The sequence below is a fragment of the Sapajus apella genome, unplaced genomic scaffold, assembly GCF_009761245.1.
Source record: "Sapajus apella isolate SASKATOON/1434 unplaced genomic scaffold, GSC_monkey_1.0 scaffold37, whole genome shotgun sequence".
In the NCBI taxonomy this organism is placed as follows: Eukaryota; Metazoa; Chordata; class Mammalia; order Primates; family Cebidae; genus Sapajus; species Sapajus apella.
The window spans coordinates 16,383,546-16,527,724 of NW_022436977.1; the positions used below are offsets into that span (position 1 = coordinate 16,383,546).

The following is a 144,179-nucleotide window of genomic DNA, read 5'->3' on the forward strand; positions in this document are numbered from 1 at the left end:
CATAAAAGGAAACACTAGGCTGGGCACGGTGGCTCACGCCTGTAATCCCAGCACTTTGGGAGGCCGAGGCAGGTGGATCACGAGGTCAGGAGATCGAGACCATCCTGACCAATATAGTGAAATCCTGTCTCTAGTAAAAACACAAAAAATTAGCTGGGTGTAGTGGCATGCCCCAGCTACTTGGGAGGCTGAGGCAGGAGAATCACTTGAACCCAGGAGGTGGAGATTGCAGGGGGCAGAAATCGTGCCACTGCACTCCAACCTGGGCAACACAGCAAGACTGCGTCTCAAAAAAAGGAAACACTGGTACAGTGGTGGACTTCACCAAAATTACAGATTTTTGGCCAGGCACAGTGGTTCACACCTGTAATCCTAGCAATTTGGGAGGCCGAGGTGGGCAGATTGCCTGAGCTCAGGAGTTGGAAACCAGCCTGGGCAACATGGCGAAACCCCATCTCTGCTAAAAGTACAAAACGTTAGCCAGGCCTGGTAGTGTACGCCTGTAGTCCTAACTACTTGGGAGGCTGAGGGAGGAGAATTGCTTGAACCTGGGAGGTGGAAGTTGCAGTGAGCCAAGATCGTACCACCGCGCTCCAGCCTGGGCAACAGAGCAAGACTCTGTCTCAAAAAATAATAATAATAATTACAGATTTTTGCTCTGTGTAAAACTGTGTTAAGAGGATGAAGGATAAACCATAGACTGAGAGAAAATATTTGCAAACCACATATCTGACAAAGGACAAGTATCTAGAATGTAGTTTAAAACTCTCAAAACTCAACAGTTAGAAAAAATACAGTAGAGGCTGGGCACGGTGGTTCAGCCTGTAATCCCAGCACTTTGGGAGGCCAAGGCAGGCAGATCATTTGAGGTCAGGAGTTCGAGACCAGTCTGGCCAACATGGTGAAACTCCATCTCTATTAAAAATACAAAAAGTTAGCCAGGGATAGTGGTGCATGCCTGTAATCCCAGCTACTCTGGAGGCTGAGGCAGCAGAATCACTTGAACCCAGAAGGCAGAGGTTGCAGTGTGCCAAGGTCACACCACTGCACTCCATCCTGGGCAACAGAGTGAGACTGTCAGAAAGAAAGAGAGCGGGAGCGAGAGCAAGAGAGAGAGAGAGATAGGAGGAGGGGAAGAAAAAAGAAAGAAAAAAATACAATAGAAAACAGGCAAAAGACATGAACATAGATTTCACTGAAGAAGGTATACAGATGGCAAATAAGCACATAAAAATATGTTCAATATCATTTGCCAGTAAGAAAATTAAAACCGTCATAAGATATAAGATATCATCTTACACCTATCAGAATGGGTAAAATGAAAAATACCAACACCACCAAATGCTAGTCAGGAGAAGAGAAAGTGGATTACACTTACATTCCTGGTAGGGACATGAAACAGTACAGCCACTCGAGAAAAGTTTGGCTGTTTATTTAAAAACTGCACATGCAACTAACATTCAACCCAGCAGTAGCACTGTTATGTACAGGAATGTTCATAACAGCTTTGTTCACAATAACCAAAAACTGGAGACAATCCAGATTTTTCCATGGGTGAATGATTAAACCAATTGTGGTATATCCATACCATGGAACTCTATTCAACAGTAAAAAGGAAGAAGCATTCAGAGACCCAACAACTCGGATGCATCTCCAGAGAATCAGGAAGAGAGAAAAATGCCAGCCCCAAAAGGTTCTATGCTATATGTATACACGTATAAACATTTTTGAAATAATAAAATTATAGAAATGAAGAACAGATTAGGGATTGCTATGGTCCGAATGTTTGTGTCCCCCTAACATTCATATGCTGAAACCTAATCATCAGTGTAATCACACTAGAAGGCGGGGCCTTTGAAAAGTAATTAGATGAATGTCCCTATAAAAGAGGCCTCAGAGAGCTCTCTTAGCATTGCTGTCATGTGAGGACGCAGTAAGAAGGTGCCTTCTGTGAGCCAAGAAGTGGGCCCCCATCAGACACAAAATCTGCTGTGCCTTGATCTGGAACTTCCTGCTCTCCAGAAGTAGAATTTAAAAAATTCTGTTGTTTATAAGCCACCCACTTTATGGTACTTTGTTGTAGCAATGCCAGCAGATTAAGACAGGGATTGAGGAGGAAGGTGGGAGGTGGGAGGGAAGTGGGTACAATTATAAGAGGAGAACAGGAGGGATCCTTTTGGTGGCAGAATTGTTTTGTATCTTGACTGTATTCATGTGGCTTTCCTGGTTATGATATTGTAGCATAGTTTTATAAGATATTATTGGTGGAAACTGGGTAAAGCTTCCAGGAGATCTCATTTCTTGCATGTGAGTTTTTAATTTTCCCATAATAAAAAGTTTAATAAAGTTTAGAGGTAAAACCTGGATACATCAAGAAATTTTAGGCAAATTTCTACTCTAACACTTCGCAGTTCCACTGAACACAGTATATCCATAGAACATGGTGTTAAGATCATCTTGGTAGTCCTGGGTCCCATCATGCTAGGACTAGGAGGGTCAATTGGAGGAGCTGCATGAGGTTACACTGTTGAAGGGCCTCAAGTGTAAATGTCTGATATCATTTCTGGAGATAAGCTGATAAGATCAAAGGATGGCAAACAAGGGTGATGTAGGTGATACAGTCAGTGCTTTGGCCAGACACCCTGGAATCCCTCAAGCCAGTTCTGTCTGCCCCTCCTCTGGCTTCTGTGTGTTTTGCTTCTGACAGCCTGGACTGTCGCTGTTCATTCTGAGAATAGATGCAGGCTAGTGAAGCTTCTTTGGGTCACCAAGAACCAGAGGGGCCTGTGAGTTTACTTCTCGCACACTCACTCGAATAAGAATGTGAAAGCTCAGTTCCTTTGCATCTGTTACACTCCAGAGTTCAGGATCATGGTAGGGCTGGCACTTCTGAAAATCATACTCTTATGTGGCTCTTCTCCTAGCTTTACCCCTTTCTTTACCTCCTTACTGGTTTCTTCTGGAAGCCCTTAGAATATCATCTGTATATGACTTTTCATCTGGGAATCCAAACCTAGATCAAAAACTTTCAACATGTATCCCATTACTGGACTATTCTAAGTATTCAAATGCATTAAAATTTTTGATAAATATGAATTTGTAAAAATTTATAAATGTTAATTATACATTTTCTTATGAATGACATTATATAATGCTATATTTTGTCAATATGCATTGAACACACTATGTAAGCATTTCAAATATGTACCAATTTTATAATCTTGTTTTGGTACTTCTTTCTTTTTAATCTACTGAATGTTTCAAGAAACAAAAATGGAATGGTCTGAGCATCTTTTGCCATTTGGATGGGTCTTCATTCAATGTTCAAATATAATTATCGCAGCTTTGGATCTTTAAAAATGGTCAATATCACTTCTGACAGCTTTTATTGGTTTCTGATTAAAAGCCTGTGTTTAAAAACCCTAAACATTAAATCCAAGCCATTGGTGCTTACATTCTTTTGATCAAAGAAGCAAAAGCCCTAAGCCCTAACTTTCATCCAGCCCATCTCTTTCTTTGGCAGGGAAAAAAGAACTTGGTGACAACAGAGAACAGGAGAGGAAAAATAGAATTATTTACCTACTTTTAAGAGAAGAGTATGATCTCATTCATATAATTGTATATTCCTAAACACTGCCCTATTTTTTAAAAAAAGCAATTTTCACACTTGCCTTGATAAGTATGCTATTTAAGCAAAAAAAAGCCAGCATATTCCATAAAGTATAAGCAAATTTCAGAGGAATTACAAGTTGATTGCTTTAGTAATAAGAACTCAAACCTCTAAATGTGTATTATATTATATTATATTGTATTGATTATATTATATTATTTATTACCGACTCTTGCTGTCTCCCAGGCTGGAGTGCAGTGGCGTAATCTTAGCTCACTGCAACTTCCACCTCCCAGGTTCAAACAATTTTCCTGCCTCGGTCTCCCGAGTAGCTGCAACTATGGGCATGCGCCACCACGCCTGGCTAGTTTTTATATTTTTGGTAGAGACAGCATTTTGCCGTGTTTGCCAGGCTGGTCTCAAACTCCTGGCCTCAGGTGATCCACAGGCCTCAGCCTCCCAAAGTGCTGAGATTACAGACGTGAGCCACCATGCCCTGCCCAAATATATATTATTTTAAAGTTGCTCTAGAAAAAGTGAAAATATTTAAAGTAGTTAACACTATACAGAGTTGGTTTAACCGTACAACTCACAATAAACTTACTTGATATTGATGAAGCCAAACAAACATACTTAATGAGTAAGTAGGAATAACAGCTCTTAAAGTCCATGATTTCCTGCGGGAATGGTGCTATTAACAGCCCCCTTCCAAAACTGAGAATTCCAATTACCTTCTACTGCACATAAGCAGGAACTGTGTCATACTGCAGGTCCAAATGATGAGTGATCCTTCTTGATAAACCCAAATAATACGTTCGTTTTAATTCACAAATTCTCAACATTAGTAGCTTCCTATATCTTACTTGGTGGATTTCTAGTTGTGTATAAAAATAAAAACCTATATATTTGCAAACTATTTGCCTATGAAAATTGAATAAATGGCTTGGGCATTTGCATAATTTAATACCCCATCAGAAAGACTCTTGAGGTACACCAGTGTGCCATGGCCCTATTTGGAGAATCACTGGTCTAGACTTTTCAACTATAATCACTAGAAATGTATCTCAGTCGTGAATGTTTGGTTGCCAAAAATGTAGGCCTACCTTTATTACCTTTCTAGGGCTACTGTAACTAGTACAACAAGCAGCAGAAGTTGATTCTCTCACAGTTCCAGAAGCTAGAAGTCTGAAACCAAGATGTTGGCAGGGCCATGCTCTCTCCAAAGGCTCTCAGGAAAAATTCTTTCTTGTCTCTTCCAGCATCTGGTGGCCCCAGGTGTTCCTTGGCTTATGGTAATCTAACCCCAATCACCACCTTTACCTTAACATGGCTGTCTTCTCCCTGTGTGTCTCTTTGTGTCCTCTCTTTTTATAAAGACACCAGTCATTAGATGTAGGGCTGATAGCACTTCCGTGATGGCATTGCTTTAACCTGATAGCTTTGACACCAAAACAGAGGAAAAAGGAGAAATGATGGTTTAGCATTCTGGATTAAACCAGAATGAGCTCATATCAAACAATTGTATCAGCAAAAACTATATTTCCAAATAAAGTCATATTCTGAAGTTTCAGGTGGACGTGAAATTTTAGGGGACAGGATTCAACCTCTACAATGATGTCATAAAAGTCTGCTTCTCCTCTGTATGGCCACCACCTTGTTCAATTTTGTGGAATCTTAGTTATCTGGGAAAGGAGTAAGATTGGCCCAGCTTGGGTCTAGTATACCTGCCCTGATTCAGTCAAGTCCAGCCAGGACTGTGGGTGTTGGGATGGTGGTGGTGAGGTCACAAAGCCCGTGAGCAGGAGCAGATTCTGTGAGAAGGGGCTTGAGCAGAGCAGGCATTTTGACCCACATGTCAATATTAAATGATCCCAGCACAGTGCTTGGCACAATGTAGGTGTTCCCAAAATACTGTTGGATTAATTATAAACAATGGTCTGATCTTCATTGGTTCTTTCCAAGTACTCCCGTTCCAACTCTAGCACTTCCTTTTTTTGTCCTGTTCTCATGAAGCCATATCCCTGTGTAGACCCCTTGTTTGTCCTATTCCATAAGCTCCTGTTGCCCTTGGCACACACTCACCCTTGTCCTTCTCTGCCATCCACTCCCAGAACACCTTCCTAGTTTTTCCTTGCTACCTCGGACCCCCATGTGTACTCTAGTCCAATAAGCTGTAGTACATAGAAAATAATGTGTTTTCATACAATCTCATCTCATTTTTTTTTTCCGCCTGCAATCCTGAGAAGTAGGTATTATCATCCCTATTTTCAGATAAGGACTTTGAGGCTTTTGAGGGTTAAATTGTTATGGACAATGCTAGTATGCAGGAGAGCTGGGACTTGAACTCAGATCTTCTTACTCTAAGTTCTGTGTTCTTTTGAGGAAGGTCCTCCTTGATGATAGCACTTTGGATAGCACACCTGTGGTGGCATTGCTTTGACCTGATAGCTTTGACACCAAAAAGCAGGAAACAGGAGAAATGATGGTTTAGCTTTACCTTTAGAAAAGCTTGTTAGTGGGAGGGACCCCATCTGATCAACAATGTGACGTTTTCCCTTGAAATGTCTCACCCCGTTCATAGGCGTGCCCGTTTAAAACAGGCAAAGCAAACATTGAGCCAACGTTTCACGAGTAATCTTTTGTCCAGCATTTGAGATCCTTGGCAGTTCTTCTTTCTTCCTCCACGCTTGCCTTTGTTACCCCAGAATGCCTCTGTCTGCTTGTGTTTCTTTGGACATTAGATTCATTCCTTGTGCATACTATTACCTGACCTCTGTAGAACGCCTTTCCTATTCTCCCAGGCTTCAAGCTCTTCTATGGACTACCTCTTTCCTGCCTACTTTTCCAGACTTACCTCTCAATGTAAGATTTTTGCACTTTTGCTGGTCTGGCCTTCAAATTGCATTCATGCCAGTCAGCTGGCCTGTTGAGCTGTCTCCTCCTCTTCTTCCTCAAACCTGCCTTGATAGATTCATCCTTAGGTGTTCACTTTCCCTAGAATTATTGCCTATTCTACTCTGATTACATTCAGTAAATATTATCTTTCTATGTAAGCGTCTTGTAACTCAGAGTGTTGGTACCTTGAGTGTAGGGGTCCTGCCCTGCACCTAGGTCAGGACTTAAACAGGATAGGTGATCAAAGAAAATTTAGTTTAATATATCCGTATCTCCACCATAAACCATTTTTAGAGGCATGGCAGGATGGGAGGTTGATTGATTATTTTCCCTCTTTGTCCCATATATGCTAGTCTCACTAACATTTTGTATGTAGTGATAAGTACTGGGTTTGGAGATAAAGGACCCGGTTTCAAATTCTGTCTGCCTTGTATAAGCTGTGTAGCCTTGGACAAGTCACTTAATTTATTTTTACGTAAGTTTCTTCAACTGGAAAATGGGGTACGAATACCTGTCCTAGCCACCCGCCTTCCACAGTGTCGTAGTGAGACCCAAATGAAATAATGCTTGTGAAATAATTTACCCATCTGTAAAGCACTGTGTGAGAGATTATAAACATTCCCTCCTCGTGTGCCTCCCACACACACACCTTTTATGCTTTCATCCTTCTAAGAAGCAGTTGTTTGTGCATAGGGATCACCTGGCATTCTTGCTGTAGCACTCCAACACAACCCGCACAGGATGCAATATACAGCTTACGGATCGACTTCAGTGGGATGTGAAAGTGGAAAGTGCATCTAGTTCTCACTAAGATGCCTTGGCTCAGATTCAACAAATGCCATTTAATTGAATGCTTTTTATTTGCTTTTTCTGCTCCCCCGACGCCAAAATCTTTATCTATTTGTCCATTTACTCATTTAACACCATTGTTTTGAGTGCCTACCAGGGTCATGAAACATGTTAAGATTCCCAAGATAGTCACATTGTCCTGAGTGTAACAGACACACAAAAACTACTTGTAGATATAAGAACTATAATAGGATATATAGGATACACTGTATACAGAGGTAGGAAAGATCATTTCTGCGAAGTGAGGGAGTATGTGTCATGAAAGGCTTCAGTGGAGGTGCTAGTCTATCTTGAAAACTGAGTCGGTGAAGAAGTAAGGTAGAGACAATGCCGGTGAAAGAAACAGCTTAAGAAAAAAAATCGCCCTGGGAACCATTGTTAACTCAGCTTGTAAGATTAAATTACGTGTTGTTTGGCAAACCCTATACCAGTTTATGGGGTTACAGGGGTCAGTGTAGGCATCATGGGGGGTGGATGGTGAAGTAGCAAAGGAAAACTAGCCACATTATGAAGAGCCTTTAACAGCCATTTTACTCGACGCCAGTACATATGGAAAAGGGTTGAAAGGATATGTGAAGCTGCCGCCACCAATGCCTTGATTATTCACTGGAACCCTTTCAACCAGAGAAGGTAGATACAGTACTGGCCTTTACTGAGGACTGGGTGGCGCTGTCTGTAGGGGCAGGTTAATAATATACACCTAAGTGACAAGAACACTCACGCCCGAGGACATTAGACTAGTGAATAGACACGTGTAAAAATGTGTCATCAGTAATTATAAAGAAGCAAAAATGTAAACAAAGCGGCACCTAGTAAGGTAGAAGACAAAGGAAAACATCTACGGTTGTTAGGTAATGGGGAGGCAGGCGCCTTAGAAAACAGGAAGGGCAGGCCGGGCGCGGTGGCTCAAGCCTGTAATCCCAGCAGTTTGGGAGGCCGAGGCGGGTGGATCACGAGGTCAAGAGATCGAGACCATCCTGGTCAACATGGTGAAACCCCGTCTCTACTGAAACTACAAAAAATTAGCTGGGCATGGTGGCGCGTGCCTGTAATCCCAGCTACTCAGGAGGCTGAGGCAGGAGAACTGCCTGAACCCAGGAGGCAGAGGTTGCGGTGAGCCGAGATCGCGCCATTGCACTCCAGCCTGGGTAACAAGAGCGAAACTCCGTCTCAAAAAAAAAAAAAGAAAGAAAGAAAGAAAGAAAGAAAGAAAGAAAACAGGAAGGGCAAATGCAAAAACCTCTAAGGCAAGAGTTTGGTGGGGAGTCTATGGGATTCTTTGTGCTGAAGCGCAAGAGGCACGAGTCACCGCTGCGGTCTCCGGTACCAAAGGGGCGAGGGGTCCCCGTAAGGCCGGAGTGTCCTGGTCGAAGGTAGCCGGAGAGGTGCTCCGGCATCTCTAGGCAACCGATCAGCCCGCCCACTCTAGAGTCACCCCCTCGTAATTGGCTCACGAATTCACCAATGGGCGCAAAGGGGCAGCTTCCCGCCATCTCTGGCGCCCGCTTTCAAACAGCCGTACTTTGCAACTGCAGGCGGACTTCTCAACCAAGCTTGAAGAAGGCGGAGACTTCTGCCTCCTCGCCCTGCCCCGAGCAGACACGGCTCCGCCCACTTGGCGAGCTTCTAGTCGGCGATTGAAGGACGCGACTGTTCCTTAAGGGCTTCCGCTCCATGGGTTCGGTTGTGACTAGGAAGGAACTAGTGGACTAGAGCCAGGGTAAGGGGTTTTGCTAGAAGCTGGTCTTCCGCTAGGTCTAGAGTTTCCTCGCGGTAACAGCCTCCGTGGCCTCCGGTGAGTTCTGATTCACGAGTGGGCTTGGAGCTGGGGTTAGAGGAGTTGCGGGGTCCTCGGGATCCTAGGTGAGGCTTCCCGGGGGGCTGACCTGCCCCCTCCCCAAATCGCGCTTTGGTGGACTGCCCGCAGGCTGCGGGCTCAGCTTTTGCCTTTAACGCGTCATTTAGACCTCTTCATTCCTCCAAGATCCTACTTAGAAGTGACATACAGAAAGCCCGCCTCGTCTCTTCTCCAGGCTGCTGGGGTCGCCCTGAGACCCTACCCTGCGGACCCTGTCTTTGTCAACCTGGCGTCACGCCTGGCTTACAGTGGGTGCTCTGTGCACCTGTGTTGACCTAGTGCAATTTGACGCTGGCACTTAAAGCCAGCAGCCCCGGGTATCCTGGGCCCCGTGCAGATTTGGTCATGTTTGTAGTGCCGTGGCTGAAGCCAAACAGTTCCTTAAGCTCATTCGGTCAGCCTGTGGTTGGTGCCTATTGTCTATTAGCATTACTCGCTCTGCTCTCTGGGCAACTTGAATCAATTTGTCCAAAGTGCTGTCATTAGCACTGATCACAAGATGTGTGATTATTTGTTTATATGTCTATTTTATTTCCCTCCATCATGTCCTATTAAACTTTGTCATCTTGAACAGCGCTTGGTAAATTGTCGAATGAATCAATAGGCCGCCTCCACCAGGTGTTGCAAGTCTACGGGCTACGTGCTCTGGCTGTTTCCATTTTAGAAGGGGAATTATGTCAGCAAGTAAGGAGAATTTCCCAACTAGTGCAATTCTTAGAAACCCCTTTTGTGGGGGGTTTACAATGCTTTCCATATCGTAGTCATGTACTCGAGTCTATTTAAGCCTAGTATCACCATATACCTTCATAAAGTGCGACAATCTATATGCACTCCCTAGACAGGTGAATGCACTTAACTAAAGAGACGCTGAAGTTGAAGCCGTAAGAAAAGCATAAGAAATCCAGTCTGAAAGTGCAAAAAAGTGGCTAATTCTATGGGGGAACATGCTTGGGGAGGGCATCTTGAAGGAGGGTGACACTTTTGTTCCATGGAGGGTTGCATTATTTGAAGTGACATTTCTCATAGGTTGCACATTCACCTTTTCTCAGATATGCGGAATCCTCTTGATTCCCTTAACCTCTTCTGTAGCTAGCAGACTCCTATTCATCAGTAATAATGTTACGATAGTAATAAAACTAGAATGTATTGATTGGTACATAGTGCTAATTACTTGTATTATCTTTTGACTCCTCAGAACCAATCTTTGATGTGGATACTGTTTTTACCCCCCATTTCATTAACGTAGAAGCAGAAACAGCTTGCCCAAGATTGCGCAGCTGATAAATAGAAGAGCCAGAACTGAGCCCAGGTTGTCTGAATGAGTGCCCTCGTTCTTACAGCCATATTTTGTCCTTTAAGATTTATTTCTAATCCAAAATCTGTTTTTTTCTGTAAAACTTCTCTAAGCTATCCTTTCTTCTTAGGAAAAGTTAATTTGTGCTTTGTACTTTGATCATCTGCAGAATTCATTACAATATGTTATTGTAACTGTTAGTTTATCTCAGTGGCTGTCCCAGAGAGGATGAGCAGAGACAGCTTCTCATGGCCAGTACCATGTCTTAGATGCATCTAGGATATGATCTGATACACAGTAGGTATTCAATAAAATTTTATTGAAATAATGAATGTATATAGATAACATTCCTATATCATATTCAGTCAACAGATATTTGTTGTGTGCCTACCATGTGCCAGGTGGCAGACACATTTTAATTCGGCCTTCAGGATGCTTATAGTTTATTAGATGAGGCAAAAACAGTGCTACTTCTGCTTTGTAATCTTTTGTCCAACTAAACACCCATTGGTTTTGTTGCAAGGAGGGCAGAGAAAAAAACCGGGACGACAAAAGGAGTGCTGGGTCAGGACATCCATATGAGTGTAACAACAGGACATCCTTTTTATAGCCTTGTTAAGGGTTCAGAAAAAGTTATCTAGGAAGAACGTCTACCAGACTGCTATTGAAAAGGAAAACCAAAACATACTGTACACTTATTCTGCATCTTGATTTCTTAAGTGGTCAGCCTTGAGTCAATAGATACAGAAATATTTCATTATTTTTACTGTATTGTATTGACAGATTCATAGTATTAACAAATTAATTCAAAAATAATTTTCCTAGTGCAAATGTTCATTTTTTTTACTAGTGCAAATTAATTCATAGTATTGACAAATTCAAAAATAATTTTACTAGTGCAAATGTTCATTTTCAACGTATTGATATTGATAGTTTTCAAGATGGTTTAGCAGTTTATATTTTCACCAGCAACTCATGAGTTACAAAATAGTCACTACTGGATGATAAATTTTTTTGTTCAATCTAGTGGTTGAAAATGGCATATTTTTGTTTAAATGACGCTTCTTTGAGACATTATAAGCATCTTTTCAAGCTTATTGATTTATACTTTTTAAAATAAAATGTCAGTCTCCCAGTTTTACATTGGATTTTCTCATTTCTTTGTAAGAATTCTATATTGGGACTTTGTCATGTGCTTTGGAAATATTTTTCTCATTCTTATTTTTCTGACATTGTTAGTCATGTATTTTTTCATACATAATAATTGACTTGTTAATGATTGTCTTTTGCCTTATACAAAATTTTATTTTTTTTGTGGTTAGATTTCCATCACATTTTTCTTTATGGCTTTTGGGTTTACTATCTTACTTTTTTTTTTTTAAGGCAGTCTCTTCTGTTGTTCTAAATATTGCAGTAAAGTCTGTGCAATTCTCCTGCCTCAGCCTCCTGAGTAGCTGGGATTACAGGCATGCAACACCATGCCTGAGCTAATTTTGTATTTTTAGTAGAGATGGGATTTCTCCATGTTGGTCAGTGATAATGAGTGGTGATTAATAAATTAAAGTGTTAGCTTTTAAGTCTCGTTTTAAGTATTACCTTTTTAGTGTATATATATTTAACCACAGTAAGTTGATCAGATTTCGCTTTATATCTGAAATCATTTCTTAAAGTCCCTTAAAGTTTATTCTTCTCAAAAGGAAAACTTGCTTATACCTTTTCTTCAGTGGGGGAGATTTTGGTCTTTTTAGGTATTTTTAGATGTCTTCTTTAATGACATGGTTTGGATTTAAAATAACATTAAAGATAAATACTTTGATCTTTTACATTTTATTTATTTTTGAGACAGAGTTTCGCCCTTGTTGCCCAGACTGGAGTGCAATGGTGTGATCTCTGCTCACTGCAACCTCTGCCTCCTGGGTTCAAGTGATTCTCCTTCCTCAGCCTCCTGAGTAGCTGGGATTACAGGCATGCAGTACCATGCCCAGCTAATTTTGTATTTTTAGTAGAGATGGAGTTTCTCCTTGTTGGTCAGGCTGGTCTGGAACTCCCAACCTCAGGTGATCCGCCTGCCTTGGCCTCCCAAAGCACTGTAATTACAGGCGTGAGCCAACACACCAGGCCTTCTCTGTACTTTGAAAATTAAAAACACCTTGTAGAATTATTCTCTATCTGAGGAAAAGTAGCTCTCTATTTAAAATATTAATAGCTACATTTTTAGCAATAGGCTCTTACAAATCTTAATGTTCTTTTTCAATAATCAACATCAATTGATGGCAGGCTAATAAAGGATTGGAACAAACCTCTTTTCTTTAACTTAATGAAGGAGAAATTAACTCCAATTCCATATTTTGTCTTGTATTTATAGTTAAATGCAAGAGAGGTAAAAGACACAGAATTCAGAAGCAGAAAGGATTATTTCTGCCTGGAGGATTCAGGAATGTATTTAAGGTCCAGCTTAATCTCTTTTAAGGAGGTGTGATTTAGTTGGGCTCGTTTTTCATTATCTATACGTAGTGTTCTGTAGACAAGTCCACTTGCAGTAGTGGAAAAAATGTAGAAACATGAGATTGTATGTTTTCCCCTCACCATTTCTCCTATGTTATAGGCTCTTTACCATACTTACGTCTTTGTGTTATGTTGGTACACAAAATGATAGTTACAGATAGATTTATTTTCCTCGATATGCATGTCTCTTCCCCCTTGATCCCTGGCACAAGTGTAGAAAGGAGTACGTGTGGTCTGAGAAGCAGAGGCTAGAGGGTTTTAAGTTGATGTGAAGAGACTGAGTTGATATAAGTTGAAGTGTAGGGACCAGAGAGAAAGGGATTAGAAGGTAGCCTGTAAATTAGAGGATGGCTAAGGAACATAACTCAGTCTTTGAAATACAAAAACTTGGGCCGGGCGCAGTGGCTCAAGCCTGTAATCCCAGCAGTTTGGGAGGCCGACGCAGGTGGATCACGAGGTCAAGAGATCGAGACCATCCCGGTCAACATGGTGAAACCCCGTCTCTATTAAAAATACAAAAAATTAGCTGGGCATGGTGGTGCGTGCCTGTAATCCCAGCTACTCAGGAGGCTGAGGCAGGAGAATTGCCTGAACCCAGGAGGCGGAGGTTGCGGTGAGCCCAGATTGCGCCATTGCACTCCAGCCTGGGCAACATGAGTGAAACTCCGTCTCAAAAAAAAAAAAAAAAAAAAAACGAAATACAAAAACTTGACGTAGGGGGATTTTCACCACTGAAGTTCATATGTGTGTTAATCTTTTAATACCATATTTATGTATTCTAGCTTGCACATTTTCTTTTCACATTTTAATATCTACAACATAGACGGTGTCCTAAAATTAGTGTTATGTCATAATTTTAGTGGCTGCATCTTGTTCCTACTGCTACAAATAGAACTGTGTCATAGAATCAAAGATATCTTAGATCTGATGAAACGGGATGTCGTCTGCTCTAGAGCTATTGGCTTCCATAAAAGTTTGTGATATAGTTCTTAACTGTTAAGACGAGGGCACTAAATTCTTTATGGTAAAATGCATTTGGATTACTGGGTCTCTGTGCTTCTGATTTGACTTCCAGCTGAATGATATTTTAGAGCTTGAAAGGTGTAGAGAATGAGTTGTGGCTCAGGCCCACATCCAAGTGCGTTTCATTGGCAAGAACAACAGTGGACTGAATAGAGGGCAGTGTGAGGCCAGGTAATTGATGACACCTGCCTAGTTTTTTTGTTGGGATTGTTTGGAGCTTTGAAGTTCTGAGGAGTTTATGTGTAGTGTCAGGATCCTTAAGTATAATTTAAATCAGCAGCGGCTTTTTTGACCGTAAGTAGTTGAAAACCCATTTCCTGCTGCTGCTTCTGCCACAGCAGTGACTGCTCCCCAGGGAACTCTTGCTGTTGCTTTTGGAATTGGAAGTCCACAGTGGTGTAGCTTCACAGCCCTCTCTTCTGTTTTTCCTGAGTATATTGCCAGAGCCTGGTTTTATCAAGCTTAAGAGGAGGACATTTAAGACTTAATTTTGTTGTGTGCTCTGTGGAATTTACTGGATTGTAAATGGTTTCTGGGTAGCAGTCATTCACTCATGATTTAGGGGCCCTTTTTTTGTGAAGCATGATATTTGGATTTCTGGTATTAAAAAAAAACAGCCATTAGGATACTACCTGTGCCGTGTTTAATATAGCACATCTGAAATTTTGTTTGAGCTTAAGATTTTTACATTTGGCAAATTTCTAGTTTATTATTATTGTCATCTTATTTTTCATATGGGCAAAAATCTTACTGTTTTAACTTACACTTTCAGACCGCTAGAAAGTTCTGTTCATAGTGTTATTACCTATTTGCATCTTTTCTTTTCCATGAGTTGCTGTCATACAGCTATTTTCTATGAATCACAATTATTTGTATTAGTCATAAATGAGTTACACATATTTTCTCCAAGTCTGTTTCTGTCTTTTGACTTTGTGTATGTATGGCCTCTCTTATGTAGTTTGTTCTGGGGAGATTTTATGGGATCTTCAGAAACCAAACATCTTTCTCTTCCCACAGGAGGACCATGTCATTAGACTTTGGCAGTGTGGCGCTACCGGCACAAAATGAAGATGAGGAATATGACAAAGAGGACTATGAAAGAGAAAAGGAGGTAAGTTGTTAAAAACTGACCCTAAACCCAATCTTTAACAAGTTTTATTTCCTGATCAAAATCGTACCATCTTGTGTCATTTTGAAGGGATTTGAAAGTTTTTTTAAAACAAAACAACCCTAAAATCTGCTTGTTATTTAGACTAAAAAAGTGGATAAGTGGAATGCTTCTATTTTCGAGACAAGAATAAAACACAACCGTGAATGATGCCATCAGATAAATGGTTAAAATTTTCTTTTCGTTTCGGAGGTAATGGTTGCCGTTGGAAGTGGAAGGTTAGTTCCTAGGTGCTTGTAACATTGCCATGAACAAGTCTGACAAGGGTCTTTGCTTTGGGTAGTTTACATCCTGGTGGAGGCAGACAATAAACAAGTGAGGAAAGTGATTTAAGTGAGTGATAATTTATCATTGATAAATGACAGAGAAACACACTGGAGTGTTATGAAAGCAATTGGTAGGGGATTGCTGTAGATGGGGTGGTGAGAGAAGGTCTGTAAGAGGAGGCAATATTTGAGCTGAGACTTGACTCATGAGAAGGAACCAGCTGTGCGGAAGCCTGAGGAAGATCTTTGTAGGCCAAAACACCGAGGAGTGTAAGCTGGGGAGTTGGGAAGAGACCCCGTGTTATCTGTGGAGCAGCCAGAAGGCCATGGTATTGGTTATATATGAGCCAGTGTCAGGTGGTGGATGTCAGGTGGAGATGTGGGTGTCGGATCATGGAAAGCCATGGTAAGGTGTTTGTATTTTATTCAAAGAGCAATGGGAAGGCAGTGGAGGTTTTTAAGCAAGGAAAAGTGATATCATATTTTTGAAGATCTTTCAGAAGTCTGTATGGTCAATAGATTATAAAAGGAAATGAATAAAAGGGAGAGATCATATTATTTATATATAAAGTGTTTAGCAGCATTCTTGGCACATAGTAAGTGTTCAGTAAATGGTGGCAATAGTAATAGTAGCGGTAGTAGTGTTATTGGTGGAAGTCAGTTTACTTATTTCGGTTGTTTTTAGTTTAAGTCAAATTTCTTAATCGCCTATGATAAAAGGCTTCTTTTGTTCTGACACTGTTTTTTATATGACCCATTTTCTAATATGTAAAGAAATCTTTTTAAATCATTATTGGAGACCATTAGTATTAACAGGAAGCAAAGAATAGGGTCAGTTGACTGATGCTCATGTAGCTGGCAGCAGCATTATGGTAGTGATAGAAAACTGGCAACTTGCTGGATTTGGTTCATAGGCAGGTATTGTTTGGTTGCAGAGTGCTTTTAAAAAAAATCGAATCCATATTTGAAGATTGGAAAATTTTATGTGGCACTGCAGAGTCTCTGGCTTATCTAAAAACATCCAAAGCCCTGGCCACACCTGGCCTCTATTTGCACAGGGCAGCAGGCAGGCTGGAGCTGAGCAGTGGCTCTCCTTCCCCAGCTGGCCACGGTCCCCACTTCTCACACAGACATGGGCTTATGCACTCAGACCTGCCTGCTTCACTCTGGTAAATTCTCTGCCAGGTCCCTGAGGGTATTTGAGTTTATGACCCCGGTGAGAGTTGGTGAGAGTTTCTGGATTTCGGCAGGGCCCCTCACAACAATTGTTGTGGCAAGGATGGGAATGAGGATTTTCTGTTACTTGGAACCTGCCGCATGAGGTTTTCTTGACTGCAGTGGCTTGGATAGTTGCCTGGGGTTTAGCCACTGGGATTCTTGATAGGGTCAGTTTAAGAAATCATTACTGTAAAGAAGAAAAAAATATTTTGACAGGTGATTTTTCATTGGGAAAGATATTAGGGAGATAGGTAGGGTATTAGGGAGAGCATACTGCCAGTGTATTGTGTGGTTAAAATTTTAAAAGAGATATTAGCTAAGGAGGTGATTAATTCTAGATACTATAGACAATAGCTATTTGGGATCCCCTCTTTGACAGATTGTATGCTGAGATAGAGAATTTCAGGGGAAAAGTTGTTTTTAAAAGATCAAGTATCTAAGAATGAGTATTTCTAGCAGAGTGGAAGGATGTATAGCTAAATTGACTCTAATATCATGATTATGGTCAAATTTGTAAGAAACTTCATGTGAATAAAAATATTTTTATTTAAAAAAAATTGCTGCAATGGAAAGAGTGAGATTAGAGGCCTGAGAGGTTCAGATTTCAGTAACAAACTTCAGAACGTCACAAATCTTCAGCTGTATGTATGTATTGTCACTGCAAGTTAAAGTAATAAATTGGGTGGTGAAACCCAAGCTTGCATGCATATGCAGAAACCTTTATAACCATCTCAGTCTTCCTGACCCTGCAATAGCTGGGCGGCTCACAGCCTTAAGAAATTAAAGAAAAAAAGCTCTTTTTTTTCTGTCTACCTTGTTGGTATCTTTGGGACTGTGGCTTTGGGATTACGGCTAGGTTATAACTGTTAGCAGTGGGCTAATGCATATTGCTTTCTCTACTTAGTGAATCACTTTGTGTTCAATTTGCTGACATAGGAGGAATGCCTTTATCCCTGATGATGTGCTATAAGGCTTACCAGGCATACCGCATCTGACTCATAGTCTGCCCTGCTAAGGGTTTGTGAGAGTCTCTCTTGGTACATGGTTGGATAGTCCTGATTTTCACTGTCTGGGATGAAAGGCCAGTTGCTAATACAGCATGTTTTTCCAAGCTGTGTTTAATTTTGTTGTTTTGGTGCCAGTTGGGATTTTGTCCACATATGCCCATATCCCAGTGAATACACCATTCCAACCTTTATGCCATCGTTATAAGCAGATTTACAATTATAATTTTGCCTTTTCCATTTCTATTCTCGCCATTGTTTGCATTGAAGATGAAATGGAGAAAGTGCCTTTAACATTCGGAAAAAGGAAAGCATTTAGTAAATAGTTGCTTCAATATTTAGAGGATATTTAGACCAGTGGAATCTTAAGCCACAGATCATCACTAATAGATCATCACCATATTTTGCAAAACAAACAAAAAAAAAAACAAGAATTTTGTAGAAAAGTCCTATAATCTATTTCTAAAGTGCTGCAACTCTTAATGGTACATGAGTAAAAGTTGGCCCACTGGGGATCTAGGCATAAAGGCAAAGCAGAGAGGTACATAAGCCACAGCTTCTCACAGTGTTTCAGCTGTATCTCCATCTCTGAAAAATAGTCAGCAGAGCAGATAAGGGTGCAGATCAGTGAGGTTGATGACATCATAGAGATATGTATCTTGTCAGTTAATATCAATTAATTGTCACACATTTCTTCTGTTTCTCCTAACTTCCTGGAGCACATTACTTTTTTGTACTGTTTGAGAGCTGCTGATGGTAGTTGTCCTTCTTGTTAAGAAGGAGATCTGATCCAAAGCAGAGTTTTCCTTATAAAGCTGTCCCAGAAAAGAATTCAGAAGCTCTTGTATTAACTCATTTATAATGTAACAATGTGACTTTGCAAAAATACTTTTCAGCTTAAGTCACTATACCTTTTGATTTCACAGTTGGATATTACAGAGATAGAGGTTTTTTTTTTTTTTTTTTTTTTTTTTTTAAGACCGAGTCTCGCTCTGTTGCCCATTCTGGAATGCAATCACGTAATCTTGGCTCACTCTTCCTCCTGGATTCAAGCAGTTCTCCTGCCTCAGCCTCCTGAGTATCTGGGATTAGAGGCGTGTGCCACCATGCCTGGCTAATTTTTTTTTTTTTTTTTTTTTTTGTATTTTTAGTAGAGATGGGGTTTCACTACCTTGGCCAGGCTAGCCTTGAACTCCTGACCTCAGATGGTCCACCTGCCTTGGCCTCCCAAAGTCCTGGGATTATAGGCATGAGCCACCGTGCCCAGCCCCAGATAAAGTTCTTTTTGTAATAGGAATGCTTGTTATAAGCCTTTTAGTTGTCAGGAAAGTCACAGCTTAAGGAAGATTGTTATTTTGGACTCTCACAGTCATCTGGAATAGACATGTACTTTCTGCAATGTCACCAGAAGTAGCTCTGTGATCGTTGTTGGTTCTAGATAGTAAAATTCTCCATTTATGTATGTATGTATACTGGAGGTGGTGATTTGGGGCATAAATACTTGGTAATCTATGATATCAAGATAATATTTGCTGATGGTGGGTCATTTAGTGATGATGGGCCATTTAGTGATGACATATTTGAAAATGATCTTGAGTAGAAAGGTGAATGGTTTAAGTAGCAGGTGGCAGATAGAAACTTCACCTGGCAATACTGACTTGGTTTATATATTGGTAGCTCTTTAATAGAATAATAAATCTTCATTTAGCTTGGCATCATGTATTTTAGAGGCAAGGTTTCCATTGCATTTCTTCTTCCACTTTGTAACTGCCTTGTTTGATGTAATTACAGAGCATTTTGATATTTTGTTTCCACTAGAGGGAGTTGTAAAGCTAGTATTTGTTTATATTTAGCGTGTGTACATGGAAGCCTTATTTAATAATTCATATTTTAAAATATCAGAATCTTTTTAGAAGTGCACTTATGAGGTCACCTGTTCAAAGGGAATATGACCATTAGATATTCCATTTGCTACCCTTTCTCTTGGGAGCAGATTATTGTATGGTTTGTAATTTGAGGCCTCTTGCCTTCATGAATGTTGGGGATTACAGGCCCTGTAGATAATCTGTTTAGTTAATTTAAGCTGAAAATCCTAAGGAAAGGTTTACATGTTCTTTGTTTCACATTTACCCTTCAGAGTAGGCTTTTGTATGTTCTACATGGGTTATTGCCAAGTGTTTTGTTAACAAAGTTCTTTGAGTCAAATGCTCTCTTCTTTTTTCTTTTTAAGAAAGAAATGTGAAGTAGAAAGGGAGAGGAGTTTATAGAATGATTCTGAATTTATTTCAATTGAAGCCTTAAGAGTGGCAAATTATCTTTTTTCCAGGGAATTTATCTGTTAAATTTTTAAACTTGGTTAATACACAATAATATCCTATTGAGATTGCTGCTTGCAGCCAAAAATTCAATCTGATGAATTTTAAATTAATGATTGGGATTAAATATTGTCATGTATAAGGATTGTTATTTCTGTTCTTGAATCTGTATTTGGAAGTTTGATAGATCTTTAATGAGGAAAATTTACATTTTCTAAAAATCTCTATTTGGTAACATGCATAGCTAGATATGGCAATTTTGTGTTTTATTGCATAGAGTTCAGTGACCAAAATGCAATTTGACAGTGTATATGAGGAGGGTACACTTTGATCCTGGGAAATGGAAACATTGGAGGTGGGATTTTGTTTCTGAACGGCCTTATTTAGGAGGATTTCACTTCATTAAGCTTTCCTCTGCCCTGAACTTAAAGAAGCCAGGGAATATGACCCAGCTATGCCAAAGAACTTGATGGATAAATTTTTTTAAGATGAATTTTATAATGGCATCTGTAGATGCCAATTTTGTGGTATCACAAAGAAAACTACAGTAACTGCTGAATTACTATGTAGTTTTTTGTTTTTGTGCGGGGAAAAAATGTACTCTTCAGATGTCCCTGTCAAGGGGCCCCCGAATTATAAAGTTATGAACTTGAACCTCATTGAAGGTTTAGAAGAAAATATTCCTTCTGTTCAGGAGTCTTTACTTGATGTAAGTATAAAAGATTTGCTTTATTTTTCCTGGTGTAACATGTAGGGGTAGTCTTTTTCCTTAAAGCAGTGATGCATAATTATAGACAACAGGTGGTACTACTTTTAAATAACCTCATAGATACTATTTTTTCCTTTAGTGCATTTGCTTCTTTATAGAATTGCTTTGCGATCTTTCATTTGAGGCATGTAGTATACAAATATGTTGATGTAGTATCAAACAAATATGTTGATGTGTTCTGTTTTGTTTTTTATGTTGTATCTTTTGTATTTCTTGTTTTTTATAACCCTCAGTCAACTCTGATGTGGCTAATTCTCAAAATGATTTTTCAAGTACCTTGCATGTGCAGGTGAGCAATGAATGAGGGTCTTGTGTGTGAATGTTAGCATTAAACAGATTTAAAGATTATGGTAACTTTTCAGTGGAGAAAATATCTTTCTCTTGTTAAATCTTTAGAAAACAAATGGATTGAGAAAACCTTAAAAAAAAAATCCATCCAGTGAATATCAGAAATATGGAGTGAGGAAGTATTCCCACCCGCCCCCCCCAACATATTCTATTTCCATTTACAAATTTTATTTCACTAAAGCTCAGTTAAGAATTTGGGGCAACTTTGGGAGGCTGAGGCGGGTGGATCACAAGGTCAAGAGATCGAGACCATCCTGGCCAAGATGGTGAAACCCCGTCTCTACTAAAAATACAAAAAAATTAGCCAGGTGTGGTGGCACACATCTGTGGTCCCAGCTACTCGGGAGGCTGAGGTGGAAGAATCGCTTGAACCCAGGAGGCGGAGGTTGCAGTGAGCGGAGATTGCACCACTGCACTTCAACCTGGCGACCGAGCAAGACTCCGTCTAAAAAAAAAGAAAAAGAATTTGGGGCATTCCTTTCAGACCTTCCTTGAAATATATTTGTTTAACTTTTACTATACGTATTTTGTTTAAGAAATTTTTTTTTTTTTGGTAATTCTTAACATAATACTCAGATGTGTTTTATGGTCACGTTCCATTTCTTTTGTATTAATGACAGGTAAAGTAGAAAAAAAAATAACCTGCTAGAGACCAGGGAGCATCTCATTTTTTTTTTTTTCCCTGAAAGGTTTTACAGAGTATTTAGGGTCTTTAAAATCCACTTGCATAATGTTATGGGTTTGATTTATGTACTTTGGAGGGAGGTAGTCAAGTTGTTAATTAAACTGGTGCTTAGTTTCTTAAAGAGAAGTAATTAGAAACAGTTTCTCTAAAAAGTGTTTAGTAACATAATATCTGATATTCTAATTGTTACATAATTTAAGACATATATTGGGATTTTAGGGTAATATAAGTTATTATATTGGGTTTTGAAGAAAAACAATTGCAGATAGTTATTGAAATTCAACAGACTAGTGGATTTATACATCTTTTTATCACATTTGAAATTTGAGTGAATGAATTTTGTCCATCTAGTTTATATAATAAGAAATCAAATATTTAATGTCAGATTTAGTGTTAGGCTTTTGTGTGTGCTATCTATAGAAAACAATCTTCCAACTCTTCTTTTACTCGGATGTTGTATAAGAGCAGAGTATTGTGTATCTTTTCATCTTTGGAATTAGACGGCTTTCTACTAATTAGTGACTCCCCATCAGGTTTCTACATTATCAGAGCATTTAAGGGCTTCTAGGCCACCTGCTACTCCTGCTGTTCTCATCACCTGGCCCAAGTACATCTGGCTACTCATATTCCCTGCGGGATATCTAATTGTCAATTTCCCAAGCTATGATTACTGGTAAAACAGGATTCTGAGACTTAGTCTTCCCTGTGATAACATAATACATTGATTGTACCATTATTGTGACATGCTGTGTTTCCATCAAAAAAGTTTTAAATTCTGCTCTATGTGTATTTAAATCTGAGACCTTTGTTTAAAAAAAAAAAAAGAAAAAGGCCTTCTGATGTAAATCCTAAAATTATGCATTCTCCTTTCCCCAAGTGAAATGATGAATATAATTTGTGTGGAACTTAAGAAATTAGTAAAAGAGGGGAATTACGAACTTCTTTGACTTCTACAGTCAAAAACCACTCGTTCCAAGGCAGCTTTGGTTTGGTGACTTGTGTTTCAGTTGATATGATATTGATGCAGACCTTCTGACTCAGTTGCAGCAGTTACTCACAGATCTTCCCCATGACATGCTGGATGACGATCTCTCCTCTCCTGAGCTCCGTTATTCGGACTGCAGTGAGGATGGCACAGACAGAGAGTAAGCACCTGAAGTCACTTTCACTTAAATATTACAATTCTATAAGTCTTTTTCTTTTGATGTAGTTTAATATTGTACATGATTATAAAATTATAAATAGATTCTTAAAATTCGGGGTGAGGATTGGCAGGAAAGACATTAAAATCTTGGGGTTCTTTGTGTTATCGATGTACAAATAAATGATACACTTTAAATTGAAAGTATTCCTTTTTCTCAAGACCTCATCATCCTGAGCAATTAGAGATGAACTGGAATGTGCAAGTGCTGCCCAAATCTCAAGGTATAAATGTAAGTATCTGGTGTGATGATGACACAGATGAGGGTGGGAGTGGATCTTCGTGCTTTTGTTTTACTCTCGTTATCTAATAGGACTATAATGAAATTCAGAATTTATATGCTGGAGAAAAATGTGGGAATGTCTGGGAAGAAAACAGAAGTAAAACTGAAGACCGACACCCTGTGTACCACCCTGAAGAAGGTGGAGATGAAGGCGGAAGTGGTTGTAGTCCTCCAAGTAAATGTGAACAGACTGATTTATATCACCTCCCTGAAAACTTTAGGCCATATACCAATGGTCAGAAACAGGAATTTAATAACCAACCAACCAATATAATTAAACTTTCAGATCCTCAGTGGAACCATTTTCAGGTATTGTAATAACTTGTGATATTTGTGTGTGTTTAGGAAATGTATGTAAGTGCAGTGGTAAGATGATTTAACCACACGAAGTTTTGAGGGGACACATATTCAGGTTCATGGTGAATTAGTCATGGTATTTTCTGCTTACAATCTAATACAGTCGTGATCTTAAGTCAAAAGTTTAAAATGGAAGCTCTTTGGACACAGTTGTATAAACATTAAAAGTTAAGTCTGCCAAAGAATAACCGTCCTCATTTACTACTGCTTATACCACTGCCCTGTGCTTCGGTGAGAAGCTATGTTCAGGTCTCTTTGTAGTTTTTAAAGCAGTAATTCTATGGAGGTGACATTTAATTTTCTCGATTTTCCTGCTCACCACTCATAACAAATTTTAAGTTAAACACGTCAAAGCTGATATCTGTTTTGTTTGGTGATACAACAGTAGACAGAATGAATGTTAAGGAAAAAAACAGAAAACCTTGTTTTTCCTGTGGGAGGGTTTAATGAAGTAAGACGTCAGGATATAGTTAGTTGCTTCTTAGAATTTCTCAGTGACAGCAAATAGCTCAACAGCTAGTCTGTGTCATTCATTGACAGGATGGATTTCTGGGTGCTGTTAAGTGGTTATTTTCTCTTAATTCTCTCTCTGTGGAATGTTATTCAGCCCATAAAAGTTATCAAATATTTATTAGATATGAGGCCCTGTATTCCATGTTCATGTATTGAATACGTGCATTTTTATGTTCCCAAGATGTTGGCGTAATCTAAATCAGTTGTATTAAAGTATTTGTATATAGTCTTATTGGAATTCTTGAGTTTTATTTATAAAATTGGCTTCATTGTGTACTCAAAAGTAGAATTTAGGTGTCTATATGTATTGCAGACTTTCAATTAATAGTGTTAAATAACAATAAGTGCTACTTTTGAGCAGATATGTTTATATATGTGTGTGTGTGTGTGTGTGTGTGTGTGTGTGTATACATATATACATATAAAACTTTGTAACTAACAAAAGTAAGTTCTGTAACATAAAATTTCGGTGTCTAATTCAGATGATTTTGGAAGAAAAGTCCAAATCTTAATTGTCAGTTTCTTCTGTCATCTATAATAGCAATTTGGTTCATCACAGGTTCCCAGTTGTCAAGGTTTAGAACCATATAATAAAGTGATATATAAGCCGTATCAGTCTTCTGTCCCGAACAATGGCTCACCAGCCCCAGAGATAACAGGAAGTGACACATTTGAAGGCCTGCAACAACAATTTTTAGGAGCTAATGAGAGTAGGTATCAAGTTTATATTTATTTTTTAATACCACATAATTGGGGAAATTTGAACAGTGAATATTTGAGCACATTCAAGCATTATTATATCTTGAGTATGACAATAGAATTGTGCTTGATATTTCAAAGAGCCTTATTTTTAGAGATATATACTAAGAGTATTTATGCAAAAACTGACATGAAGTCTAGGAGCTACTTTAAAATAATATATTGTTGATGGGTAATGTTAGGTGGGAATACAGATGCGGCCGAACTGGCCATGAATTCATAATTGCTGAATCTGGGAAATGGGTTTGTGGAGATTCATTGTACTACTCTCTTTACTTTCTTGTATATTTGAAGTTTTCCGGAATGAAAAGTTAAAAGACATTTTCCCAACTGTGTATTTCAGCCATTCTAGTTTGTTTTTTCTCCTCATTTGGATAGTGGTTAGTATCCTCACCTATCATATGGGAGACAAGCTCATCTGAAATTTAAGAAAATTAAAAAAGACTTTTTGTGAACTTCATATATTTTTTTGACTGAAGCCTAATTTGGAAAATGAAAGTTTTCACTCTCAGATTTCTTACTATATGGAAGCGTAATTTAATATATCAGCGCTATCATCAACTTTTTTCTTTTGATTTTGCAGTTTTTAGTGCAGTAGTCTACTCTGATGTAAATTACTTTATATTCAGAATTACTTAGATATCAGGTTCAGTCATGGGACATTTGCCACATTTTTTTGTACAGTATGTATATAAATATGAGAATGAAAAAGTGCTATAGCTACTGGAGAATTTTGATATGAAGTGCTGGTATCAAAAAACAAAAATTCCAAAATATAAACCTGTATTGTGACTTTACTGAATTACTCTTGTCATACTCTCTGGCTTACTAAATAGCTTCTAATTATTGTGCGTATTGAAGAGCCAGTGTAATTCTAGAGCGTGGCAACAAGTTTTTTTGTTTTATTTTTTGTTTCCCTTTAATTAGTAGGGAAATACTTGGGCTTACCTGGGCTATATCAAAGAGAAAACTGGACTTTTGGGTTGTGACTCCATGGTGTTGTTCCATCGTACACTGGGATGGCAGGGTACTTACGGGGGAGGCCCAGAACTCATTTTCCCCTGAAGGAATCAACAGCAAATATGAGGGTGGCTTCTCTTTGTTTTTAAGTTTTTTTGTGAAATGAGGAAGTGGACAGTGTATATAACTGGTTTTAGGTCACAGCAGTGGCGTGACAGCTCCTTAGTATTTACTCTTTCACTTCCCTTGAAAAGTTATATTTATGTCTCCTGGTCTTTCTGCATACAGAAACCTTTCCTCACCTTTCTAAACAATCTGCACTTCTTCAAGTTGAGTTCCGTATACATTTGTCTAAATTTGACATTTGAAAGTTAAATAACTTAATGGTAATGCCAATTTAGTGATAATAGTTTCTTAGCAACAGTAGTTTAAAAAAAGAAGTTTGAAGACAGGTAGGGCTTAGAGACTGTTTATCTCTGGGCTAGCTCTACTGTAAGACCTGTGAGGAGTTTGACTTGTATAAACTTTTCAGTCTTTAATTTTCTTTATTTAACCAGATCTCTGTTTTAAAAGAGGACTGAATTATTTAGTTAGCAAGTGGTTAAAACTTAGTAAATGCATTTATTTCTGATTGTAAGCTTACAGAAACATTGTTCTTGTAGGAAGTGAAGAGTATTTATCATTATGTAGTTGAAGCATTATCCTCCTACTCCTACCAATTGTTTCATCATTTTTGTCTCTGACTCTTTTTAAAGTGGTCCTCAATGACTGATTGTTTATTGTTTTTGAAAGAAGACTTCAAAATTCTTTTTTTTTTTTGAGATGAAGTCTCGCACTGTCGTCCAGGCTGGAGTGCAATGTATGATCTTGGCTCACTGCAACCTCTGCCTCCTGGGTTCAAACAATTCTCCTGCCTCAGCCTCCCAAGTAGCTAGGATTATAGGCACCTGCCACCACGCCCAGCTAATTTTTATATTTTTAGTAGAGGCAGGGTTTCACCATTTTGGCCAGGCTGGTCTTGAACTCCTGACCTTGTGATCTGCCCACCTTGGCCTCCCAAATTGCTGGGATTACAGGCCTGAGCCACCATGCCCGGCCCTTTTTTTAAAAAATTCTGGATTCGAGGAGTACATTTGCAGGTTTGTTACATGGGTATATTAAATAATGCTGGGGTTTGGCTTCTGGTGAACCCATCACCCAAATAGTGAACATAGTGCCCAAAGGATAGTTTTTCAATCCTTCCACTCCCTCCCTTTCTCCCCAAAATTCTTGATTAATCTATTCACCTGCTAATTAATTCAGCAGTTATGTGCTAGCATAAATATAAATATAATATTTTCTCCAATCCTGCCTAAAATAAAATATTTTGAGGCTGTCTAGAAATTTTCTGTAAAAATCATTTTATAGAAGCTGATGTACTTGTTCTGTTTTAAATTTTCTGAGAGAATATACTTTATTTCATTGCAGTTGTTATATATTAATTTTTAATTGGCTAAAATGGTAGTTAGTGATTCAGGGTTATAACCTAAACCAATGACTTTCAAACTTTTTTGGCAGTGTCCCACTGCCAGAAACTATATTTTTTACATTGTGATGTGGTCTACAACATAAATCTCTATGAACAAGTATATATAAATGAAACAAAAGTTTCACAAAATAAGACTGATTCTTACTATATGATACGCTCTGATATAGTCTCTCTTTTTTAATCCTAGTCACAATTCACTGAATTGATTTCATGATGCTCTAAAATGTTGTAGCCATAGTTTGAAAAACACTGCTTTAAATGACTATAAATTTATATTTTGGTATGTTTTTAGCTAATAAATTGCCTTTAATTCCCAGAATCTGCAGAAAATATGCAGATTATTCAACTTCAGGTTCTTAACAAAGCAAAAGAGAGACAACTGGGGAACTTAGTTGAAAAGTTAGATGAAAGTGAACGTCAAATTCGATATCTGAATCACCAGCTTCTGATAATACAAGGTAAGATGCTGGATGTTGTCATTTATGATGTACACTGGAGCTAGATATCTTATTTCCAATAACCTCATATTAAATACAAAGCTTGGAGAGTTAAAGCACTTGGTCAGAGGGTTCATAGCGAGTGACACATAGCAAAACAAAACCTAGGATTTCTGAGTGTTTGCCTTGGATTACTTCTCTTTAAAATACTCTGTTTTGGATACCAGGTGTGGTGGCTCACGCCTGTAATCCTAGCACTTTGGGAGGCCAAGCGGGGCAGATCGCTTGAGGTCAGGAGTTTGAGACCAGCCTGGCCAACGTGGTGAAACGCTGTCTCTACTAAAAATATAAAAATTAGCCGGGCATGCTGGCAGGAGCCTGTAATCCCAGCTACTCAGGAGGCTGGGGCAGGAGAAGGAGCATTACCTGAACCAGGGAGGTGGAGGTTGCAGTGAGCTGAGAAAGCACCACTGCACTCCAGCCTGGGTGAAGAGCGAGACTCTTGTCTCAAAACAACAACAACAAAAACCACAAGGCACGTGTGTACCTATGTAATAAATCTGCACATAATGCCAATGTACCTCAGAACTTATAATTATTTTTTTAAAAAAAGGACACATTATTTTGGAGTCCTCATTTTTTCCTGTTTCTCTCTTAGGTTCTCGCTTAGGTTTTTAGAAACGTTGAACATTATTATTATTTTGGGGATGGAGTCTCTCTCTGTCACCCAGGCTGGAGTGCAATGTCACGACCTCAGCTCACTGCAGCCTCTGCCTTCTGGGTTCAAGTGATTCCCCTGCCTTGGCCTCCTGAGTAGCTGGGATTACAAGCGCCCGCCACCGTACCGGCTAATTTTTGTATTTTTAGTAGGGACTGGGGATTTCGCCATGTTGGCCAGGCTGGTCTTGAATTCTTGACCTCAGATGATCCACCTGCCTTGAACTCCCAAAATGCTGTGAGTCCAGGTGTGAGCCACTGCACCTATTTATACTGATGGCATTCTGTCTTAAAAAAAGTTGTTGATTCTTTATGTCATTTCTCTAGATGAAGTATTCCAACTTTCAGAGTGATTTGTACTTAGTTTTCACTGTAACGTTTTCTGGGGCTACAAATTACCATAAATGTTTTAATCCAAATAAGAGTTAGTGATTGTGAAGTGCCATATCTGGAATAAACATATAGAGTAAATACAGATTCCAATTATAATTGCTTACTCCTGTGCTTTCTGTAGTTGTGGTCCACATTGAACTTTCATTTGCAGAATAATTTTGTAACTGAACTCTAGCTCATTTCAAATGTAATTGATGGTGAAAATGTCTCTTTCTGCAATGCTCGTAAAATTTATTTTCAGAGAAGAACTTGTGAGCTGTTATAGCAAAGTATGTGGGAAGAATTTAAGATTAGGTGAGTTTAACAGTTTAGTGCAAGTATGTGTAGGATAATTGGTCCTCAGATAACTTCTCTAATTAGCAGGAGTTTAAAAAGGATGCAATAATTTTTTTTTGTTTTTGTTGCCCATGCTGGAGTGCAATGGTGTGATCTTGGCACACTGCAACCTCTACCTCCTGGGTTCAAGCGATTCTCCTGCCTCAGTCTCCAGAGTGGCTGGGACTACAAGCGTGTGCTACCACACCCAGTTGATTTTTGTATTTTTAGTAGAGATGGGGTTTCGTCTTGATTGCCAGGATGGTCTTAATCTCATGACCTCATGATCCGCCTGTCTTGGCCTCCCAAAGTGCTGGGATTACAGGTGTGAGCCATGGCCCCAAGCCTAATAATATTTTTAAAGGAAGTTTCTCTAAAAAAAATTTTTTTGGTGTCATTTAGTTTTTTTTTTTTTTTTTTTTTTTTTTTTTTCATTTTTAATTTAAATTATTTATTTATTTGGGGCTGGGCAAGGTCGCCTTTAATCCCAGGACTTTGGGAGGCCAAGGTGGGTGGATCACTTGAGGTCAGGAGTTCGAGATCAGCCTGGCCAACATAGTGAAACCCCATCTTTACTAAAAATATGAAAATTATCTGGGAGTGGTGGTAGGTGCCTGTAATTCCAGCTACTTGGGAGACTGAGGTTGTAGTGAACCTAGATTGTGCCACTGCACTCCAGCCTGGGTGACAGAGCGAGACCCTCTCTCTAAATAAATAAATAAATAAATAATTCTTTATTTGGTTTTCTCTAAATCAACTAAAGTTAATTTTTCTGAATTAAATTTAATTCAACATTAATATATGATACAGATGTGATATCTGATAGCGATCGTGACATTGGGGTCCCTCTACAGTAACATTTATATAAATATTTTTAATACCATAGATGAAAAGGATGGTTTGACTCTCAGCCTTCGAGAATCACAGAAACTCTTTCAGGATGGAAAAGAAAGAGAGATACAGCTTGAAGCTCAAATCAAAGCAATGGAGACTCAAATACAAGCATTAAAAGTCAATGAAGAACAGGTACCTATTTTAACTTATGTATGGTAAAAAAGTTAAAAAGTTTAGTTATTTAACAAAACTTTTTATAGGGCAGGACTAAATTTAGAAGAACTTTGAAGTTATTGACAAAGCATTAGAACTTAAATTTCCTGAGTGAAATAGTTTCCTTCAGAATTGGTATCCTGAGAAGCTTTTTTTTTTTTTTTTTTTTCCCCTGCTTCTTAACCATTTGGAGAACTGTTCTTTAGACTTGAGTTTAAAATGGTGACACATTCACATTCTTTGATTAATGAGATAGCCATTTGATTTTTGGAAATAGTCACAAGTCATTGGTAGCTAAGCCTGGTGGTGGTTGATTGATTTTTTTCCAGGGGGCATGATTAAAACTGAAAGCGACTATGAAATAATGAGCTTGGTTTTGGGTGAGACTTGTAGCTAAGTCTGAGGATGGTTTAATGAAAGAGTTTAAACAGTGTTGTCTTACATCTGGCTCCTCTTCATCATTCAGGTCATAGCTAAAAATAGTCACCTTTTCAGAGGACTTTCCATTCACTTTATGTGTGAGGTAGCCCGTAGCTCCGTCCTCCAACTCATCTTCATCTTGCCATGTTCTGTTACTCTATTCTCTAACTATCTGAAATGATCTCATTTGTTTACTTGTTATTTATGGTCTCTTCCCACTAGAAAGTAGTAAAAGCTTAGACTTATTCTATGTGTGGTCATTATATCCTTAGTGTTTAGAACCCTGCCTGGCTCAAATTATCCATGTTGTTTAATGGATGGCTCTCTTAGTAATGAAAGCAATATTGGAATAAATGGGCAGTGTCTGGGATAGGATGAAGAATATTTCCCTTTTGAAATTTTCATTATTGTATGTTATGTAGATTATTTTTAACTTTTTGAAAACCGTTATTAGATTAAAAAGTTAAATTGCTTTTATGTAGTTAAAACTTATAACTTTGTCGACTTTTTATGTTAGCAATTACTTTATAAAATAATAGTGTAGCATAAAAAAAGCAGCAGAATCATCAAGTGTATTAGTTTCCTATTGCTGCTGTAACAAATGACCACAAATTTAGTGGTTTAAAACAACACAAATTTATTTCACAGTTCTGGAGGTCAGAAGTCTGACATGGGTCTCAGTAGGCTAAAATCAGGGTGTCAGCAAGGCTATGTAGCTTTCTGGAAGCTTTAGGGGAGAATTCATTTTCTCACTCTTTCCAACTTCTAGAGGCTGCCTGTGTTCCTTGGTTTGTGGCCCATTCTGTCTTCAAAGCCAGCAATGCCTGGTTGAGTCTCTCTTGTTCTGACTTTTCTGCCTTAGTTTTCCTCATTTATGGACCCTGTGGTTACATTGGGCCCACCTGGATCATCTAGGATATTCACCTTATTTTAAGGCAATCTAATTAGCAATATTAATTCCATGTACAATCTTAATATTCCCTTCCCATGTAATATAACTTATTCACAGGTTTTGGGGATTAGGACATAGGCATTTCAGGGGGCTATGATCTTGCCTACAATACCAGCCGGGCAGTTACAGTTTTGAAAACTTTGTTTTTAGTAAGTGACCATTGGCAGTTTTCATCAGTCTTTGAAGCAGCAGTTGTCATTTTTCTATGACCTAACAATTTGGGTTACCCCACACTTTGGTCATAGAGCAATGCAAACAGCACTGAGGTCATCACAGCAGCAGCAGATTCCTTGCCTTAAAGTCACATCCATCATGCTGCGCAAAATCCTCTTTCACTCCCCGCAGGTAACTACCAAATGAATTTTTCTCAGAGAACACTGTTTCCAACAACTATGGGCCTGGAGGGTCCCAACTAGGGACATTTTAAGGAGCTTGAGCCATGATGAGTGGAGACCACTTCTTCTTTACTCTCATTAAAACATGCTTGAGTTTTAGTCTATAGTAAAAGAAGTTTATAGACAGCACAGAGTTAAAATACTCTGCAGATATTTTAAACTTGGATATCCTGTGTGTATTTACTAGATGATCAAGAAGTCCAGAACAACTGAAATGGCTCTGGAAAGCTTGAAGCAGCAGCTGGTGGACCTGCATCATTCTGAATCACTTCAGCGAGCTAGAGAACAGCATGAGAGCATTGTCCTGGGCCTCACAAAGAAGTACGAAGAGCAAGTATTGTCCTTACAAAAGAATTTGGATGCCACAGTTGCCACACTTAAAGAGCAGGTTGGAATGATTTCAAATGAGCAACTGTTATCAACAAGTAAAGCTGGTTATGTTTTGTAACTGATATTTTATGGTTCATCACATAGAATTCGTGGATGTGTGTAGTAAATGTTAGATTGTGTGTGACGTGAGTGAAACTTAAAAGCCAGTGAAATTTTAATCTGAGAATACATCCTAAAGGTATACTTTTGGAGACTCTACTTCTTATATGATTATTAGTACTTTCTCAGTTTTCACATTACTTGTTTTTTATTTGTAGAGTTATTTGTGCATATTGTTTATATGGTCCTAGATTAAATCCAGATCAAAACAAATGAGTGTGCCAGAGGCTGGCTGGAACCTGAGAGGTTTTCTTGGGAGCTTAACCACTAGAAAGCCTTACTTGGGTCTCCCAGCAGTTGGTAATTCACCTATTGATACAATCTGTTGAGAAATGATACTTGGGAGAAGAGTTAATTTTGAGGACAGTATAATTTATAAAATAAAGAAGACAGTCTGATCTAGACTTAATGAGATTTGAAGCATGAGCATATTGCACAGTGAATTTTTATTATTTTTGCTCAAGGGGGAATAAAATATTGTTAGCTAAATGTGAGTCAGGGGGTAAGTTTGCTTGTGCTCCATAACTCTAAGTAATGACTTAAGTGAATAAAATTTCAGAAAGCATTTTTCTTAACATAATTTCAAAATTGATTTAACCTAACGGAAGAGGAGAAGAAAAATCAGGGGTATGGAAAATTTCACCACACTTAAAATTCATGCTGATTTGGGTTATTTCTGACACATATAGTTGCCTCTAAATTTTTCCATGCTTTTAGGTAGAAATATTAAGATTGAATTACTGGCAATAATTATTTGCATATCATTTTATATTTTACATGTATTTATATGTGTTTTTATTAGATCTGTTTCACTATGTACTTTATATAGAAAAAACATTGTAAATTTGATCAATATGGAGGATATATAGGAGTAGGAAAAGATGAAGGCCAGGTACAGTGGCTCATGCCTGTAATCCCGGCTCTTTTGGAGACTGAGGCAGGTGGATCACTTGAGCCCAGGAATTTGAGACTATCCTGGGAAAAATAGTGAAACCTTGTCTCTACAAAAAAATTAAAGATTATCTAGGTGTGTTAGCATGCACCTCTAGTCCCAGCTACTTGGGAGGCTGAAGTGGGAGGATTGCTTGAGCCTAGGAGGTCGGGGCTGCAGTGAGCCATGATTACATCACTGCAGCCTTGGTAATGCAGTGAGACTCTGTTTAAAAAAATAAAAAAACAAGGAAGTTGAAGTCTATATCAAATTATTGAAAAGTCTACTTTATAGAATTTTAAACAAATAGAATTTTAGATAAGTTTCATAAGTTTTTATTTCATTTTTAAGTTAATTTTGGTCAAACATAGGCTAGCATGAATGTTAGTTGGATGTGGACAGTAGCCCTTCTTGGATGACTAGAGAAGAGTGGATCCTGGGGGCTTTTCCATACTGGGTTGGAGGTCTCCATTCTCTGTTGACTTAAACACAGTTTCATTAGGGATGGGTTGGAAGGAAGTTGTAGTGTGTTCTATCCGTGTGCCCACTGCATTCTCTGTTGTCCACTCCCCCAGCCCCTTCAATAGTAGACCTCTAAGACTAAAGTCAGAACAAATTCTTGATTCTGTGCTGGGTGGGCTTCAGACTCCTGAACTCATAAATTGAAGGTGCTAAGATCTTTTCCCACTGTTGCATTCTTTGCTTATTTTTATTTTGTTTCATTATTATTAAACAGAGCATGGCTGATGTTAGGCTCAGCATATAATTGCATAGCTGCTTTGCAAAGTGGTGATTCCAAAGTGCCTAATAGAAGCCCAGACCTCAGCATTATGCCACATATCCATGTTACACACCTGCACACATATCCTCTGAATCTAAAATTAAAAACAAAATCTATTTTGTTTTTAAACTAGTATATTTTGAGAAATATACTAGTATATTTTGAGATTAAACCTAGTATATTTTGAGAAATATATGGATTGTAAAATTATTAGTGTTTTTCTTAAGATACCAGCTTTTCTGAGTAGAAAAGATTATATGCATTCACCACATATTATAACAGTTTTATTTTATGGGGCTGATTTTCCCTTGAGTTTTTTTAGTGAGATAGAAAAGATGAAAGAAATGGGCTTCTTGGAGCTCACAGTGTTCCTGCAATGTCATAATTTTTTCTTAGTAAACTGTCTCCTGGACTCTCTCCAGCAAAGTGACTTTTACCTCTTCCCAGTCATAGAAGTATCATGTTAAGATCTCTGATTATCTTGTTGCTGGTATATTACTTTTCTTCATTCTGTCTCCTTGAAATCTTTAGCTTTTGGTGAAGTCCCAGACTTTGTTTTCTATGTCATCACCTTCTACCTTTTCTTTAATGTTCTATTTAAAGGCTGTACTTGGAACACTTTCTGTTGGCTTAGAGACTCCCACAGACTTCTCTGTGTGTGGTCTAGTCCTCATTTTCCTGTGCATTAGAACCTTGTTCAGTTCTTTTTCCTCCCACAGATTCAGCTGTCATCTCTATCATCTCCCTCCCTCCCTCTCTCTCTCTCTCTCTCTCTTTTTTTTTTTTTTTTTTTTTGAGACGTAGCCTCACTCTGTTGCCTAGGCTGCAGTTCAGATGTCATATCTTTATCATTACACTTGTCTCAGTCTTGAAAAATGTCTGCCCGTGTCAGTCTTGAACTACTCAAGCTAATCATGGCAAAGATTGAGCGACTCATCTTGTTTTGATTTTTGGTATTAAAACTTTATAGGTTTATGAGTATAATCTGTTTTCCTGAACTTGTCAACAGGATACACCGTGGTTTAATTGATTGTTACATATAATCAAATTATTGGCAGAGTCTGCCTTTTCTTTACAATTTTTTGTTTAGACCGGGTCTCACTGTGCTGCCCAGGCTGGAGTGCAGTGGCCCAATCTCAGCTTGCTGCAACCTCCGCCTCCCAGGTTCAAGCAATTCTCCTGCCTCAGCCTCCTGAGTAGCTGGGATTACAGGCGCATGCCACCATGCCCTGCTAATTTTTGTACTTTTAGTAGAGACGGGGTTTTACCATGTTGACCAGGCTGCTCTCAAACTCTTGCCCTCAGGTGATCCTCCCGCCTCAGCCTCCCAAAGTGCCGGGATTACAGGCATGAGCCACCATGCCCGGCCTACAATTTTTTAAAATATATGTCCACCTTTTCTTTAACTTTGTTTGCTAGTTCCCAGTCCCTTGTAAACACAATTGTGACCTTTCCAGGATAAAATATTAGCTGTCTCTCCACCCCTTCTTGCTGTGATTACTGACATGCTGTCATTAATATGAGCTCATTCATTGTGTTTGCCACGTTACTTTGGCAGTTTAGAACCAGGTTTCTCAAGTTGGCCTGGAATTAGCAGCAGTGTGCCAGGAGGTTTGCAGTGCTGAATAAACATGGACCAGTTTCCAGAAGCTTCATTTTGCTCGAAAATTTAGTAGAAAAAATTTAAAGCAAACACAGCTTCATTATAAAATAGAATACAAAATTCATATGAATTTTTAAGTTAAAATAGGACACTTCAGAGTCTCTTTGCTTCAAGGAACTTCTGTGTTAGTGCTTTTATGGGATGTACCTTGTGTTTATATCCTGAAGGTATTATTGGGCTTTAGGTTATACTACAGATCAGGCAGCAGAAGTCTAAGGGCTTTTCTCTACTTCAAAGCCCTTTCTCAGTATTCTTATTTCTTATTTTCTTTAGGTTTTCTTGTGTAATTTTAATTATTTAACCTAATACACTCCCCTGCCTCTCCCATGCTCTGCCATCTGCCTGGAATTCAGCCTGTGTAGCCTTTTTTGAAAGAGAGGTGATGATTTCGACAGTGTATTTGTTCTACCTGGACTCGGGACTCCCATGGTTCCATTATACCCAAACACATTTTCTTTTGTTAGAAACTTGAGTATATTGCATATACACTCTATATTTTGTGTAATCATATATAGTTATGCATATGCACATACACATTTACCCTATCTTTGTCATTTGTTTTTCAAGTGTTTATTGTAGCACTTGAGGTGTCTAAGGCACTGCAGAAGCACCTTCAAGGGGGCTATTAAGAGAAATAAGACATGTAAAAGGTAGAGAAAGACAAGAGAGAAACAGATGAAGTTTAAAAGAAGTTCAGAAGAGGGAAAGATTATTTTTGGCTACTCTTAATGGAATGAACTTTTGGCTGCTTAGAATACAGTGAGTTTTCATGTGGTTATCTATATCCTTAATGTTTTGCGATACAAATTGCATGATTCAAAGCAGTCTAGCTACATATATATATATATGTATGTGTATACATATAAATACACATACACACACACACACACACACAGACTTATACTGACAGTATAAAATACATATAGGAAAGTAATACATTTTCTTTGGCTTGAATAAAATCTAATTTCTGAATAACATTGTCTTGTGAATATAGAGTTGAAGGAGACTTTAGAAAGCATTTAATTCAACCATTAGTAGCATAATTACAAAAGAAGAAACAAACTGGAGAGTTGAAGCCTGACCCATGCTCTCGATTCCGAGTTCTGTGCACTTAACTTTGTAGCAGAGGTGATGCTGCCATGTGATGCTCTTGTATTTGACATAAAATCCAATTAGGTATCATAATTTTTAGTTTAATCTTTATTAAAATCCTTCATGAAAATGACTTGCTGAACTTTTTTTTTCAATTTAGGAAGACATTTGCTCTCATTTGAAAGATCATGTGAAACAACTGGAAAGGAATCAAGAAGCAATCAAGTTAGAAAAGACTGAGATCATTAATAGGTTGACAAGAAGTCTAGAGGAGAGTCAACAGCAGTGTGCCCATTTGTTGCAGTCCGGTAGGTGTCTGGCAGGGCCACTATCTCCCCACAGAAAGAATATAGTAGGATCCATGAATTGTAAAAATCCAGAAGGGACAGAAAACACAATTAGTGATACGTTTCTTAAAATATATATATAAAGGTTTAGTTTGTTTTTGTTTTTCTTTCTTTTTTTTTGAGACAGAGTCTTGCTCTCTCTTGCAGTGGCGCAATCCCGGCTCACTAAAACCTCTGCCTCCTGGGTTCAAGCCATTCTCCTGCCTCAGCTTCCCGATTAGCTGGGATTACAGGCATGCATCATCGCGCCCAGCTAATTTTTGTAATTTTAGTAGATACGGGGTTTCACCATGTTGGCCAGGATGGTCTCGATCTCTTGACCTTGTTATCCACCTGCCTCGGCCTCCCAAAGTGCTGGGATTATAGTCGTGAGCCACTGCACCTGGCCAGTTTGTTTTTATTAAATAATTTGGAAGCGGGAGACCAGTATAAAGTACCAAATAAAAATAACCGTAATTCTACTGAGATAATTATTGTTAGTGTTTGAATGTATTTCCTTCAAATGATATGTACACACATAGACAATGTCCTGCTTCTTTGTGTAATGCATTTCTGAAAACATACTAAAGCTGAACATGCAAAAATTGAACAATAAAATATGTTGTAAGGTAATTTCTATCCCCCAAAACTAGAAATGACTGTAAAATCCCATTATATTTTGCTTTTTAAGGCCCAATATTTGATCATATAGCTCTATCCTTTGTATAACTTCTTTCACATTGTTTCCCTCATGATGGAATAGTGACTTACCTAGTCAGTTGAGGCCAGAGAGTTACATTTTTGTCACATTTAAGATTTCTAATATGGTCTCCGTGGTACTAAGTTTGAGACATATGCTTCCTATCATTTTAGTTTTAGCAGTTGTTTTATTTCTTATTAATTTTTATAAAATAATATTAGAGCAAAGAGCAATAAAATGATCATGTTTGTACAAACACTGCTAAATAGACAAAACTTCCCTGTTTACTGGTGAGTAGCTCACATCGTGAAAATAGGTCAACAGTTATTCGTTAACTGGTATATGAAAGTCACACTTTGGGATATGAAAGGTAATTTAGACTGGTGGTACAATATGTGAAAGGGTGGGTTATTCAAAAATTTGAAGTACTAAAGTCAAAGACTGCCTAAATATATGTGTATATACCTCTTGGTGGGGAGCAAAATTTGGATTATGCTTTATTAAGGGCCCTTCCCTGTTTAGTTTTGTAGCCTTTGTTTTCACTTGGCATTCCTTGGTGAGCCTTTTTCCTGGCCATTAAGTGCTTTGAAAGTATTATTTTCTTTATGCTATCATTGCTTCATTTAATCATTTCCCAGATGGTCACTTTGAAACTTAATAATGTCCCTTTTAAAACGGGAACAGTGCCCCCACCACCTTGCCCAGTATATTTAAAATACTAAAGTTTCTAAAGTTTCAGAATTATAACCTAAGGTACTTCATTTACACGTGGAGGTGGAGATGCTGGATAGAAAAGCATTTAGAAAGAAGTTAAAGGCAGCACGGTGTAGTTTTCTTATTGCAGGGTAGAAATGGGTTCCAAAGAATTTTTTTCTTTGGCTTTCCATGAGTTGGAGTGTTATACTCCTCTTAAAGGACTTCTGGAATGTTAAGGTCTGTAGATGTGGCTGATTTGATTCATAAAAAGGTCAAGGTAGCCCATGCCTTGAACTGCCCAAGGTCTTATGGGATGTCATAGTAAATCTTGGAAATGTCTGGCTCAGACATATGCCTTCTGGGTCCCACGGGTTCTGTGTGTGCTTCTAAAGAGACAGTGGTAATGAAGCAGAGCCTTAGTGGATTCAAGTCTTCTGTAGATCTTAAGTACTCTGTCCCCTTACAGTTTTTCAGTGTATCCTATGGTTCTTTCCTCTACAGGGTCAGTACAAGAGGCGGCTCAGCTACAATTCCAGCTGCAGCAAGCACAGAAGGCACATGCTATGACTGAAAACATGAACAAGGCTTTACAAGTGAGTGTTGCCACTTGGAAGAGATTCTATGGGTATCTGAGTTAGGCAATAGTTACATCACCTTTTGAATCCTGAGTTTCTCTGTATAATAGAGGTAGTTGGACCACTTTCAAACCAGCCAGTGGGAGTTGTTCACCATCTCCTTCATGCAGCTGGCAAGTCAAGCCCAGGTCTAATTGCAGAACCGAGGCCATGCCCTTCCTGCCAGTCTGCCTGCCACCTCCTTCAAGTGGCATGTCTTTTCATCTTTGGGTGTATCCCAGAGATCAGTTCATTTATGGGAGTGAGGAAAGTTGAATTTGCTGCAGTTCTTTCATATCCTCCTTGAGTACTCTTACATTTTCCACTGGAGGGGGAGGAAAATATTGGAGAAGAGTTCCATTATTACCTCCACCAAAAGAGGTATTTTGCCTTTTCACCACTGGCAGGCTAAACTACAACACATTCTTGGCAAACCAGCATACTTTGTCCTGCACTCTAGTAAGCCAGAAAGTGCCGCCATCAGCACTTCAGCCCAAGAAAATACCACTTTCCTTGGAGGACAAAATCTAAGAGACAGAGGTGTGTGAGAAAATGCTTATGTTTGTTTTTTCTTTCATTTATTCATTCAGGTTTTACTTGAAAACCTGATATGTGCTGGCCTTTATAAAGTATAATGTACACTACTAATATATTTGAAGAAGTTTTTTTTTTTTGCCTTCTATGGATCATTAAAACAAATTTTGAAGTATAGATAGAATGGCTGATTTTTTCATATAGGAAAATAATGAAAATTACTTATAATAATTTTGTATTGTAGGAAGAATTAACGGAACTAAAAGATGAAATTTCTCTCTATGAGTCTGCTGCAAAACTAGGAATACATCCAAGTGACTCAGAAGGAGAATTAAATATAGAACTCACTGAATCATATGTGAATTTGGGTATTAAAAAGGTCAACTGGAAAAAATCCAAAGTTAACAGGTATGGAAAAAATATTTTAATTTACTATGAAAGAACCAACATTAATAATACTGATGATGCATGGTATCTGTTTTAAGGTGAGGGCATATTATTTTTATATGTTAATACCGTATATTGAATGCAGATACCTTGCATTTATCAATGGTATATGAAAAATAAACATTAATGTGTCCTAAGACCCTATGACCTTACTTTTAAAGTAGAGATTCTGTTTTTTAGACTAATGCTTAATATAGATATTTTAGCAATCTCATAGAAGGAAGTGTTTTATCACTTCTGCCAGGGTCTGACTGGGGAGGGAGTAGTAGTGGTGGTAGAAGGAGAATTAAACACCGAAAGAACTTTAGAAGCACTTGCTAAGTGGAAGTGCTATCTAAGGCTCAGGGAGTAGAGTACAAAAGATGAGATAGGAACTGTCCTTCCCACAGGGAGCTTACATGTTTTCTGGTCAGGGAGAAGGAAATATTCTTGGAAATAACTAAGTGCTATGCAATCAATGTTATGTTTGTTGTATAGAAGTGGGATTTATATATTTCCTTTACTGGTTTTGGTTAGGGAAGAGACATACGGTGTTTGGAAGACATTGTATTTAGGCTAAGGAAAGATTTTCGGATGCGTTTGGCCTTTACCACCACAATTTTGTTTATAGTTTAAGACTGAGTTTGCCATCATTATTGAATTATAGTTTCCTGAAGTGTTTAATACATGTTTTATTTCAGGTTTTACACAACTAACTACAAATATATAAATGTCCTGAAAAGTTTGCTTTACAGTAAGTTTTAGAAGTTATGTATTTTGAGACTGTGATCCCATTTTAAGGAGGATTCAGTAAATTGAAATATAAAGTGATCAGGTGATACTGTGAAAGAAGATATTATTTTAGTTTACTAAGGCTCCATTTATCTGGAGGTCTGTCTTCAGGGACTCACCCTGCAAATCACAGCTCTACTATCTAGAGGGAAGCAAAGAAGAAAATATCAGAACTAGATTATATGATGTATTTAGTAGGGGCCACCTTCATGTTCTTATCCCAGGACCATATTGACTAGATTTATTTGTACCCCATGAATTGTCTGATTTTCTAATTGACCGCAGAGGGCTAGGGCAAGGGTTTGGAAAGACACCATCCGTGCTTCAGCAAGGCAGCTCATCTTTAGCAAGGAGAGAACTATGGAAACCTACCAGGCTGGAGTTGCTGAGCATCACAGCAAATAGCTTTACACATTTCCATATGTTTGAGCCGCATTAGAATGTCCACAGTTATGATCCCAAGTTGTCAAACAAAGGCTTCCAATATGGTTAGTAAATTAAAGCAAAAAAGGAAGTGCATTATATCTTTTTCAGACATATTTGTATAAAATGTTAAAGTTAATATAGTCATCTAGAAAATTCACTGCTGTGAATGCCTCATTCCCTGCTAATGCCAGATTAATGATAAGGGGTTAGTGGAAAGAGCATGGGCTTTAGATCCAAACTGTTTTGAATAATTTGCCATTTTATTACTAGCTTTATAAGCTTAGACAAATTTCTTAGCTTTTCTGAGCCTCTTTTCTTATCAGATTTAGTATCCCTTGGTGGTTAAACTGAGGATTAAAATAATGAATATAAAGCGCCTCATGTAACATGTTCTAACATATATTAGGTAGTTGAAAAATGATAGCTGTTACTATTATTATTCAGTAGATGGTTGATTAATATATATCATTGATCAGATTTTATAAGTCACGTGAATTTTACATTAATTCCACACATACTTTGTAAAATGTTCTTGATCCTCAACCTTGTCAAAAACATCAAATCCAATATTATCATGTGAGAGGTGGAAAAACCAGAGTGAACTCCTTTGCTCATTAAGGCAGACAATTAGTAGCAGAAGCAGTATTTGAGCCCAAGTACTATACTCCTGAGAAAGGCTCAGTTGTCTGTTCATATTTACATGTCAGTCAAACCTTTTTGCCTTAAACTTCATTCTTCATGTCTTTTATTTTTGAGGATTAAAGATGTAGTTCATGCCAAAAAATATTTTTCTCTAATTTGTTACTAGTTTTATTTTGTGCTATAATTGATCTGAGAATTGGATAAGTAATACATTATGTATATTTATCTTTTCAAATAGTTACTTCTTCACGATGTATATTAAAATATATTCTGCTACATTTGCACTTTGTATTAGTGCTCATAGCCAAAATCCTGTACTCATCTTAAAGCACATTCCTATAGATAATAAACCTGAGACAACACGTCATTATTATAGTAAAAGGAATGATGGACACATTCAGTGGGAAAGTGAAGAATAAAGCGTAGTGTGATTAGTCTTTGCACTCAGGAAAAAGACATCCAATGAAGCACAAGATAAGCAAAGAAAAATTTTGCTTGTGGTCATCCCACCCACCAGCAGTTTAATAGATGATAGTTTGCTTTCGTGGAAAACTAAAAGCAGTTATACTCAGATCAAATTTACAGGAGATAAAGGAGAGATGAGATTTCCTCTGGTCTACTGTGTTTCCTAGAATAAAAGGAAGCAATCATTTTCCTGTGTTGGGAATTTTAGTTCTTTGTTGACTTGAGCTGCTTTCAAATCACTGACCCAAATATTGGTGGCTACAAGCTTTTATTACCAACTACCTCCTCCCTCAAGCTACTGCCTAGTAAATTTTAAGGCCTTAGCCTCAATGTTCTATTTTACATTCATGGAATTTGAGTAGCTAAATCTGCATGCAGCTTACAGACAGCTTCCTCTCTCCCTTATTGTAGTTGGCTGCTAAGCTTAAATAATAAACATTTAACAAGTGGAATGCCTTTTCCCTTTGGTCTTCTCAGCAGGCTTCATAAGGGACTACAGTTTATTTGGATTTAGGAGAACTGACTTCCATAGGGCTCAGTAGTGAGCCTTTTTCAGGATTGGTCACCACCACTGATTATTTTCCTCTGTGAGGAAAGAAGAGAAAATTATTTTAGCAAGCACTTTCTCCCTCTGTCTGACTTGGCTCCCTTTAGGAGTACAGGATGTGCTATTTCAGTGGTCAGCATTCAGTAAGAAAAGAAATTGGGGATGCATAATTTGTTAACTGAGCAAAATAATCATTCTGCTTAAGGTTAGTTCACCATGTCTTATAGCACAGGAAGTTCTGTTGTAAAATATTTTGTATTTCTTATATAATTATATTTCTATTTCTTATTTATATTTTCTACTTAATGGAAATAGCAGTGGTTTAAATGATATATATACAGACAGACTGCACAATATATATTAGATATACAAAAGTTGCATAATGTATTGCAAAAAGCTCCTTTTATAACATAGGAGTTTATATAATAGTTTATTCATTTTCTCTCTACACACACGCACACACACACACACACACATTTCTAAGATTTTATTTTTAATGATTCAAAACTGAAGAACAGTAAACATTTTAACTCGTGCTATTATTTTTGTTTCTAATAAAGTATTTTTAAAAAATATTTTTAGAAGTTTTAATTTACAGAAAAATGTTTATTATAGAGTTTGTATATATGATATACTGCACCCATTTTCCACTACTAATATCTTACATTAGTATAGTTTATTTGTTACAATCAATGAGCCAATATTATTATTATTCATTAACATCCAGGGTTTATTTACATGTCTTTAGTTTTTATTTAACATACTTTTTCTGTTCTGGGATCCTATCCAGGCTACCACGTTACATTTAGGAGTCATGCTTCCTTAAATTTCTCTTAACTTTGTTTTGATGACCTTGACAGTTGTAAGGAATATTGGTTAAGTATTTTGTAGGAAGACTCTCTGTTGGAATACGATGTTTTTCTCATGGGTTTTGTGGTGGAAGACCCACAGAGACCTTCATCACATCATCTTGAGGGTAGATGCTGTCAACTGTTTATTTCTTTTCAAAAGTAACCTCATCCTCCATTTATGAAAAAATTAGAAAATACAGACTAAAAAAGAAGAAAATAGAAATCACCAATCTCACCTTACATGCCATGAAGAAAACCACTATAATATTTCAGTATAAAACTTCCACATCATCTATTTTGTATGTTTCTAAAAAATAAAATAATATTGATAATACTTCTTTATGATGTCATTTTACTAGTATAGTCTGAAATCTTTGAATATCAATGAATATTTTTCTACATAAATTTTAATGAATATATAGATGAACCAGTTTAGTTACTAAAACACTTAAAAATTTTTATTATAAATAATGCAGTATCATTGTTTTAATATCCTTGTAGTCAAGTCTTTATTCACATCTTCGATTATTTCCTAAAGATGTAGAATAATTTTCTTGCTAAAGGTTGTGTACTTATTTAGGATTTTGATGCATACTACTAAAGAGCCCTGAAGTTTACGTTATTACCCATGTTCTGAGCCCATCCCTATGTCGCTATAACCTAGCCAGTATTGACAGTTATCACTTTTCCTGTTTATAATTTTTGTATAGTTAGATCTGTCACCGTTTTCCTTTACGGTTTCTTGATATTTAAAAAATAAGGTATTTCTCTAGTGCTTTCTGTAGTTTTATTTTGCTTTTAAAATCTTTCAAATTGTGAAATATACCATATAAAGAAGAGTGCATGAACATAAGTATACAGCTTAAGAAATTATTTTAAAGTGAATATTCATGAAACCACCACCCATGTCAATAAATAAATATTGCCATGAGCTGTACATATTCTTTCCTATTGTAACCTTGAGGCTATTACTATCTTATCTGTTAGGGCAATCATTTTCTGTTTTTCTTTTTTCCTTAGCCTTTTAATACCCAATTATTCACATCTAAGCACTACAGATTATTAGATTTGCTTTCATATAAAGGGAGCTCATACATTAGGTGTTTGTGTTTTCTTCTGTCTCTCTTTTTTTTAAATGGTTTTATTGAGATATTATTTCACATACCATAAAAGCCACCCACTTAAAGTGGTTTTCAGTATATTCACAGAACTGTGGACTTATCACCACACCTAATTTGAGAGCATTTCAACATCCCCCAAAACAAACTCCATGCCTATTACCAGTCATTCCCAGTACCTCTTCCTGCCTCCATAGCCCCAGACAACTAATCTACTTCCTGTATTATGGTTTTGACTGCTCTGTGCCTTTCACATAAATAGAATCATATATGATCATCTGTGATTGGCTTCTTTCACTTAACATAATGTTTACAGTGATCATGCACGTTGTAGCACGTATCAGTACTTTATTCCATCTTAGACAAATAATATTCCTTTGTATGGATATACCACATTTTGTTTATCCATTTTTCAGTTGATGGATATTTATTTGGATTGTTTCTGCTTTTTGGCTGTTATGAATAATGCTGCTGTGAACATATGAATTTTTGTGTGGACACCTGTTAGAGAAATATACCTGTCATATCTATATATATATTTTTCCTACTCCTGTCTATAGAAGTAGAATTGCTGGGTCGTATGGTAATTCTGCTTATCATTTTGAGAAACCATTAAACTCTTTCCCAGAATGTCCTCACCATTTTACATTCTCATCAGGAATGTGTAACAGTTCAAATTTTTCTGTAGCCTCACCAACACTTACATTTCATCTTAAAAAAAATTATGCCTCTCCTAACGGATGAAATGGTATCTCATTGTGGTTTTGACTTGCCAATGATGTGGTTTTGATTTGATGGCTAATGATTTAAACATCTTTGCATATGTTTCTTGGCCATTTGTGTATCTTCTTTTGAGAAATGTCTATTTGTGTCATTTGCCCACTTTTGATGGGATTGTTTTTCTCTTGCTAATTTGTTTGAGTTCCTGCTAGATTCTGGATATTAGTCTTTTACTGGAAGCTTTGGCTTATATTTTCGTTGTATATCTGCATGGAATTACTGTTCTTGTTAGGGTTTTCCTGATTATTCTAGCTTATTTATGTTTACATTTCCAAATGGATTTCATGATCAACTTTTTCTGTTCCAGGAAAAATTTTCAATAATATTTTTATTAGGATCACATTAAATACATACATTTCCATAGGAACAATTGACATTTTTATGGTGTTGAATTTTCTTATCCAAGAATATAGCATATCTTTGCATTTGCTTAAACTATTTTGTGTCTTTCAAGAGTGTTTTGGAATTTTTCATATTTTAATTTTTGTGCTTTTTTTTTTGAGACAGAGTCTCACTCTCTTGCTCAGGCTGGAGTGCAGTGATATATAGTCTTGGCTCACTGCAACCTCTCCCTCCCACATTCAAACAATTCTTGTGTCTCAGCCTCCCAAGTAGATGGGACTGCAGGCACAGGCCACCATGCCTGGCTAGTTTTTGGGGTTTTGCCATGTTGGCCAGCCTGGTCTCGAACTCCTTACCTCAAGTGATCCACCTGACTTGGCCACCCAAAGTGTTGGGATTACAGGTGTGGCCCTCCATGCCCGGCCAGGTTTTGTGCAATTCTTATAAAATTGATGCGTACATATTTAATTTTTGCAAAGTAAATGGGACATTCTTTTCCATTGTTCTAACTGGGTATCATTTGTGTAGATTTCTGTATTTTATGTTATAACCCGTTGTCTTCCTAATTCTTACATTGTTTGTAATAGTTTTTCCATTATATTTTTGGGTTTTTTTTAAAGATATATTATCTGCTAATGGAGATTTTACCTCTCCCTTTCCACTTATGCTGTAAGATACTTTCTCTTAATAGTTACGTTAGAGGAGCAGTATTTAGATACCAGTAGTATACATGCTCTTTTTCAAAGTGACTACTATTGCAGTCTCAGCAGCAATGTATAAAAGTTCAAATTGTTCCACATCATTGTTTAAGTGTGGTAGGTAGTGTCAATCTTTTTAAATTGTGCACTTCTAGTTTGTGTGTAGTGATATCTCATTGTGATTTTAATTTGTCTTTACATAATTACTGGTGATGTTAAACATCTATTGATGTACTTTGCTTTTTCTTTTTTCTCTGATATGCTTAGTTACCATTTGGATATATTGGTCAAGTGTCGTGGTGAAATGCTTTGCCCATTTTTTTTTTAATTGTCTTATTATGTTCAGTTAGTTTCTTAGTATGACATGAGCTAAGGATTGATGTTCATTCTTTTCAATACCCATATCCAGTTGCTCTAACACCATTTGTCAGAAAATTTTTTCTTTCCGTGTTGAATTGCCTTCATATTTTTGTTAATAATTAATTAATTGACCATACATATGTGGGCCTATTTCTGTACTCTCCATTCTGTTCTGTTGATTTAAAAAAAAATTTTTTTTGCTAGTACTAAGCAATCTCGATACTATAGCTTTATAGTAAGTCTTGGAAAGGATTGCATAACTATCCCAAGTTATCCTTCAACTTTATTGTTTTCAAACCTGTTATGGCTATACTAAGTCCTTTGCATTGCAAACTAAATTTTACAATTAGCCTGTCAATTTCCACTAAAATGTCTGATGAAAGTTTACTTAAATCTATTGGCCAATTTAGGGAGCACTGACATAAACGCTCCCTTAATAAATTGAGCTTTCCAATTTCTCAATATGTATGCTCTCCATTTATTTAGGTCTTTAATTATTCTTGTAAAGTTTTGTGATTTTTTAAAAGTAATTTTTAGAAAATGTTTTTATTTTTATTTTAGATAATTGCTGTTGCAATGCTGATTTTTTTTTTTCTTTCTGAAAACAGTGTCTTACTGTGTTCTTCCAGCTGGAGTACAGTAAATGTTCACAGGCAAGATCATAGAACACTATGTCCTTGAACTCCTAGGCTCAAGTGGTCCCCCTGCATCAGCCTCCTGAGTAGCTGGGACTACAGGCACATGCCACAACGTTAGGCTGGATAATGTTTTCACTATAGAGATTTCCCTACACTGGACATAATTTCCCATTATCTCGAATAATTTTCTTTACCATTTCTTCTTAAGCATATCCGCCGCTGACAGAGTCTGTTTCCTTTTATGAAAATATACTTATATTTGATTATACAATTCTTGACTAATTGTTCTGTTACAGCACATTAAAGCTACATTGGTCCATTCTCTCTGGACTCAATGTCTGAGAATCAATTCATAGTTATTTGTATTGTTTCTGTCAGTAATGTATAGTTTTTTTCTCTTGCTGTTTTAAGAATTTTTTTCTTTATATTTAGTTTTTGAAACTTTGATTATGATATGTTTAGGTGTGTTTTTCTTTTAGTTTATCTCACTTGGGGTTGTCTGAGTTTCTTGAATATGTAAATTTATTATGTCTTTTACTAAGTTTGTGAAAATGTCAGCCATTAATTTCCTTAAATATCTTTTCCGTCCCTGTGTCTTTGTTCTCTCCTTTTGGGTCTCCAGTTACATGTATGTTTTTTGATATTATACTACAGTTTCCTGAGCCTCTATTCATTTTTTTCTATAGTTTTTCCCTTTTTATTTTGGATAATTGCTACTGGACTAATTTCAAGTTTACTTTTTTTTTGGTCATCTCTACTGAGCCTATCTAGTGAAGGGGGGTGTGTGTGTGTGTATGTGGGTGTGTGTGTGTGTATGTGTGTGTGTGTGTGTTTTGTTTTTCAACTTTTTTTGTTTAATAACATTTCTATTTTGTTCTTGTATCATTTTTATTTCTCTGCTGAGAATTCTTGTTTTTTCACTCCAAGTATCTTTTTCTTTACTTAATAAAACAGATATAATGGCTACTTTAAACTTTTAAAACTCTTTTTGTGATAGTTCCAGCATTTGGACTATTTGTTGATTATCTTTTCTTTTAAGAATTGGTCACATTTTTCTGGTTTGTTGCAAGTCAAGTAATTTTAGAGTGTATACTAGACATTGTGAATCTGTATGGGTGTTTTAAAGCTCAGCTGCATTCTCCAAGCCTTTGCCACATTGATTTGAATCTAACCTGTGTATGCACCCCTCAAGGGTTAGTCATTGTGAGACTTCAATATGTGGTTTAAATTTCAGTTAAGTTTTTCAAATATTTGATATGCTGGTTGGAGGGTTGTCCTGTACATGCATAGTTCAGGGCTTAGAGTGAGGCTTTTACAAATTTATACACAGAATTCAGGATTAATTTCTCTGGTTCTCTTCTCTCCAGGAGTCTTCATACACTCTGTTTTTATCACTGGGCTTCAGCAGTCTGACATTGGTGTGATTTATGCTGGTTTCCTTTGTGTTTCTTCTGTTTGAGATTCACCAAACTTCTGGGTTTTGTGGGGTTTTCATTTTCATCAAATTAGGAAAAATTTGGTCATTTTTTCAAATATGTTTTCAGTCTTCTCCTCTTCTGGGACTTCAGTTACACATGATGGAAAATGTAATATGTTCTGTGTATTTCTGTTTCAGTCTTTTTTTTCTCTTTGTTTTTAACTTTATAGCTTTATTGCTAGATCTAGATGTTCACTAATCTTTTCTTCTGCAGTTTTAAATATGCTGTTAATCTCATCCAGTATACTTTACATTTCAGACATTATTTTTTCTGTAAGTTTAATTTGGGTATTTTCTATGTCTTCCATTTTTCTCCTCATGTTTGTATCTTCCTTAACCTTCTAGTTCATGTGACATATATTAATTCTATTGTCTGTGTCATTGATGGGTTAGTTTCTATTGATTGGCTTTTCTCTTGGTATGGTTTACATTTTTTTTCCTACTTCTTTGTATGCCTGATAAATTTTGATTGAATGCTAGACATTGTGAATTTTGTTTTGGATGCTGGATATTATTGTATTTTTAAAAATATGTTGTACTTTTTTTCTGTGACACACAAGTTACTTGGAATCAGTTAGATCCTTTCAAGGCTTTCTTTGTAGGCTTTAATAGATCACATTTAGAAAAGGCTTTAATCTGGGGCTAATTTAGCCCCACTACGAAGGTAGTATTTGATGCCCTGTAAATTAGGAGGTCTTTGCATTATGGCTTATTGAAACACAGCATATTCCTAACCTTATTCATTTCCTGTGTTCTTTCCCTAGCCACACATACACATACAGATCTCCAGAGCTCTTTTTCTGTGCAGCTGCTTTTTCCTCCATATTTCTCCCCTTCATATTCTAGCCACCCTGACCTCCCCAGACTGAATTCTTTCTCTGCAACTCAGTGAGATAAGTGGACTCTGGGTTTCATCTCTCTGTGCTATGGCCTGGACACTCTCCAGGCAGAAAGCTCGGGTAATCTTAGAGCTCACCTTATTTGTTTTCCTTTTCTTGGGAATCACTGTCCTGTGCTGCCTGTTGTCCAGTGATTGAATACTATTATTTTATCTACTTTATTTGGTTTGCTAGTTTTTTAAGGAGGCAGATAAAGCTAGTCTTATTAATTCATTAGGTCAAGGAAGCAGATAATCTCATCCCAATCTTTAAATTTAATGAAACTATAATTGGGTTTAAATTAGCATGGTTTTATTTTTGTGTTTTTCTAGTTACTCAGATATTCACCCAGACTTGTGTTTTAGTAAGTTGAGAAAAATAACCGAAATTGTTGGTTAAGATGGCTAGTGTTTCGTATTCTTTTCTTCCTTAATATTCATGTTGTTTCTTTATAGTCATAAAGGGCATGTATATACAGCATGCACTTTTCCAAGAACACAAATGTAAATTAAGTCAAAGTTCACATTTCTAGGCTACTTACCGTGAGACAGGAGGACTAAGCTTGAGAAGGTTCTTCCTATGAATAAAAGTATTTCTGTGTATGGAGACATGGCAAAGGTGATAATCCTTGTGTATGATAACATTTAAAATTGTTTTGAAATACTCGTATATAATTCTATAGGTGAGAAACATGTTCACCACTGTGGTCAGTGCTTTTGAGGGATAACCATCTTTATTACTTGATTTAATCTTAAAAATCACAATTTCTCCGTTAGCATTGTGCAACAAGAATACCCAAATGAAGAGCTTTCAAAAGATGAGTTCATTCTGAAGTTAAAGGCAGAAGTACAGCGTTTGCTGGGTAGCAACTCAATGAAGCGTCGTCTGGTGACTCAGTTACAAAATGATCTCAAAGACTGTCAGAAGAAAATTGAAGATCTCCAACAAGTGAAGAAGGATGAAAAAAGCATCGAGGCTGAGGTTTGTAAAGCCTGTAGAGTTAAGAAGCCACTTTTAAAAGACTCAATAAAGAGAACTTTTATGCTTTTTTATTTTTTTTTTGAGACAGGGCTCTCCCAGGCTGGAGGGCAGTGGTGGAAACATGGCTCCCTGCAGCCTCAATCTCCCAGGCTAAAGCGATGCTCCCACCTCAGCCTCCTGAGTAGCTGGGACCACAGGCACATGGCAGTATGCCTGGCTAATTTTTAAATTTTTTTGTAGAGACAGGGTCCCACAGTGCTTTTGTAGAGACAGGCTGGTCTCAAACTCCTGGGCTCAAGCAATCCTCCTACCTTAACCTCTCAAGGTGTTGGATTACAGGTTGAACCATCATATCCAACCCTTTTACACTTTTTAAAATTAATAAACCTTTGACTTTCAGGGTATTATTTGACATTTTTGGAAGGAAAGTTTAAAAAAGGAAATGCTCTGTAAAGGGATACTCACAGTCCCTGACTTGGATTGGTTTGACTTACAATTTTTAGACTTTACAGTGGTGGGAACATTATATGCATTCAGTAGCAACCATACTTCGAATACCTGTAAAACAGTTGTTTTTCACTTTCAGTACAGTATTCAATAAATTCCATGAGATATTCAACAGTTTATTGTAAAAGAAGCTTTGCATTAGATGATATTACCCAACTGTAGGCTACTATAAGTGTTCTGAGCATGTTTAAGGTAGGCCAGGCTAAGCTATGATTTTAATAGTTTAGATACATTAAATGTATTTTTGACTTAATGATATTTTCAACTTATAATCGGTTTATTAGGAGAAAAACAATGGGTATATCTTGTATATGGAGACATGGCAAAGATGATAATCTTTGGTTTATTAGGAGATAAACCCATTGTTTATCTCCTAATAAGCCTATTATAAGTATAATAATACTTATAATAATACTTATAATGGGTTTATTAGGAGATAAACCCATTGTAAGTTGAAAAGCATCTTTATGTTTTTTCTGGTTACTCTTGGCACCTAGTAAATGAGAGACCAATTAGGTAAAATTCCTTTACCATAAATTAAAGGAAGTATTCTCTGTAACAAGGTATCTGCATTTCTTTAAGATTGGCTTTTACCAACAGTGCTGTAAATTCTAGTTAAAATAAATCCCCCATAGAAATCCTTTAGCATTTTGTCTATGAGATTTTCCTGGCCCATGTTCTTATAACAAAAGTCATTCTACATAAGGACATTAATTTTATAGTGATGGTGGTACAGATGGAAAAGGCACAAAATCTGGTTATATCAGTCATTGAAATCCACCTCTGTATTCTTGAGTTAGGAAAATGAAGCTGGAGCACTTTGTGACACTTTTGAGTTTATAGAGCCCGTTTTAGACAAATTGAAACTAAACACATGACTAATAAGTAAGTCAAAGATATTTCCGCAAGATCATGCTATCACAGAGATCTTTAGGACTGCTCTGCTTTATAGATGGCTTTTTTACCCTTCCATATTTCACAAATTCTCACTCATCTATACTCCCAATAGAAAATAATATATAAAAGACCTAATAACTAAGAAGAAGAAAAGAAGAGGGAAAAGGAATGTGGGTAGCGTACTCCTTTTCCTCCTGGGTGGAGATAACTGTTTACCTCCTTCTTTAGTACTGTTTGACTCCTATTCTTTAAACTAGGAGTTGTGTTCATGAAAACAGCTCTGCTAAAGTATATATGTTCTACTGTGCTAATTATTGTGGAATTTTAATTGTGGCTAATTTATATTTTGGAAATAACAGTGTTTTTGCTATCAAAATCCTTTCCAGCCTGATTCCCTCTTCTGAGTAACTATAGTTGATGACTGAAACATATTTTAATGTTAACAACAAATGAGATCAAACCCCACCCCCCGCAACATTGACATCTTTAAATCAAGCTGTTTTCATTATTGCCCTTTAAAAGGATAGGAATGAAAGCTTGTTTCTCAATTTGTATTAGGACATTAGAGTTTATTAGTTTAAGCATTTTGGTGGGAGTGCTCTAAATCTTAGTGGAATAGAAACCTGATTTTGAGTCTGAACCTTAGATCAGGTATCTTGGTGCTTTCTTTGTTCTATATTAAAGTTGCTAATGGCATTTGCTATACAGATACACTTTATCATGTGTAGCAGTTGATAGTGGTCATGCATTGTGCTGTTTTTTTAGCCTTTCCCTTTCTCTTTGTAGTCTGGTTGATCAGTAGACTGAAGGACTATCTCATCTTTGAATATTCTTTTTGTCCAGCAACTCTATTGCCATAGTAAATTCTTGGTAGTCTACATCTAAACTCTGATTTTCCTCAAAGTTACTTCAGTCCTGGGCTCAAGTGATCTGCCTGCCTCCACCTTCCAAAGTGTTAGGATTACAGGGGTGAGCCACTGTGTTGTAGCAAAGAGCTCAGAGTCCAGGTACATAAACCAACAAGTGAAATGGATTATATATCTATTTTAAATCTTTGTAACCCCCATCAACCAATAAAGAACTCAGAAAAGTAGATAAGGAAAACAGTAAGAGGAAAATATGCAAAGTTATAAAAACAGATAAATCTGGGAAGATGGAAGAACAAATAGACAATGAAGGTACCTAAGAGGTTGCACTTTGGTGGTAACACAAATACAAATGAAAGCTATTGTTAGATATTCTTTTCCCATCAAAGATATTTATTTAAAGATAGTCACTGCCATTGGAGGTGAAGAGAGATGGGCAGACCCATGTACTACCTGACAGTATACATTTGTATGGCATTTCTGGAAAGCAGTTTGCGAAAGTCTATTGTGAGTCTTAAAAGTGGTATTTATTGAATAAAATATGTGTCCATGAGTTAATGCTGGCATAAGTGAATACATAAATAGGACAAATACTTGATCTTAATAGGAGAACATAGGATATTTGCATCGTCTCAAGTATCCTATAAGATACTTATCATTTATTATAAGACAAAAAATAATAGCTTTGCAATGGAGATGACTGGCAGACTGCGCCTTCAATAGATTATTACCAGTGGTGAGACATAGTGATATCATGTGTCTCCTGCAAAGAGCACATATCAGTTCTTGACATGCATGCCAAAGATGTATAACCTGATTTTAATAAACCCAAAAAATCAAAATTTAGGAACATCCTGCAAAATAACAGGTTAGTATTCTTAGAAAACGTTATGGGTTTGAAAGACTGAAGAGCTGTCCTAGATTGGAGGAGATTAATGAAATATGACAGCTAAATGCCACTCAGAATCATGGATTTGATCTTGGACCAGAAAACAGATATTTGGGGCATATTGGAGACATTTGTATAAGGTCTGTAGATTACTTGATAGTATTGCATCTATGTGAATTTATTAGTTTTGATCGTTGTGCTGTAGTTACATTAGGGAAAGAAGAATAAAAGCTATATGGAGATTATTTGTACTGTTTTGCAATTTCTCTAAGCACGGAATTATTTCAGAGTGAATATTCTGAAATTTTTAAGATTTGAAAAACTTTTGACTTTTTAACATTCAGACTAAAACAGATACCTCAGAAAAACCAACGAATCAATTATGGCCTGAATCTTCTACTCCTAATACTGTCAGAGATGATATTCTGCTGCTTAAAAATGAAATTCAAGTTTTACAACAACAAAATCAGGTAATTAAAAATATTTTTTATATTTTATGAGAATTTTCATTTCCTTGGTAAATACAAAGGATATAATAGACTTTTTGCAAATATAGAGGCAATGTAAGTTAGTAGACAAGTATATTAGTAGGTGACAGTGAGTTCCAGTTATTTCCCTTTACTAGTGATTATTGGTTAGTAGTTTCACTGGAAGGTAAGTTAGTGTAGTTCAAGTTTTCTTTCTCTCTGGTAGCATGGCTGACAGAGATATTCTTTCTTCTTTAGCCAGCTCTTGACCCAGAAGTAAAACTTTGCTTTTTTAGATGGTTGCTGAAGATTATTGAATTCTGAGAATTATTTTAAGGCATCAGGTAGCCAGTACTTCTCTGGTTATATATTTTTGTTTTATGTATTTCAAAGTAAATACAAAATTTAAACATTTAGTCCTGTCAAAAAAACTACTTGTCAAATAAATGAATCTATGTTTTTATCAAAGCGTGAAGAGACTTTTTCTTTTGTAGAATTATAAAAATAATATGTCATATATTATTATAGGGCAGAGATAGAGCACAGAAAATATTTTAAAATGAGATAAAACTAGTCAATGAAAATGATGCTTATTTTCTCTAAGTCCCTTATATTCTTTTGTGTCTAGGAACTTAAAGAAACTGAAGAAAAACTGAGAAATACAAATCAAGACTTATGTAATCAAATGAGACAAATGGTACAAGATTTTGACCACGATAAACAAGAAGCTGTGGATAGGTAAGGTCTGTATAGGTGCCTGACAACTGTCTCCTGGTTACCTTTCCCCTCTAAGTCCTTGTCCTTGCCCCCATTGACAAAAAGATTCAAAATGATTGAGTGAATTCTACCCTGTTGAGATCTTGGATTGGCAGAGATGAGTCCCTGGCTTTTGAAATAAGAATTTGGAACACACTGTCCATAGAAACAATGTTATGTAGTGGGTTGGGTTCTATAGTATCATTGAAGCTGTAGTTCACTGAAATATTATAGCTTAGTGTTTTTTTTAAATACTAGCCTGGGAAACTATTCTTTATAAAGAAAACAGTCTGTGAGAGGGAATATGTCTTCCAAATACCAAATCATAAACTTGGAAACAGACTTCTGGAACATAACTTACTTGTGAGTTGGGGACTGCTGGTATTTGTATTTAATATAGATGACTTGAAATTTTGGAGGCTTACTCTCAATTATTTCAATTAATTTTTTATAAGTAAAAGTCCCCAACATAGATAACTATCTCTATTTGAAGGACTGGGGCATTCTCACATCCAAGTTTCTGATTTTTCTCTAGAAACATTTGAATAAAGAAAATTTTGAAGATTCTATTAAGATAGTTATTAATTAAGTATTACCACTTTTAGTTCGGGAAAAGTAATCTGACCTCAATTATAATTTGCATTAGAGGGAAGAGGTGAGGAGGAAGGAAGAAAGCCAATTCATTTTGGTGTTAGTAGTGAGGCTGGGCATTGCCTTTGATTCTGCTCTGTTTCCAGGTGTGAGAGGACTTATCAGCAGCACCATGAAGCCATGAAAACTCAAATACGTGAAAGCCTATTAGCAAAGCATGCTTTGGAGAAGCAGCAGCTCTTTGAGGTTTATGAGAGAACTCACTTGCAACTGAGGTGAGAATAAAGAGTTTAGCTGCCTTTTAAGCTGTAGCGACTACATACCTCTATGCCATAATTTAGAGGAAAATTCTTTTGCAGCCCTTGTATTTTTCTGTGGTCATTTAGTTGCTGCTTTTGTGTATCCAAGGTCTGAGTTGGATAAGGTGAATAAAGAGATGACTGCTGTGCAGGAATGTTACCTAGAAGTATGCAGAGAGAAGGATAACCTAGAATCGACTCTCAGGAAGACCGTTGAAAAGGAGCAACGGGCTCAGGAGAAGGTACAGTACAAGTTCAGTGTTGACTGTTCAGGACACCCTGTATCATTCTGTGAGCACTGCACAGAGCATTCCTTTAGAGCCCTTTTCCTCGGATCCATTTCTCTCTCACTATCTCATTGTAATTTTATTCTTCTGGGGAGAAGAGTAGGAATTTGAATGTTGGTCTCATGATAGGGAAAGTGATGATATGGAGAATATGGACAGCAAGTTCAGTGTCTTCGTATGATCTCCTTCAGGGAAGCTGGAGGGGCTAGATTCTCCAACTCTGCCTGATTCTTCTGAGTCACGCTTGGAGAGTGTCCAGGAGTCAGATCACATGTAAACAGTCACACCTCCTCTTTTCTTCCCTGTCGTGGCCTGGAGCCTCACCCAGACACAGGCCTAACTGTCCTTCACACTTTGGACCAGCGGCAAACCACAGTTTGAAAGCTATCTGCGTCAAGATTAGAAAATATTTTGAAATGCTTGAATAAATGTTCTATACAGAGATTTTTGAATAAGTTATATTAAAGCAAGCTATTACTATCACAGAAAAAGAATAGTAAAGAGCAGGTGAGGAATTCAGTTTATTTAATATCTTGATTATTGTTGAATAGATTAATATGGTGAAAAACGTGCCACGTATACATATCATCCAGTGGAAAAAGAACTTCTAAAGGGAACTGTTTTAGGTAGGTATGGCAGTATAAAAGTGAGAAAGGATCTTACCTTGAAATTGAGGACTTAGCTTTCAGTAATGTTTTAAAAATTAAAATAGGGAAATATCTAGTACGATCCTTTATATAGGCAAGAACATAAAAGCAATGTTCTCAAAGGGATCATTCTTTTCAGGAATATTTTCTGATACTTTTAATAGAATCAATTTGACTGTAAAATTTGACCAGCCTGGCCAACAGGGAGAAACCCCATCTCTACTAAAAATACAAAAATTAGCCAGGCATGGTTGCGTGCACCTATAGTCCCAGCTACCCAGGAGGCTGAGGCAGGAGAATCACTGGAACCCAGGGGGAAGAGGCTGCAGTGAGCCGAGATTGTGCCACTGCACTCCACTGTGGACTACAGAGCAAGAATCCATCTGAAGAAAAATGTTTGATCTTGTATAATTGGTCATTTGCAATTAATAGCTGCTACTGACTGACATTTTGGCATATGTTTGTACACAAGTGCAAGAAGAAAAGTTAAACTGCTATTTGGCCCTTCAAAAAAATAAACCTAGAGGTTAAATTTTTTTTCTTTAAAAATTTAAAATTGTTATGCAGTAAAATTGACTTCCTCCTGCCACTGGGTATATAGTTCTATAAACTTTTAACACATGTATAGGTTTTTCAGGATACACAACAGTTTTATCACCCTGAAACTCCCTTTTGCTATCCCTTTTTTGGTTATTCTCCTCCCCCTACCTCACCCTAAAAAGGCCAGCATACTTAAAACATTAGAAGTTTAATTTCTTCCCTCTCTGGGAATTCATTGGTTTTTTACTGTAGAATTATATAAGCCCTTAGTAGTATAAGCCAGTCAGAACTGAAACATCTTTATATTTAGGAGACTGTCTAATCTCACATTCTTTAGAGGTAGGCAAAAATATACTCCCCCCCACCGCTTTTTTTAAAGAAAATGTTTCACATAGGCAATGGGAGAATCTTATTAAACTCTAGAACAAGTGAGGGCGCTTTTGGGGTAGCTCTTCTTGACAGAACATAAGCCATTTTACTGCAGCTTAGCTTTAGGTAGGGAACTTAATCTGGATATAGAATTTATGAGTCAGGTAACACCAAGAGTTAAAGGGTGTATTTTTATGTTTCACGCACTGTTGTCTGAAACTTGCTGAGTCAGGTTGTAGGTTAAGTAGGAACTCGATTCCAAGTTTTAAAGCTTTTATTAGCACACAGAGCTTTCCTCACACGTTAACCTGGCTCATTCAAAGAAAGGGTGAAAAAAGTCTTATAGATAGAACCGTTCAGGTTGGATAGTAATCAGTCAAGGTCATGAATTTGCAGACAAGGCAAAGATGATCCACATTTTCATTCATAATGCCATTCCTTTACACATTAAGGCTTATTTATACAATTGTAATATGAGTTAGATAGGTGATTTTTAGAAGTTAGAGGGATTTTTTGCCTATCCAAGCCGTGCACAACAAGTTCATATGTTTTAACTTGGAGACTGTTACTGTGTAGAGAGATACTTATTTGAATTTTGTTTAAAGAGACAGCTATTGGAGGAAAGAGAAGAATATGTAAGCAAACTGCAGGTGGAACTTGAAGAAAAGTACCAAGATACACTTATGAGGGAAAAGAACAAGTGGCTGAAAGATCAAGAAGCTGATATTAAACAGCAAGTTGACAATGAAGTGATCTCAGCCAAAGCACGTTGGGATAAGGAACAGAAAGAGGTGTGGATTAAAATTTCTTTCTGTTTACCACATTTTAAAAATGTAGTACTAACTACAGAAGACAATTCTTCCTGAACAGTTAAGTAATTTTTATTCACTAGGCACTTACTAATCACCCACTTTACCTTTCAGAATTGAGCTATTAGCAGTTACTACACCAGTTTTTTTTTGTTTTGTTTTGTTTTGTTTTTAAGAATTTAGCCACCTCTTGACATTTCACCCCAACTCAGTATATAACAAGTTTTATAGGCACTGCTTTGATTCCTCAAAATGAAACCATGATCTGATTTCATATTATGAAATGATCATAACTCTAGACTAATATCTATAACAAATAATCTATAACATGGATTAAAAGAAGTAATAGGCAGTCTCAGAAACACATAATTTATTACCCCATGCCCAGCTAATGTTTATATTTTTAGTAGAGATGGGGTTTTGCCATGTTGGCAGGCTGGTATCGAATGCCTAACCTTGGGTGATTCGCCCACCTCACCCTCCTGGAGTGCTGGGATTACAGGTATGAGCCACTCCACCTGGCCTCAACCAGATTCTTCTATCTTCAAAATTGTTATTAATTACTATTGATCTCGTAGCCAGGGAAACATTTGGAGAGCCTCAGATACCCAGGTGGTAAACAGAAAAAGGGAAAAGCAAATTATGCTGTTTCATAGTTTTGCCTAAAACTGTGTTTAGTTCAACTGCACTGAGAAAAATCATTAAGATGTTCTTCCAGTAATACTGCCTCCCTTTTAAATGTAGCCTGCTTAGTAAAATTTAACATTATAAAGAATAAGATTCTAAGGTTTTCAAGTGAGTAAAACTGTTCTTTAGATTTTTCAGTTTTCGGTTCGTTAATTAGATTTACTCAGTCCTTTGTGGATAGCATGGTGTTGATGGCAAAACACATTAACTGTAAATTTTTTTTTTTTAATCCTGCCGTCTTTGTAGTGGCAATATGAAAGATTCCAGAAGGTTGTATATTGAGAGCAAGATAGTCTGACTTTATACAACATACTTAAATCTTTCATGTGATTTTTGTCATGTAGTTAGGTTCAAAGAGTAAGTCTCAAGTTTTACTTGAGAGTGTATTTTCATTGACTAAATTTCTAAACCTTTTATAATTACTACAACAATATCTAGATGGTTTTCAAACACAGCTGTGGTTGCTTTTCTGGCTAGCTTTTAATTCTAGTTTTTACTTATTTGAATATTTTTCTCTGATTTTTCTTCTGAAAACAGATCAAAGAAAAACTCACTCAACAGCTTGAAAAGGAGTGGCAGTCTAAGCTGGATCAAACTATAAAGGCAATGAAAAAGAAGACCTCCGATTGTGGCAGCCAAACTGACCAAGTAACCACCAGTGATGTTATTTCCAAGAAAGAGATGGCAATCATGATAGAGGAGCAGAAGCGTACGATCCAGCAAAACTTAGAACAGGAGAAGGACACAGCCATCAAGGAGGCTGTGAAGAAACTTGAAATGGAACTGGAACTAAAATATTGTGAAAATATTACCAAACAGGTAATAGGCAGGTTTATTCTAGTGACTTTATTGGAATTGCCTGTCTCTTAATGAAAACCCATGAAATGCTACCATTAAACTCATTCATAACTTTATAAAGATTTTGTGAATTTCTAGGATAGAAAATCTGTCATATTTCTAAATTTTTCTTCATACTATTTCTGTTATAATACTGTCACCCCTCAGTTTTCCTGTATATTCTTTCCGTTTACAAAATATTTGCTTCTTTGAGATTAGTCTAAGCATTAAGATGCCTGAGGTTGAAGAGGGTGCTTTTACAACTGAATGAATCACAGCTTAATTATGGATCTTTATATCTAATTTTATAGATAATATTCCACTAAGGTGGTTATAGATAAGTAAACCTAAGCACATAACATATATAGCAACATTTGTGTTGAGACTTGATGCAGTTGGAGCTGCAGGCATGCCCTTAGATGGAACTTTGTCCATCATTCCCATCAGCTGCCCAAAAGTGGTGCCAATACCTTTCCTTTGAAGCACTCACAAAACTAGCTTTTAACTGACGCAAGTTACTTGATGTGAAAGAAAGGTCATACTGAGAAAAGTACAGCCCATTGTAACAGAATAAAGGTGAATTTTCTGTTATATCTGTCTTATCTATTAAAGTGATTCTCAAAATTTTTGGTCCCAGTACTCCTTTACAATTTTAAAAACTGGGGACTCTAAAGAACTTCTGTTTGTATGGGTTATATTTACAGTATTGGAAAATTAATCTGAGAAATGTTTAAAAAATAAGAATACCCAAGCACACATTCCATTGACTGTCAGAACAGTGACATGATCACAGCATGTAGCTTTTGGAGAACTGTGCTGTTTAATGCATGAGAAAACAGCAATAACAAAACAGATAGTGTCTTATTTTGGAAAAAGTTTTGGCCTCACAGACCTACCTGACAGGGTTTCTAGCCTCAAGAGTTCCCTGGTCTTTGATACATCTATTATGTATTTTTATTTAAATTTTATTACTTATTATAAACCCTTAAGATAGCTCTCAATATAAAGGTTTTGAAAGTACACTCTGCTTTTGATAAATACTTGAAATTCCGTTTATTTGTAACACTGTTCTCCATGATTTTACAGGACACCCTTGAAGTCTAGAAATATAGGCAAATATATGTAATGGTAGCAAGGATATCTTCAGTTAGTTAGTTTACCGAAATGTTTACTGAAGGGTTTCGACAGAGTTAAGAAAACGTTCCACAGACCAAAAGGTGCTGCTTTGGTATTTACAAAATTATTAATCTTAAATAGCATAATACAGCAGAAAGGAAATGTTTCATAATCACTTTTTAAGTAGACAAATTTCTATAGGAGCTTTATATTTTCTCCATTTCTTAACTCCTTAGAGTTTGTACATAGAGTTTACACATTGACATATTTAGCACTTTTAACGAGAAATACAGCTTCTTATATCAACCCTGCTTTTGTCTATATGTACATATATATACAGAGACACATATATCTGCATATCTATGTGTATTTGAAAATAAAGGAATAAGGAAAAATTATTTAACAAATAAATCTTCTGGTAACTGGTGGCAGATTTACAACCAGATCACCCTCATAATTAATCAAGCCTTAATTTTTTGCCTTTAGAGCTATCACCCTCATTCTTTAGGACAAACTCATTCTCCACAGTAGGAAAGTTTGCAGGTGTAGGGCTCTAAACTATATCAGTGCACACACGCATGCACACGTGTAGAGCATGAGGAATCAGGAGGGTGGTGGTGGTGAGTGTAGTCATTAGACAGCAGTTGGCACCAAGCAGCCCTCCAGCAGGCCTTCTCCTTTTTCCCAGGATAAATAGGAGTTGTTGGAAATGGTAATTGGTATAACAGTTTCTAAGATAGCTCAAGTCATCAAACAATCACAGATTCTCACTTCCTGTGTGGCATTTGTATGGGATGTTATGAGAAGTTTACAACAAAAGGCTTAGAATCCACTGTTTGGGATAGGTAAGACACTTGAAGTCAGTTTAACTTTATTATGTAGTGATATACAGTGTAAAATACACATGAAGTCATAATTGCTGTTGGAAAATGAGGTCTTTTTGAAATTTTATACTCCACTTTACCTCTTTCTCTTGCAATGTCCTGCAGGTAGAAATAGCTGTGCAAAATGCTCGTCAGCGATGGCTGGGAGAACTACCTGAGCTTGCAGAGTATCAAGCACTAGTGAGGGCAGAACACAAGAAGTGGGAAGAACAGCATGAGATTTCTGTGAACAAACGGGTAAGAGCTCTTATGCAAAGAAACTTCAGGACACCATCTTGCCTGATCCTGTCTCTTAGTTCAGTCCTGGAAATTTGTACTTAACTCATAGAATTGTTGAAGGATTAAACATGATGGTACATGTTAAGCCTATAACTTAAAGCATAGCAAGTGTTCTTGTCATCATCAAGTTGTTCTGAGAGAGATGATGTATCTTCCCAACTGTGAGGATAACTTAGAAACTATTTAATAACTCCCAGTCTCTCTTGCCCTATCTTTAGGTGAAACTGAGAACAGGTATATATTTGTTTATTATTAGCTATACAGTAACCTTTCACATGCTTAAAGATTGTTTCCTCTGCTGTGTCTTCTAACATTCTTGTTAGTAAATAGCCAATTCTTCTTTCCAGAAATGTCATGTTCCTTGACTGGAAAATACAGATATTATAACCATGTGTGCTCTTCCACTTAATTCATTGGTCTAAACCAATTCTAATCAAAATGCCAACAAACTAAACATAGTTTTGAAGCTGACAAAATAATTCTGTAAAATTTATTTGGAAAAATAAAAGGACTAGAAATTTTTTTAATGTTCTGGAATAATTATAGTCAAGCCCTAACATATAATGGAATATATTGGAAAGCAACAACTCAGATTTTATTGAGTCACAAAAATAGAAATCTTTTTAATTCAGTGCAATACAGATTTCAAAGGTAGGCCCTACTATCAATAAAAGCTTAATAATTTGTTTTAAAACAAGAGAATGAGGAATTATAATAAGTAGTCTTATGATAGCCAGGTACCACTTTGGAAAAATTAAGTTTACTCAACGTGTATCACAGTCAACTCTAGGTTAATGAAGGAGTTAAACATTTTTAAATAAAATATAGAAAAAAGAAAATGGAAGATTTCAGATTTGTACATAATAATAACTCAATTTCACAGCAGTATATCCAATAGCAAAGATAAAGTAATAGGTTGAAATATGTTTTGTTGGCCGGGAGTGGTGGCTCATGCCTGTAATCCTAGCACTTTGGGAGGCTGAGGCAGGTGAATCACGAGGTCAGGAGTTCGAGATGAGACTGACCAACATGGTGAAACTCCATCTCTGCTAAAAATACAAAATTAGCTGGGCGTGGTGGTGCACGCCTGTAATCCTAGCTACACAGGAGGCTGAGGCAGGAGAATTACTTGAACCTGGGAGGTGGAGGTGGAGGTTGCAGTGGGCCGAGATCATGCCACTGCACTTCAGCCTAGATGAGTGAGCAAGACTCTGTCTCAAAAACAACAACAACAAAATATATGTTTTTGTAGTAAAGTAAAATTAAGGGGATAATAAAAAGGAAAAATGGATAAAATATGAGAAATGTTAATACAAATATATGATAAAGAGCTCATACAAATTTACAAGAAAAACACAAGTCTGTGGATAAACATGCCAAAGCTGTGAGTGGCTAATCTTCATGAGAAGTCCAAATATCAAAAGTCAGAGGAAGAACATTCATGCCTACCAGTATTAGGGAAATGCGAACTAAAACCAACTGAAGACACTGTTTTATGCTGGGTGTATAAATCCTCTCTTCTGAACTGTAACCCATATCATAGAATATATAGCAGCAATAAGCATTTGCTTCCCTCCTGGTGTTACAACCATGTTAGAAAACAATGTATGTAACAAATTGTGAAAGATTCATATCTGGTATTTGGCATATTATTCTACAAATTAAAGAATAATTCAACATAGTTAAAAATCTATTTTAATATATTTCTTAAGTTATATGGTAGTACATGAGTGTTCATTACATTATTCTCTATACTTTTTAGTATGTCTGCAATATTTTAAAAGGAAATTTAAGAGGGAGAGAGAAAACAATATGATTGTGAGGATATGTGTCTCAGAGCTCAGAAGTCAAGAAGAATAATAAAGTTAGGTAAAATAAAGAAAATAAAACAGGCCAAGAGATATTTTTGTAAGAACATAGAAGGCCTGGATGTTTGTGAATGCAGAAATATAGAAATGAGAGAACAGTGTTTTTGTTGCTTCTCAAACTTCAGCAGGCCTGAGAATCCCTTGCAGGGTTTGCTAAAGCATAGCTACCTGGGCTTTCCTCCTAGAGATAATGATACAGTAGGTCTGGAGACAGCGTCCCGAGAATTTGCTTTTTTTTTTTTTTTTTTTAGATGGAGCCTGCTCTGTTGCCCAAGTTGGAGTGTAGTGGCATGATCTCTGCTCACTGCAACCTCTGCCTCCCGGGTTCAAGCGATTCTCCTGCCTCAGCCTCCCATATAGCTGGAATTACAGGTGCCTGCCACCTTTTTGTATTTTTAGTAAAGATGGGGTTTCACCATGTTGGCCAGGCTGGTCTCGAACTCCTGACTTCAGGTGATACGTCCATCTAGGCCTCCCAAAGTGTTGGGATTACACATGAGTCACTGCACCTGGCCAGAATTTGCATTTCTAAGAGGCTCCCAGATAATGTGTTACTGCTGGTGTTTGGACTACACTTGGATCTAAGTAGCACTATTCTAGATAATTACATTAGCCACATAATGTTAGCAGGTTGTGCATCCTTCCTCGAAACCAAAAGAGGTCCTGAAAGGGCCAGTTCCATAGCATTGGCTATAGAGTAGTTATTTTAGGATAAGAGTGATTAGTTGAGATCTGTGACAACGTAAAACCAGTTTCCAGAATTCAGAAGTAGTTAAGTTGGTTCAGTGTTTCCCAAACTTTGCTGCACATTGGAATAACTTGAGGATCTTTGTTGTCTGGCCCCTACCCTTAAACTTAACTTTGTTTTGTATGGGCTTCAGCCTGGGCATCAGGATGTTGAAAAGCTCCCCAGGTGATTCTAATGTACAGCAAAGTTTGGGAACCACTTGAGTTGATGAATGCTGTCAAATTTTCTTTGTAAAACCTCACATGAGAAAATGCACACTTTGGAAAGGTTTGGCACATTGTCCAAATTATGTGGGATCCATCACCTCTACCTGAGTCACTTGGGAATGACTTCCAGGCATCCGTTGCAATATAACCTGTTTTCTCTAAAAATACTATGTAAACATGTTTCAAATCACTACTGAATTATTCTGCTGATAGGAAAGGAATTTTGCAGTGAATTCTTTTGTAAAGCTCACCTTAGATACTGGGTTCCTTTAGCAGAAAACTTATTAAGTAGATACTCTATCTCGTCATCCCAGCCATATATATAGTATTGATTAATGGTAACTGCCACTGTCTAGGCCAAGCCTTTGGAGATGCCCAGTTCTGTCTTTTGACACTATTGTGTCCTTGTGCCTTCTTTGAATTCAGTTGGGGAATATTAAAAGTCATTATCTACTCTACTACTTTATATAGGTGAAGATGTTAGTGCCAATGAGATTAAGTGACTTTTCCAAGGTCATGCATCCAAAAGTAATAACTATGTAACATTTATTGAGTCCTTACTATCTGCCAGGTTCTGGGCTAAGTACTTTAAATGGATTATGTTCTTATGTCATTTAACCCTAAAGGACGCTATCAAACTGGCATTGTCATTATTCTCAGTTTATAGATGAGGAAATTGCGGCTCAAAGAAGTTGAGGGATGGGCCCTCAAGTTTCACAGCTTTTAAGTTATTCCAGCAGTTTGTCTCCAGAGTCTGTTCTGTTAAGCACGTGTGCCAGGCTGCCTCTGCAAATCAGTGTCAGGATTGGAGCTAGGGCCCAGGTTTTGTTATTTCCCTATTACTTTTTGGTTATGTACTGTTGTTTTCTGTGATCCACTAGTTCTGTTATTCTGTCATGCAAACATATTAGACTAATGAAAAATGGCTTCTCTGTGGTATTGTCCTTTAATGAGCTGTTCTAGCCACTGAAAGTGCATTAAAATACAGTTACATTTATGAGCAAGTAATTATGCAGGGATGTGCTATATTCCTAAGTAATAGTAAAAATTACTTATGAGTTCGCTTTTGCTTTAGGTAAAATATACTTAATTTGTTGGGACACGGGTAAAATTTGAGACTGTGTATTAAAACTAGTATTTTTTCTCACATTAGTTTTGGCTAATTATATAATTATATATAAGTGTGTATACATACACATAAACACATATTTAAGTATAGTGTAAGTATAGGTTTTAGAATAATATCTAAAATCACTTTTCCTTTTAATTTTGATTTTAAATTTCTTAGCTTCAGAGGTTAACCCAAATAGTTAATTTTTTTGTGGATGAGGAGAATCATAAAGACTTTTAAAATTTATGTTTGTTATGTTCTTTAGATATTATTTGCTGTTTCTGAAGCTAAAGATAAATGGAAAAGTGAGCTTGAAAATAGGAAGAAAAATATACTTCCTGGAAAGGAATTGGAAGAGAAGTTTCATTCTCTTCAGAGGGAACTCGAGTTAAAGAACGAAGAAGTCCCTGTGGTCATCAGGGCTGAGTTAGCTAAGGCTCGAAGTGAATGGAACAAAGAAAAGCAAGAAGAAATCCACAGAATCCAAGAACAAAATGAACAAGATTACCGGCAATTTTTAGATGATCACCGAAATAAAATTAATGAGGTGCTTGCGGCAGCTAAAGAAGACTTTATGAAACAAAAAACGGAACTACTTCTTCAGAAGGAGACAGAATTACAAACATGTCTAGACCAGAGTCGTAGAGAATGGACTATGCAGGAAGCCAAGCGGATCCAACTGGAAATCTGTCAGTATGAGGAAGACATCCTAACTGTACTTGAGTTTCTTTTAAGGGATACCCAAAAGGAGCACGTCAATGATTCTGAGGACACGCAGCTTTTGGAAATCCTGTCGACTTGTTCTTCGAAATGGATGTCTGTGCAGTATTTTGAAAAACTAAAGGCCTGCATACAGAAAGCATTTCAAGGTACACTTTCTCTGCTTACAGAAAACATCGACCCAGAATGGGAAAAGGTATGTTCCTGAGAGTGAGAGGAGATATTGAACACCAAGAATTATTATGGAAATTGTATCTAGCATTTTTTCCTTTCTTCATTTTAAAGTTTAGTAGATGTAAGTTTTATGTTTTTGTCAGTGGTTTAAAAATTTTTTTGTAGCGAATCCAAAGGTTTGCATATTTAGTTGCCAAACTTCACTACTTTGTAGTGTCACAAATACAAGCTTTTCGCCTCTAAATGTCTTTTAAAAAATATGTATATATATATATGCGCTATTCTTTTTAAGGGCCTGAGATTTCAGAAACTGAGTAATTTTTATTCCAAATTTTGTTTTCTGGGCCTGAGAACTTCAATAAATATGCATAATGCTAGAGTTTTTTAAAAGCTTCTAAAGAGTTTGGAAGCCTATTTGTTGCCCTCAAGAAATTTATGTCTCATTTAGGCAAAAAATGCCAACCAAATACAGAATGTTTATACAGAAAAGATAAATATGTCTCACTTGCATAAAACTCTGAATTAATTATATTCTTTTCATTATATAAGTACTCTCCGAGATTAGCTTTTAATTTGTGTGAAAGATTCTATAAAACCAAAGCCTTGCTACCTTATGACCAAAGAAACTAGGTATGCATAATGATCCAGAATGATATTCTAAGCATGGCAATTAGCCATTTTCAACATTTGGAATTAGAGACAGGAAAAAAATGCCAGTATTATAAGGTTGTTCTGATAGAACAGTTGAGACATAAGAGTTAAGATCCATCAAGATAGTGTGATTAAAGAGTTTCAAGGCCAAGACTGAGCATTTGGTATTAATATCTACTGGGGAGAGTTATAAAGTGGGAAAAATAATGTGAGTTTCAACTCCGTATTTGATGATTACTAGATTATTACATTGGGCAATCACACAGCTGCTCACCTGAGAAAGAAAATACAAATCCGTGGCCTAATTCCTTGGGTTTGAATAGGATATGCATAACACAGCTTAGCCTTGCTGCATCCTGCATTCAAAACAGTATAGAATTTTAGAGCTAGAGGGACCTGAAAGATCAGTTCTCCATCCTACTTCACCCCAGTTGATATTTTTATCCTTGACCTCACAAAGATGTTACTACTGAGTAGTTGCCTTCAATGTAAAAATTACTGGGCAAGATCACTTCCCATGAATACTGCTTAACACTTTATTGAGATTTTTTTAGAGAAATTAAAGAATTTGGAGAAAGTAGATAATTAAAATAAAATTATCTATAGCAGATTTGAGATGAGAAGTAATAGGAAAATTACGTTGACATGCTTTCAAGTTTGCTTTCCCGAAGAGGCAGTTTCTGTTATAGAAATCAAGAAACTATGACACCTTTCTCCTACCATTCATATATACATATGAAATCAACCCTGGAGTCTTTTTACAGAGCTTATAATTGTGTAAGCTGTATAAGATCTTATGTGTGACTTAATGTGGCTTACAAGTCTATGGAGACAGACTCACATAATCTGGCTAAGAATTTAGACATTTATAGCTTTTGTTGGGTGGGTCAGATTCCATTCCTGAGAAAAGGATGGCTTTGAGATGTCTAATCTGGAATTTGTCATAGAAGTAATACTTTACCTTCTGCCATTTTCAAGCTAATTCCACTCAGTACCTTGAGGTAAAGCTATGATTATAAAGCTGTGATTTTAAATTTGTTATGTGGGTGCTGTAAATGTGAGGGACTATAATTTATAACTTATTAAATCTCTAGTTTAAGAAACTGTTCATAGAAATTAAAACAAAAAATAGTTTAATATATAAAAACAAGTCCTCATTAAAATAAGACAATCAAAAGGTTTTTTTTAATGGAGAGGATGCAATGAATGAAAAATATAGCTGTCAAGAAAATGAATGCCTTATCAAAATATATTTATAGTAGTTCAAAACAGATAAATATTGAAACAAAATTTTCAAGCAAACTTAGGATGTGTGTTGTCTCTTTTACCATCGAAGTCAAGTGAAAACTAAGACAAGTTGCTGTTATCCTACGTTTTCTGTCCTCTTGACTTTTCTTCTCCAGTTTTGCATAGAAACTGGAAACATTGACTGCATTTTGGTTCAGCTTTTCTTACTCCTTTGGCCTCAAACCCATAGCTTCTTGATTACCTCTTCTCTATCAATCATTGCTGAACTCTGCTTCTGTTAGACATTGTGAGTAGGTTTCCTGAAAATTAAATGGTTTTAATTAAAAGCCTTAATTAAAAATCAAGGCTTCTAGAATCAAGCATATATGTTTTAAATAATCAAACAAGACTGCTTTCTCAATATCACCTATTCTCTTCTTTCTGATTTGGCAGTCATCTAAAATCTGAAAACATTGCCCTAAAAACCCATTGGTTTAGTAGCTTTATTGCCTGTGACAAGGACTAGAACACAAAAAGTATTCCATAAATATTAGTGAAGAAATAGTCTTTTGCAAGATGTTTAATTTAGCTAAGCCTCAATTTCTGTCTTAACTTAGGCATTCAGCAGGCCTTCCTTACAAATTTACTGCATATGTTGAAGTTTTTAGAAGCATATGAAGTAATATATAAATTTAAAATAATTTTTTACTTTTGTTTTCAATTCATGGGAGGCAGAGTGTTGGTATTATACTTGCTAATTAATTTGTAGTAGTAAAACTACTAATTTGTAGTAGTAAAATTTGCTGTAGTAAAAACATTCTAGATTTTCAAGAACAATTCTGATTTTATATCGTCTTTCATGTGGTTTCATCATGTAAGCCATTAAAAAAATCTCAAATGCATATATATAAATGTGCAAACCATATCTTCTGTCTGTCTCATAGCCGGCTCACCAGTCGCCTGTCAGAAAATGTTCTAATTTGGAAAATATTATCATAGGAGGCTAGTTTCTAGTACAGTGACAGTACTCATGTAACACCTTAAGAAAAATATTGCTGATAGATAGTTGAGGCAAGATTTTTTTCAGGTAGTGTTTCCTCTTTGTACTGTTAATATTCGCATTTTAAATATAAAATTTCATAAAGATTTTTACTAAGCATTAACTTTGAAGATAATTTGTTTCAGAGAAATATGGCCGAGCTCGCTAAGGATTCTGCCAGCCGGGGCACTGGCCAAGGAGACCCTGGACCTACTGCTGGACACCATGCTCAGCCCTTGGCCTTACAACAAACAGAAGCAGAAGTTGGTAATTGGATTTTGTTCCCACCAGTCTTTGTAGCATCTGTAATCACCCTTCTGAAGGGTTGCTTTGAGGATAAAAGGAGATCATAGATGTGAACAAATGTGCAATACTATTCTGATATAATGTCTCCTTTTCCTCGATTTCATTTTGTATTTAGAGAACAGGGTTGATTTAGCCCTCCTCTTCTATTTACTGTTTTCCCTCCATTCACAAGTGATTCTTATTACAAGGAGAATTATGAGAGTTTTGATAGAAGGCATGATTTTATTCCCTGACTACGGAGAAATCAAGAAGTTCACATAAGAGAATTGCCAAGTAATAGAGACTTTTTCATTCAAGTTACTGAAACTTATTTCAATCACTTTTTAATGGAAATCTTTCTGAAATGTATGAGATGTTTTCAAATTGATTTTTGAGTTTTTCTGAGGGCATGGGCAGGGTTTTTAATCTCTTTCTTTGCAACGCGTGGCAGAGCGATGAATTAATAGTTAACTTTTCCTTAATGACTTAGACTCTTTGTCACAACAAAAGAATTATTGTACTGCACTAGAGCACCTTGTACACAGAGCTTACTGAGGAGTCTAGGACTTATATTGCCTATTCAATGAGATTTCTGAGCTAGAAATTTGCAAATCCTTTATTGGCTCCCCTCCCTTTTAGCCTGTTGACCCCTTGCAGCCTGTTCCTTTCCTCCCCACACAACTACACAGCACCCACTCTCTACTGCTTATTTGCTGTTTCCATTGTAACCTGGAAAATAACGAATAATTGCCAGGGCCAATCATGCCTACTAAGCAAATAACCTCAGTTTCCACACATGTCTAATTCAGTAGGCAGTGTTACCAGAATCTTAGAGAATCTCTGCCTATATCATCTCTGCCTTTCTCATTGTTCACAAACCCCCTTTTTTAGGTGACTGAGAATGTGTTATTGCCATTTCAGTGGATGGTAATATTACCTTAATTTGTATTTTGCATTATACTTTTTATTTTACATCATATTTGGAATAGCTTGAGAATTCCTTTTTAATTCCTTTTTAATCTGTGAAATGGGTAGAAACAAGTTTTGGATGTTACTTGGCTTTAGGAAGTCCTATAAATATAGAAGAAATTAGTTTTGGCCAAAGACAAATCAGACTATAAAAATGCTTTTCTTTCTTGTATTAAGTGATAAAGTCCTTTAAAATCCTACCACCAGAGCATATCACTGTTGACTGTTAGGTTATATTCTTCTAATATCTTATTATTTAAAGTACTTTAAACATTAATTATGAAATACTTAGTTCATTCAAAGATTATATGTATGCATCTGTGAGTTATGAAGCCTAACAACCAAGAACCTATTATTCAGCTTCAGGCACAGAGAACATCACCAGTGCTGTTGACCACAGTTCAGTCCCCACAACTTCTCCCCAGTCTGAGCTAACAAATATTCTGATTGTTAAAAATTATTTTCTTACTTTTTAAAAATGTTTTCATTATGTGTATGTACCCTCAAAAAGTTGTTGCCTTTTTATGTTTTTAACATTATAAAAAAATTGTTTAATACTCATTATATTCTTTGTAACTTGCTTTTTTTCCATTTAACAGCATGCTAGTAAGATTTGTCTATGTTGATGCAATGGCTCTAGTTCATTCATTTTCATAGCTATGTAGTATTTCATGGCATGAATATACTATAGCTGATATATCTGTTCTCTTGTCAGTGGCATTTGCATGGTTTCCAATTTTACAGCAGTATCCCAGATGAAAAATATAAATACAGTATATGATACCAATGTAAGGCTTTATCAGTCCTTTAATGCTCATGAAACTAAGATGTCAGGAGAGAGCTAAGAATAATTTTGCCGGATCAGTGACTTTACAGTAACATTTTGTATATTGGCCGCAGCCTGTGCCAACTGTATTACTGCTTTATTATATCATTTATATTAATAATCTACTTTTTAATCAGTTTTGTCTATTTTAATTTTATAAATTATATATATTACTAAGGACAACAGCTATTATTTATTGTGTACTTGCTCTATGGCAGGTACTGTGCCAAACAGTTCTTATACATGTATGTCTCTTAAAAGTTTTACATCATTTTTAAAATTTGGAAATAATTTCAAACTTATAGAAAAATAACAAATAAAAATAGTTGCAAAGAACATTCATATACGCTTAATGAGATACACCTATTGTTAACATTTTAACTCCATATGTATATATGTGTATGTGAATATTTCATTTTTTTACGAACCATTTGAGGATAAGTTATATATACATTGTGACCTTTTATGGCTAAGTACTTCAGACTGTACTTTCCAGGAATAGAAATATTTTCTTGTGTAACCTTAGTAAATTTAACATTAAAGGTATGTATTAATCCACTGTTGGTGTTCTAATTTTGTCAATTGACTAAATACTGTCTTACAGCATTTTTTTCTTCTCCTCCAGGACAGAGATTTGTTTAGGGTCAGGTGCTACACTTAGTCACGTGTCTTTAGTCACCTTTAATCTAGAACATTTCCACTGCCTCTCTTTGTCTTTTATGACATTGACATTTTTGAGAAATATTCTTTGCTTCCCCCTTTCCCTTTTTTTTTTTAACAGAACTTTTCTCATTTTGGGTTTGTCTGGCGTGTCTTCACGATTAGATTCAGGTTGTGCTTTCTTGGCTGGAGCACTGCATGGGTAATATGTTGTCACATCTGAAAGCCCGTGGTGTCCGTTTGTCTTTTATTGGTGAGGTGAATTTTCATTCCCTGGTGAAAATGTTGTCTAAATTTCTTCACTGTGTAATTACCGGGTTGTTTTTTTTTCCCCACCCTTGCAACTGATAAGCAATCTGTGGGGACACACTGTTAAAACCGTGCAGATATCTTCTCCTCATAAAAACGTTCTCTTAGATTTGACAACCATTGATGATTCTTGCTTGATCCTGTCTTTATTATGGTGGTTGCAAAATTATAATTCTTCCAACTTCCTCCCTCTACTTACCCCAGTTGGCACTCAGCATGTTGTTTTAATCAAGAATCCTCCCATCTCATTTGCCTGTGTATTTATCTGTCCATCCATTCATCTACCTACCTACTTACCAACTCACCTATCAACTTACCATTCATAAAATTGTTGATGACTCATAAATTCCTATTTTTAATACTTTATAATTCATTACTATATTTAGTGCTCAAATTGTCCCAGCTTCAGCTAGTGAAGCTCCTTCAAACTGGCTCCTATGTCCTTGTGACATGTCTGTATTTTTGAGTATTTTCTTACTTTCTGGCATAGCAAGATATTTCAGTCTTATTTTGTATATAACCTCTCCCAGTACTGGAGTCATTTCTTGAATATCCTTGACTCCTATTAGTAGGGAATGGCATTCAGTACCAAGATTCAAAGCAATAGGTTTTATGGCTGTTTTTAAAGTAGATGGTGGTATCCAGTAGTACCTCAGACAAGTAACATGCTCCAAGTCACACAGCCAGTAAGTAGTAGAAACAGTATGTAAATGTCTGTCTTAAGCATGACACTCTTTCAGTCATGCCGTAGCCTTTAGTCATGAGTCATCTGCTTTTCTTTTTTTCTTTATTGGTAGTTCTTAGTCTAAACTGATTTAAAAGTTTTCTGTCATTTAATTTTTGCAGATAAGAAAAAGATCCTTGAAATTAAGGATTTATGCTGTGGACACTGCTTCCAAGAACTTGCAAAGGCAAAGCAGGAATGTCAAGATCTGAAAGGAAAACTGGAGAAATGCTGTAGGCATCTTCAGCATTTAGAAAGGAAGCACAAAGCTGTAGTGGAAAAACTTGGAGGTTAGCATTTAAAGTAGCACTGCTACCAATATAAATCTCTTTGATCCTTGTTGAAATGTTCAAATGTGACATTTTAGTTAATGTGTGCACTGATCCTTTTTTGGGATTAATGTAAACTAATTTGGATCTTATTTTTGCTAATCAAATTATTATTACAAAATTCAAAAGAGGAAGATTTCAGCTCTGATTAAAAAGGTCACATTCCTCTCTTCCTTTCTTGATTGAACAGATATTGAGGGCCCAGTATGTGTCAAGCAGGCTTCTAAGCACTGGGGATGCAGCAGTGAATAAATGGTACAGAATTCCAGTTCTGATGGAGATGTGTTCCCTTCCTTCAAGAAGCTTTTGTTTGAGTGAGGAGATCTAAAAAACAGATTAACAAATAATTAAACATTGAGTGCTGTTGGCAGTGTGTACTTAGGTAAAAGGACTGTTAATTCTACCTCTTATTAAAGTTTAGAAAGGTTTGACTAAGCCTTGAAAAATAGAGGTGTTTGCCAAGGAGAACAGCATTTGAGATCGAGGGAAAAGCCATAAACAAGGGCGTGAGGGTCTGGACTGGCCTTTGTCTAGTCCTTTCATCACAATGCTGTGAGGGCATTTGGAAGGGTATCTTCCACCATTTCGCATTGCCCCTCTGAAGGGAAGTTTGGGGGCTTAGATGGCTGCTCCCTCTTATCTTTCACCATTGCTTATAGCCTATATGCGATACTCTTTACATTTGAAATGTTTTCAATTCCTGACTGGTCATATTTCTTTTACTGCTGGACCTCCGTTGCATATGATGTTTGTATTCTGTCCTGTACTTTATCCCAACGTTTACTTTTTAGTCTTAACTCTTGTTCTTTAGGATTCAACTCAGAAGATGCTTTATCTGCAAAGCCCTCCTTGATTTTCCCTAGTCTGGGTGAAGTGGGCTGCTCTTGTGTAGTCCTGTAGCACTTGACTCTTCCTCTATTATCACCATTACTGTTCTGTATTTTAATTGTTTGGTCACTTGTGCGACACCTTCTCCAAATTCTGAATTTTCTCAGGAGAAGGAATATGCCATATCTTGTTCATCCTAATACCCATGATGCCCACTACATACCAGATAATAAATGTTTAAATGGACAAAAACCAAAATGCCAGGGTCCCAAATAATGATGTCATTCAGAAAAGACCAGCTTAATAAGTATATTTTCTACATCCACTTCTGTCTCTTGCCTGGACACTGGCAATAATCTCCTGACTCACTCTGCTTCTAGTCTAGCCCCTCTGATCCATTCTCCATGGGGTAGCTGGAGCAATCTTTTTAAAAAGTGAATTGAAACATGACACTCTTGTTTAAAACTCTTCAGTGGCTTGCCACGGCCCTCAGTATGAGACACAAAAACACTCAGTTTAATGGGGTTTAAAAAGATCTTGAGGCAGTACCTGTCAGCCCCTCCAGCCTTGTCTTTTCCCAGCCCTCTTAATTGCTCTCAGTAGAGCCACAGCATGGATTTCACTGTCTTCTCTCTTCACCAAAACATTCTGATCTCATTTGCTAACTCCTACTCATCTTTTCCCCAGTACATGACTTCCTCAGGGAGGCATTCCTAACCACTGCAGACCTGTTTAGTCCTCCTGTTATACACTCCCCATAGTTCCTATGCTTTTTATAATAGTCACCATCCTTGTAATTGTTTGCTGTCTGTACTTCCCTTTGGAGTGCAGACTTTATAGCAATAAGGATCAAGTCGTGTTCCAGCACTTAGCAGAGTGCCTGGCGTCATAGCACGACTCAAGAAATATTGTTGACTAAGAGAAGCCACCTACTACCATCGACTGCTTATTAGTAAGGCACTTATTACTCTTATTTCTAAGAGATAGATAATAATTACTTTAAGGCTGGAAGGGGTTTTAAGAATTTTGAGATTAAAAAATTAACTGCAATTCCTTTCGCGATTACTTAGCTCTTTAGTAGAGGACAGGAGAGGACATGAGTTATTTGTCCAACTGTAGATATATTTACAACATAGATATGGTAAAATATGATGAAAACCAAGACAATTTGTTTTATATAATACAATGACAGAGCAGTTGGATATGATTATTATTTACAAATAGTATTTAGCACCATACATTGTGATCATATAATAGTTACTCTACACAGTGCTTTTTGAAGCTGATGTCTTCTAAAACTTGTAAGATTTGCAAATAATCAAAGTTGATACTTACAATCTGACCCTTTGTATCAACTCATTGTTTTAAGTCCGTAGTTTAATTGAATTTTTTTCTTAATGTAAATCTGTTAGGTGATTATATCTATTAAGTGATTACATTAGGTGATTATAGATTGTTTCTTTGTTTCTTAAATTCCATTTTTCCACTCTCTTGGTAGTGTTTATTGGGAAATAGATGGAGTGGCAGTGAGCTAACAAAAAAGTTATATCCATAATCGGGGGAACAGAGTGATTTCTTTCCCCAGCCTGTGTGTGTGTTGAGGGGATGGCATCATAGGAAACTTCAGATGCCATGTTCATCTCATCATTGAGATGCCTTGTATAGGTGTTGTACATCGTTGTTTTATTTCTGTTATAATCTGTAAGTTAACTAATACTATCACCATTTTACATGTGAAGAAACTCAGATTCAGAAAGGTTAATTTTCCCTAGGCTTATCTACCACGTAAGCAGCAGAGTTAGAATGTAAACTGATGTCTCTGACTCTGAAATTCCTGTCTTTTCCTTCATACTGCATGGCCTTTATCAGTCTCCTCATCCTCTTTTTAAAAGCTCAAAGAATTGAAAATCTTACCTTATTTCTGAAAAGGGTACCTATTTAAGGTTAATTTCTTTTTTGTTTTATATTGAGGTGCATGTTCAGTGTTCATTTATATGAGCATAAACGGTCTACCAGGATCCACAGGGAACATGAAATTAGAAAATCTAGTAGGTTTCTACAGAACTCAGGACAGTTGGAAAATAAAACACAGGCATTTGAAACAGCTGAAACCCAATTCCAGGACAGTGTGTAACCCAAAGCAAGAAGAAGATGGGATACAGATTTTAAGTGCTGAGAAAACAGAGCAAAGGAATGGTCTGACTAGGGTTTCTGAAGAAATGAACATTACAGGAGAGCAACTGGAAATAACGCAGTCTTCTCTATAAACATTTGTATTGGAACTTAAGGGAAAAGAAGGCTAAAAAAATTTAACTGTCTAATATACTATAAACTTCTTGTTATAGAAGAGAATAATAAAGTTGTTGAAGAATTAATAGAAGAAAACAATGACATGAAGAATAAATTGGAAGAATTGCGAACACTTTGTAAAACACCACCAAGGTATACTTTTACTATTTTAAAGTACTATTTTAAAGAAATCTAAGTACAAGTATCTTTAAATTTTTTTAGGGATCAATTATTTTTTTGTTATACAGCAAAAAAGGATAAAAAGGAAGAAAATCCCCCAAAATCTTATTCCCGGAAGGTACCCTGTAGTAATATTTTGTCTCATGTAAGCCTTTCTACACACACACCATGTGTACAGTGTGTTTTTTAACTGAGAATATAAGGTATTTTATAACTTTTTATTAATGTTAGATAAGCATTTCCCTGTGTTATCAGATATTCTGCTACATATGTTTTTTGATACCTGCATAAATTTTCATGTGGGTTTACCATTCTTTATTGAAGCACCATAACAATTATGTTGTTTCCATTTTTCTCCTATTTTAAGTAACTGTATAGTAGAGATTCTTGTATATGAGATTTTTTAGCACTTCTCAGTTAATTTTATTAGAGTACATGATACATAGATATTTTTCAAATGAAATCTTTCATTTACCATTTCTGTTTTTGTCATCTTGGTTTTTTTTTTTTTTTTTAGGTCATTGTCAGCAGGGGCCATTGAAAATGCTTGCCTGCCATACAGTGGGGGAGCCTTGGAAGAACTTCGTGGGCAGTACATTAAAGCTGTAAAAAAAATTAAACGTAAGTCCCTAAGAGATTCCTAAGATTTTAAGGATGGCTGGAGCCAGTTTTTTTATTGTTGCTGTTAAATGTAAACTCAGAGTTTACCAGCAGTAGTACTTTCAGAGAATTTTCCAAATTACTTTTTTCTTCAATCTTAGAAGTGATCATTGAAACCTTTTCAAAATTACATAGTCATTGATCATTTTGCCCAAATAATATCTTTTGGCAGTGATATGAGGACAGTCTTAGGTTTATGTTGTTGATTTTCTTGTTTCTTTTTGGACACTAGTATTACTGAAAGTTTAATCTTACAACTTAAATAATTTGTAGTAAAGAAAATGTCTCATGGGTTTTAAATGAGCAATTAACCATTACTTCCTACCATAAGCTTTTTTTTTTTTTTTTTGAGACAGAGTCTTGCTCTGTTGCCCAGGCTGGAGTGCAGTGACATGATCTTGGCTCACTGCAACCTCCTCCTCCCGGGTTTGAGGGCTTCTCCTGCCTCGGCCTCCCGAGTATCTGGGATTACAGATGTACGCCACCACGCCCAGCTAATTTTTGTATTTTTAGTAGAGACGGGGTTTCATTATATTGACCAGGTTGGTCTCAAACTCCCAACCATAGGTGATCCACCCACCTCAGCCTCCCAAAGTACTGGGATTACAGGCATGAGCCACCATGCCTGGCTTCCTCCATGAACTTTTAAGGACTTTGGAGATGGATCTAGTTAGCAATTGTTCTGTTGTTTCTGATTATTATTTCTCATAGCTATAAATTTATCAAGTTCTTGTCAGTACCAAGTGGTGCCAGCATATCCTGTAGAGTATTCTCCTGGTGTGTGTTTTCCCTGTTTTGAATACTTCCTAGTTTTTAATTATAAAATTGCATAGAATGGATATATGTCCCAAAACAATAACTAGTGTTTATATAGAATTAAAATTACATTTCTTTTTAACAAAAAGAGCAGGAAAAGTCTGAAGTTTCACATATAATTGGTAGATTCAGATTCACGTATAGATGTTCTGCAAAGCTCATTCGGTATTAATAAGGGAATTTGCTTCTCCGTTGTTACGGTGCTATCAAAGGGCATATTGCTACAAGCAAAGCAACTTTTTGTTAATAATGTATTAATTGGAAAGTGGAATTTTAAGTATTTTTTCATCTTAACATGATAACTTGTATGTGTGTATGTATATTATGTTTTATTTTTTAGAAAGTTGGTTGGTTCGTTTTGTGTTCACAAGTACTCCATTTCATTTTCCATTTCAAATAATGAAAAATAGTCTCCCAGTTAATATTTTTGCATAGAACTTCTAATTTTCAGATGCTTACTGACACTGAGAGGGAGATTCCTGTATCAATTGGTATCCTTAATATAACAGAGATGGTGAAATTCTAGATGTAGGATGTAGTCTTGGATTTATTTAGAAAACAAAAAGCCTTAGCTAATAGTAGTCCTAATCAAAGCTATATTGACTTAAAAAAAAATTAAAAATACCTTGAAAGCTGTGAGCTATGTTTATCTGTAAATTTCAGACGTCAACTATAAGTCCCATCACCCTCCTTGTAGTCTCATTTTGTACATCTCTCTTGTGGAGTGTAATATTATATTTAGTTAGATGCTCAAAAAGTACTGCTGAAAAAAATTGTCAATAAATATCGCAACCTAAATTTTCAGAGCACAAGAGAAGAACATGAGTCTCTCCAGCTCATATTGCCTCCTTTTCTTCGTGTTTGCTTTTTCCTTTCTCTTTGCTTAACTTTTTCTTTGTATTTTATTTTTCTCTTAACTGGACATAATGTACAACTGAAATACATATGTTTCTGTGCCTCATATTTACAGTATTTTCTTCGCTAATTGTTTTAGAAGGTGCCAGAATTTCGCTGGGGAATATGCCATGTTTCCTTACTATATGTAGCTGTCATCATTCCAAAAGAACTTATAGATTACTTCTCATTTGAGTCTACCAAAATGATGATCTAAAATATTCCATTTTAATGACTGTGGAAAGTATAATGTTTAAACTATACTTAAAATCACTTCATCTACCAGAAAGTTGATCTGAAGTCTGCCCCTCGTTTCTGAAAAAGTGCTAATAAAAATGCGTTCTGTGGGCATTTTCTCACTGCACTATAGGTGATATGCTTCGTTATATTCAGGAGAGTAAGGAACGTGCCGCAGAAATGGTAAAAGCAGAGGTACTGCGAGAACGTCAAGAAACCGCCAGAAAGATGCGCAAATATTATTTGATTTGCCTCCAACAGATTTTGCAGGATGATGGAAAAGAAGGGTGAGTTCAGTCTGAACAATGTGTCCTGAGATTACCAGGACAGCATGTTGTCATTTTTAAAGCATTTTCTTTAACCACTAAATTAACTATTTCAACATGATCAGCCATAGGGAGTTAAGAGAGGTTTATGACTGTGCTACCAAATGTTGGCAGAGCCAATAGGAAAACAGAAACTGGGGTTAAGGCAACTCATTTTTTCCTTAAAACTGTATTTTTAATATTCTGGAATTCCCCACAGGGCTGAGAAAAAGATTATGAATGCTGCTAGCAAACTTGCTACAATGGCAAAATTGCTGGAAACACCTATTTCTAGTAAGTCCCACAGCAAAACTACACAGTCAGGTATGTCAAAGTGAGTCACCAAATGGTTTTCTTATCTCTTCTTTTTTGGTTATTTAATATTTTCGTATGAAAAAGGCAGGGAAGATAAGGAATAAGAGTTAATTTATGAGGTTGTATAGTTAAACTGCAAGTTTACAGAAAAAGAGTATACAGTTTCCAATTCAAGTAGGCAAACTGAGCAGGCCCATCAGCTTCCAGTTGCTGCTTCCATCCCTAGAAATGGTAGAAAATTTTCAACAGCAAATAAAAATGAGAAAAAGAGGAAATTATAACTGTATTTTAAAAGGTGGCATTAGGACAGACACGATGGCTCACACATGTAATCCCAGCACTTTGGGAGGCTGAGGTGGGAGGATCTCTTGATCCCAGGAATCTGAGTTTGCAATGAGCCATGATTATGCCACTGTCCTCCAGCCTAGTTGAAAGAATGAGACCCTGTCTCAAAAAAAAAAAAAGTTGCAGTGGATAGACCAGAAGTGACAAGAAATCCCTGAGAGAAAGAAGACAGTATAGGATGGGAGATGGAAACCTCAGTTCAAAACCACTAAGAGATGACAACTGCAAGTAGGAGCAATATCAAAATTGTTCCACATGTGAGGGTGGTACGTTCCAGGAGAAGTAGAGGGCCTAGGGGTATCAATGGGGTAATTAGTTGATGTTCTATACCAACAGCAACCAGGTGGGGTTAGTCCTCTCTTTATTTCTCTTTCTCCCCTTCCTCCTCCAACCTCAATATTGAGCTGGGCAACAACAGCAGGAACAAAGAATCTGGGAGCAGGGCACTGCTCCAGGTGGCTAGCTATATCAAGCAGGAACTGGGAGCCCACATGCCCAGAGTCTCAGCTATTAGATCTTTCTACTCTGTAGCTCATTCCCTCCACCCCCACTCTCAACCCCTTTAAGCAGGAGCACAAACAATTATGTTATCCAGGATATCTAAAAGATAAGCATTTAACCAAGAATCACTATATATTTATAGAAAACCATAACAACACACACAGAGACACCACACTAATGGCAAGAAGAAAAAATCCAATAGAACTTACGTTTAAGAAAACAGAATTAATAGAACAAACAACAGGACCTGAGAATGTTAAAAAGCACAGTATTCTAACATGTAAGAGGATATGGTAGAGGAAATGAAAATTCGCTAAGAATTTTACTATTTTTAGAGAAAGAATATAGATACTAATAACACTGGTCGTTGCTAGAAAAATACAGGTTTTAAGTATGTCTGTTAAAATTTAAGAGTAGCCGGGCATAGTAGCTCTTGCCTATAATCTCAGCACCTTGGGAGGCTGAGGTGGGAGGATTGCTTGAACCCAGGAGTTCAAGACTATTCTGGGCAACATAGTGAGACATTGTTGCTACAAAAAATTTTTTAAATGTTTTAAATGGGGCACTGTGGTGTTGGGAGGATCACTTGAGCCTGGGAGGTCAAGGCTGCAGTGAGCTATGATCACATCACTGTACTCCAACCTGGGAAACAGAGCAGACTCTGTCTCCAAAAAAAAAAAAAAATTTAAGAGTAACCAACAAAGACAAAGAACATATAACTTTAAAACTGGTAAAGGAAAACCTTGTAAAGAAACGTTTTTAATCTAACAAAATCAGGCAAGAGGAAAAAAAACTAGAAAGCCATGGGTAAGTAGGACATAATAGTAGTTTGAAACATCAGCAATCATACTAAATATAAATAGGTTAAACTCAGTTATGAAAAGACCACAACTTTCAAATAGGGGTTGTTAAAAATACGGACATTTGCTGTTTTTACAAGAAGAACATTTAAATTACAAATCAGGGGATGGAGACTGATATACCAAGCAAATGCGATGTTGGTATTAGATAAATTATTGAGATAAATAAAAGATTAGCTAAATTAGAGTTAGCACTGAAAGGGACAAAGGTTATAGTTTGTAATGATAATGGAGTAGTCTCCGGAGAAACTATTATTTTTTTCTTTCTGTATATAATAACACAGCTTTAAAGCCAGAGCTGATAGAAAAACATGAAATTGGTAAATTCTTAATCACACTGGGAGATTTTTAACATATGAATGGGGATGTGGGGCTTTTGAACCTCTGGAAAACTTGAAGCTGAGATTGCTCAGGAGTCTGTGAGTGCGATGTTGGTAAACGTTCCTCATGTAGAAGCATAAAGATTATTTGTATAAATTTTGGAATGGTGATGTGAACCTTGGGTATGAAAAGGCAGTAGCATATAACAAGAAAGTAACTTTCTGGATCTGGGGCAACAGTGTACAAATAATGTCCCCAGTAGAGAAGCAAATCCTTTTCATAGATTCTAGAAACAAAGGCATGCCACTCTGAGATATAACACCTCTAATTCCATGCCATGTGGCTGCTTTATCTTTGATCAAATTTAGTGCCTTAGCTAATTAAAGCAGAAAGTCTATTTAGCTGTTCTAGAAGTGTGTGTGTAGATATTGGGTGAGTTGGGTTCTTTGAGCAAACTTGTCAGAAACTCCATTCTTGACATCAGTACAGAATTGAGAACATTGTGATTGGATCTTGAAATGCTATAACATCTATTGCAGAAAATGATAGGTCAGGTGGATAGCCATAATAATAATATATTGGATTTTGGTAACAAAATTACCAAGCTTTATCTAGTGGATATATGTAAAAGAATATTTTTAAATGTCTGGCATTGATGTATTTTCTTTAAGAATGATTGTTGCATATAAGTATTCTTTGGGAATACATAAAACATAATTTTTTATTTTTTTTAAAGTTTTTGACTCAAGGATGAATCTTCCCTTTAAATATTAACTTTCTCTTAATTTTATGTTTCCTTGCACATAATAGCTTTGCCCCTAACTTCAGAGATGCTGATTGGAGATGAAAAATCAAAAAGAAATGATGTGAATCAGAAAATACCATATTGTAATGAAAGCAAATCAAACAGTCTAAACACCATCACAAGAAGTGTGTGCGAACAAGTTCCCAAGAGGAGGGCTGCTTGTAACTTACAAAGGCTGTTAGAGAACTCAGAGCATGGGAGCAGAAAGCATGTGGGATCCAAAGAGTCACATTCAGAATTCCAGTTTGGGGATAGTAGTTGCAAGCACCTAAACAGTTTGCCAAAGAAAGCTTCTCATGAGTTTGTTCCTTGCGAAGGTGAAGGCGGCTTTGGTTTGCACAAGAAGAAAGACCTACTCACTGATAATGGTTCTGAATCACTTCTGCATTCAGCTGCATACCCCTTTCTTGGAACGTTAGGAAATAAACCCTCTCTTAGACGTACCCCTAGTCCTTCTGAATCAGGATGCATGAATATAATCTTTCATGATCCTAATGAAAGACTTGGTTTAAAAGTACGTAAATGCAATCTACCAATGGAAAGTGAAAATGTGGCATCTGAGAAAAGTCAAGCTTTGGGTGTTCAGGAACCTCCAGTAAGAGATGGAGGGGACCTTAGCGACTCCTTGGACTGGCCTTCCGGCAGTGCAACTTTACCCTTTGACAGTCATCAAGCGTCATTTGTATGTAGTAGGCCACAAGGAACTGAATCTGTTAATTCTAAACAATTTTCACCATCCAGTTGTCTTTCAGACACAGAGAATAGTAATATGATTTGTCAAACAATGAAGTGTAAGCGTGATCAAACTCCATACCTGTCAGAAGAAACCAAGTATTTGCAGCCAGGAGAGATCAGTGTGACTCACCGACCTCTGTCTCATCACAAGGCTAATATATTAAAGTCAGATTTCAAAAAACTGAGCAGTACATTACCATCTTCAGTGTGTCAGCAGCCTTCAAGAAAATTAATCATTCCGCTATCTAGTCAACAAGATAGTGGCTTTGATAGCCCATTTGTTAATCTAGACTAATTGTGGTACAATATTTAAGAAGAATCGTTAATATATTAAAAAGTAAACGGAAAGAGAAGACTTCATACTGAAAAAATCAATTGTGAGCCCTGCCTCTTTTGAGATCTGTTATACAAGTAAAGCATTCTTCTAAAATTACTTGAGATATTTATGTTGCCTTAATATTCCAAAGGCCGGATGGTGTATGTATAATCTGCTTTTGTGGGATGCATTTTTGCTTGCTAAACCATCTATTTTTATACTCATAAACTGACTCACTCTGCAGTGTTAAATTATTTAAATAAACTTGCATATGATCTGTAGAATTGTTATGAATTATTTTGTAGTTCAGAATATGGAAATGTCATATCAACATCATGTTTGAAATTCACCCAGAAAAAAACATAAATTTTGATTTGTGTGTATTATCAGCCAGATTTAGTTTTTGAAATTAGTCATGTTTAATGAGGCTGTAAACTTAGTCTAAACTTTCCTAGAAATATCTATTCAAACTTTTGATCTTTGTTTTCAGTTAGAGAAAAGAGGTTTTCCAGGGTTGACTACAAAATACATTGCTGTGTCTTGGTTTTATTACTGAAACATTAATCTGAATTTTTTCAGTTCCTATTTGCATTATTTCAGATCACCTGTGACATCCAAGAGCTTTGTCTCTTTTATGGCTTCACATCTGTTCTTTCATCTGAAATACCACCTTTTGAAAAATTGAGGTAAGTTTTGTCATGTAGCAAAAAATGTAAAACTATTAGATTTTTACATTTCATTTATAGTGCAGAACTGGCTAACTAATGCTCTAGGTTAAAGGTTGTAATTCTAAACTGAAGAATACATGAAGAAATGAATGACTACCAAATAGCATTGTTTCTAGGTGAATCCTTTTTCAGATTCCTAGAGATGAGTATGAACATTTAGGTGTTTGCAAGTGCTTCCTGAAAACAGGTAACTAGTTTTCTCTCACATCTCCCACTAGAACCATATTATGGATTGTATTTGGGGGTTAATCCAGTGTATTTTTCCACCCAGAACCAGATAACTTAGGTGGTGATGGGGTAGATGGCAAGATGCATCCTCCTCTTCCTCATAACCATCTCTAAAAGCAGGAACCTAGAAGGAAAATTTCTTGGGCTTGGGAAGCTCTGTCAACTTAACTGATAACCAGGGGTAAATAAGCCTAAAATTGGCACTGGATTTCAGTGCTTTAATTAACATACAGCTATAGTAACGAACAAACCATCTTGTCAAAGTCTCGCTTGTATTCCTGAAGACTGGATGCCCCTTCTCCAACAGACTGTCATCTCTCTAAAAAACTCTAAAACCAGCCAAGTTTATGCTCCCTATGGCTCTAGTTGGTGCTTGATTGTTTTAAGCCCCGGTTTTTACTAAACTTAGAATCTAGGCTCATTGCTCACCTACCTTTTCCATTTAGTTCAAAATCTATGTCAGTTATTGAATCTCTCAACATTAAGGTTGAAATTGGTAGTCTTCTTGCTTTCTGCTCCTTTTACGGTATCCTTAATCTTTTTTGATACTCATAATCTCAATAGGATTAAGTTACTTTATGTCATACAACCTGTATCCAATTGGTTGGAGATAGAGTGTGGCATAGGGTGTATGACATAACATAGCTTGATCCTATTAAGTAATCCCATAAAGAAGCCAGTCCTGTCCAATTGCTTGGATATAGGGTGTATGACATAAAGTAACCTTCTTCTATTATGATAAATTGATCAGTCAAAGGTATCACCTTATCAGTTTGCAAAATGAAGGCACTATGCAACCAAATTATGACTAGTAATAAAATTAGTCTGAAAGGTGATGGCAGAACCGAAGAGAGGAAGGAGCCCTGTAGATATCATGATCATATAAATCTCACTTTGTCATGATATTTAGTCCTTTTTAACGGTGCTGGATTTTTATGTGCTAATGTTATGTTAAAGATTTTCATGTGTATATTCATGAGGGGTATTGGTCTCTTGTTTTCTCATGCTCTCTCCATTGCTTTCGTAAAAGGGTAATACCAGTTCCATAGGATATGTTGGAAAGTGTTCCCTTGCCTGTTTTCTGAAATAATTGGTTTAGGATTTGTATTATTTCTTCTTTATATATTGGATAGAGTTTACTAGGTGAAGGCTTCTAGCCTGGGCTTGTGGTGGGGGTGGTGCAGGAGTGTGGATTTTAAGTAACTTATTTTCTTGTTATAGAGCTATTCATAATTTCCATTTTTTCTTTAATCAGTTTTGATAGTTTTTTGTTTTTGAGGAATTTGGCTATTTTATGTAAATTGTCTAATTTGTTGACACAGGTGACTGGTAGTATTCTCATAATCCTTTAATTTCAGTAGGCTTGATAATGATGTCCCCTATTCATTCCTGATTTTGGTATTCTATGTCATCTCATTTTTTTCTTAGTCAGTCTATCTAAAGGTTTGTCAGGTTTGTTGATTTTTTTTCCCCTCAAAGAACGTTTTTTGGTTTCTTCACTTTTCTCTTGTTTTTCTGCTTCCAATTTCATTAATTTTTCCCTCTGATTTTATTTTCTTCCTTCTCCTTGCTTTATGTATAATTAACTCTTCATTATTTATTCTTGAAGTGGTTTATTGATATGAAACTGTTCTCTATTGATATAGATATTTAAAGCTCTGAATTTCTCTGAGCACTGTTTTAGGTTGCACCTCATATTTTGATATGTTTTATTGTTGTTTTCATTAAGTTCAAAATATTTTCAAATTTCCTTTGCGATTCTTGTTTTGACCCACAGATTATTTAGAAGTATGTTACTTTATTTCTAAGAATTACAGATTTTCCAAATTTCTTTGTTATTTTTATTTGTTGGTGGGGAATATACTTTGATTTCAAACCTTTTAAATTTTTTGAGACTTGTTCTGTGGCCTGGCATATGGCCTATCCTGGAATGTTTCACATGCACCTGAAAAGAATAGATATTCTGCTCTTTTCTGATAGAGTGTTCAAAATGTTAGTTCAAGGTGGTTGATAGGATTCTTCAAATCTGCTATAGCCTTGCTAATTTTCTTCCTACTTTCAACTGGTTATTAAGCGTGAGATACTGTAGTCTCTGACTGTCATTGTTAAACTATTTTTTTTCTTTCAATTCTGTTTTTTGCTTCATGTATTTCGAAGCTTTGTTGTTAGGTATATATACCTTCATATCTGTTACCTCTTTCTGATGAATTGGCCCTTTATTATTTTAAAATATCCCTATTTGTCTCTACTATCTTTCTTGTTTTGAAGTCCATTTTGTCTATAATTTTGCATGACATGTCTTTTTTTTTTTTTTTTTTTTTTTTAAATTCAGTCAGAGAAGCTTTGGAGTGTTGGGTCCATTAAAATTTACTATAATTTTGTTCGGTTTGCATCTTCAGTTTTGCCATTTGGTTACTGTATAACTTTTGTTATTGGAATGCTCTTTTATTGTCTTCTTCTACATTAAACAAATATTTATGAGGGTACCATTTTAATTTTTTTAAACTATTTTTGAGCTATTTTCTAAGTGATGTCTCTAGTTATTACCATAGGTATCTTAACTTATTACAGCTTACTTAAGATGAATATTGACTAACTTCTGGTAAAAAAGTTAGTAACTTCTAGTAAAAAAGCTAAACTTTGCCCTAGTTTAGTTTCATTTCCTTGTTCCTCCTCTGTGTTATATTTTATACGTGTGTGTGTGTGTGTGTGTGTGTGTGTGTGTGTATTGCAGTGTTAGAATTATTGCTCTATAATTTTTTTCTTTTGAGATGGAGTTTTGCTCTTGTTGCCCAGGCTGGAGTACAGTGGCGTGATCTTGGCTCACCGCAACCCCCGCCTCCTGGGTTCAAGAGATTCTCCTGCCTCAGCCTCCCAAGTAGCTGGGATTACACGCATGCATCACCATGTCCAGCTAATTTTGTATTTTTAGTAGAGTCGGGGTTTCTCCATGTTGGTCAGACGGATCTCTAACTCCCGACCTCAGATGATCTATCCTTCTTGGCCTCCCAAAATGTTGGGATTACACATTGAGCCACCGTGTCTGGCCCATTATTTCTTCAGTTATTTTTTTCTGCCCTTGTTTCCTCTTTCTGGGGCTTTCATGTATTTTAATATGCTTTCCATTGTGTCACAGGTCTTTGAGGCATTGGGCGTTCTTCTTATTGTTTTTCATTTTGGTATTGGATAATTCTGACCTATCTGTAAGTTTCCTGATCCTTCTGCTATCTCAATTCTGTTGTCTAGCCTATCTAGGAATTTTCATTTCATTTCTGACTCTAGAATTTTCATTTGGCTTTTTATTGATGCATAATAGTTGTACATATTTTGGGGATACATGTATTTTGTTATATGAATGCAATGTATAATGATTGACCAGGGTACCTGAGACATCTATCACCCTAAACACTCACCCTTTCTTTATATTGGGAACATTCCAATTTCTTTCCTCCAGCAATTTTGAACTTTACAACAAATTATTATTAACTATTGTTATCCTTCTATACTAGAGTGGTTGGTTAATGGTTAATGGATACAAAAATATTATATTTGCCCTTTTTTTGAGACAGCGTATTACTCTGCCTCCCAGGCTGGAGTACAGTGGTGCAATATGGCTCACTGCAGCCTTGAACTCCTGAGCTTAAGTGATCCTCCCTCCTCAGCCTTCCAAGTAGCTAGGACTACAGGTGTATGCCACCATACCTGGCTAATTATTATTAATTTTTAATTTTAGGTAAGGGATCTTCACCATGTTGCCCAAGCTGATCTTGAACTTCTGGCCTCCCAAAGTGCTGGGATTACAGGCATGAGCCACCAGGCCTGGCCACATTTGGCTCTTTAATAGTTGCTTATTTAAAATAGCCACAAAGCAGCTATTATAAATATGTTTTAAAAATTAAAGATGTTTAAAGAATTAAAAACATTTTTTTCTCAGAGATTCATCATTGATCGTGTATTCTTTTTCTTTATTCTAAAAAATAACGGGATACGTGTGCAGAACGTGCAGGTTGGTTATATAGGTATACGTGTGCCATGGTGGTTTGCTGCACTTATTGACCCATTCTCTAAGTTCCCTCCCCTTACCCCCAACCCCCCAACAGGACCTGGTCTATGTTATTCCCCTCTCTATGTTTATGTGTTCTCAATGTTCAACTGCCACTTAAGAGTGAGAACATGTAATGTCTGGTTTTCTGTTCCTGTGTTAGTTTGCTGAGGATGATGGCTTCCTGCTTCATCCATGTCCCTACAAAGGACATGATCTCATTCCTTTTTATAGCTGCATAGTATTCCATGGTATATGTGTGCCACATTTTCTTTATCCTGTCTATCATTGATGGGCATTTGGGTTGGTTTCATGTCTTTGCTGTTGTAAATAGTGCTGCAATAAACATACATGTGCATGTGTCCTTACAGAATGATTATAGTCCTTTGGGTATATACCCAGTAATGGGATTGCTGGGTCAAATAGTATTTCTGATTCTAGCTCCTTGAGGAGTCACTACACTGTCTTCCATAGTGGTTGAACTAATTTACACTCCCACCAATGGTGTAAAAGCGTTCCTGTTTCTCCTTAGCCTCACCAGCAACTCTTGTTTCCTTTTTAATAATCGCCATTCTAACTGGGGTGAGATGGTATCTCATTGTGGTTTTGATTTGCATTTCTCTGATGATCAGTGACATTGAGCTTTTTTTCATGTTTATTGGCCACATAAATGTCTTATTTTGAGAAGTGTCCGTTCATATCCTTTGCCCACTTTTTGATACGGTTGTTTGTTTCTTGTAAATATGTTTAAGTTCCTTGTGAATTCTGGATATTAACCCTTTGTCAGATGAGTAGATTACAAAAATTTTCTCCCGTTCTGTAGGTTGCCTATTCACTCTAATGATGGTTTCTTTTGCTGTGCAGAAGCTCTTTAGTTTAATTAGATCCCATTTGTTAATTTTGGCTTTTGTTGCCATTGCTTTTGGGGTTTTTGTCATGAAGTCTTTGCCCATGCCTGTGTCCTGAATGGTATTGCCTCGGTTTTCTTCTAGGGTTTTTGTGATTTTGGGTTTTACATTTAAGTATTTAATCTATCTTGAGTTAATTTTTGTATAAGGTGTAAGGAAGGGGTCCAGTTTTAATTTTCTGCATATGGTTAGCCAGTTTTCCCAGCACAATTTACTGAATAGGACATCCTTTCCCCAATGTGTGCTTTTTGTCAGAAAAAAAAATGACTATTTTAAAATAGCAACTATAAAACAATATTCCCTGTTCAGTCCCTGTCATCATGCTTTTCATCATATTTTTGTCTGGTAAAGACACAAGAAGGTAAGAAATACTCTTAAATTTTTATGTGCATAATACAGGCTTGTTAACTCTACATGCAGTGTTGTACATCAGATCTCTAGAACTTTTTCATCCTGAATAACTAAAACACACCTGTTGAAAAGCAACTCCCCATTTCCCCTGACAGCAACCCTTTCACTGTTTCTGTGAGTTCGACTGTTTTAGAAATCTCATGTAAGTGGAATCATGCAGTATTTGTCCTTCTGTGACTTGTAGTCTTTATTAAATTCAATATCCAAGCACATGCATAGCTTTTCTTTACAGCTTTTTTTTTTTTTTTTTTTTTTTGAGGCGGAGTTTCACTCATGTTACCCAGGCTGGAGTGCAATGGCGCGATCTTGGCTCACCGCAACCTCCGCCTCCTGGGTTCAGGCAATTCTCCTGCCTCAGCCTCCTGAGTAGCTGGGATTACAGGCACGCGCCACCATGCCCAGCTAATTTTTTGTAGTTTTTAGTAGAGACGGGGTTTCACCGTGTTGACCAGGATGGTCTCGATCTCTTGACCTCGTGATCCACCCGCCTCGGCCTCCCAAAGTGCTGGGATTACAGGCTTGAGCCACCGCGCCCGGCCCTACAGCTTTTTTCTTTAGTATAAATCAGACTTTGTTTCTTTACATGATCCATAAATTTGTTGAAAACTGGAGATTTTATGTGACATATTGTAGCAACTCTGGATATGGTATTTGTTCCCCTGATGATTGTTATTGCTGGTTTATTATTGTTGTTGTGTTGTTTCATTATTTGCTTAGACTTCATCTGCAAAATCTCTCTTCTGTGGTGTGTGCCTGCTGATTTCTCCACTCTTGTAGTTTGCATTTCTAGTTTTTAGCTGGTCATCTTAGGGGATCTCCCTGCATCTGTATTGCTTAATGATCATTCAATTGTTGGTTAAAGGTTGTGTTCAAAAACCTTGAGTCAGTAGGTCTTCTATCCTCTGCTGATGTGTCTGTGCATTCAATGTTCAGGCAATTTCCAGTCTTCTCCACTTTGACTTTCCTCTGAGCACTTCCAGGTCTTCCTGCTCATGTGCACATCCTCCTTGTTAGTTCAGGGATATGTGGGGAGGGTTGGCCCTCTTAGGTTTTCCCTATATATGCACACAGCCTCCCACTCCAGCAGAGACGTGTTTAGAGCTTAGTTATCTCCTCATTTCTAGGTTTTCTCCCTGTTAATTTTAAAATTAGTCTGTCAGTATCTTACCCAAAATGGGACTGCAATCTCAGGCTAGCAGAGCTGTGTATCTTCCCTGTTTTTGTCCCTCTAACTTTACTGTTCTTAACTTACCCTACTACTGGGCATGGGCTCCTTTCCCTCTACTCCAAATCCAATGAGCCCACTGTAGCAGAGAAGCTGCCAATGTTCACTGCCATTCCTATGCTGTTAGCACTACCTCACTGATCAAGCTGGGGAGGGGAAGGGGAGCAGCCCCTGGTAAGAACGCCTCAGAGTCTCACTCATCTTCCAAAGTTCAGCAGCTTCTCAATTTTGGTTGTTTACCTCTGGTTGATTTTTACAGCCCTGAAATGGTTGTTTTTGTTCTTTTTCCAGTTTTGAATTTTTTTTTCTTGTTGGGGGGGACCTATTCACTCCACCATCACCAGAAATTTCCTTATTTTTATGTATTTTGTTGAGTACCGGAGTAATCTCTTTTCTGTGTATTTACTAATTTTTTATTTTCCCCAACTTTTTATATTGAAAATCTTCATAATATATAGAAAATAAACACCTGTATACCCTGCATTTAGATTTACCAATTGTTAACTGTCTACATTTTACATTTGTCTGTAAATATGCATACATATGCATGTATATAGTATATATGTGTATATAAAAACATTTTCCTTAACCATGAAGATTATTTGCAGACACCCTGAGTATTCCTTCCTAAATACTTCAGCATACATTTTCTAAGAACAAAAACATTTTATTTCTTAAATACAGTTGTCACATTTAGGAAACTGAATATTGATAAATATATACATATTTGTGTGTATATATATATACACTCATACACACACACACACACACACACACACTTTAAAATTTTTAATTTAGAAAATTGGGTCTTGCTCTGTCACCTAGGCTGGAGGGCAGTTGCTCAAATCATTGCAGCTGAACTGCGCCTTCAACTATGGGTTCAAATTACCCTCCCCGCTCAGCCTCTTCGGTAGCTGGTACTACAGGTACATGCTACTGCACTTGGCTAATTTTTAGATTTTTTCTAGACACAGGGCTCTAGCAATCCTCCCACCTTAGCCTACCAAAATGTTGCGATTATAGGCATGAGCCACTGTGCCCACCCAACATACATACATTCTAAATTCAAATTGTTCTAATTGTCACAATAATGTGTTGTAATATTTTTTTAGATCTTTGCTGTTTACCTTCAAGCTGAGGACTTACCACTTTTCTTCAATTATGAAAAATGCTCAGCTGATAGCTATTCACTAAACATATTTATGAGGTGTCAACAGCTGATTGTTAATGTTCTAGGGCAACATAGTGCTTATCAAAACACATGAGTTTCTACCTTCATGGTTCACACTCTCACCGGGAGAGATAGTAAATACACATAACTTACGTAGTGTTAGAAGTTGGAAAGTGCTGTGGAGAAAATAAAGGGAGGTAAGGGTAAAAAGAGGAATAAAGAGGGAGTGATCACAATTTTAAATGGAGTAGTGAGGGCTGGTCACACTGAGATGGTCACGTTTGGGTAAAGATTAGGAGGAAGTGACTAACTCTTCCACCATTCCTTCTGTTTCCTACTTTCGGAACTCCTCTTAGACATAGTCCCATCTTTGTTTTTCTTTGTTGTTCTTTTGTATACTTTTATTTTTCTGTGCTGCTTTGTGGAAGTATGTTTTCACTGGAAGTACTATCTTCCAGTTTGCTAATTCTGTTTGTTTAATTTATTGAGTTTTGAAATTTCACTTCCAGGATTTCTAGTTGGTGTTTTTACACCTACACTTTTTGTAAAATTTCTACCTGAGTAATCTTGTTTTCTAATAGATTCTATTTATTTATATTTTTAAAGACTAAAAAAATTTTAGTTACTTCTAGAGTAATTTATTATGTCACTTGAGAGTAAGTTCATATCTGAATTGTTGCTTTTTTTTTTTTTTTTGCCTTACACAGAATTAGTTTTCCCCATGTGTATCTAATTTTGGCTTGCAGTCTAGCAGTGAAGATTTTTCTTCTTTTTCTGAGTTCTCTCCCAGCACTCTAGTTCTTTTGGTTGCCTCCATATAAGCTTTTGGGTCCCCAGTCCAAGATTGGGTCTTTCACAGGTGGTTTCTGATCTACTAGGGCTATTCTAAAGCTACCCACTGAGCCACCAGGAAGCTTGACCCAGTTTCTGGCTGCAAAGCTCTGCCTTTAACCTCTAGGCTCTCTAGATACATAATTTTAATATAACTTGTGGCCTTAGGTAGAGAGTGTAGCTTTTTCAGCCTCTCTGATGTAAGGAACCCCAACCTGGACTACTACTTTAGACAGAAAGCTTGTCCTTTGTCCCTTTCCTCAAGTGGGATGCTTTTAGTCCTTGTTATTCTGCAGAAAGTCCTACCCATCTTTACTACTTTTTTTTTTTTTTTTTTTTTTTTTTTTTTTGAGACCGTTTCACTACGTCACCCAGGCTGAACTGCAGTGGTGTGATCTCAGCTCACTGCAACCTCCGCCTCCCACGTTCAGGTAATTCTCCTGCCTCAGCCACCCGAGTAGCTGGGACTACAGGCACATGCCACTATACCCAGCTAATTTTTGTGTTTTTAGTGGAGACAGTGTTTCACCATATTAGCCAGGCTGGTCTTGAACTCCTGACCTCAAGTGATCTGCCACCTCTGCCTCCCAAAATGCTAGGATTAAAGGCAGGAGCCACTGTGCCAGGCCTACATTTATTACTTTTAGATCCAAAACAGGTGGTACCTTACTTTTCAAGTCCTCAGGGACATTTTGTTTTTTAAATGTCTTTTATCTCTCTATATTTTTTCCATTGTGTTATATATTGGTAGATGTTGGGTCCTTCCAAAATATAAACTTACAGTGCTGTCAAGGATCTAAAGTCTGCTTCGCCATTAGCCCTGTGACTTAGCTATTTTTGTAGCCTGCCTGGGCCTCAGTGTCTGCTATTATTAAGGTTTAGGCATATGATTACCTAAAGATTCAGGTAAACCAGATTTAAGCATATGTGAAGAATAGTGAGGTAGGTAAATTGAGGTTAGATCATGGATGATCTTGGATGTCAAAGCCAAAGAATGAGAAAGTTGGTTCATAGAAAATGGAGAGTTGTTGAAGTTTTGGTAGCATGAGAGAGAAAATTGAAGCCATATTATAGGAGGACTTGGAGGAACAGAGAAAATAGGCAAGGAGCCAGGAGGACAATGTCCAAGGACAGACAGGCAGTAATAAGGCCAGAGCCAGGGTAAATGTGATGGAAATGAAGAGGTGACAAGGTCAAGAATATGACAGCCCCATGCTTACCAGGACCTACTGAGAAATACCAGAAGGGATTTAGAGTCTGGGCATCTAGGAAGATTACTGTGCTATCAACAGTACTGGAGAATCAAGACAGGGTGGATTGAAGGGACCATACCCTCCCTTGAGTACTGAGGTACTCAGTCCATTGGTGGACACACAGTCATGAGAACAACTAATTTAGATACTAACTTGACGGTAAGCATTGTGCCAGGCACTTCACTAACAACTCCTTTAATCCTCGCAACAGCTTTTTGAGTGAGGATCTGTATAAGCACTTTTTGATTGGCTAAGATCAGGTCTTAGAGGAGTTTAGTAATTTGCTCATGGTTAACACAAGCTTACACCTGGCAAAGCCAAAAGTTATACCCAAGTCTTTTTTTTAAAAAAAGTAATAAGCTTCTCATTTGAGAATAGGTTTAGGTTTTCCAAAAATTTGCAAAGATAGTACAGTCTCTATACCTCTCACCCAGATTCCTGTTGTTAATGTCTTACATCACTATGGTAACTTTTTCACAACTAAGAAACCAACATTACATTTAAATTTTTTTTTTTTTCCTGTGATGCTAGAGCTCATGGCTTTAATTTCTATACTGTCTTTATTTGCTTTGGCTTACAGGTGAGCTGGAATTTATTTTAAAGGGCAAAGTCCTTTTTCCTCTCCTTCCACTTCTCCCCCATGCTTTCAAGAAGGAAAGTGAGTTCAGCAGGCTCCTCCACGTGTGAAATCAGCTTAGCTTGCTTTCTCAGCAGGATTTGGACAAGCAATAGATCTTACTCTTTATCAGGGGTTTATAGAATATGACATTATATGAAGATTATGCTACAGCTAGAAATTTACCAATACAACTGGAAAGTCTGTGATATAATAGAACCATCTTTGGTAATTTTAAAATTTAACCAGTAATAGTTCACATTAAAAGAAAAAATAGAAATTTCCTAGTAGTAAACATGCCATTTTTAAATCTCTTAATATAATTGTAACAGCTTTTCCCCTTAAGGACTAGAACACGAAATTAATTAGAAATCAAAATGGTAAAACATCACTAAATAGAAACTTCATTGTTTTCAAAAGTAAAATAAATGAATTGGCGTCTTCCACAAAGGTCAGCAATAATATGGAAACTATCAGAACACATTAAATCTTGTGATCTTAAAAATGTTGTCTGATGAGTAAATTAAGTAAAGTCAACAAAACTTTTAAACTTATTTTTGGTTTTGGTTCAGGGGTAGCCATTGCCTGAAAATATTTCCTCATTTGATTTCACAGTTTTATCAATCATGTTGTATATAGAATGCACTGGATGAAATTCTGCTTCATATATTTCCCTGACCCCATGCTCTTACAAAAATAAACTATTTCCCTAGGAACACTTAATAAACATTGAAACACCCTATTTCACCCTATTCAACAAAGGTTGCAATATCCTATTTGGGTAAGAGCATAGGGTGAGCTAAGTTCATGCATTATCACAATGACCCTGTAAATGTTCATGATTTCATTGGCTACCAATTAGTTTTCCTGGAAAAGTTTTTGAAAATGTTGTCTAGTGTCACAGCCTACTCCACAAGGTCTTCAGGATTATTTATTAAACACAACAATGGACCTGTTATCATACTAAGCGCTGTACATATACTTTTGTCTTAATCCTTCCAACAATTTTTCAAACTAGGTTTTTTTGTTTGTTTGTTTTTTTTGAGACGGAGCTTCGCTCTTGTTACCCAGGCTGGAGTGCAATGGCACGATCTCGGCTCACCGCAACCTCCGCCTCCCGGGTTCAGGCAATTCTCCTGCCCCAGCCTCCTGAGTCGCTGGGATTACAGGCATGCACCACCATGCCCAGCTAATTTTTTGTATTTTTAGTAGAGACGGGGTTTCACCATGTTGACCAGGATGGTCTCGATCTCTTGACCTCGTGATCCACCCACCTCGGCCTCCCACAGTGCTGGGATTACAGGCTTGAGCCACCGCGCCCAGCCTCAAACTAGGTTTTATTATCCTCATTCTGTAGATGAGAAAGGAGGGAAGGGACTTATGTAAAGAGTCTCATTATGTGGCTGAACAGGAGTCCAAGGAAGCCATAGAGTTACACAAGGTGGATATGAACTCACTTGTTAACTAAGCATTATCTACAAATAAGAGCAACATTGTCAGGTCTCCAAGCCTGGCCATTATAGCCTTGGTAACCTGCACGTACACCTCCTGGTGGTCTCCAGGAGCCAGAAAATCTGAAGTAACTGGATGGCCACAAAGAGAAGTCAAACAACTAGCTCCTGCCTCAACTGATTGCCCTCCCCCTGCAACATTCCACCACTGTTCCTGCTCAACCTTGTGGAATTTCCCCCTAGACATTAGGTTTCTCAAGTCCCCCACCCCTTTAACTATGTAATTTACCACACCCTCCCCTCTACTTGAAAGCAATAACCCTCACCCTTATGACCACGCCTGTTTATAATAGTTAACCCCTACCCTTGTGACCATGCATCCTGTGATGCCCTTCCCCTCCCTAAAATTGATTACCACCTTTAATTAACCATTTGCCTCAACCTATATAGCCAGTGGCCTTTCCTGCTCTCCTTGCCTAACTCCTTTTTTGGACTTGGCCCACTTGTACCCAAGCGTGAAATAAAACAGCTCCATTGCCCACACAAAGCCTGCCTGGTGGTCAATTTACCTGAGCAACGTGCCTAACATTTGGTGCCAAAACCCAGGATGGGGGATCTCCTATGGGAGACTAAACCCCGTGTCCCTGCTCTCCTTGTGCTCCCTCCATGAAGAGACCTATGTACTACCTAGGCTCATCAGACCAGCCCACAGACCCACTCACCATGCTCAGATCAGTTTGCCTCAACTCTTATCTTTAGTCCTCACTCCCTGTCAGGTTCCCTCTCCTTTCAGTTTCATTTTCCTCTCCCTTTCAGCGGAGACAAGAAAAACAGGACTTTCCATGAGGTTCATGACCAGAAAAAATCCTACGTGGGTCACGGGACCTGGGAAGACAATCTTCCCTCAGTGACTGATCATTGCAGAGACATCTGCTCTGGTCACTCATGTGCACTTTTGGGTGCCAGATCAACATGGCGGATGCCCCCTTTGACCGATTCATCCCTTGCACTTGTAAGTGATGAATCAATGCAAGAGACACCCCCTTTGACTGATTCACCCAAGATACAGACCAAGGTTTAGTCTGGGACGCATGCTGAACTCCTTGGTCGCGCACTCCCTTTCCTTGTCTTCGCTGCTCTTCTTAAACTACGGGCGGCAACCTGCCCTCCATTCCTCCCTCCCTCCATTCCTCCCTCCTCTCCCATAGCCTGCATTCTAAAAAAACCTCAAACCTCTCTGGCTATCACCTGACCTGAAACCTAAGCCTCTTATTTTCTTCTGCAATACTGATTGGCCACAATATAAATTGGACAATGACTCTAAATGGTCAGAAAAACAGCACTTATAATTTTTCTATTCTGAGACCTAGACAATTTTTGTCAACAAATGGGCAAATGGTCTGACATCCCTACGTCCAGGCATTTCTTTCTACACTCCAATTCCTCCTAATCTCTGTTCTCTGTCTTCCATCTGCTCCTCCTATCTCCACCAGTAATGCAGAATCCTCCTTGTCCATCAACCCTTCTGACCTTTCTCCTCCCCACCTGTTTGAACCAGACCTTAATCCAGGCCCTAACCACCCGGCCACCCAGAGCCTCCCTCTTCCTCCTCTGCCCACAACTCACCTCTTTATGCCCCTCCTGTCACCTCTCCACCCAGTCAAGCTTGCAATTTAGTCCCATGGCTAACTCCTCTCCCCCTGTCAAACAATTCCCCCTTCAAGAGGTGGCTGGAGCCTAAGGCATAGTTAGGGCGCATGTTCCTTTCTCTTTATCTGACCTTTCCGAAATCAGCCAATGGCTAGGCTCCTTTTCATCAAATCCTCCAATACTTAACCCAATCTTATAACCTCACCTGGAGTAACTTAAATGTTATCCTTATTTCTACTCTCACCCCTGAAAAACGTTTATCACCCAATCAACCCCTAATATTTAAAAAGCTACAGAAATAAAAATCTGGCCCTCAAACCCCACAACAGGAATTAATCAACCTTGCCTTCAGGGTGTACAAAAATAGGGAAGAAGCTGCCCAGCAGCAGCGCATCTCAGAACTATAAATACTTGCGTCTGCCTTAAGACAAACCCCAGCTACACTACTGGCTCACAAAGACTTCAAAATGCCCAGACTACAGTGTCCAGCCACCCCTCCCAGACCTTGCTTTAAGTGTTGGAAACGCGGCCACTGGACCAAGGAATACTTGTAGCCCAGGATCCCTCCTAAGCCCTACCCCATCTGTGCGGGGCACCACTGGAAATCAGACTGTCTGACTCACATTGCTGCTCCTTGGCTTGGTGGCTAAAGACTGACACTGCCTGAACATCTCAGAGGCATCCTGGACCATAACAGATGCTGAGCTTCAGGTAACTCTCATGGAGGAGGGTAAGCCCATCCCCTTCTTAATCAACACGGGGGCCACCCAATCCATGCTAACCTGTTTCCTTGGCCTCCATAGCTGTTGTAGACATTGATGGCAAGGCCTCCGGGCCTCTCAAAACTCCCCAAGTCTAGTCAATTAGGCCAGCACTCCTTTCCACATTCTTTCCTAATCATCCTCACTTATCCAGTTCTCCTGTTAGACCAAGATATCCTAACAAAATTGTCTGCCTCCCTAACTGTTCCTGGGCTACAGCCACACTTCCTTGTCACCCACTTCACTGAACCTATACCTCCCTCAAGAGCTCCCCTTATGTTCCCATACCTTAACCCTAGGGTGTGGGACACCATCTCCCCATCCATACTGCAGTGCCAAACCCCTATACTCTCCCAGCTTCTCTAAAACTCACCTCAATTCCTCGGGAAACTTAAATGCCTTGCTCCTGTCTGTCTGGCTGCTTCACCCTCTTCCTCCATTCTGTGTGCCAAAACATTTCCTGGTTCCACCCCCAGCTGCCACTCTTAACTCTCTTCTAAAGTAAATAAATAACTTTCTTTTCCAAGGTACCCCATGTAACTTCTCTGCCTATTCCTTCTGCTCCCTTGGCTGCCCCACGCAATTGCACCTATTATTTCCACTCCCTTTACAAAACCCTTAACTTAACCCATTCTTTGCTAAACCAGTGCAACCCAACCCTTTTCCTTATACACTGCTGAAATTCAGGGTTGTGCAGTTGGAGTTCTTACACAAGAGCCAGATCCACGTCCTGTTGCCTTCCTCTCTAAACAACTTGACCTCACTGTCCTAGGTTGGCCCTCATGCCTGCATGCGGCAGCCTTCACTGCTCTACTCCTTGAGGCTTTCAAAATCGCAGGCTATGCTTCACTCACTCTGTACAGCTCTCATAATCTTCAGGCTTTAGCATCCTCTTCGCATCTTCCACATCTGTTATCTGTCCCACGTCTTATCCAACTCTATTCACTCTTGATTGAAACTCCCACTGTGACTATGGTACACGGCCGTGATTTTAATCTGGCCTCTCATCTAATACAAAACATAAATGCAAATCCCACACCACACGACTGTGTCTCCCTAATCCACACTGGCATCTCCCCTTTTCCCCACATCTATTCCTGACTCTGCTCACACATGGTTTATTGATGGCAGTTCTTCAAAATCTTACCAGTCCTCTCCAGGAAAAGCTGGTTATGCTGTTGTCTCCCACATTTCTATCGTTGAAGCTGCCACCTTTCCCCATCGACCACTTCTCAACAAGCTGAATCGATAGCACTCACAAGTGCCCTCACCCTGGCAAAAGGGCTAAAAGTTAACATCTACACTGACTCCAAATATGCTTTTCACATCCTCCATCACCACACTGTCATCTGGGCAGAAAGAGGCTTTCTCAATACACAAGGATCCTCCATTATCAATGTTTCTTTAATAAAAGCTCTCCTCAGGAGGCTGAGGCAGGAGAATTGCCTGAACCTAGGAGGCGGAGGTTGCGGTGAGCCGAGATCGCGCCATTGCACTCCAGCCTGGATAACAAGAGTGAGACTCCGCCTCAAAAAAAATAAATAAATAATAAAAAATAAAAAAATAAAAGCTCTCCTTAAAGTTGCCCTCCTCCCAGCTAAGGCTGGAGTCATCCACTGTGAAGGATGCTATAAAACTCCAGATACCATTGCCCAAGGAAATGCTTATGCCGATGAAACAGCTAAGAAGGCAGCAAACGTACCAATATCCCCCCAGCAAACAATATTTTTCTTTTTCATCAGTTACTCCTACTTTCTCTTCTGAATCCTTAACTTACCAGTCACTTCCTACTCAAGGCAATTGGTTTTTGAATCAGGGAAAACTTCTTGCCTCACAAGCCCATTCTAGCCTCTCTTCCTTTCACAACCACTTTCCTGTAGGCTATAAGCCTTTGGCCCCTCTCTTAGAACCTCTCATCTCCTTCCCTTCAGGGAAGTCCATTCTTAAAACAATTATATCTTAGTGCTCCATTTGTCACTCTACCAACCCCCAGGGATTCTTTAGACCTCTTCTCTTTCCTACTCACCAATGGTGGGGATGTATCCCCATGCAAGACTGGCAAATTGACTTGACTCATATGCCCCATGTCAGAAAATTCAAATATCTTCTTGTATGGGTGGATACCTTTACAGAGTGGATTAAAGCCTTCCCTACTGGAACAGAAAAGGCCACTACTGTTATTTCTTGTCTATTAAATGATACCATTCCCTCATTTGGCCTGCCTACTTCCATACAATCTGACAGTGGCCCCAGTTTCATTAGCCAAATCACCCAAGCAGCCTCTCAGGCCCTTAGCATTCAATGGAATCTCCACGCCCCCTACCAGTCATCAGGAAAAGCAGAAAAAGCTAATGGCCTTCTAAAAACATACCCTTCAACTAAAGAAGGACTGGGTATCCCTTTTACCTACGTTAATATGCCTATAGGAGCATATTCACTTTGCTTTACTGACAAACCCTCTATCACTATTAATAACCTCAAAAATATTAACAGTCGTTGTTTAGGTCGGCACCTTCCCTGTTTCTCACTCCATCCTTGGCTACCCTTCTCCCTGTTCCTCGGATTCTCCTCCTAGCCGTTCTTCATGCTTACTCATACCTGGCCCTACACATGTTAGTAGCAGACTATCTGTTGATACTATGCACTTCGTCAGACATTATGAAAATCAAACCACCCCCACTACACAGTTACCCCATCAATGTCCCTTTCAACCTCTGATGGTTGCTGTCCTTGCTGTACCTTTAGGAGTTTGGGTATCTGACTCGTCTTTCAAGGCTCCCTCCCACCTTTTCACACTACATTTTCAATTCTGCCTTGCCCCAGGTTTCTTTTTCTTGTGTGGCTCCTCCACCTATGTGTGTCTACCTACTAACTGGACAGGTACCCTGTGCCTTAGTCTTTCTTATTCCTAGATCCAGTTTGCCAATGGTAATGAACAACTGCCTATCCCCCCAATGACACCTACACAACAAAAAAGGGTTATCCAGCTAATTCCATTACTCGTAGGAATAGGGCCTGCGGCCTTCACTGTAGGCCTTGGAACTGGCATAGCAGAGGTCACCACCTTTGTCACAACATTTTGAACTCTACTGATTACTCTGCTAGCATTACAGACATATATAATACCTTGTCCATCCTTCAGGCTCAGATCGACTCTTTAGCCGCAGTTGTCCTTCAAAACTGTTGTGGTCTCAGCTTACTGCAGAAAAGGAAGGACTCTATATTTCTAAATAAGCAATGCTGCTTTTACTTAAACCAGCCTGGCCTAGTTTATGATAATATCAAAAGGCTCAAAGACAGGGCACAAGAATTTGCTAACCAGGCAAATAACTATGCCGAACCCACTTGGCTGTTTTCTAGCTGGATCGCGTGTCTTTTTCCAGTCATTACTCCCCTAATACCCATCTCCCTTCTCCTCTTATTTGGACCTTGCATTTTTTGATTAATCTCTCAATTCCTATAAAACTGTATCCAGGTTATCACTAATCACACTATACAGCAAATGCTACTGTTAACAATCCCACAGTATTACCCCCTATCCCAGGACCTCTCAGCTGCTTAAGAAAAGATACCTTGCCAACCCTCCCCATTTACTTGTGTGTCTTATCCCCAGCCCTGTTTCCTAGCCTTTACCCTTCTACAATCAACCAGAAACACCCATCAATCGCTCATGAATTCCAGGCAATGCCTGGCTAATGTCAAGATGCAGCGTGACACCTCTCCAGAATCCACACATGTCTTTCAATCCAAGTCTTCTGGGACCACCCCCTTCAACCTTGGCCCAAGGCTTCATCACCACCTCCCTTAAAGCTGTTATGCTTAAAGGAACTGGTACCTTGCTAAATATATAAAGAGATGCCCTAAGCCAAAGCCTTAATTAAACACAAAACTACAAAAATCACAGGCTTTTCTTTTTAGGTGTCTGTGCAGCCCCCCATCATGCTTGAGAAAGCCTTGAGAAACATCAGCCCTCCTACTCCCTTCTCTAACTTTTTTCTTTATACATACATAAGAAGATGGGAATGTCAGGCTTACAAGTTCAAGCCTGGCCGTTATAACCTTGGTAACCTGCATGTACACCTCCTGATTGGCCTCCAGGAGCCACAAAGTCTGAAGTAACTGGATGGCCACGAAGAAAAGGAAACAACTAACTCCTGCCTCGACTGATTGCTCTCCCCCTGTGGCATTCAACCATTGTTCCTGCTCAGCCTTGCAAAATTTCCCCCTAGACATTAGGTTTCTCAAGACCCCCCACCCCTGTAACTATGTAATTTACCACACCCTCCCCTCTACTTGCAACCGATAACCCTCACCCTTAGGACCACGCCTGTTTATAATAGATAACCCCTACCCTTGTGACCATGCATCCTGTGATGCCCTTCCCCTCCTTAAAATTGATTTCCACCTTTAATTGACCACTTGCCTCAACCTATATAACCAGTGCCCTTTCCTACTCCCCTTGCCTAACTCTTTTGTACTTGGCTCATTTGCACCCAAGCCCGAAATAAAACAGCCTCATTGCCCACACAAAGCCTGCCTGGTGGTCTCTATACGTGAGCGACATGCCTGACAAACATATCTCCAGCATCAATATGGCATTGTTTTCAAACATATGTAGATCCCATTGTTATCGTTAATAATAGACCTTTACACTAAAAATGTGGCAGAGTTGCTACACTGTTACTACACTTGTGTTGCCTGTTAAAATGGGATCAGACCTTTACTGAATAGCTCAGATCTAGTTAGCACAAAGCAGACTTCTCAGGATAGAAGAGGTAGTGACTAGGATCAAATTTTGGCATCAAATATGTTGCAAATCTTTATTCCATCACCTGCTAATGAGCCTGGATTCTACATCTGGAAAATGGGAATATATAGTGGACACTGTTGGTTATCTACTTAAGATTATTACCTACGTCTTCCTTGTTGGCAGACCAAGAGGGGCATAGCTGTTCCTTCCCCTCATGACTGTTTCAACTCTGCTGCTGACTTGTGTTTGGCCTGAGTAATCCCAGTGGCCTCAGTTCCTGTTACAGTTTAGGGATGACTGGTTTAGGGATGGGTATATGACTCAGTTCTGGACAATGCGACATAAGGGAGAGGCTGCAGTTTCTAAAAAGTATTTTCTTCCACACTGGAAAAAACTGACTTACAATGACAAATGTGCAACTTCTAGATTAGTGGTAAGACCCACTTTTTATTTACTGCGTCTGACTATGACACCTGGATTTGCTGCAACCATCTTGCAACACTCTCTTCCAAAAGAATAGCTGTTATTGTTATTCACAGAAACATAAAAGGCCTCAGGCACCTGGGAAGGACTGGCCCCACACATCATGCATAGGTAAACTCTTTTCTGGCCTCCTATAAACAAGGACATGTCAATTGTTACTTTAGGTCTACAGCCTAAGTCTAGCTCCTAAAACTAAAGCCTGTTTGATTCCACACTGATTATACTGATTGCAAACTTATCTGCCCTGGTGCAGAGCAAGGACAAGACAACATCAGTCATCTCCATCACCTACCAGAGACAACTGCATAATTGATTCTTTCTTTTCTCCCTTTTTTCTTTTCAAGCATTCATCTTATCTCTGCAAAATGTAGATTTACTGGGCACTAACTAAAGTCTCAAGAGAAATATAACCATTTGCCTTACCTGACCCTCTTCCTGCATGCTGTCGTCCATTGAAGGAAATATATAAATTCTAAAACTCCTAAAAACCTCTTCAGAAAAGCAGCCACAGTGTCACAGATATGACAATGATAAGGTAGTACTTTTAGTTTTTTCAAGCCCCTAAATTTGGTGTGAAATCTCCCCCACTAAACACTTGTCTTATCTTCTATGTTGTTTAATACTCAATAAAAATTGCATATGGATGAATCAATCTACATCAACATAGAACAACACAAATTTGTCTTCCCAGAATGCTGGCAGGTTGAGAAACACCTAAAACCAAGTTTTAAGAAAGGCACATTCTTTTCTTCCCCTCAGATCAAAATATATTTGGCCCATTCCTCCAAAAAGTAAGCAATATTCCTATCTAGAGAGAGAAAAAAGATCTCAACTACTGAAAGCAAGTTATCGCCCTCAAGCCACTTCCTAAATACTGTAGGAAGTTTACTTTCAAAGTCCTCTTCCTTGGAGCAAATCAGATTATTTACATGTATTTGCCTGCTCTGAAAAAAAACAAACACCGGAAAAAACTGTGTACTTGCTCAAAGTCAAAATACCAACAAATAAAGAAAGAAGTCTCCTTAGGATAAATGAAAAGTTTTGTTCTTTTCAGAAGAACTCTTGAAAGATTTTAGAGCAAAATATATATGGGTATAAGTATTGCTATGGACATCATTAGGTTTTTAAAAAAGACTTCAAAAAATAAAGATATTTTGGCTTTAGTCCCTCTGAGTAATTTACATGTTGCTATAGCTGACAAAATTTGTGGCCAAACAGGAACCTGCTAGTTGAAAAATTTGGAATCCTCTAGCCTCCCATCTCTGCCTAAGATCAAAGCCAAACATCTGCTCTCCTCCCCCTTCCCCAGCCATTAGGCTGTTTAGAGGAGTCGGATCAGTTATCTTACAGAGAGGATGCAAAGGTAACTGGCAGAGGGGCCAAAGCCCAGTCAGTGTCAGGCTCAGCTTTCATGATGTGCCCTGTGATGGATGCTCAGAGTTCAGAACACCCAGCTGGCCAGAGAGAGGCTTTTGGAAACAACAGAGGATTGACGTTCTTCAGTACTCATTTTCCAGCAAGGACAAATATCTGATTATATAATAGAGAAGTTATGTCTTCTGGCACCCAAAGAACTGACCTACAATGACAAATGTGCAACTTATTAAGCAAATTCCATTGAGCCTGCAACACATACTAGTCGTTTCCTCAAGACACGTAGTTGCTTTACCACCAAGAACCTTTCCTCAGTGATTCCAGCTGGCAAACTCACTGTCATTTGGATCGATTGCTTTGTAATCACACAAAGCTTCTCCGTGGGTTTTTCAATATTAAAATAAGTTTATCTGCTCTGATTTCCCTTTGCTGCCACGATTCTAGAGACCATAGATAATTGTTTAAGCCCAAATCCCTAAGGCAAGTATCTCTTGTCAAAAAACCAGGGAAAGAGTCCTTCCGTGATGTATCTTGTATATGCTGGCTCCTCTGGGGTGGGTGAAACTTTGTTTGCTTAATCAGGATGCACACCCTTAGCAGAGATGCCTGGTTTTGATTTAAATGGGTACAAAATGTGTTCCCTTTGTTCTGGAGCTCTGACTAAAGCTAATACAGAAACCTTGGCTCTATATGATATTGGGGTTTCTCCTTTTTTCACAAAGCACATGGGATGGGTGGTCATGGCAATGGAGAGCAGGATCATTGCAGTGTATTAAGTTAACTGGCACAAATCATCTGTGTGCTGAGGAGGAACAGAGTCATGTGTGGAAATACCTTCCTGGGGAGTATTGTTGTATCACTGTCATCACAGACTGAGCTTTGGACAGGCAAAGGAAACGCTAGCAGAGGCTGTCTTCTCTATGCGTTTTACTTACACCCAAAGTCACACTGCAGGTGCAGCAGAGAAAATGATCAGCATATATGGTGACAATTCATAAGCGAGTCCACATTTTAAACATTATTAATATATAAAAAGCCTCTTTCCCAGCTCTGGTCCCAGGTGCCTAATTTTCCACCCTTGAAGCAGAATTTGTTAGTCAGAGTCTATTCACATGAGTATAAATGAATAAACATCCCTTATTTTACATAAATGTTAGCATAGTATACCTACTGTTCTGTACCTTGCTTATATCAAAAAATTTAAAACAAGCATATGAATAACAAATTGTTATGCTTTTTAGTACTAAAAAATGAAGACCTGAAAATAGTGAAAACTGGATCAAAAGAAGATTAGCCACTTACACATGGGTGGCACTCCACAGATCATTTAAAACTGAAGTGTGAGGCAACCTATTAGTGGAAACCGCCTTCCCTTTCCCAAGGAGGGGATGATGACAAAAGAGAAAGCTAAACATAGGTGTACCCTGCTAGTCCACTTCTCCCTATAGCTTCACTCCTTCCCTTCCTTCAGATCTTCCCTCTGTGCCTCTCCCAGACCACCCGTCCTGCTTCCCTACCAATCTTGCTCCTTTTCTCCTCCCTCCTTCTGTCAATCAATCCCTCGGTTCTTTACATCTACCCTTTCCACCTCCATCCCTTCTACCAGATCATTCTTCTGGATTCCCTGACTTCTGTTCTTCCTTGCCTTCCAGGTCCTCTTTCTTTTCTCTTATCATTTTTTATTGTGTCTATTTGATTCTTCTCTCTTCTTTATTAGTCTGGCTAGCAGTCTATTTTGTTAATCTTTTCAAAAAAACAGCTCCTGGCTTTATTGATTGTTTTTGAGAGGTTTTTCATGTCTCTATCTCCTTCAGTTCTACTCTGATCTTAGTTATTTCTTGTCTCCTGCTAGCTTTTGATTTCGTTTGCTCTTGCTTCTCTAGTTCTTTTAATTGTGTTAGGATGTTGATTTCAGGTATTTCCTGCTTTCTCCTGTGGATATTTGGTGCTATAATGTCCCTCTAAACACTGCTTTAGCTGTGTCCCCGAGATTCTGGGACATTGTGTCTTTGTCCCTATTCATTTCAAAGGACATCTTTATTTCCACCTTCATTTCTTTCTTTACCCAGTAGTCACTGAGGAGCAGGTTGTTCAGTTTCTGTGTAGTTGTGTGGTTTTGAGTGAGTTTCTTAATCCTGAGTTCTGATTTGATTGCCCTGTGGTCTGAGAGACTGTTACGATTTCCATTCTTTTTCATTTTCTGAGGCATGTTTTACTTCCAATTATGTGGTCAATTTTAGAGTAAGTGTGATGTGGTGCTGAGAAGAATGTATATCCTGTTGATTTGGGGTGGAGAGTTCTGTAGATGTCTACTAGGTCCGCTTAGTCCAGAGCCCAGTTCAAGTCCTGAATATCCTTGTTAATTTTCTGTTTCATTGGTCTAATATTGACAGTGGGGTGTTGAAGTCTCCCACTATTATTGTGTGGGAGTCTAAGTTTTGTAGTAAGTCTCTAAGAACCCACTTTATGAATCTGGGTGCTCCTGTATTGGGTGCATATATATTTAGGATAGTTTGCTCCTCTTGTTGCATTGATCCCTTTACCATTATGTAATGCCTTTCTTTGTCTTTTTTGATCTTTGTTGGTCTAAAGTCTGTTTTATTCGAGACTAGGACTGCAACCCCTCCTTTTTTTTTTTTTTTTTCCTTTCCATTTGCTTGGTAAATCTTTCTCCATCTCTTTATTTTGAGCCTATGTGTGTCTCTGTATGTGAGATGGGTTTCCTGAATACAGCACACTGATAGGTCTTGACTTTTTCATCCAATTTGCCAGTCTGTATCTTTTAATTAGGACATTTAGCCTGTTTGCATTTAAGTTAATATTGTTATGTGTGAATCTGATCCTGTCATTATGATGCTAGCTGGTTATTTTGTCCATTAGTTGATGCAGTTTCTTCATAGTCTTGTGGCCTTTACAATTTTGTATGTTTTTGCTGTGGCTGGTACTGGTTTTTCCTTTTCATATTTAGTGCTTCCCTTCAGGAGTTCTTGTAAGGCAGGCCTGGTGGTGACAAAATCTCTCAGCATTTGCTTGTCTGTAAAGAATTTTATTTCTCCTTCACTTATGAAGCTTACTTTGTCTGGATATGAAATTCTGAGTTGAACATTTTTTTCTTTAAGGATGTTGAATATTGGCCCCCACTCTCTTCTGGGTAATAGAGTTTCTGCAGAGAAATCTGCTGTGAATCTGATGGGCTTCCCTTTGTGGGTAACCCAACCTTTCTCTCTGACTGCCCTTAACATTTTTTTTCTTCATTTCAACCTTCGTGAATCTGATTATTATGTATCTTGGGGTTGCTCTTCTTGAGGAATATCTTTGTGGTGTTCTCTGTATTTCCTGAAATTTGAATGTTGGCCTGCCTTGCTAGGTTGAGGAAGTTCTCCTGGATAATGTCCTGAAGAGTGTTTTCCAACTTGGCTCCATTCTCCCCATCACTTTAGGTACACCAATCAAATATAGCCTGCACCCACAGCCACTCCTTCTCCCAGGTGCTCTGTCCTAGGGAGATGGGAGTTTTATCTATAAGCCCCTGACTGGGGCTGCTGCCTTTCTTTCAGAGATGCCCTGCCCAGAGAGGAGGAATCTAGAGAGGCAGTCTGTCTATAGCAGTTTTGCAGAGCTGCAGTGGGCTCTGCCCAGTTCAAACTTCTTGGCAGCTTTGTTTACACTGTGATGGGAAAACTGCCCACTCAAGCCTCAGTAATGGTGGACACCCATCCACCCACCAAGCTCAAGCATCCCAGGCTGACTTCAGATTGCTGTGCTGGCAGCAAGAATTTCAAGTCAGTGGATCTTAGCTTGCTGGGCTCTGCGGCAGTGGTATCTACTGAGCTAGACCAGTTGGCTCCCTGAAAAGGGGAGCGAACAATTCTGTCTCACTGGCATTCCAGGTACTACTAGGGTATATTAAAAAAAAAAAAAACTTCTGCAGTTTTCTGCTTAAAACCTAGGGCTCTGGTGGCATAGGCACCTGAGGGAATCTCCCGGTATGAAGGTTGCGAAGACCATGGGAAAAGTGTAGCATCTGGGCTGGAATGCACCATTCCTCATGGCACAGACCCTCATAGCTTCCTTTGGCTAGCTGAAGGATTTCCCTGACCCCTTGTGCTTCCTGGGTGAGGTAATGTGTTACCCTGCTTTGGCTTGCCCTCCATGGGCTGCACCCACCAAAAATTGAATCCAGAGGATTTGAATAATAGGATATCCTAATTTGAGTCGAATTTGGTCTGGATAGGGGTGGGCACAAGACTCAAAAAGCAACCAGAGTCTTTCTCTAAAATTGTATATATAATTGCTGAAAGAAAGGGGTTCTTTCTTTTCAGGATGTCAGTTCTGAGACTCTCCATTAGCCTAATAAAAGAAGTAGTGTGCTATCAGAATGAGGTACAGAGACCCTAGAATCAAGAGATGGAGAGAGGAGGAGACAGGCAGCCTTGATGACATTCTATGCTTCGCCTAATTTGAATTGGGTTTCTGTCTCTCCTGCTTCATATATTGAGACTTGGGAAAAGTTGCATAAAGAGCTCCAGGTCACACCGTTGAAATAAACTAATTAATCTAGGATTTAAACTCCTGTCAACTGACTCTCAAGTTAATAATATCCATTCTTTATCATTCTGTAACTACTAGGAAAGTAAGAAATGTAGACACCCTCCAGAAGTACAAATTAAAGAATGTGTTTGCCTGGATTGTCCTGATGCCTAGCCTTGTAAGCTGACTCTCCAATGGAGCCTTAGAAGGAGCCACCTTCCTTCTCCTGCCCATGTCCCCTCTTCTCCTTCCCTGAAAATGTCTCTCCCTGAGAACAAGAACCAGGGCCCAGATTGTCTTAAAAAACTTTGAAGAGGAAATCTATTTACTATGTTAAAATTTTATTTCTTTAGAGTGGAAGTAGTAAACCAATAGGCCGGGGTATTTAATAATCTTAATGTGAGGGAACCCCACCTAATGATTCTTTCCTTCAGCTTTTGGAGTGAGAACTTGGAACAAAGACAACATTCTGCGGTCTCTTTAAATATTGAACTACTCAACGATCAGGAACACTGCAGTTGCTTTTGCCTTTCAGTAAGAATTAGTTCTCCGAAGGAAGCTTCTCTTCTGAATCAAGGTTTAGGGAATCTTTTTGGTCACAGTAACTTAGTTATAAATAAAAAGAAAACTAGACATGTAATGGACATGTTTATTGTTTTAAGGAACTGCTCTTGTTCCATTAGTGAGTGGCTTTTAAGAATAAAAAGAATCCCTAACCTTAGGCTTGGGGCTTTATTCCCCAGAGGACAAGACTTCCACATGGAATTGGTGATTCCCTCACATATTTGGGTTTTAAAGCAATTAAGTGAAATTTATCAGAAACAATAGACATAGGCAACAGTTGCAAATATAATTTATACAAGATACCCAACTTAAGTTGTGGTATGTTCTCACTTAATGTTTTACTCCCCTCTAGTGGATTTTTATATAGCACATGATACCCTGAGTATTGTATAGGATAGCAGCTTTTAAAGGAAAAAAATAATTTTGCAATGTGTCTAAAGCATGTTCATCTTTTATAGAATTACTATATGTCTATATAATTTCAGAGATTAAAAAAAAAATGTTGGTTGGACGCGGTGGCTCATGCCTGTAATCCCAGCACTTTGGGAGGCTGAGGCAGGCAGATCACGAGGTCAGGAGTTTGAGACCAGCCTAGCCAATGTTGTGAAACCCTGTCTCTACTAAAAATACAAAAATTAGCTAGGGGTGGTGGTGGGTGCCTGTAGTCCCAGCTACTTGGGAGGCTGAGGCAGGAGAATTACTTGAACCTGAGAGGCAGAGGTTGCAGTGAGCCAAGATGGTGCCACTGCACTCCAGCCTGGGCAACAGAGCAAGATTCCATATCAAAAAAAAAAAAAAAAAAAAAAAAAAGTTAAAGAGCTGTTATCTTCTTTACCTGCAAAATGGGGAAAGTGAACTAAGAACCAGAAAGATAACTCACCATAGATGACCTAAGTATAAACCTGATTCCCATGGTGGTAGAAAGCCTACACTTACCCATTCAGATGCTCATCAATGGAGGACAGACTTATGTCTGGATGAGCTTGGAAATCAAATTCAGTAATTATATTATGGGTTGTTGGTATTCTAGGAGGAGAGGGGTTTGCATCAGGAAGGGAAGGGTAAGTGTTAACAGGGACATGTAGACATGAACGTGTTGACCAGGTAAACTCTGGGTTGCTTTCCTTTTTGCTATTGCTGATCAGTGCAGCACCTGCTTAGAGGTGTCCTTGGCTTGGAGATCTCCCTATTCTACAGTCTGAATTCCCACTGTGTAATTCTTAGTTCTGTTTCATTCTTCTAAAATTTTCCCAATCAGCCTCCAAAGAATTTCTACTTCCCTCCACTCTCCTAAATAAAGTTCATTCTTTTGTATGAAAAGTTTTCATTTGTAATATAATACATATATATATAGTAGTAAAGTATTAAAAAATGATGGTTCACTTTAGGAATGTCTGATTAAGTTTCTGCTAGACTGGGCCTCCCACAGATGACAACTATAAACTCTGGGCAAAATAAAAAACAAAAATCTACCTGGAGGCAATGGAACCTGAACAAAATTAAATTTATTCTGGAGGGAGGTTGGCATTTTGTAGAAGGAAATGGTAAAGGGTAGATTTCCTGTGTTTTAACAGCTCTTAGCCTGAAGGTAGACCACAGTTGGGAACATGGGGTAGCTGAAATGCCCACAGGAAATTGGGAGTCTTTCTGGTTTAAGGAATCAGAGCATAGAGTTCAAGGCAATTGAAGCTACTGGAAAGTGAAGGGGGAAATCCTAGCAATCATAAAACCAGGAAAGGGAACCAAAACCTGCTCAAATTTTTGTTGATCCATGAATTCTTCATGGATGGACCAGATTCCAAGTAGCTTCCTTTAGAATAAAATAACTAAACTGAGATTTGGGTTACTGCCCAAGAGAGGAATTTACTGTTTTAGTCTAACTAAGTCACTTGTCTGCTAAAACAAAACAAAATAAAAAGTAATACTCTTTGGTGGAATATAACCAAATCTAGAGTCTTCTCACATAATTTTCACAATGTCTAGGATATAATCCAAAATTACTCAACATAAGAGAAACAACAAAAAATGTAATTTATTCTCAAGGAAAATGATAGTCGACACAGACCAAACCTGAGATGATCCAGCTGTTGAAAGTAGCAAGCAAGAATTTTGAAGTAGCTGTTTTACACATGCACAATGATGTAAAAGGAAATATGCTTACAATGAAGGAGAAAATAGGAAATCAGCAAAGAAATAAACCATGAAAAGAACCAAATAGAAATTCTTGAACCAAAACTTAAATTATCTGAGACATAACATTCACCATGGGCTTAACGGCAGAAGGAAATGACAGAGGAAAGAGCCACTGAACTTGAAAACAGAATCAATTGTATTATCTAATATGCCATAGAGTGGGCAAATAGACTTAAAGAAAGCAAGAAAACATCAAGGATTTGTGGTACAAAGCCAAAAGGTTTGACATATGAATAATAAGAGGCCCAGAGGAGAGGAGAAAAAGAAAATTGAAGAAACATTTTAAGAGTTAATGAACAAAATTTCCCCAATTTTTATACAAATTATAAATTTACAGTTTAAAAAAAGCTCAGCAAACTGCAAGTCATAGTATTACCAAAGTGCTGAAAACCAAAGACAAAGAGAAATTTCTGAAAGAGAAAAACAGAGAAAAACAACGAACTGTAAGGGAACAATTTAAATGATCACTGAAGTCTCATCAGAAACAATGGGACCAGAAAACAATCAACCAACATCTTTAAAGAGCTGTAGAAAAAAATATATATATATCCTTCAAAAAGGAAAGGAAAGGAATGGAAAAGGAGAAGGGAAGGGAAGGAAAGGTGAGCATCAGAACTGGTAAACAGAAAATGTTTTTTCTTTCTTTAAAACATATATGACAGCCGGGCGCGGTGGCTCAAGCCTGTAATCCCAGCACTTTGGGAGGCCGAGGCGGGTGGATCACGAGGTCAAGAGATCGAGACCATCCTGGTCAACGCGGTGAAACCCCGTCTCTACTAAAACTACAAAAAATTAGCTGGGCATGGTGGCGCGTGCCTGTAATCCCCGCTACTCAGGAGGCTGAGGCAGGAGAATTGCCTGAACCCAGGAGGCGGAGGTTGCGGTGAGCCGAGATCGCGCCATTGCACTCCAGCCTGGGTAACAAGAGCGAAACTCCGACTCAAAAAAAAAAAAAAAAAAAAAAAAAAAAAAAACATATATGACAGATTTAGGCAAAAATTGTAACAGTGTCTCATATGTTTATAATTTATATAAGTTTAATGCATATGACAATTATAGCATAAAATAAGGGATGGAGGTAGCTGATAAGTGGACTATATGGTTACAAGGGTTCTACAATTTACATGAAGTGATAGAGTAATAGTATATCTTGATTGCAGTTTGGGTTACACAGATGTATGCAATTGTCAAAACTCAATAAATGTATATGTCAGGTCTGTACATTTTACTCAGGTTTTACATTTATTTCAGGTTTGTAAATTTTACCTCAAAAGAAAAGTGCTATAGACAATGTTGAACTCTACATATTAATAATACTGAAAATATTGAATCTAAAATGCATGCTGAAACATTTAGAGAGAAGTATATGGTTATCTACTATTTATTTTAAAATACTGAAAAAAAAATAAGAGGGATTGATGTGGATGGAAGGATGGGTACACATGTGATAAACCAAGTATAGTAAAATGTTATATATTCTAGGTGGTAGGTATACAATTGTTCACTGACAGATTATTTTAACTTTGCCATATGTTAGAAAATGTCTATAATAAGGCCAGGCATGGTGGCTCATGCCTATAATCTCAGCATTTTGGGAGGCTGAGGCCAGAGGATTGCTTGAGCCTAGTAGTTTCAAGACCAACCTGGGCAACGTAGAGAAATCATGCCTCTTCCAAAAATACAAAAATTAGTCAGGTGTGGTGGCACATGCCTGTGATCCCAGCTACTTGGGAGGCTGAGGTGGGAGGATCTCTTGAGCCTGGGGGACAGAGGTTACAGTGTGTGGAGATCATGCCACTGCACTCCAGCCTGGGTGACAAGAGTGAGAATTTGTCTCAAAAAAAAAAAAATTCTATAATAAAATGCCAGCAATATGAGGTTAAACTGCATTTATAAAGGTTTATAGTAATCTCCTTTTTTTCCCCCAATATAATATTGATATTTATTATTGGCTCTAGGAAGACTTTAACATGACATTAGAACACATTTTTCAAATCCAACTGTAAAAGTAAACATGGGTTTTAGAAATGTTTTCAATACAGAAATTACTAAAAAGAGGAAACTCCCAAAATGTTGTCATTCATCAGTGTCACTTTTAGTATTTTGGTGAACTGCTTTTCAGCATTTTAAAACATGAATATATAATCTCTTTCATCATGGTGATTTTATTGTGACATTAGATATTTTTCTAAAATGTAACTTTGTTTTGTTTTGTTTTGTTTGAGACAGGGTCTCTCTCTGTTGCTCAGGCTGGAGTGCAGTGGTGTGATCACACCTCACTGGAGCCTCCCTCTTTTTAATGGCTTCATTTTCTACAGGCATTACACTATTTGAACTGAATGAAAAGATAAAAATAAGTTAACCTCTTATTTGACATAGAAATTGCTTTCAGCCTTTCACATACATGTTCACATAAAAAGGGGTCATAAAACAAGAACAAAAAACTAGAAGGGAATCAGACTTCTCACTTGCAACAAATAAACTTAGTGGAACCGTGTTTTAAAATTTTTGATGGAAAAAGAGTTTCAATTCATAATCCAGTACTCAGTCTGCCAATTTAATAATAATGCAATGCCTTTAAAAATTGACTCTTTGCAGGCACCTGGAAATCCCACCTGTAATATAGCTCACACCTGTAATCCCAGCACACTGGGAGGCTAAGGCGGGCAAATCACTTGAGCCCAGGAGTTCTTGACCAAGCTGGGCGATATGGTGAAACCCCATCTCTACAAAAAATACAAAAATTTGCTGGGTGTGATAGAGTGCGTCTGTATTCCCAGCTACTCGGGAGGCTGAAGCAGGAGGATCACTTGAGCCCAGGAGTTCAAGGCTGCAGTGAGCCATGATCATGCCACTGCACTCCAGCCTGGATGACAGAGCAAGACCCTGTCTCTATTTAACAATAACAATAAAAAATACTCTTTTTTAAAAAACTATTTTGGGATGTGCTTTCCCAAAACAAGTTGGCTAACAAAGAAAGTGGAAGACACAGGATCCAGGAAACAAGGATGGAATGCAACACAATGGAAAAGGAAGGGAATTCCCAAGAGAAAAAGGAAATTCCCAGGATGGTTGTGACAGGATGTTCCAGTGGTTATAGAATGCAGCCCATCCAGAATCATGGAAAAGAATGGAGGTACTCATGAAAGAGAGTTCTTGAAGAAAAGTGAAACATATGGAATACCCAGTGAGCTTGAAGTTGAGAGAATAGATTTAGTTCCGTTGGGAAACTGCGGATGAAATGATGAGAGGTTGATGAAATGATAAAATCATGATGGATGAAGTTTTCTCAACTTAAAAAAAAAGTTGAGAAAAACTAAAAGACAGTATTTTTTCCAGAGAAAACAAAGAGTTGTACATGGCAATAAATATTATCATTGTATACAATAGGCTTATCCTGAAAGATATGTATCTTATGATAATGTAAACATGTTATGCTCTTTAAAAAAGAATAATAAATGTATATTGAGATTATCAGAAAAGTGTGTGTATATGGGGAGGAGCAGGTTATGTAAAAGTAAAATTCTTATTTTCCATAGTTGAAAATAAATAGATAACATCTAAAATGAAAAAATATTAAGAAAAATGAGTATAAAGATATTATTTAGAGACCAGGCATGGTGGCTCACACCTGTAATCCCAGCACTTTGGGAGGCTGAGGCAGGAGGACTGCTTGAGCTCATGAGTTTGAGACCAGCCTGGGCAGCATGGCAAACCCTGTCTCTACAAAAAATACAAAAATTAGGCCGGCATGGTGGCACATGCCTATAGTTCCTGCTACTCAGGAGGCTGAGTGGGAAGATGGCTTGAGCCCAAGAGGCTGAGGTTGCAATGAGCCAAGATGGTGCCACTGCACTCCAGCCTGGGCAACAGAGCCAGAACTTACCTCAAAAACAACAACAAAAACATGTTAATTAGAAATCTGGACTAACATAAGCATGTTCTCACTTATAAATGGGAGCTAAATGATGAGAACACATGGACACACAGAGGGGAATAGCACACACTGGGGCCTTTCGGTGGGTGGAGGGTGGGAGGAGGGAGAGGATCAGGAAAAATAACTAATGGGCAGTAGGCTTAATACCTGGGTGATGAAATAATGTGTACAACAAACCCCCATGACACAGGTTTATCTATGTAACAAACCTGCACTTGTACCCCTGAAATTAAAAGTAAAAAAAAAAAAAAGACATGTGGAGGCAAACACTAGAAAACAGCTAAAGGGATTGAAAGTTGCCCTGGGAGGCAACACATTGCTGTCCTGGGGGATGAGAACTGGGACTAGAAAAAGCTAGGCTAGAATTTTGCTGTTTTTCATTATATCTGTTTTTTATTAGAATTTTTTAAAACTCTCAATGGGAGAAGTGTCTGTATTCCGCCAAGCCAAGCTAAGGCACTTCCAGGTTGCAAAAACCCCTGAGCAGGGCTTGCAAAGCTCAACCACATCATCCTGAAACTCCACATAGCTGCCCTGTGTGGCTGTACAACAGCTTTCAGCAGGCACCGTCACCTAGACCTGACAAGCTGGGTTCTGGGTAGAGTTTCTTACACTATCATCAGGAGATGCATCCCGTGACACTGCCCACAGACTGTGAGATAATGACTAATTAGCTCAGACGTACAGATGAATTGCTGCTATGAAAGAATGACTGATTTGAAGGCATGCTAGCCATTTAAAGATTGGGAGTGACTGAGAGGGCTGCCCTGGGACTACCACATTCCTCCTTGTGGAGAAATTTAAACAGAAGCTAGATAAAGGCTTCAGGAGGATGTTGTGGAGACTTTTAGATTAGGGATAGGACTGGCATAGATGGCTCTGAAGTCCCTCCACCTTGACAGTCTATGAAAGACTTTCTTCTTCAGGCCTTGCTTAGAATTGCTACAAGTTAGTATTTAGGGCAAGGATTAGAACCCAGGAGGAGGCGTCAATTATCTTTTTACCTCTTTTAGTTTTTCTAAGAGCACTGAATACACTCAATATATTCCCACTGCCTTTCGAATGTGTTTGAAAAGCATGTGTATTATCCATTGTTGGCAATCTATGTTCCATATGTGATTATTTGATAAAACTTGACAAATGGGTTGTTCAAATTTTAATTTCTTGCCTGTTCGATCGGTCAGTTGTTTTAAGAAGTATTTGAAACTCAATTGCTCCTTGTAGTCATCTCAATTTTTCTTCCTATATTTTGAGCCTATCTTATGTTCATATACATTTAGAATTCTTTTCTCCTGATTTATTAAAACTTTTGAAAACTATGTAGTGACCTTTATTATCTTCACGAATATTCCCCCCTTTCATTTAAAATTAATACAGCTATGCCAGAGTTTTTCATTAGTATTTTCCTGGTATATTTTTTCCATCCTTCTACTTTCAACCTTTCTGTGTCATTCTCATACCTTCCTTCTGTGGTATGTTCTTTTTCTGATGTACTTACTTGAGAAGTTCCCTTACCACTCTCAGCAATAGACAGATAATCTAGACAGAAAATGAGCAAACAAACATCAGACTTAAACTGCACCACAGACCAAATGGACCTAACAGTCATCTATAACACATGGTGGAGAATACATATTCTTCTGAACTGCATATGGAACATTCTCCAGGATAGAAGATGTTAGGCCACAAAACAAGTCTTTATGAATTTAAGAGGCTAGACATCCTAATGAGCATATTTTATGGACAAGATTGTATAAATTGGAAATCAACAAGAAGAAAAACTTCAGAAACTTTACAAATATCTAGAAATTAAACAATTTGCTTCTAACCAGTGGGTAATGAAGAAGTTAAAAAGGAAATTTAAAAATTTCTTGAGACAAATGAGAATGGATACACATCACACCAGAACCTATGGGACACAGCAACAGCAGTTCTGAGAGAAAGTTTATAGCAATAAACGCCTACATCAAAAAAAGGGAAGATTTTTAACAGACAATGTAATATGCACCTGAAGGAACTAGAAAAGCAAGAACAAACTCAACCTAAAATTGGTAGGAGAAGAAATTAATAAAGCTCAGAGCAGAAATAAACAAAATAGAGACTTAAAAAAAAAATCAAAAGGTCAACGAAACAAATATTTGAGTTTTTTTTTTTTTGAAAAGATAAACAAAATCAATAAACCTTTAGCTAGACTCAGACAAAAAGAGAGAAGACTTAAGTAAGTAGAATCAGAGATGAAAAAGGAGACATTACAACTGATGTCATAGAAATACAAAAAAGTGAATGACAGAGTCTTGGCAGAAAATTAAAGAAAAATTTTAAAAATATCCAAAAATCAGCTGAGTGCAGTGGCTCATGCCTGCAATCTCATCTCAGCCTTTTGGAAGGCAGAAGCAGAAAGATCACTTGAGCCCAGGAGTTGAAGACCAGCCTGGACAACATGGTGAGACACCCCCACTCCATCTCTACAAAAAGTTTAAAAATTAGCCAGGCATGGTGGCACGTGCCTGTAGTCCTAGCTACTCTGGAGGTTGAAGCAAGAGGATACCTTAAGGCCAGGAGTTCCAAGCTGCAGTGAGCTATGATCACACCACTGTACTCTAGCCTGGGTGGTGACAGAGTGAGACCCTTTCTCTCAAAAAAAAATTGTTTTAAGACTACAAAAGATCGTAAGAGACATCCCCCACTCCGCATTCTGCCATGACTTTATAAAAATCGAAGATCATAAGTGACTATTATGAACAAATATATGGCAACAAATTTGACAACATAGGAGAAACAGATAAATTTCTGGAAACGTACAACCATCAAGATTAAATAAAGAATAGAAAATCTAAACAGACCAGTAATAAGTAAGGAAATCAAATCAGTAATAAAAACTCTACCATCAAAGAAAAGCCCAGGATCTGATGGCTTTGCTGCTGAGTTCTAAAAAATATTTAAAGAATAAAGAATACCAATCCTCCTCAAATATTCCACAAAATTAGAGGAGGGAATACTTCCAAACTCATTTGACAATGCCAGCATTATTCTGATTCCAAAACCAGACTAGAACATAACAGAAAAAGAGAAAACTACAAGCCATAGCCCCGATAAACACAAATGCGAAAATTCCCAAAATACTAGCAAACTGAATTCAACAGCACATTAAAAGGATCATTCACTATGATCAAGTGGGATTCCTCCTAGAGATACAAGGATAGTTCAACACATGCAAATCAATAAATGAAATGCACCACATTAACAGAAAGAAGGACAAAACTATATGATCATTTTTTTTTTTGAGACAGAGTTTGGGTCTTGTTTCCCAGGGTGGAGTGCAATGGCACAATCTTGGCTCACCACAACCTCCACCTCCCGAGTTCAAACAATTCTCCTGCCTCAGCCTCCGAATAGCTGGGACTACAGGCATGCACCAACATGCTCGGCTAATTTTCTAATTTTAGTAGAAACAGGCTTTCTCCATGTTGGTCAGGCTGGTCTTGAACTCCCGACCTCAGGAGATCCGCCTGCCTCGGCCTCCCAAAGTGCTGTTATTACAGGCATGAGCCACTGTGCCCGGCCCATATGATCATTTTAACAGCTGCAGGAAAAGCATTTGACAAAATTCAACATCCTCTCACGATAAAAACTTTCAATAAATTAGGTGTAGTTAGCATGTACCTGAACACAATAAAGGCCACATATGACAAACCCACAACTAACATCCTACTGAATGGAGCAAAGCTGAAAGCTTTTCATCTAAAATCAGGAAAAAGACATGGATACCCACTTCTGTCACTTCTTTTTGACATAGCACTTAAAGTCCTGGCTACAGCAATTATACAAGAGAAAGAAATAAAAGAACATTGAAAAATAAGTCAAATTGTCTCTGTTTGTGGACAAGATGATCTTATACATAGAAAGCCCTAAAGACTCCACCAAAAAAGTATTAAAACTAATGAACAAATTCAATAAAATGGCAGGATACAAAACTAACATACGAAGATCAGTAGTATTTCTATACACCAATAGAGACAAATCTGCAAAAGAAATCAAGAAAATAATTCTATTTACAATAGTTACCAAAAAATAAGATACATAGGAATAAACTTAACAAAGGTGAAAAAGCTCTACACTGAAAACTATAAAACAATTATGAAAGACACCGTAAAAGGCACAAATAAATGGAAAGATATCCTGTGTTTATCGATTGGAAGAATAAATATTGTTAAAATGGACACACTACCCAAAGCAATCTACAGATTTCATACAAACTATCAAAGTACCAATGAAATTATTTACAGAAATAGAAGAAACAATTCTAAAAGTCAAATGGAACTACAAAAGATATCAAATAGCTGAAGCAATCCTGAGCAAAAAGAACAAAGCTGCAGGCATCACACTACCTGAGTGTAAAATAAACAAAGCTATAGAAACTAAAGCAGCATGGTACTGGCATAAAAACAGACATATAGATCAATGGAATGGCATAGACAGCCCCCAAATAAATTGATACACCTACAGCCAACTGACTTTTAACAAAGGCACTGAAACATCCCCCAGTGTTTTGGCACCTTTGGGGAATAGGCAATCTTTCCAATAAATGATGATGGGGAAATTGGATATTCACATCCAGAAGAATGAGACTAGACCCTTACTTCTCATCATATGCAAAAATCAACTCAAAATGGATTAAGTACTTAAATGTAAAGTTGAAACTCTGAATTTTCTATAAGAAAACATAGGAAAAATGCTTCATGACATTGAACTAGATGAAGATTTTTTAAATAAGACCAACAATCATAGTTAAAAGCAACAAAAGAAAAAAAAAATAGGCTAAGGGGGTTACATCAAACTAAAAAGCTTTTGTACAGCAAAGAAATAAACAGAGTGAAGAGACAACCTATGGGATGAGAGAAAATATTTGCAAACTATACATCTGACAAGGGGTCAATATCCAGAACAAATAATAAACTTAACAGCAAGACAAAGTAAAACTCCAGATAAAAAATGAACCAAAGACCTGAATAGACATTTCCCAAAAGAAGCTATACAAATGGCTAACAAGTATATGAAAAAATGTTCCACATCACTAATCATCAGAGAAATACAAATCAAAACCATGAGATACCACTTCACTCCAGTTAGAATGTCTATCATAAAAAAGATAAAAGAAAACAAGCCATGGCAATCATGTGGAGAAAAGTACAAACTTACACACTGATGGTGGGATTATGTATTAGTACAGCAATTATGAAAAACAATATGGAGTTTCCTCTTTAAAAAAATAGAGCAACTGCATAATCCAGAAATTCCGCTACTAAGTATATACCCAAAGAAAACAAAATCAGTATATCAAGAAAATATGCACACTGCCATTGTTTATTGCAGCACTATTTACAATAGCCAAGATGTGGAATCAACCTAAATGTCCAACAAAGAATGAATGAGTAAAGAAAATGTTGTATATAGAGACTTCTGCCAAGATGGCTGAATAGGAACAGCTATGGTCCTCAGTTCCCAGCGAGAGCGATCCAGAAGGCAAGTGATCACTACATTTTTAACTGAGGTACCAGGGTTGATGCAGCCCAAGGAGGGCAAGCCGAAGCAGAGTAGGGTGTTGACTCACCCAAGAAGTGCAACGGGCCAGAGAACTCCCTCTCCTAGCCAAGGGAAGCCATTAGAAACTTTTCTGGAGACTCTGGCACTCTGGCTCAGATACCGCACTTTTCCCATGATCTTCACAACCTGCAGAGCAGGAGATCCCCTCTGGTGCCTACAACAATAGCACCTCAGGCTTCTAGCATAAAACTGGGTGACCATTTTAGCCTAAGCAGTTTTTTTTTTTCTCATACCACAGTGGCATCTGGAATGCCAGAAAGGTGCTGAATAAGGGGGATGAAGCCAGGGAGCCAAGTGGTCTGGCTTGGAGGGTCCCATCCCCATAAAGACCAGCAACTATGATTCACTGGCTTGAATTTCTCACAGCCAGCACAGCAGTCTGAGCTCTAACTGGGACTTTTGAGCTCAGTGGGGGAGGGCCATCCACCATTGCTGAGGCTCAGGTAGGCGGTTTTAACCTCCCTTGGGTAAACAGTCACTGGAAAGTTTACACAGCAACTGCGCAGAGCCCATGGCAGCTCAGCAAGACCTCTGCAGGCATAATGTCACTAGACTCCCTTCTCATTGGGCAGGGCATCTCTGAAAAAAAGCAGCAGCCCATCAAGGGCTTATAAATAAGTCCCCACCTTCCTGAGACAGAGCACCTGGAAAAAGGGGTAGTGGTGGGTTCTGCTTTAGCAGACTTAATTTTCCCTGCACAGCAGCTCTGAAGGGAGCAATGGTTCCCCCAGCACAGTGCTTGAGCTCTGATAAGGGACAGACTGCCTCCTCAACTGGCTCCCTGACCCCCATTTATACTAATAGACACCTCATACAGGAGAGCTCTTTCTGGCTCACATCTAGCAGGTACCCTTCTGGGACGAAGCTACCAGAGGAAGGAACAAGCAGCAATCTTTGCTGTTCTGCAGTCCCCGCAGGCGATTCCCAGGCAAGCAGGGTCTGGAGTGGACCTCTAGCAAACTCCAGCAAACCTGCAGCTTAGGGGCCTGTTAGAAGGAAAACTAACGGAAAGAAATAGCTTCAACATCAACAGAAAGGACATCTGCTCAGAGCCCCCATCCAAAAGCCACCAACTTCAAAGATCAAAGGTAGATAAATCCATGAAGATGGGAAGAAACCAGTGCAAAAAGGCTGAAATTGCCAAAAACCAGAATGCCTCTTCTCCAAGGAATCACAACTCCTCACCAGCAAGGGAACAAAACTGGATGGAGAAGTTTGATGAATTGACAGAAGCAGGCTTCAGAAGGTGGATGATAACAAACTTCTCCAAGCTAAAGGAGCATGTTCTAACCCAATGCAAGGAAACCAAGAACATTGAAAAAGGTTAGATGAAATGCTAACTAAAATAACCAGCATCAAGACGGTCATAAACGACTTGATGGAGCTGAAAAACACAGCGTGGAACTTCATGGAGCATACACAAGTTTCAATAATTGAATCAATAAAGCCAAAGAAAGGATACCAGAGATTGAAGATCAACTCAATGAAATAAAGCTAGAAGGTAAGATTAGAGGAAAAAGGGGTGAAAAGAAATGAACAAAGTCTCCAAGAAATATGGGATTATGTGAAAAGACAAAATCTATGTTTGATCAGTGTACCTGAAAGTGATGGGGAGGATGAAACCAAGTTGGAAAACACTCTTCAGGATATTATCCCGGAGAACACCCCCAACCTAGCAAGGCAGAGCAACATTCAAATTCACGAGCTACAGAGAACACCACAAAGATCCTCAAGAAGAGCAACCCCAAGGCACAAAATCATCAGATTTGCTAGGGTTGAAATGAAGGAAAAAATGCTGAGGGCAGCCAGAGAGAAAGGTTGTGTTACCCACAAAGGGAAGCCCATCCACAAAGGGAAGCCCATCAGACTCATAGTAGATCTATTGACAGAAACCCTACAAACCAGAAGAGAGTGGGGGCCAACATTCAACATCCTTAAGAAAAGAATTTTTAACCTAGAATTTCATATCCAGCCAAACTAAACTTCATAAGCAAAGGAGAAATAAAAACTTTTACAGACAAGCAACTGCTGAGAGATTTCATCACCACCAGGCCTGCCTCACAAGAGCTGAAGAAGGCACTTTCCTGAAGAAAGCACTAAACATGGAAAGGAACAACCAGTACCAGCCACTGCAAAAACGTACCAAATTGTAAAGACCATTGACACTATGAAGAAACTGCATCAACTAACAGGCAAAACCACCAGCTAGCGTTTAAATGGCAGGATCAAACTCACACATAACAATATTAACCTTAAATGTATATGGGCTAAATGCCTCAATTAAAAGACACAGATTGGCAAATTGGATAAAGAGCAAGACCCATCAGTGTGCTGTATTAAGTAGACACATCTCATGTGCAAAGACACACATAGGCTCAAAATAAAGTGATGGAGGAAGATTTACCAAACAAATGGAGAGCAAAAGAAGTAGGGGTTGCAATCCTAGTCTCTGATAAAACAGACTTTAAACCAACAAAGATCAAAAGGACAAAGAAAGGCATTACTTAATAGTAAAGGGATCAATGCAACAAGAAGAGCTAACTATCCTAAATATATACAAACCCCAAACAGGAGCACCCAGATACATAAAGCAAGTTCTTAATGACCTACAAAGAGACTTAGACTTCCATACAATAATAGTGGGAGACTTTAATAACCCACTGTCAATATTAGACAGATCAACGATACAGAAAATTAACAAGGATATCCAGGAATTGAACTCACATCTGGACCAAATAGACCTAATAGACTCTCCACACCAAATCAACAGAATATACATTCTTCTAAGCACCACATCACATTTACTCTAAAACTGACCACATAACTGGAAGTAGAACACTCCTCAGCAAATGCAAAAGAATGAGGAAATCATAACAAACAGTCTTTTAGACCACAGTTCAATCAAATTAGAACTCAGAATTAAGAAACTCACTCAAAACCGCATACCTACATGGAAACTGAACAACCTTCTCCTCAGTGACTACTGGATAAATAAAGAAATTAAGGCAGAAATAAAGATGTTATTCAAAACCAATGACAATGAAGACACAACATACCAGAATCCCTGGGACACATTTAACGTAGCGTATAGAGGGAAATTTAGAGCACTAAATGCCCACAAGAGAAACAAAGAAAGATCTAAAACTGACACCCCAATGTCACGATTAAAAGAACTAGAGAAGCAAGAGCAAACAAATTCAAAAGCTAGCAGAACACAAGACATAACAAAGATCAGAGCAGAACTGAAGGAGATAAAGACACAAAAAAAACCCTACAATAAAATCAATAAATCCAGGAGCTGGTTTTTTGAAAAAAATCAACAAAATAGATAGACCACCAGCCAGACTAATAAAAAAGAAGAGAGAAGAATCAAACAGATGCAATAAAAAAATGATAAAGGGGATATTACCGCCAATCCCAAAGAAATACAAACTACCATCAGAGATTACTACAAATACCTCTATGCAAATAAACCAGTAAATCTAGAAGAAATGGATAAATTCCTGGACACATATACCCTCCCAAAGCTAAACCTGAAATAAGTTGAATCCCCGAACAGACCAATAACAATGTCTGAAAGTGAGGAAGCAATTAATAGCTTACCAACCAAAAAAAGTCCAGGTTCAGAAGGGTTCATAGCTGAATGCCACCAGAGGTACAAAGAGGAGCTGGTACCATTCCTTCTGATGCCATTTCAAACACTACAAAAAGAGGGAACCCTCCCTAACTTATTTTATGAGACCAACATCATCCTGATACCAAAACCTGGCAGAGATACGACTAAAAAAGAAAATTTCAGGCCCATATCCATGATGAATATTGATATGAAAATCCTCAATAAAATGCTGGCAAACCAAATCCAACAGAACACCAAAAAGCTTATCCATCACAATCAAGTCAGCTTCATTCCTGGGACGCAAGGCTGGTTGAACACATGCAAATCTATAAACATAATCCATCACATAAACAGAACCAATGCTAAAAACCGCATGATTATCTGAATAGATGCAGAGAAGGCCTTCGACAAAATTCAACATCCCTTCATGCTAAAAACTCCCAATAAACTAGGTATCAATGGAACGTATCTCAAAATAGTAAGAGCTATTTATGACAAACCCACAGCCAATATCATACTGAATGGTTTTTGAATCAGTTTTCAAAAACCTTTGAAAACTGGCACAAGACAAGGATGCTCTCTCTCACCACTCCTATTTAATATAGTATTTGAAGTTCTGGCCAGGACAATCAGACAAGAAGAAGAAATAAAGGATATTCAATTAGGAAAAGAGGAAGTCAAATTCTCTATTTGCAGATGACACGATTGTATATTTAGAAGAATCCATCATCTCAGCCCCAAATCTCCTTAAGCTTATAAGCAACTTTAGCAAAGTCTCAGGATACAAAATCAATGTGCAAAAGTCACAAGCATTCTATACACCAATAATAGACAAACAGAGAGCCAAATCATGAGTGAACTCCCATTCACAATTGCTACAAAGAGAAATACCTAGGAATATAACAAGGGATGTGAAGGACCTCTTCAAGGAGAACTACAAACCACTGCTCAAGGAAATAACCGAGGACAAAAACAGATGGAAAAACATTCCATTCTCATGGTTAGGAAGAATGAATATTGTGAAAAAGGCCATACTGCCCAAAGTAATTTATAGATTTAATGCTATCCCCATCAAACTGCCATTGACTTTCTTCAAAGAATTGGAAAAAAATCACCTTAAAATTCATATGAAACCAAAAAAGAGCCCACATAGCCAAGACAATCCTAAGGAAAAAGAAAAAACAAAGCTGAAGGCACCACACTACCTGACTTCAAACTATATTACAAGGCTACAATAATCAAAACAGCATGGTTCTGGCACCAAAACTGAGATATAGACCAATGGAACCGAACAGAGTCCTCAGAAATAATGCCACACATCTACAGTCATCTGATCTTTGACAAACCTGACAAAAACAAGCAATGGAGAAAGGATTCCCTATTTAATAAATGGTGTTAGAAAAACTGGCTAGCCATGTGCAGAAAGCTGAAACTGGACCCCTTCCTTACACTAAAATTAACTCCAGATGGATTAAAGATTTAAACATAAGACCTAACGCCATATAAACCCTAGAAGAAAACCTAAGTGATACCATTCAGGACATAGGTGTGGGCAAGCACTTCATGACTAAAACATGAAAAGCAATGGCAACAAAAGCCAAAATAGACAAATGGAATCTAAATAAACTAAAGAATTTCTGCACAGCAAAAGGCACTATCATCAGACTGAACAGGACACCTATAGAATGGTAGAACATTTTTGCAATCTACCCATCTGACAAAGGGCTAATATCCAGAATCTACAAAGAACTTAAATAAATTTACAAGAAAAAAACAACCCCATCAAAAAGTGGGCAAAGAATATGAACAGACACTTTTCAAAAGAAGACATTTCTGCAGCCAACAAACATGAAAAAAAGCTCATCATCACTGGTCATTAGGTAAATGAAAATGAAAATCACATTGAGATACCATCTCATGCCAGTTAGAATGGCAATCATTAAAAAATCTGGAGATGACAGAGCTGGAGAGGATGTGGAGAAATAGGACTGCTTCTATACTGTTGGTGGGAGCGTAAATTAGTTCAACCATTGTGGAAGACAGTGTAGCGATTGCTCAAGGATCTAGAAATAGAAATACCATTTGATCCAGCAATCCCATAACTGGGTGTATACCCAAAAGATTAGAAATCACTCTATTATAAAGACACATGCACAGGTATGTTTATTGCAGCACCGTTCACAATAGCAAGGACTTGGAACCAACCCAAATGCCTATCAATGATAGACTAGATAAAGAAAATGTGGCACATATACACCATGGAATACTATGCAGCCATAAAAATGTCTAAGTCCTTTGCAAGGACATGGATCAAGCTGGAAACCATCATTCTCACCAAACTGACACAAGATCAGAAAACCAAACACCACATGTTGTCACTCACAAGTGGATGTTGAACAATGAGAACACATGTACACAGGGAGGGGAACATCACACACCACAGCATGTCCAGGGTGGGAGGGTGTGGGAAGGATAGAAGCAGGTAGAGGGATTGGGGAGGGATAGCATTAGGAGAAATACCTAATGTAGATGACGGGGTGATGGATGCAGCAAACCACCATGGCACACGTATACCTATGTAACCAACTTGCCCGTTCTGCACATGTACCCCAGAACTTGAAGTATAATGAATAATCTCCCCAGAAAAGAAAATGTTTTATATTTAAAACAATAGAATACTCCTCAGGCATGAAAAAAGAATGATATTCTATCATTTATGACAACATGAATGAAGCTGGAGGACATAATGAAATAAGCCAGATACAGAAAGACAAATACCACATAGTATCACCCATGTGGAATCTAAAATAAAAATTTAATATAGAAGTAGAGAAAACAGTGGTTAGGAGAGACTGAGGGTAGGGAGACAAGTAGGGGAGAACCGTGAGAGGTTGAGCAATGGGTACAAAGTTACAATAAGATAGGGGAAATGAGATCTGATATTCTATTGCGCAGTATGGTGACTGGTTATTACTAAGGTATTGCGTATTACCAGAAGATACGTTATTGAATATTCTTAGCGCGAAGAAATGATAAATTCATGAGGATGGCTATGCTATTAATAACTACCTGGATTTGATCATTGTACAACATATACATATATTGAAATATCAGATTGTGTCTCTTAACTATGTATAATTACAATGTGTCAATTTAAACACGAAAATAAAAATCCAAAAAAATTAGAAGTTTTTTTCAAAGAAAACATATGTTAGAAGTCAATTTCTTCAGTTTGACTGAAAAACTCTTTTAAATTTATTTTTTACTTCACTCTTAAAAGATAACTCTTCAGGGTATAGATTTATAAGTTGGTGATTATTTTCTTTCAGTGCTTTGATGCATTATTGCATTGTCCTGCTTTTATTGTTGAGAAATCAGCCTTTGGTCTAAATATTCCTTAGAAAGTAAAGTAATTTGTTCTTTTTACTCTCCGGTGACTCACTCTTCTTTCCTTCCTTCCTTCCTTTTCTTTTCTTTCTTCTTGGAGGGAGAGTACTTTTAAGATCATTTCTTTAACTTGATGTTGTATATTCTCACTACGATGCATTCAGGCTAAGATTTGTTTGCATTTATGCTGCTTGGGATTCACTGGGGTTCTTGAATCTGATGATTCTGAGAAAGTTTCAGCTATAATCTCTTCAAAATATTGCCTCTCCTCATTACCTCCTGCAACTCTCATTAGACTTAGTTCAAGCTTCTCAAATCATGCTCTATGGCTTTTGATTTCTATTTCAAATTTTCCATTTCTGTATCTCTTTTTTTTTTTTTTTTTTGAGACGGAGTTTCGCTCTTGTTACCCAGGCTGGAGTGCAATGGCGCGATCTCGGCTCACCGCAACCTCCGCCTCCTGGGTTCAGGCAATTCTCCTGCCTCAGCCTCCTGAGTAGCTGGGATTACAGGCACGCGCCACCATGCCCAGCTAATTTTTTGTAGTTTTAGTAGAGACGGGGTTTCACCGTGTTGACCAGGATGGTCTCGATCTCTTGACCTCGTGATCCACCCGCCTCGGCCTCCCAAAGTGCTGGGATTACAGGCGTGAGCCACCTCGCCCGGCCCATTTCTGTATCTCTTGAATGGCACTCTACTTAATTCCTTTAGTCCTGTTATTCACTATACAAAGTCTTTTTTCAGCAGTGTCAAATCTGCTGTTTAAGCTGTCACTGAATTTCTAATTTTAGTTTCTAAATATTTAACATAGTTTCAAAAATGATTTCTATTTTTGATAACTCATTCCTTGCCATGTTTTTGATAGCTCTCATTTTTTCTTTATACTAAACAGTTACATTAGTTTTTAATTGTTCTAATATACCCAGTCTTTGTGAGTATAATTCTGTACTCTATTACTTTGTCTACCACTAACTCATGATTTCTTTTTAAGTATGGTGATGTTTTTTGTTTAACTTTTGAGTTCGGGATACACGTTTATGTTTGTTACACAGGTAAACTTGTGTTATGGGGGTTTGTTATGTAGATTATTTCATCACTCAGGCATTAAGTCTAGTACCCATTAATTATTTTTTCTGATCCTCTCTCTCCTCCCACTCTTTGTCCTCTGAAAGGCCCCAGTGTGTGTTCCCCTCTATGTGTCCATGTGTTCTCAGGTGATGTTTTTTGAATGAGAGCACAAGTACCTTGGAACTTTATCCTTAGAAATTCACTGAAGCCTAAGTTTAATCAAGATGTATTTCTCTGCAAAGAACTGTGCTCGCTTCTGTGACATATCTAGAGGTCTTTCCAACCTGAGAATGCTTTAAATGCATTTTGTGTGTGTGTGTGTGTGTGTGTGTGTGTGTGTGTGTGTGTGTGTGTGTGTGTCTTCTATAGAATTTCAACTCCAAAGTATGATTTGGGTTAGGAATTTTAGGATATTTAATTTCTTTCTACCTGAGGCAAGTGTCATAATGTTCCTCTATGAGGCATTTCTTACTTTGTTCTGTATTTTGTATACTAAGAGTGTTACCTTTCAAGGGTCTCACTTTATGTAGGGCTCTTGACCTGACTCACCTTGTATGGGACCTGTGCTTTTTCTCCTATCCCCTTTTTTTCATAGGCCACCAGGGATTGACAGATGTGCAAACTTTGGCTTCAGTGCTTTCTCAAACTCTCAATTCATGCTTTCTTGTGATTTGAGGTCTCTGAGGATTTTCCTTTTTTTTTTTTTGACATGTCAACTACTTGTTCAATGATTGTGACTTTAATGAATATATATGTATATATATATATTTTAATATTTTAAAATACATTGTACTAGGAATTTTACTTAGTTTAGCATATTGAAGAAAACAGAAATGCCTTGCTTTCCTTCATTCTTGCTTTCTTTCTTTTATTTTCTCTCACCCTCCTTCTCATCTCTTCTCTGTTGTCTTTGTTTTTTCTTTCTCATTATTTCACTTTTCTTTTTTGTCATTCTATTTTTCTTTTCACATGCCCTTGATATTTTCTTTTTTTTCCTCTTTCTCATCCTCTTATTATTCTTGTTTTATCTTTCTTGGTCTTTATTTCATTTTTTTTTTCTTTCCTTTTTCTATCATTCATGCCATTTTTTTTACAAAAAAAAACCCAAATAGTTTTTAGTTTAATACAGAGTAATTAATAATCTCTTTTTATAAAATTAGTTTAGCTATCACTAATTAGGACAATGAGGTTCTATGTCCTTGGAATGAAGTACTATTTATTGACTATAATGCTTTTCATATAATAAGTGCTCAATAAATGTTTTTGTTTTAGAATGAAACTTTATTAAATATTCCACCTCTGCTATGGTGAGCACACAGTGAGATCCAAATGTTGCCAAGTAGACTGTACCTGTGACTCAGTCAAGCCTAACCCAGACTGACAGAGAAATTGATGGAATGTTAATTGATAGCAGCTGGATGACTGGCATGCGCGCAGCCACAGGAAAGGGCCAAGGATCTCTGAGTAAATATAAAACTTACATTTATCAAAGACCCCAGAGGCTTTTTAATGAGAATGACCTCTGGTTAAAATTAGAGTGAAAGGGAAATAAAGATAGTAATTTGGGGACTTTGAGTTCTAGCATATTTTCCACTTAATAGTCACTGACTTAGAAAATGAAACTCATGGAATTCTCATAATAGTACTGACTTAATGATCCCCAAACCCCAGTAGGTGGGTTCATGATTTGTTGGTTAGCAACACTGGAAAATATACTAAGTGGAGAAAACAGGAATAAGTCCCCAAATTTAAAATATTATCATCAGTATTTTGACTGATAGAAAACAGGTTGTGGTTACTGAATTTGCCTCTTAGAGTGGGCTGAGCGGGGGTGGCTTATTCATTGGAATCGAAAACAACTCTGGATGGATTTGAGGGGAATAAAACAGGAGTTTTTGTGGATCACAAGCTGGCTGTACATCAGTAAAGACCTCCCATTATATGAAAAATTCTAGGTTAACACTGGAATAAGTGACAAGGCTAAACCTATCATAGGTCCTAGGATGTGTTCTGGTGGGGACCCTCCAGGACAATCTCCTTTTGGGACTTGAGAGTTCCCCAGAGAAACTGGTGATCACCTTGTCCACTAAACGAGGTCTCTGGTTTCTATAAAACTGGCTGATGCAACTTGATTGTAATATTTGACTTCAGGTATGTTCAAAATATTAAAACATGACAGTGTTTATATCCTGATGAGTTGTTTTATCTATTTGCCTTCCCCAATACACAGCTTTATTTCTGTAGCATTTTAAAGCAGATTCCTGAAATTACTGCATTTTATCTGTAAATACTTCAGAATACTGGCTACCTCTAAGAAGGGTCAAGGTTATATCTGGTTGGTCCAATAGAGAATGCCACAAGACGTGAACCTGGTCCATGATAATTTCCCTCATCTGCTGATGCTAATGCATGCATAGTGGTTTCTATATCTGTGCCAGGAACATTTTAAGTACTTCACATTTTTTAACACCCCTGATAAACTTGAAGCGAGTCCGTTTTCTTGGGGTCCCACAGGCTGTCAAAACAACTGTGCCTACATATCCATCAATATCTGCTCCACTCTAAAAAGTGCTGGAAGCTGCAACCCTTTGGATCTATTTGGCTAGGGTTTCTCTTTTTTCCATTCCCACTGTGACTCAGAGGATGAAGGTGACTTACTGCTTGTGTCTTACCTATACATGAAAAGTGTGTTTCTCTGGATAAAAGATCATTCATTAAGACGACAAAGAGCTGTTTTCATTCCTGGAAGCTGAAAGGTATTTCTTTAGCAGATTCCTATTTGAAGACATTTTTAATTTTTTTTTTTAACCATTAAACAGTGTGTACTTCAGTTGTGGGCTCTGCTTCTCTGGGATGATTATGAAGAAATGGAAGAAGGCACGTCAAATACACAAACTTACTTTGGAATTAACCAGCTTGCTTTCCTTTGAAGGTTCAAGGAAAGTAGACGAATAGGGTACATTACTTTACCCATCTACTAGAAATTGTTACCTACTATGCTAATCTTTTAGGTTGAAATATTTTAGACTGGAGAAGAAGTATTTTCCAACCTTGTAATCCAAGAAAGTTTGACCACTGGTTTTTTGACTCAAAAACAACTCGAGAGTTATTTGGACATTTTTACGAGAACAGATGAAGAAATGGCATAGTATTTTAATTATTTTGTAGTTAAAAATTATGAATATAAAGTCTGGTCTCTTAGAAATCCGGTGTACAAAGGAAAAGCTTTTCATTAGGAACAAGCCTTGAGCAGGAATCAAGCTGCAGGAAAGACGGCCCTGTGCTGCCTTTCTAGAGGGCAAGGACAATGTGGGGGACTCTGTATTCTGACAGGTACCAAAATCATACACTACCACAATTCAGATAACTTTAAAATAAATTTTCATGTCTGGTAGATACAGTTTTTTGCCAAGATACTTCCTGGCTATTATTGTGTACTTGTCCAGATGAAAAATTTTATTCATTAGTTAAAATTTAATGGTGTTTGAATTCTATGGAATTTATTATTAATCAGGTACAACTGACATTTTGCATTGCTGAATTTTTCAATTTGAGACACACTAAATTTGTCCTCTTAATTTTTTGTTTAGACAATATTCTGTTGTATTGCTTTTGTTTTCTTCATATTACTCCTACATATTCCTTAAGTTTATTTGTAAGTAATGTAAATTTTTTCTTGTTTTCTACATTGTAATTTCTAGTGGACTAATACTGATACTATAAGAAACGTATCGGCTGGGCACGGTGGCTCCAGCCTATAATCCCAGCACTTTGAGGCTGAGGCGGGCAGATCACTTGAGGTCAGGATTTCGAGACCAGCCTGGTTAGCATGGTAAAACGCTGTCTCTACCAAAAATATAAAAATTAGCCAGGTGTGGTGATGCGTGCCTGTAATCCCAGCTACTCAGGAGGCTGAGGCAGGAGAATTACTTGAACCTGAGAGGTGAAGTTTGCAGTTAGTTGAGATCATGCCACTGCACTCCAGCCTAGGTAACAAAGCAAGGCCCTGTCTCCAAAAAAACAAACAAAAAAAACAAAAACAAAACCAAACCCACCTATTGATTTTTATGTATTAGTACAATAGTGGTTGCTTATTAGTTTTAAACTTTTAATAGTGTTTCAGTTGTTTTTCTTGGTCTTCTGGAAAGGCAGTTATCAGCAGTAAATAATAATTTTTGCCTTTTCTTTTCCAAAATATATATTCTTTGTTCTGTTAGCATATATGATTGTACTGGCTAGCATACATGATGTATCCAGAGTGATATTAAATCATATGGTAAACAGGATTCATTCTTGCTTTATATCTGATTGAAAGGGGGAATATCTTTGCAGGGTATTCTCAAAGTTCGTGAATATGCTGTTTAAGAGAAAGTAGTCAAATATATTTTGGAAACACATATTAATATGTTAAAGGTTCTGAAATAAATGTCATAAAGAGATTTGTTTACATGTGATTTATTATTACCATTTCCTAAATGTATTTAATAATAATTTAATAATAAATCATGAATCCATCCCCCCCTGCCGCTTTTTTGAGATGGGGTCCTTGTCTGTTGCTCACACTGTAGTGCAGTGGTGTGATCACAGCTCACTGCAGCCTTGACCTCCCAGGCTCAAGTAATCTGCCACCTCAGTCTCCTGAGTAGTTGGGAGACAGGGATGTATCATCGTGCTTGGGTTACTTTTTATTTTTTGTAGAGACGGGATCTTACTATGTTGTCCAGGCTAGTCTCAAACTCCTGGGCTCACGTGATCCTCCTGCTTCAGTTTCCCAAGTTGCTGGGATTATAAGCGTGAGCCACTGTGCCCAGTTCCGTCTTTTTTTTTTCTTTTGCAAAATAACTATAACCTTACCTAACCAATATACTCTACATATTGAAATATGCTATTGGATATTGGTTAGAAACAATTTTTAAGAACATTTTACATAAATTTGATTCTTATTTTGTTAGCAAATGCTAAAATTTACCAAATGAATTTTTAGTAATCAAGATGATTGAGGCCGGGCACGGTGGCTCAAGCCTGTAATCCCAGCACTTTGGGAGGCTGAGGCGGGTGGATCACGAGGTCAAGAGATCGAGACCATCCTGGTCAACACGGTGAAACCCCGTCTCTACTAAAAATACAAAAAATCAGCTGGGCATGGTGGTGTGTGCCTGTAATCCCAGCTACTCAGGAGGCTGAGGCAGGAGAATTGCCTGAACCCAGGAGGCGGAGGTTGCGGTGAGCCGAGATCGCGCCATTGCACTCCAGCCTGGGTAACAAGAGCGAAATTCCGTCTCAAAAAAAAAAAAAAAAAAAAAAAAAAAAAAAAAAAAAAAAAAGATGATTGAAATGTCTTTTCTTTGACCAATGTGATGAATTATATTAATAGATTTTTTGATATTAAACAATTTCTGAATGTTTAAAAGAAACCATTCCATGACCATGGAGTTTTATTTCTTTAATATTCTTCCATATTTCATTTGCTAATATTTTATTTAAGATTTTTAGGTCTACAGATCTGAATAATAGCAGACAGGCACTCGTGATCTAGATACAAGTAGCCTGGCAACTCTTTCTAATTATGTTACCAAAAGTAACAAGACATTGGTACCTAAATCCAAAGTACTAGGTTATATTCAAGTTATATTCTTGAAATATATAAATATCCCACTTGATATTTTTGCTATTATTCCTATCTTTTCCAACAAAAGACGTGATGTGAATTTTCATTAGAAAATGAAAGAGAATTTCAGTTATCTTCACTATCAATTACATAATTATGTATTTTAAATCCTTGACAAATAAAAATTACATATTTTATCCAATTTTACTAGGTTTTAAAATTAAAGATTAGGAGAAGAGAAGGGAATTACTAATGGTTTGTTAATCAGCTGTGGCAAACCAAGGTTGTCAAATGATGACTTAAAGAAGTAAAAACGTTCTGGAAGAAATAAGTGTATTATGTAACAGTAAGTCCTCACTAGATTCTGAAAGAAACAGAAAATAAAATTATTCTGCTTTCTTTTTTGGAAGAAACACTTGTTTACACATTCACAGGGGAAGCCACAGGGGACCTAGTAGCGTATCTGCTTTGCAAGTTGGCGTTTGAGATTCATAGAGCTACCTCTTCCCATTATGTGATAGGATGCCTAGATCCCTTAATAACTGCCAATGTCAATTTTTTATTGTCTTGTTTTTTTCTTGCTCTATGTCTATGAATATGAAAAAAGATGCCAACACATTTCAGCAAAATCCTATGTATGTGGTAAAAAAAAAAAAAAAAAAAAGCAAAGCCCAAAGTGCTGAATCTAGGCCTTTACTTAATAATAATTACATATATCATGGCCATTTTGGAAACATATTTGATTGCAGGTTCAACTTGGATAGGATTATTAGTGCATGTAATTATAACCTACAAGTCAATGACCATAAATGAGTAACCAATAACTTGTGAACTTCTGTTGCTGATTGTATCTGTTAACTATGAGTGCAAATAACAGAAATCACCTGGTAGCAAAAGACCCTGTGTCTCCATGTTCCTCCTCAGTCCCCACAGATCACTTTTAATATTTCTGTATGTGCTTTCCCCATTTTCTGTAGGTCTTTGCTTTTAACCACGCACACCTCACCAGAGGACTGCCCTCAAGTTCCTCTAGCTACTTTGTCTGAAAGCACAGGGCGTCCCCTGCTCCCCACAGTATGGTTTACAGCTAGTGACAGACGGTGTGAGGATTTGAAAGCCCAGCTGTCTTGCCTCAATTTAAGACCACCTCTGAGCTGTAATTTTCCCTCCAGAGCATTTCTGAGGGATCTGGCTGAGATGGAACTATGCCTAAAATTGCACCCTCACTTGACTTTTTCCCTTTCCTAGTCCCACTTCCCCTCATCTCCTGAGTGGTTTTTCCTGGAGGCACTTCCTTTATCAATCATTGGCACATAAATCTTCATCTCAGCGTTGGCTTCCAGGAAAACTGACCCAAGACATAGCATAAGTTTTTTTTTTTTTTTTAGAAGAAAGGGATCAAATGCAGGGAATTGGGTACTTTTAAAATCATTGGAAGGGAGCAGGAATCAGAGGCCACCATTAAGTTTAAAAATATCCTGCCATAATCAGAGGGCCGGCGTATTAGTCCGTTCTCATGCTGCTATAAAGATAAACTCAAGACTGGGTAATCTATAATGGAGACATATTTAATTTACTGTCAGTTACACATGACTGGGGAGGCCTCAGGCAACTTACAATCATAGTGGAAGGTAAAAGGGAACCAAGTACCTGTTAGGGACAAGCTACCTCAGAAAATACCCTCCATGCAAGGTGACCGTGCCCCTCCGTCCCCCCACCTCCAAACTCTGACTGCTCTGCAGCTACATTCCTGAACCCCTATTTAGGTGCTACCATTAAGCAAAGACTGATTACAGCCATCTGGGCAGCTCAGGGAAGGACAGGGAAAACAAACATAATTGCTGATTTACACATACCGGTAAAATCCTGTTTTTTTAAAACTGCCACCACAAAAGTCACACGACGATGTATTGTAAGTCTGTCACAAGTTAAGAAACTATCTCTGTGCGTGTTACAAGTTGATAGACTGTCTCAGTCCTGAAACTCCCTTATGCCCCTCTCACCCTATATAACCCCTTATTTTGTAATCTGGGGCTGCCTCCTCTGATTGTTAGGGGGCAGCCCGGTAGGTTAATAAAACGCGTTTACCTCACTTTGGGTCTAGTCTCCTTTCTCTCGGCTAAACTTACATATTGGTGCCTAAACCAGGGATGGTTTAGGCTCTGGCAGGTGCCCTTAGAGGGCTGGTGCCAGCACTCTCTTTCGTGTGCGCTCCTTCTCTCTCTCCCCCTCCCTCCCTCCTCTATCATTTCTCTCCAAGCCATCCTCCCCTTCCGAACCTGTGGAAGACCTGCTGAGAATCTCCCAGACTCTCCCATTGTGGGCGACCTCATCCACCGTCAGAGCCATGGTGAGGAAGAGAGACTCTTGCCATTTACCTGGAACCTTTGACCATCTCTGCATCCCCGAAAGACCCAGCGCTGAGCCAAGGGCTTCCCCTCTGGCCCCCAGGTCTCTGGTTCCTCTGTTTCAGGGATGCCTGACTTGGCGGCTACCTCCTCTATTTCAGACAAGGCCTGTGGGACAGGGGATGCCCTCTCCCACTATCTTTGTCATCCACAGTTCCTTCTTCCTCTATCTCCCTCCCCCATCTGATCTGGGAGTCTCTCAGTTCACCCCTTCCAAAACCTCCTCCCCTTGGGTGTCTCCTGCGTAATCTCAATGGTCTCAGCCTCTGTTCAAAGGTCCGTCCTAAGAGGCTTATTTTTTTACTGTAATACTGCTTGGCCTCAATACAAATTAGACAATAGCTCCCAATGGCCCAAAAATGGCACTTTTAATTTCAATATACTTTAAAACTTATACAACTTTTGTCATTGCCATGGGAAATAGTCTGAGATTCCTGATGTTCAGGCTTTCTTCACCCTCCGTAGTCATCCTTCCCTGTCAGTTCTGCTCCTGTTCTACTTTCCAAATTCTCCTCACTCACTCCAAATCCGACTCTCCCCAGCCACAGCCGATGACTCTTCTTCCTTTGTCCCCGCCAAATTTCCTCCTCCTCGATCGCATCATGTTCCCCCACCAGGGTATCACGATTCCCCCACCAGAGCACCAGGGTCCCCCCACCAGAGCACCATGATTCCCCCACCAGAGCACCAGGGTCCCCCCACCAGAGCACCACGATTCCCCCACCAGAGCATCACGATTCCCCCACCAGAGCATCACGTTTCCCCCACCAGAGCATCACGATTCCCCCACCAGAGCACTGCGGTCCCCCCACCAGAGTATCATGATCCTCCACCAGAGTATCATGATCCCCCACCAGAGCAGCACAGTTCCCCACCAGAGTAGCATGATCCTCCATCATATGCCCCCACTCCAGCCCTACCCTTCCCCCTACCCTCTCCAACCACCCTGCTTCTGACTCTGAGTCCTCCCCATCTCCCTCCATTACCCATCCCCAAGCCCAACATGCCCAGCAACCAGCTCCCTTGTTTCCCCTCCGGGAGGCAGCAAGGGCTGAAGGAATCGTCTGTGTCCACATCCCCTTCTCCCTCTCCAATCTCTCCTAGATTGAAAAACATCTTGGGTCCTTCTCCTCTGATCCCGATACTTGTATAAAATAATTTAAATATATCTCACTCAGTCTTATGAACTCACTTGGCATGATCTCTATATTTTCTTCTCTTCCACCCTCCTTCCAGAAGAGAAGAAAAGAGTGTAGCTCCCATCCCAGGCACATGCAGACAATCTTCATCTGCAAGATCCTACTAAGCTTGTAGAAGCCACTGCTGTCCCCCCGGAAAAGCCTTCCTGGGGGTACCAACACACAGACCCCAGTCGGGCATCCTGTAACCATATGATTCCTTGCCTTATTGCAGGCCTTAACAAAGCTGCCCATAAGGCCTTAAGTTTTGAAAAACTCAAAGAAATTTCCCAAAAAGCAGATGAAAGTTTTGCCCAATTCCTTTCCCACCTTACAGAGGCTCTCCAAAAGTATACTCATGTTGACCCTGTCTCCCGAGAAGGAACTATTGTTCTTAATACCCATTTTATCTCCCAATCTGCCGCTGACATCCAGTGCAAACTTAAAAAGGCTGAAGATGCAAATCCCACAACAAGACCTCTTTAACCTAGCTTTCAAAGTCTTCAATAACAGGGATGAGCAAAGTCAATTAGGTAAAGCCCAAAGAGATCGTGCTAAATACCAGCTTCTAGCTGCGGCTATCTGTCAGCCTAGCCATAGTACCCAAGGGCACAAAAGACACGATAGCAGTGGCCCTCTGAGGCATTGTTCTAAGTGAGGCAAAGGCGGCCACTGGGTGCGGGCATGTCCTAACCCACAAGTACTGAAAAGCCCACGCCGTCCACCAGCAGACAGGCCACTGGAAGTCTGACTGTCCTCTCAACAGTCAGACAGAAAAGCCTGCACCTCAGAGCCACCACCCCTTCAGCAACACAAAAGGTGAAAAATTGCTTGCACTCCCACAGCTCCTTGGCCTAGCCGCTGAGGACTGAGGACGCCCCAGGTCCCCGGCCCCATCTGCCATCACAGCATCAAAGCCCAGGGTAACTCTACTAGGTAGGCCCATCTCTTTTTTAATCAATACCGCGGCCACCTACTTGGCTTTGCCTGAATTCTCAGGTCCCACTCATCCCCCTCAGGTCTTAGCTGTGGGAGTTGACGGACTCATCTCGTGCCCATGCAGCACTAGATCTTTTACTTGTTCCCTATTTGACACTGTTTTCTCACACTCTGTCCTTAACATGCCTCATTGCCCTACCCCCATCTTAGACAGAGACCTCCTTACCAAATTCAAAGTTCCATCACCTTCTTCTGTTCCCCACGACCAGATTCTCTCCTACTCCTCTCTGCCACCACGCCAGTCCTGAACCCCTCCACGTAATATCCACTCCCGCTTCTCTTGTTAATCCAACAGTGTAGGATACCACTACCCTTCACTAGCAGATCACCATGATCCCATCAAAATCCAGCTAAAGGACCCCTCCACATTTCCTAAAGTCTCTAAGTATCCCATTTCATTAACGCATCTAAAAGGCTTACAACCCATGGTAAGCAGACTCCTTTCGGCAAGGCCACCTTAGGCAGACTCACTCTGCATATGATATCCCCACACTCCCTGTCATAAAGGCCAATGGCTCATACTGGCTAGTCCAAGATCTCCGGGCTATCAATCAGGCAGTTCTTCCCATCCATCCGGTAGTTCCCAACCCCTATATGCCCCTTTCCCTCATCCCTCCAGACACAACCCATTACACTGTAATAGACCATTCCTCTTCACCCTAACTCCCAACATCTTTTGGCTTTCACATGGATTGACCCTGAAATCCCCCAGTCACGACAATTTACGTTGACAGTCCTCCCCCAAGTCTTTAGAGGTAGCTCCCATTTCTTTGGACAAGCTCTAGCTCGAGACCTCACCTCCCTAGACCTCTGTCCCAGCCAGCTCCTCCAGCACATGGATGACCTCCTCCTCTGTAGGACTCTCCCTAAAGGACTCTCAGACTCACACTATTGCCCTTCTAAACTTTCTTGCTAGTAAAGGATACAGGCTTTCCCCCGCCAAAGTACAACTCTCCACTCCAACAGTGACGCACTTAGGAGTCCAGCTCTCCCCTGGGGCCCGAGCCATAACCCCAGCATGGCCAGCACTGAAAGACAGCCCACCCCCACCCCCTACCTCTAAAGGTGAAATTCTTTCTTTCTTAGGGCTAGCAGGCTTCTTCAGAATATGAATTCCCAATTTTGCCCTCCTAGTCTGCCCCCTCTATGAAGCAGCTAAAGGCCCTCTCAATGAGCCCCCAAATCCTTCACACAACATAATCCCTAACGTCTACAAACTTAAAGCCGCCCTCCTAACTGCTCCTGCTCTCTCTCTGCCTGACATCTCTCAGCTCTTCATTCTTCACACAGCCGAAAACCATGAAACAGCCCTTTGGTGTCCTTGGCCAACAAAAAGGAAGTCCTCCTTTCTTTGCTGCCATAGCTTACTTATCTAAACAACTAGACAACACTGCCGGAGGGTGGCTGACCTGCCTCAGAGCCCTAGCAGCTGCCACCACCCTAGCCTGAGAAAGCAAGAAACTAACATTCGGTCAAGACACCACAGTCCACAGCCCTCACAATCTACAAAGTCTCCTTGCCTCCCAAGCACTAAGCACACTTTCTCCTTGTATCCAACTGTCTCCTCACCCTCTTTCTTACAACACCCTGACTTCTGCCTCTGCAAAAGTGCTCCCCTCAATCCTACACCTCTACTTCCAGTATCTTCCCCCTCTCCCACCCGCTATTGCACTGAAATCCTTGATCACCTACAGCCTCATTTCCCTAATATCTCCCCTGAACCTCTCCCCATCCTGACGACCAGTTATTTATAGATAGCGCCTCTTCCAAGTCAGTCAACTCCCATGAAATCGCTGGGTATGCAGTCATCTCTCTCAACTGAGTAATTAAAGCTAATCCCCTACCCCCAGGGACCTCCTCCCAAAAGGCAGAACTTATAGCTCTCACCAGGGCC

General features: G+C 38.0%; 1 protein-coding gene across 11 annotated transcripts; it reads left to right on the forward strand.

Moving 5' to 3' along the window:
• Nucleotides 1-8,963: 8,963 nt before the first annotated feature.
• On the forward strand, nt 8,964-85,595 carry CEP152 (centrosomal protein 152). Of its 11 annotated transcripts, none has more exons than XM_032297511.1 (28): nt 8,964-9,149; nt 15,052-15,145; nt 22,849-22,952; nt 23,171-23,240; nt 23,322-23,600; nt 24,721-24,871; nt 27,726-27,866; nt 30,157-30,296; nt 32,272-32,472; nt 37,201-37,348; nt 39,264-39,355; nt 40,155-40,318; nt 51,127-51,331; nt 54,835-54,960; nt 55,586-55,695; nt 56,451-56,579; nt 56,713-56,845; nt 59,052-59,237; nt 60,480-60,761; nt 62,885-63,016; nt 67,257-67,907; nt 70,949-71,069; nt 74,698-74,865; nt 78,078-78,174; nt 78,719-78,822; nt 80,942-81,095; nt 81,334-81,437; nt 84,266-85,595. In XM_032297511.1, exons 2-28 carry the CDS (start codon nt 15,059-15,061, stop codon nt 85,288-85,290), a joined length of 5,304 nt encoding a protein of 1,767 aa, XP_032153402.1. In that variant the 5' UTR covers nt 8,964-9,149; nt 15,052-15,058; the 3' UTR covers nt 85,291-85,595. The 11 variants fall into 11 exon arrangements, with proteins under 11 accessions (XP_032153402.1, XP_032153406.1, XP_032153408.1 ...); XM_032297509.1 differs by having other exon boundaries at nt 8,972-9,149; nt 24,703-24,871; XM_032297510.1 differs by having other exon boundaries at nt 8,972-9,149; nt 24,703-24,871; nt 59,058-59,237.
• Nucleotides 85,596-144,179: the final 58,584 nt, after the last annotated feature.

Excerpts from the sequence above, each read along its gene's own strand:
- CEP152 (XM_032297509.1), top strand. The coding sequence starts at position 15,059 with ATGTCATTAGACTTTGGCAGTGTGGCGCTACCGGCACAAAATGAAGAT. Across the intron at positions 78,823-80,941 it reads AGCTGTAAAAAAAATTAAAC|GTGATATGCTTCGTTATATT; the intron begins GTAAGTCCCTAA and ends ACTGCACTATAG. Across the intron at positions 81,438-84,265 it reads CAGCAAAACTACACAGTCAG|CTTTGCCCCTAACTTCAGAG; the intron begins GTATGTCAAAGT and ends TGCACATAATAG.